Source organism: Hibiscus syriacus, unplaced genomic scaffold (genome assembly GCF_006381635.1).
Source record: "Hibiscus syriacus cultivar Baekdansim isolate YM2019G1 unplaced genomic scaffold, ASM638163v2 tig00110505_pilon, whole genome shotgun sequence".
Classification (NCBI taxonomy): Eukaryota; Viridiplantae; Streptophyta; class Magnoliopsida; order Malvales; family Malvaceae; genus Hibiscus; species Hibiscus syriacus.
The window spans coordinates 3,526,763-3,649,359 of record NW_024062765.1 but is presented as its reverse complement, the minus strand read 5'-3'; the positions used below and the strand labels follow the sequence as shown (position 1 = coordinate 3,649,359).

At 35.3% G+C, this 122,597-nt stretch overlaps 4 protein-coding genes and 2 pseudogenes across 4 annotated transcripts; 5 read left to right on the top strand and 1 right to left on the bottom strand.

The window, feature by feature from the left end:
* The first annotated feature begins 21,488 nt into the window (after positions 1–21,488).
* Positions 21,489–24,693, top strand: LOC120130049 (ferric reduction oxidase 8, mitochondrial-like). Its single transcript, XM_039147397.1, is given in 9 exon segments — positions 21,489–21,863; positions 21,970–22,063; positions 22,140–22,325; positions 22,427–22,664; positions 22,752–23,088; positions 23,166–23,424; positions 23,520–24,037; positions 24,040–24,237; positions 24,366–24,693. Coding segments are annotated over 9 exon segments (2,298 nt in total). The 5' UTR covers positions 21,489–21,577; the 3' UTR covers positions 24,548–24,693.
* A 344-nt stretch (positions 24,694–25,037) lies between these two features.
* LOC120130022 (serine/arginine-rich splicing factor 2-like) lies at positions 25,038–25,442 on the top strand. The gene has a single exon (XM_039147377.1). It carries the CDS (start codon positions 25,038–25,040, stop codon positions 25,440–25,442), a length of 405 nt encoding a protein of 134 aa, XP_039003308.1.
* Positions 25,443–37,924: 12,482 nt separating this feature from the next.
* LOC120129909 lies at positions 37,925–41,951 on the top strand (annotated as a pseudogene).
* Positions 41,952–43,407: 1,456 nt separating this feature from the next.
* LOC120129910 lies at positions 43,408–69,016 on the bottom strand (annotated as a pseudogene).
* Positions 69,017–74,730: 5,714 nt separating this feature from the next.
* On the top strand, positions 74,731–106,720 carry LOC120129890 (protein phosphatase methylesterase 1-like). The gene is made up of 6 exons (XM_039147285.1): positions 74,731–74,948; positions 76,379–76,462; positions 76,544–76,614; positions 99,648–99,762; positions 99,895–99,974; positions 106,654–106,720. The coding sequence occupies exons 3-6, from the start codon at positions 76,559–76,561 to the stop codon at positions 106,703–106,705; spliced, it is 303 nt and encodes a 100-aa protein (XP_039003216.1). The 5' UTR covers positions 74,731–74,948; positions 76,379–76,462; positions 76,544–76,558; the 3' UTR covers positions 106,706–106,720.
* A 419-nt stretch (positions 106,721–107,139) lies between these two features.
* LOC120129889 (probable protein phosphatase methylesterase 1) lies at positions 107,140–120,883 on the top strand. The gene is made up of 7 exons (XM_039147284.1): positions 107,140–107,226; positions 117,538–117,632; positions 117,710–117,760; positions 119,771–119,851; positions 120,361–120,433; positions 120,518–120,595; positions 120,768–120,883. The coding sequence occupies exons 1-7, from the start codon at positions 107,155–107,157 to the stop codon at positions 120,822–120,824; spliced, it is 507 nt and encodes a 168-aa protein (XP_039003215.1). The 5' UTR covers positions 107,140–107,154; the 3' UTR covers positions 120,825–120,883.
* The last annotated feature ends 1,714 nt before the right edge of the window (positions 120,884–122,597 follow it).

The following is a 122,597-nucleotide window of genomic DNA, read 5'->3' as shown; positions in this document are numbered from 1 at the left end:
TCGGATCATAATGATACTGCTGCCTTAATTTTTTATTATAATTATACTTATTTCGCTCTTCCCTTAAAGATCAACAATTCTAAACACAATTTGTTATCAATATTAAATAATTGAACTCTCGTGACTATAAGAAACTAGAAGATTTCAAAATAATAATAATAATAAACATTTAATAAATATTATTATAATATTTAAATTTAATAAGTTACTTAAGATACAATCCAGATAAATACTTGTTCAGCAGTGCACTGCTTGAGATCAGATGCACTTTCTATTCAAATTAGAGTTGCAGACAGAGCTTCACTTTCTATTAAAATTTGTTGTAAGTGATTAATTTAGTTGATCTTTAGCTGTTGCGTTACGTTTTATAAACAAAAAGCTGCTGAATTGATTAATAGTTCTAAGCAAATCAGATTATTTCACAACATCACAAAAACACTTTGCATTTTTTACTAATAACTCAGTTTTGAATGTTTCTCTGAAATATCTGCAATGACAGCAAGCAACTGTTGTTTAATCTTGCTTCGTCATTTGTTTTCATTGGCAAGTCTTGATGAATGCTTATGCATTCCACTGTTATTAGAGTCGCTGTTCTTCATCAGTATGCTCTTCTCTAAATGGTCAATTACTTCGTTTATGTGAACTGACAGATTATACCGTTCATAAAAGGAATGTTGATGTAAACAAAAAACATGGTTAATTTCGACTATATATTAAAAGTTCAGTCTACTCTGTAACTTTTTCTTAGCTAGGTTTGATATTAAATTCCCAGTAGATTCATCTTTTTCATTAGAGATAATAAAAGACCACCCTACCCCGAAACCTACCACCAAGTGCCCCAGACTAAGCATGTTAAGCAACGCCTATCCTACATTTCATTTGTAAATTATATAAACCAGTGTTCGGCTAAGCATTCCATATGTCCTTTCGTCTTTTTGTTCCATGACTTTCCTCATGTCCTATCAAGCCAATTCACATGATAAGCACACAGCACAACAAATTTTGGAATACGTAAGCTCACCGGTGAAACAATCCTAACGGGAGGTCGGAGGTCCCATAAAATGATATTTTCAATCCAATACCAACGCATATATATATATATATATTTTTTGAATTATGGAGGACTCGCGTTTTAACAGTTGTGTCTATAAGGTATGTATTGTCAATAGACTAAGAAAACTCCGAATATGTATTACTTTATACTCATCTCAAACAATTCAAAAAAAGAAAACAAAAAACATAAAAAGAAAAATGAGATGTAATTTTATGGGTTAGTTTTTTTCCTCATGTCTATTGTAAACAGATGAAGTGACTGGGATTTGATGTTCACTGGTTTGTCCAATATATCTGCAACAGTCTCCATTATAAGCTGTGGAGATAACAACACGCTGGTGGCATATTTATAATGGCAATGGGAATACCAAAGATTAATGTTCCCTCTAGACAGTGTTAATTTATATTGAAAGCTAGTCTAGGCCTAGACTTTTGCAAAAAATATTCCTTTTCTTGGTGCGTAATTATCAAAGCATGCATACTCGCTAATTTTCATCATCTAACTTTCACGAGTCTGCAAACATTGGTTCCTCTTTATTTCCGCGAGTTAAGAAAAAGCAAGTTAATTATTATCATTTTACTGTTCACATCTCTCTGTTTATGCTTCATTAACGATCAAATACCACGTTGGACTTTTTTTTTTTTTTTTTTGTGATCAAGAAAGCAATAATGGGGTACGAGAAGCTTATTATACAACTACAGATCCAACATTTGGCCTCTTTTTATGTGAACAAAACCTGACAGACAGTGCTTGTCCACAATTTGATGAGGCATATCTGATATGTTTCTTGTTAGATTGACAAAACAGTGCAAAGTGCTACTTGTAGTCAACTCTTCTTGTCTAATGCTTTTCCTTGTAGGCCTCTCCTTCATCAAGTAATAGTATTAGCAACGCCAACAGTAGACACCTATTTTTATCCGAGTCTTTTTTTTTATATTAATTATTATTAATAGTATTAATATTATGTTTATTAATTATTATTATTAATACAATGATACATTATTTTTGCAGACCTTAACCCATCAGGCCTGGCAAAACAACTCTCACCCAGAGCCCCAATCACTCAAGCCCAACTGGAGACCCAGCTCAGCAAACCCGACAATCCCCAAACCCGAACTAGCCCAGTAACCCCAGATCCAACCCGAGACCCAAACTAGCCCAAACTAACAACCTAGATAATTAGAGTTTCAAAACCCTAAAGCAGTAGCCGCCTTCCATGTTCTAGCTAGCTTCCCCAGCCGGCGCGTGGACATCACCGCTCTATTCCCGAGTCGTGTGAGCCGGTCGTCGAGCCACCACTGAATGTTTCCCGCCCAACATTATCACCTACAGTGATTGAAAGTACACCCATAAGTCATTCCACAATGAAAAATAGAGAAAATGCATAAAAATCCAAGAAATCCCAATGTAATATGTTATTGTCAAGTAAAAATATAGAGCAATCAAACCCTATATTATCGGGACCACAAAACCTCATAGAAACCACACATGCATCAAAGATAAAAAAAAAAGACAGAGGCATTCATTCGGATTTCCAGGAAAAAAGAGAGAAAATACAGAGTATTCGAAAATCAGAGAAAAAATCGAAAACCAACATCAAAAAGAAAGAAAATATTAAAAGAGAGAAGCCCTTTTACCTGAGTTTGGCCGTGGAAGCCCGATGGTTGCTGTGTTTTTTCCTTTTTTCGAAAGGTATACTTTAGATCTAGAGATATATGGAGGTTTTTAGGTCAAGAGGGGTCAGGTTTCGAGTTATGGGTTGAGAGAGGAGTCTTTTGGGAGGATTTTCTATCTCCGACCACCGTAGGCTCTGTCGTGGCTACCGCCGACGGAGGGCGACATTTTCTTCCCCGACGAGGGGAATTTCAGAGAGTTTTTAGAGACTCTCTCTCTGTTTTGAAGCAATGGGAAAAATGGGGAAATAAGAGTCTAAGCTTGGGTTTGAGGCTTAAATATCCCAAGCAAAACGATGTAGCTTCGTCGTCCATATGCATGTGTTTTCCATTAAGGGTAAATAGCACCCTAGGTCCATCTCCTTTGTAATATGCCTATTTCGGTCATGAAATGAATTTTTTTATGTTCGATCATATATATTTTGCATATGTTATATTTTAGTCACTTTTATACATAATATTAGTTATCTTGGTTTATTTTCATGTTCGGTCCTCATTAAAGATTAATGCTTCTGATTTAGCCATATGATTTTATGCATGTCTCATGTTGGTCACTGTTATGTATTTTAGATTTAATCTTAATTTTTTGCCTTATTTTGTTCGGGCCACTGATGTTTTAATATTTTGTTTTAGTCCTGATATATTATTATTGTTAATGTTTGACTATGGTAATGACATTTGTAAATATTTTATTTTAGTCACTATTGATATTTGGTTTAATTATTGTTAGGCCCTTTATGTTACTATTTATTTTATTTTGGTCATTTAAGTTTATATATTTGCTATTTAGACCCTTAAGTTTATGTTTTTACTAGTTTAGTCCTTTAAACTTCTATTTTGGCTGTTTTAGCCCTCTGAGTTTCTGTTTTGGCTATTTTAGTTTTTTAAATTCCTGTTTGTACTATTTTGGTCCTTTAAGTTACTGTTATTTTCATTTTGGTCATTTTAATTTTAAAAATTTACTTTCTGACCATTATATTTTGGGTTGCAATATTCGTTTGTATTTATTTCAATCTGTATGTATATATTTGTATGTTATGTATTAATTTGTATCATATGTAATTAAATATGTTTATCTTTATTTATTGTAAATATTTTTATTTTGTATGTTTCCAATCATCATTGTTTTAATATTATAAAAATGAGAAATTTAATTGTGAGGGAAATCTACGAAGGCTTCTCCCAACTAAAGGGAAGATGTATTTCCGATGATTTTTCACAAAATGTTGTTTTATATTCGATATTTTTATTCGTTTCATGTTTGTTTATTCCGATGATTTTTCACTTTTATTTTGTTTTATTTTTTGGTATTTTATCTTTGCAAAAATTACGAAATAACTTTTTTGTGAGGGGAATGTATGAGAAAGTCTCCTAACTACAAAGGAAGTGCATTCCCAAAGATTGTTCACAATTTTTAAATAAATTTGGATAAATAGAAGGATTGTAATTTAAATATATTTTTGAGTTTGCAACTTCCAATATTTAAACACCGTATAATTGTTTAGGTACAAAAATATGGGCGTTGTGGGGGTGCTAACCCTTCCCCACACGTAACCAACTTCCAAACTTTTAAAAAAATGAATCTTTGGTAAAATGCAGATCATTTTTTCGTTTAATGTTTTTAACCTACCTAACTTAATTATTGGTGGCGACTTTAAAATCAAATTATTCTCCAAATTAATTTTAGATCACCAATTTTTCAAAATAAATGGTCATAACTGTTTTTAAAAATAATATTTAATTGTTTTGTAAAAAAATGGTTATGACAGCTTGGCGACTCTGTTGGGGATCTTGAGAGTCAGCCCATTAACGATTATACTTTATTTTTATTTTTGAGAATTACAAATTTAAATTGTATTTAATTTATGATCCTTTTATTTATTTTGAGTTTCAACATATTATTTTTTAAAACTAATTGATTTTTTATTTTGGTGATTTTCATATTTGAACATATTTTGAAAATTGTGAGAGTGTTATTTTTTCGTGTTTTCAAGGTTTGTGAGTTTCTCCTCACACACAGCACGTGCATGTACATACCATAAGCTCACATACGAGCTTTGTCCCTTTTAAGTTGAGGTGAAAGCTTAGCCTACGTGAGATAAATTGTTTCTCCGTACGGGTTTTAGCAAGTAACCTTTGGGGTTCATATACCTTATGTCTAAGTGAGATAAATTATTTATGCACAAACATAAGGGAATGTATCCTCTCGAATTAAACTCAATCTGTACGAGCCTGTAATGGGCCAGATTGAGGGTTTGCATTCTAAGAAGGCACCAACAAGGACAATTCAAGTACCCTTTTTCTCATAGTGCTAAAACTATGCATATAGTGAGCCCTAGTAACCCATCCCACTAAAATTCATACTGAACATCTGTCTGTCAATAGGTACATAAATTAAGTGTACACGAAGGAGGAGCGTTTATGAACCTTTCCTTTTGCTTTAAATTTTGTTAAACAAAAGCATGCGAACTAGATATCATGCGATTAGGATCATTTCATTGAAACTAATTATTTTGGATAGAAAACATGTTTAGGTAAGATCATTATCTAATAAAAGCATGTTATGGTAGATATCATGATTGGGTAGGTGTTATATTTATCTATAGATAGCATCTTTTAACTTTATTGATTATCTTGTTGGTATTAATTTATTTTTCTCTTTTGTTTGTGTTACTAACTTATTTTTTTCTTTTTATTGTGTCATTTTTCATCCTTCTTTGCATTGCATTTCAGAGAATCATCACTTTTGCATTTGTATTTGCATCTTCGCATTCTGCATGATCATCATAAAATAAAGGTGTTGATTAATCGAGTAATCATCATAGTAGAAGAGCGATCATTGAGATGGAAAAGGGTTTTCATAACAAGGAATAACCTAATCCAACGGTCCGAGCCTGGTCTGAAGAAAAAAGGGCAAGAGGAAACGGTGTGCCTAGGGATTACATATCACTGATGTCCACTTATCATGTCATTTTCAAGAAGAATTATACAAGAGATGATAAAGATTTGGGAGAGCTTGAGAGTAGCAACCAAAGAGAAGTTTCACAAGAAAGCAAATGTTGTTTGTGGCGTTATCTCAAGAAGGGAATACTCGAGCACATAGATGAAAATAAGAGATTAGACACATCTGCTCTGGCTATATGAACTGGTAATATTCCCGAAGAATTTCTTCCACGTGGAGGCTGCTAATGCAGATTTCTTTGACAGATTGGAGAGATGTAAAAATCCTGTACTGGCTCTCTTGGCAGAGACCTTCTAATCCTTAAATAATTATCATAGATTGGATGGAAGTCAATTCAGAGGTTGCGCTCAACTACTCTCTATCGGGACTCAGAGTCATTTCTGGAATGAAGAGAAAGTTATTGGGATCATGACTGAAATCATGGAGCTAAATAAAAGGCCAAATCGCATTCGTAGATTGATCTCTCTTGTAAAGATGAAAGCTCTTTTGAACAAATAAAACTCTTTCTAATAATGGTTACTTTTGGAAATCGATGCCTTTTGCATTTACATTCTGCAAAACATTCATTTAAGCATTTTCACATGAATCATTCATAAAAACATGGAATAAATTCATGGAGGATTCTATGGAAGTGATCCTGATCACGTGACACCACATGGAGAATAGAAGCAAGATTCGAACAATTAAAAGAATATACTAAAATCAGTACGGTGAGAGCTTGTTCGACTGGTTGTATGGTTGAGCCTTCCAGGATGATTTGAATAAAGAGTCCCTATACATTGAGGTTTATGATGTTGAAGCCGTGTGCAGTTGCCACATAGGAAGTTCTATAATTCCACCGAGAACTGTAAGGCACTGAAACGCAAGATCCATAACTTGATGGATTCAGGGGCATGGACAATCGAAGAAGGATGGGGGAATTACATCTGCCATTTGCATCCATAGATATTGTTTTGTTTGAACTCATTTTTGCTCTATCTTTAATATTTTCTTAAATATTTTAATCTTAATGATTCAACTTATGTTGCCTTTTAAGGTGAATAATTGAACGAGTTCTAATCTTTAGTTCTTCGAATATCAAATGAATTACATATTCTTTTAATCCTTCAAGAATTATGGATTTTTTACATATGGCAAGATTAGACCTTTCTTATCCTGTCTAAAACCCCAAAATAAAATCTCTCCATTTTTTTACCCAGAATAATTCTCGATCACTACCAAAGAACCAAATTCTGACATTTCATCTCTTTGAGACCTCGAAACATTCTTTTCAACCTTGAAACATTTCATTTATCCTTTCGATGCACAAAAGTCATACCTTTCTTTGAGCCAATAAAGTCACACCATCGTCTTCTTAGATGCAAGACAAACATTTTTCTACCAATAAAACCTGAAAACATTGAGTACAAGATGTTCACTTGAACATGAACCTTCTTCTTAGAAGATAATGTGGGGCATCTCGCATCAATGTTTCGAAGATGAGCCTGAATAATTGATACATGTTGGGATCACCCTAACCAAGGATCACCCTTTTGAGCCTCAATTTGTTTTCTTCTTATTCAACCCTAACCAATGATCACCCTTCACACTAGGGGCAAGGTGGAGGAAACCTGCTCGCATGAGTGAAGACATTGATTCAGATGAGATACCGAAAGGTGAACCAAATACAGAGTGCAAAGATCAAATCAAAGCAGAAAGAAAAGAGAATAAAAAGAAACAAAGAGAAAAGCAAAGAAAAAGAAACAAAGAAAAAGAAAAAAACAAAGAGCAAAAACAAAACGCAAAAACAAAGATCATAGAGGCAGAGTCCCTCGATTCAAATGACACATCGAGCTTCAAACCATGAGATTAATCAAGCGCAATCATTCCAGAATCACTTCACTCGAAGATAATAGAACATAAAGAGAAAGACACATGCGAGTAAATTCAAGTAGAGCAAGACAAGATTGAACACATCAAAATAAATTAATCCTTGGTTCAATTACCCTTAAAACATTTGATTGGGCATTTTATCCATTTCTTTCATAACCCTGAGTCATTGCCTACATTACATGCCTAAAAAGTCTCTTCTAATCATATATGGATTACTAAATAGAAGAGACAATCTTCATATTTCATCCCTCCTGTCAGGATTAATCTTTTATTTACAAAAAAAGTTTTCTAAAATCTTTAATGCATGATAGAGAAAAATAATGAAGGGGGTTCAAGAAGTAAATTCTGAATAACGTCTTGAAACCAAAGGAGGATTCGAGTTGAAAACCTAAAAAGGCGGCTCGAATATGAAGACAGTGCAACTATTACATAGGAGGCGATCACACAAATCCCTTGATGAGGTATCATACAACCTGAATAAGATCATAAGAGCTGAGAGTCGGAGAACACTTCCAATAAATAAGTACAAAAGCTACTTCATCAGATCAGTGAACATCAAATAAATGAGAATACCAAACCATTGACCAAAAATAACTTGAGACATTTTATCCCATCCTTACTTCACCATTTCTCAAAGATAGCATTAATCTTGACACTTGCCAAATAGCTATAATTTATTGAAGGATTAACAGTGTAATTAATTCTTTGATATCCAATGAACTCTTGTTTTATGATTTGTCAATTCTAAAACCTCAAAAGGGATAATATTTTCAAATCTTTGATTAAACATTTTTCAAAATCCTTTCAATTGATATTTTCATATTTTTCAAAATACAAGAAGAAGAAAAACATTGTTCAAATAAGACAATATCTCTGGAGTGGATCTTAGTAGTTAACATGTGGCTCTTAGACACGAATCTCATGCTTAGAATTAGTGTTGAAGCAATCAACATCGAATATTGGGAATCTTTAAAGCAATTAACATCGAATGATAGGGGCATCTTTAAGGATTCAACATCCTGATATGAACGATCAGATCTTCTGAAGGCATTTCCTCCACTAGCATGAACAAGCAAACTATCAGTATCCTTTATATTTTTTCTCTCGAAAAAAAATATCATCTCGCTATAGACAATTTTCTTAAAAATAGATTTTGTCTCTCGAGACAGTTTCTTTTGAAAAATCTTTGAGTCTGTTTCACTTGAAACAAAACAAAAAAATCTTTGAGTCTGTTTCACTTGAAACAAAATGAAAAATCTTTGAGTATGTTTCCCTTGAAACAAAGTTTTGTCTCTCTTGAGACAATTTTCTTGAGAAATCTTTGAGTCTGTTTCACTTGAAACGAAACAAAAAAATCTTTGAGTCTTTTTCACTTGAAACAAAATGAAAAAAAAAAACTGAGTCTATTTCTTTGGTAACAAAATTTTGTCTCTTTTGAGACAATTTCTTTTGAAAAATCTATGAGTCTGTTTCTTTGGAAACAAAATTTTGTCTCTCTTGAGACAATATCTTCGAGTTTGTTTCTCTTGAAACAAAAGTATTTGAGCCTGTTTCTATTAAAACAAAACAATCTTTGAGTCGTTTCCCTTGAAACGAATTTTGTCTCTTGAGACAGTTTCTCTTAAAACAAAATTGTCTTTGAATCGTTTCGCTTGAAATGAATTTTATCTCTTTTGAGACAGTTTCTATTGAAACAATCATCATTGAGTCTGTTTCCCTTGAAGCAATTCCCTAAAGATGACATGTCATCCTCATCACGTAGGAACCGTATCATTCACCGACTAGACCTCCTCATCACGTAGGAGCCGTGTCACCCCTCATAATCTGCCATCCTCATCACGTAGGAACCGAGTTATTATCCCTAAAGATGGCCTTCCATCCTCATCACATAGGAATCATGTCATCTCCCGACCAGACCTCTTCATCACGTAAGATCTGTGTCACCCCTAGATAACCAATCGTCCTCATCGTGTAGGAACCGAGTTATCACCCTTTATAAAGATGGCCAGAACTCTTCATCACGTATGAGCCGTGTAATCCCTCGACCAGATCTCCTCATCACATAGGAGCCGTGTCACCCTTAGACGACCAGACCTCTTCATCGCGTATGAGCCATGTCGTCCCCAACAACAAACATTATCAAATTTTTAAACCAAAAAGAGAACTAGACAAAAATTGGTTGTCTTTTTCGTCTTTACCCTATTCTTGTTAACATAAGAATATGCAAAGAGAGGCAGCTGTAGACACCCGTTTTTGTCTGGGTCTATTTTTATTTTATATTAATTATTATTAATATTAATTATTATTATTATTATTACTGGGATACATTATTTTTACAGACCTTAACCCATCAGGCCTGGCAAAACAACCCTCACCCAGAGCCCCAATCACTCAAGCCCAAGTGGAAACCCAGCTCAACAAGCCCAGTAATCTCCAAACTCGAACTAGCCCAGCAACCCCGGATCCAACCCGAGACCCGAACTGGCCCAAAATAGCAACCCAGATAATTAAGGTTTTAAAACCCTAAAGCAACCACCGCCTTCCATGTTCTAGCTTCCCCAGCTGGCACGTGCACATCACTGCTTCATTCCCGAGTCGCATGAGCCGATCGTAGAGTCACCGAGCCACCGTCGAACGTTTCCCGCCCAATGTTATCACCTACAGTGACCGAAAGTAAACCCATTTGTCATTCCATAGTGAAAAACAAAGAAAATTGCATAAAAAAATCCAAGAAATACCAATGTAATATGTTATTGTTAAGTAAAAATATAAGGAAACCAAACCCTATATTCCCAAGACCATAAAACCTCACAGAAATTACACATGCATCAAATATAAAAAGAAGAAAGAGAAGACAGAGGTATTCATTCGGGTTTCCAGGAAAAAAGAGAGAAAAACGGAGCATTCGAAATTCAGAGAAAAAATCGAAAACCAACATCAAAAAGAAAGAAAATATTAAAAGAGAGAAGCCTGTTTACCTGAGTTCGGTCGTGGAAGCCCGATGGTTAATGTGTCTTTTACTTTTTTTCGAAATGTATACTTTAGATCTAGGGATATATGGATGTTTTTAGGTCGAGAGGGGTTGGGTTTCGAGTTGTGGGTTGAGAAAGAAATCTTTTGGGAGGATTTTCTCTCTCTGGCCACTGTAGACTCCGCCATGAGCCGCCATGGCTACCGTCAGTGGAGGGCAGCATTTCCTTCCCCGACGAGGGGAATTTCAGAGAGTTTTTAGAGACTCTCTCTCTGTTTTGAAGCAACGGGAAAAATGGGGGAAATGAGAGTTTAAGCTTGGGTTTGGGGCTTAAATATCCCGAGCAAACGACGTAGCTTCGTCGTCCATATCCTGTGTTCTCCATTAAGGGTAAGTAGCACCCTAGGTCCCCCTCCTTTGTAATATGCCTATTTCGATCATGAAATGAAATATTTTTTATGTTCGATCCTATATATTTTTCATATGTTTTATTTTAGTCACTTTTATACATAATATTAGTTGTTTTGGTTTATTTACATATTCGATCCTCATTAAAGACTAATGCTTCTGATTTGGCCATATTATTTTATGCATGTCTCATTTTGGTCACAATTCTGTATTTTAGATTTAATCTTAATTTTTTGCCTTATTTATTTCGGGGCACTGATGTTTCAATATTTTTGTTTTAGTCCTGATATATTATTATTGTTAATGTTTGAGTATGGTGATGACATTTGTAAATATTTTATTTTAGTCAATGTTGATATTTGGTTTAATTATTGTTAGGCCCTTTATGTTACTGTTTATATATTTTGGTCCTTTAAGTTTCTGTATTTTCTATTTAGACCCTTAAGTTTATATTTTTATTATTTTGGCCTTTTAAGTTTCTTTTTTTACTAGTTTAGTCCTTTAAACTTCTGTTTGGCTGTTTTAGCCCTTTGAGTTTCTGTTTTGGCTATTTTAGTTCTTTAAATTCTTGTTTGTACTATTTTGGTCCTTTAAGTTACTATTATTTTCATTTTGGTCCTTGTAATTTTAATTATTTACTTTCTGATCATTATATTTTGGGTTGCAATATTCGTTTGTATTTATTTCAATTTGTATGTATATATTTGTATGTTATGTATTCATTTGTATCATATGTAATTAAATATTTTTATCTTTATTTATTGTAAATATTTGTATTTCGCATGTTTCCAGTCATCATTGTTTTAATATTAGAAAAATGAGAAATTTAATTGTGAGGGAAATCTACGAAGGCTTCTCCCAATTAAAGGGAAGATGTCTTTCCGAGGATTTTTTCACACAAATGTTGTTTTATATTCGATATTTTTATTCGTTTCACGTTTATTTATTCCGATGATTTTTCACTTTTATTTTGTTTTATTTTATGGTATTTTATCTTTGCAAAAATTACGAAATAACATTTTTGTGAGGAGAATTTATGGGAAAGTCTCCTAACTACAAAGGAAGTGCATTCCCGAAGATTGTTCATAATTTTTAAATAAATTTGGATAAATAAAAGGATCATAATTTAAATATATTTTTGAGTTTTCAACTTCAATATTTAAACACCATATAATTGTTTAGGTACCAAAATTTGGGCGTTGTGGGGTGCTAACCCTTCCCCGCACGTAACCGACTCCTGAACTTTTATTATTAATATTATTAAAAATATTATTATTATTATGCTTAGAATTAGTGCTGAAACAATCAACATTGAATATTGGGCATCTTTGAAGCAATCAACATCGAATGATTAGGGCATCTTTGGGGATTCGACATCCTGAAAGGCATTTCCTCCACTAGAAGGAACAAACAAACTATCAGTATCTTTTGATGTTGTTTCTCTTGAAACAAAGTATCGTGTCGCTAGAGACAATTTTCTTAAAAACGAATTTTTCTCTCAAGACAGTTTCTTTTGAAAAATCTTTGAGTCTGTTTCAGTTGAAACAAAACAAAAAAAATTTTGAGTCTGTTTCACTTGAAACAAAATGAAAAATCTTTGAGTATGTTTCTCTTGAAACAAAGTTTTGTCTCTCTTGAGATAATTTTCTTGAGAAATCTTTGAGTCTGTTTCACTTGAAACGAAACAAAAAAATCTTTGAGTCGGTTTCACTTGAAACAAAATGAAAAAAATCTTTGAGTTTATTTCTTTGGTAACAAAATTTTGTCTCTTTTGAAATAGTTTCTTTTGAAAAATCTTTGAGTTTGTTTCTTTGGAAAAAAAATTTTGTCTCTCATGAGACAGTATCTTTGAGTTTGTTTCTCTTGAAACAAAAGCCTTTGAGTCTGTTTCTATTAAAAGAAACCAATCTTTGAGTTGTTTCCCTTGAAACTAATTTTGTATCTTGAGATAGTTTCTCTTAAAACAAAATCATCTTTGAGTCGTTTCGCTTGAAACGAATTTTGTCTCTCTTGAGACAGTTTCTATTGAAACAATCATCTTTGAGTCTGTTTCCCTTGAAGTAATTCCCTGAAGATGGTTTGCCGTCCTCATCACGTAAGAACCATGTCATCCACCGACCAGACCTCCTCATCATGTAGGAGTCATGTCACCCCTGATAACCAGCAATCCTCATCACGTAGGAACCAAGTTATCATCCCTAAAGATGGCCTACCATCTTCATCACGTAGGAACCGTGTCATCCCCCAACCAGACCTCCTCATCACGTAGGATTCGTGTCACCCCTATATAACCAGTCGTCCTCATCACGTAGGAATCGAGTTATCACCCTTCCTAAAGATGGTCAGAACTCTTCATCCCGTATAAGCCGTGTCATCCCTCGACCATATCTCCTCATCACGTAGGAGTCATGTCACCTTTAGAGGACCAGACCTCTTCATCGCGTATAAGCCATGTTGTCCCCAACAATAAACACTATCAAATTTTTAAACCAAAAAGAGAACCGACAAAAACTTGTTGTCTTTTTCGTCTTTTCCCTATTCTTGTTAACACAAGAATGTGCAAAGAGGGGCAGCTATAGACATCTATTTTTTTGGATCCTTTTTTATTTTATTTATTTTATATTAATTATTATTATTATTATTAATATTATTATTATTATTATTATTATTACAATGATACATTATTTTTGCAGACCTTAACCCATCAGGCCTGGCAAATAGCCCTCACCCAAAGCCCCAATCACTCAAGTCCAAGTGGAGACCCAGCTCAGCAAACCCAGTAATCCCCAAACCCAAACTAGGCCAACAACCCCAAATCTAACCCGAGACCTGAACTGGCCCAAAATAGCTACCCATATAATTAGGGTTTTTAAACCCTAAAACAATTGCCACCTTCCATATTCTAGCTTCCCCAGCCGACGGGTGCACATCATTGTTCCATTCTCGAGTCGCGTGAGCCAACCGCTGATCCAACGAGCCATTGCGGAATGTTTCATGCCCAACGTTATCATCTACAGTGACCGAAAGTACACCCATCGGTCCTTCCACAGTGAAAAACAGACAAAATGACATATAAAAATCCAAGAAATTCCAATGTAATATGTTACTCTCAAGGAAAAATATAGTGCAATCAAACCCTATATTCTCGAGAACACAAAACCTCACATGCATCAAAGATAAAAAGAAAACGAGAAGACAGAGACATTCATTCGGGTTTCCAGGAAAAAAAGAAAATACGGAGTATTCGAAAATCAGAGAAAAAATCGAAAACCAACATCAAAAAGAAAGAAAATATTAAATGGGAGAAGCCCTTTTACCTGAGTTCGGTCGTGGAAGCCCGATGGTTGTTGTGTTTTTTCCTTTTTTCGAAAGGTATACTTTAGATCTAGGGATATATAGAGGTTTTTAGGCCAAGAGGTGTCGAGTTTCGAGTTGTGGGTTGAGAGATGAGTCTTTTAGGAGGGTTTTCTCTCTCCGACCACTGTAGGCTCCGTCGTGAGTCGCCATGGCTACCACTGGTGGAGGGCGGCATTTCCTTCCCCGACGAGGGGATTTTCAGAGAGTTTTTAGAGACTCTCTATGTTTTGAAGCAACGGGATAAAATGGGGGGAATGAGAGTTTAAGCTTGGGTTTGGGGCTTAAATATCTCGAGCAAATGATGTAACTTCGTCATCCATATGCCTATGTTTTCCATTAAGGGTAAATAGCACCTTAGGCCCCTCTCTTTTGTAATATGCCTATTTCGGTCATGAAATGAAATATTTTTTATGTTCGATCCTATATTTTTCATATGTTTTATTTTAGTCACTTTTATACATAATATTAGTTGTCTTGGTTTATTTACATGTTCGGTCCTCATTAAAGATTAATGCTCCTGATTTGGCCATATGATTTTATGCATGTCTTATTTTGGTCACTATTCTGTATTTTAGATTTAATCTTAATTTTTTGCCTTATTTTGTTCAGGGCACTGATGTTTCAATATTTTGTTTTAGTCCTGATATATTATTATTGTTAATGTTTGACTATGGTAATGACATTTGTAAATATTTTATTTTAGTCACTGTTAGTATTTGGTTTAATTATTGTTAGGCCCTTTATGTTACTGTTTATATATTTTTGTCCTTTAAGTTTCTGTATTTTCTATTTAGACCCTTAAGTTTATGTTTTTATTATTTTGGCCTTTTAAGTTTCTTTTTTTACTAGTTTAGTCCTTTAAACTTATGTTTTGGCTGTTTTAGCCCTTTGAGTTTCTGTTTTGGCTATTTTAGTTCTTTAAATTCTTGTTTGTACTATTTTGGTCCTTTAAGTTACTATTATTTTCATTTTGGTCTTTGTAATTTTAAATATTTACTTTCTGACCATTATATTTTGGGTTGCAATATTCGTTTGTATTTATTTCAATACGTATGTATATATTTGTATGTTATGTATGCATTTGTATCATATGTAATTAAATATGTTTATCTTTATTTATTGTAAATAATTTTATTTCGCATGTTTCCAGTCATCATTGTTTTAATATTAGAAAAATGAGAAATTTAATTGTGAGGAAATCTACGAAGGTTTCTCCCAACTAAAGGGAAGATGTCTTTCCGAGGATTTTTCACACAAATGTTGTTTTATATTCGATATTTTTATTCGTTTCACGTTTATTTATTCCGGTGATTTTTCACTTTTATTTTGTTTTGTTTTATGGTATTTTATCTTAGCAAAATTGCAAAATAACGTTTTTGTGTAGGAAATCTATGGGAAAGTGTCTTAACTACAAAGGAAGTGCGTTCACGAAGATTGTTCACAATTTTTAAATAAATTCGGATAAATAGAAGGATCATAATTTAAATATATTTTTGAGTTTGAAACTTCCAATATTTAAACACCGTATAATTGTTTAGGTACCAAAATTTGGGCGTTATGAGGGTGCTAACCCTTCCCCACACGTAACTGACTCACACGTAATCGACTCTCAAACTTTTAAAAAATGAATCTTTGGTAAAACGTAAATCATTTTTTCGTTTAAGGTTTCCAACCTACCTAACTTAATGGTTGGTGGCGACTTGAAAATCAAATCGTTTTCCAAATTAATTTTAAATCACCAATTTTTCAAAATAAATGGTCATAATTGTTTTTTAAAATAATATTTAATTGTTTTGTAAAAAAAAGGTTATGACACCAGTAATTAGGTATTAGAGTTGGTAATTATGATTTGAAGAATGGCAGGGGTCCAGTTGGATAAGGAAATCTTAAATTGAATTACACATGTTAAGCTATGGAGATTATGACAAGATCGAGGAAGCAAATGGATTTAGTAGTGAAATAATGATTTGTGTAGATGTCACATTAAGCACGTATATGCAATCTAAATGGTTATCATCCCAAATGACTGTTACTGTGTGTGTGCAATGAGTTGCAGTAAGTGGAGGAGGATGGACCATATCGTAACGGTTATTCAATCTATAGTTCTTATATTTGCATATAAACATTTAAACTATATATAATATTACCGACTACATCTAAATTTTATTTGATCAAGTGCATATCAAAATCGTCAGTAATTAAAGATGAGATCATCATCGGTCCTTTTAAGTTAAGTATGATCAAATATCCATAATTTAATCTAAGCTTAATATGTACTCAAAGTCAGATTCGAACGAAAGTTTGTTAGGGATAATAGATAATGTTGGGGTAATGTATCTTGGGTACTGACAGTGTGGTATGTTTCGTACATTGGGGTGTATGATTAGGGGAGTGGTTTTGGCAATAGTGAGTTAAGTTCTCTCTGGTGTCAAAGGTCCAACCCTTCTAAAATTCATTTGTCCTCCGTCTAAGATTTAGGGCTAAATAGGTTGACGGAATGCTGGCAAGATTGACGATGAATGGATATTTGCGATAAAAGAGAATGAGAAGATGATAAGAGGTAAACAAACGTGAGTATATATGATTTCTCGTTGCTTTTTCCATAATTATCCTTTAGATTGATATATCTTGTTTCTAAACCATAAAAATTTAAAGGTTGAATCACATTAATTTTTTTTTTTTTTCTTATTTCTTATGTTTTATTTTCTATATTGTTCCTTTTTGTTGTTGTTAGTTTTTGTTAGTTTATTGGTTGCTGGGTTGGGATATTGATTGAAAGCAGTTTGGTTTAGTGGGAAATTCTAATGTTTTAGGTTAAAGGGGTATAGCGGTGGTGAAGGAATTGATTTACTTTTTTTAATTTAGGGTTATTATAAGGTAATATATGTTTTAATGATTTGAATATTTTTAGTTGAGGGTTTTATTGGTTTAGAATTTAATATTTATAGTGAGTGTTGGTGGCAGATTCAGATGGTAGGAATTTGATAGTGGAAAGTATATAGTGGTAGTAATATTTGAGTTGTGAGAATGATAGGAGTGTGCATTTTAGAATATTAGATATTATCTTATTTGGAAATTTAGATCACTAAAATTGTGATACGTATCCGATCTAAAAACCATATATCTAAAAATGTTGAATCAGATATCCAGATTTGAATATAAACTTTAATTCAATAAAAAAAGTAATTTTAAATTTTATGTTTTATAGCTTTATACAACACATTCTATACCTTTACTATATCACAACATACTTGAATAATTCTAAAAAAAATACATAATATCTTATTTAAAGGTTTGAAAAATTAATAATTTAAAAGTTCAAATAATTTAAGAGTGCAAAGAAAAAAAATTGACTGGGGCAGAGGGTTAGGGCTGGGGGTTGTGGTTGAGGGGTTGGAACTGTTGGACATGGGTAAAATCTTTTAAAAGCCACTTGTTTTTAGATTTTCAGATAATTTGAAATTGAAATTTCACCGATTTATATCCAATCCGATTATCCATTTTTTGTATATCTAATCTAAATTATCATAAAATTAAAAGATGAGTCAGATATTTGAATGTTCGGATTGTATTTTTTTCATACTACTAGAGGGTGAAGATGATTGTAGACAAATGAGGGAACTTATCAAATAACATCAATATATGCAGTGATGGTTAGTCGGAGAAAGAACTAAGGTGACGTTTGGTTCGTTGGAATGTTTCTGAGGGAATTAGAATCTGTGAAGAAATTGAAATCTGTCAGGAATTGGAATCCAATTCCATATTCTGTTTGGTTGGCATGAAATTGAATTGGAATCTAATTCCATATTTTGTTTGGTTCGCAGACATGTCAGATGAATTTGATTTCAGTAATGTAAAATGACAGGATTACCCTACTTGTTTTTTTTTGCTTAATTTTAGTTTGTTTTATAAATTACATGTAGCAATATATTAAAAAAATTTAAAAATATTAAATTTTAATTTTATTGATTGATTATTCATTTCAATAAATTATAAAAATCATGTTAATAAACATCATAAGTTAAAATTATCTTAATTAGGGATGGCCATGGGTCGGGTTGGGTCGGGTTTTTGGTCCACCCGACCCGACCCGAGAACAAGGAAACCTCCATCCGAGACCCGACCCTACCAAAATAAAGTTTCACCGACCCGACCCGAATATATGAATTAGAAACCCGACCCGACCCAAAATAATAAAAAAATTATTTTTATTCAATAAAAATGACTTAATTGAAAGAAAAAAATTATATATAGAGGGGTATTATTGTAATTATTCCTAAATATATAAGGTAAATTATATATTTTTTGGGTCGGGTTGGGTATTTTTCACCCTAAACCCGAACCCGACCCGAATATCACACTAAAAAAAACGACCCGACCAAAATAAAATTTCACCTGATCCGACCCGAATATATGAATTAGAAACCCGACCCGACCTAACCCGAAATAATAAAAAAATTATTTTTGTTAAATAAAAACAGTGACTTAATTGAAAAAAATTATATATAGAGGGGTATTATTGTAATTATTCCTAAATATATAAGGTAAAATTATATATATTTTCGGGTCGGATCGGGTCGGGTATTTTTCACCCTAAACTCGAACTCGACCCAACCCGAATATCACACTTAAAAAAACTGACCCGACCCGACCCAACCCGAATATATGAATTAGAAACTCGACCCGAAATAAAAAAAATATTTTTATTCAATATATGAATAAGTTACCAAAGATTGATGAGGAGAGTATGGTCAAATTTCAATTCCCTCCAACAAGAGAATTGAATTCCATCATAGAATGGATGAAATTCACTTTACCTCATTTGATGGAAAGTTGAAGTCATGAGGGATTCCAATTCCCTTTGAAAACTTGAACCAAACATGGGAAAGTGGTGGAATTAGATTACAATTCCCTTAATTCTAAGGAATTCCTACGAACCAAACGTCACCTAAGGATTTTTTTTTAAATAGAAAATGAAATAATAAAAAAAGAAATAAACTTTAACGTGACACATCAATTTTTATAACGGTACTGATCACAATAAAAAGAGATTTAAAGTTTAATGATTATATTATAAGTTTTAAAAGTCTAGTAATTAAAATGCAAGTTCCCTACAAGTTTGAGGGTTATTTATATAAGTTACCTAAAATTTTATTATGCTATTTTATTAATTATATATCATATATTTTTAAAATTTTAACGAAAAAGATTAATTTTTTTAAATTAAACAATTATGTTATAATTTTTGTAATTAGATATTTAATAAAATATACCTATAATCGGAGGATTATTTACGAATTTTACCTTAATTTTTATTTCTTAGTTTGTTTCTTCCACATTGAATACTGCCAAGTTTTCTGACATATCAATGCATATCCGTTATCATCTAACACTTTAATTCCCTGCTCATTTAAAAGCTGGCCATTCCTTTTTAAATAGTAATAGATAACTATAAGGTAATAAATATATATTAAAAAATTATAATATTTATATTTATTAATTTAATTAATCATCTAAAACAACTTTTTACTACCATTTAATCATAAAAGATGTAAGAAATCTACAAACCGAGCATTGATTTTGAAAATCATCCAAATTTCACAAAAATAGTGAAAATGGTTTTAACAAATCCTTTTGTTTTAGTTAAAAGTGTTCATTCGGTAAAAACGGTGGCCGACCGAACTGAATTATCATTAATTGAATTAACCGAACTTTCTTTCTTTAACTGTTAACCGAATCGTTTTTTAAATATTAACCGAACCGAATAAATTTTAGTTAATTCGGTTAATTTTCGAATTAACATAATTTTTTTAAATTTTCTAATTTATATAAAAATTGAATATTTTTTAATTAAAAAACAGTTTACAATTAATTTAAATAATATATAATTATAAAATAAAAATTTTATATGGATTTTTTAATTAATTAATATTGATTTAGGTTTAAAAGTTATTGGATCTTAAATTATTAATTGAGTTTTAAATTATTTGAGATGAACCCATATGTTATATATAATATATTTAATATTTAAAATTTAATTTCGGTTAATTAACCGATTTTGAATCGAATTAACCGTTAACCGAATTCTAAAAAATTTATTAATCATTTTTCGACCGAACTAATTTAATGACCGATCGAATTAACCAAACTAATTCGATTCGATCATTTAAAACCAAAAAAATGAACACCTTAGTTTTAGTATCACCAGACAACTTAAAAAAAAGTTGGCCAACTTTAAGCCCAAAGGGAAGGGAGTCAAGCCATCTCCATTGACTCTCTCTTCCACTTTTTACAATATAAAGTAAAATTATTTATATTAAATTTTAGTCTGAATTGTATATTTAGCAATCCAACTATTTTCACGATTTCGTTTTGGTCACGTAAATATTTAGCGATAATGTATTTACCCTAATTTTACCACATATTTGATGTATATTAAAAGATAGTTTATAGATTATGAAAAATATTTAATTATCGTAACAAAATAATAAAGAGTGTGTACATCAATATTTTAAATATAATTCGATGATTTTTATATTTTATTTGAAAACTCTTTTAAGTGTGGTAAAGTTAATATTATAATAATATGAAATCCAGTTAATTTGTGACGTCGATTTAATTAATAATATTATATATAGTAAATATAAAAATTCAATTTTAAAAACACAAAAGCTTATCAGAATTTAAAAAATATTAAAAAAATCAATAATTTATAGAAATATCACATAAAAATACCATGACGTGACATGTAGTTAACTTCAAACTAATAAAAATATTGTTAAAATAATAAATTGAGAAAATTTAAGAAGTGACAACCTATCTTGATGTAATCGAAAATGTGATAAAAATCATAATATTTTAAGTTGAACAGAACTTAAAATATTACATTTTCATTAATATTTTCAGTTGAATCTGAAATGTTACGAAGAATATAACATTTTCGGTTGAACCGAAAATGTTAAGAAAAAGATAATAATTTAAGTTATGCTCAACCTAAAATGTTATTATTTTTATCACATTTTTAATTACATCATAAATCATTATTTTTTAATCTTAAATTAAATTACCGACCAACAAAATCACCAGTCCGTCAAACGTAGAATAATGAAGAATTAGAATATCTAGTTGTTTGGATACGAGGGAAAGAATCCTTTTTTCACTTCCATCCATGAGGAAAGGAGTGACTCTGCAACTGCAAGTGGTGGGCACTCCTTGCTTATAGTTACAGCTAATGGGCCTAACTCCATTCTTTCTTTATCATCTACATATTGCTAGTGGTAATGGTAGTGCTAGTGCTAGTGCTAGTGCCAATCACAGTGGAGCCAAATCTTTTCTCTAAACACAGCTCTTTATATAAAGTCCATTCTCATACTAACTGCATCCTGCAACCATTTCAGAACAAATTAGAGATGGGAAAACCAGGGGTTGTTCTTGCTCTCAAAGTACTCATGATCTTAATATTCACTGCCTGGATCTCTCTCTGGTTGCTCAAACCTACCAATTTATGGACAAGAAATTGGAAAGCAGCAGAACGCAGTGCTCGAAGTACTGTGTTTGGCTACTATGGTAAATACTTGAGAATATTCAAACCTCCCCATATTTTTCCATATTCCTCACTTTCCACCCTGCAAATTATTTCATCAATATTGATCCAATAATGGGTATTTTACAGGTCTTGACTTTGCCGTGTATACGTTTCCTATAATTGCTCTGGCTATGGTTGGACTTGTATACTTGAATTTGCAGTCTTGGGGGCAAACAAGGAGGTATTATAATTATACCATTCAATTGCATCCTTTGGGTATATATATGCATATATGCTTACATTATTTGTGACTGTAGACAAACAAGGAGTCCAACTGCTGCTTTGTCAAATCCGCTTGTTACGAGTAATCTTATCGGCATTTTATCCAGTGTAGAGATTCTCTCAGTATTTCTCTTTATCTTCTTCCTAGCATGGACTTTTTATTCACGAATATCTCAGGACTTTACCAAGTTGGGACCTGTTGAATCTTTGAAGTTGGACTTGTGAGTTCCTGGGAATCTCTTACTATGATTCGTAACATGACAGATTCTAGAATCAATAATATCAAAAGTTACTTATCCATGAGTGTCTGTTTCGAATTTAGATGGCAATTCAAGTATCTAAAAGTGGCAACCCGATTCGGTTTGCTAGCAGAGGCCTGCCTGGCTTTGCTTCTTCTTCCCATTTTGAGGGAGCTGGCTGTGTTTCGAATACTCGGCATCCAGTTTGAAGCTTCTGTGAGATACCACATATGGCTAGGGACTGCAATGATCTGTTTCGCTACTTTTCATGGTTCCAGCACCTTATTCATTTGGGGCGTCAGCCACAATATTCAGGATAAGGTCATAGTAAATATGATTGAAACCCGTTACACTACTTGTTAAGTTTTCCTACATAATCTGACAGTGTCACATTTGTTTGAAAAACAGATAGTTAAATGGCAGAGGACCGGTCGAATATATGTTGCCGGAGAGATTGCATTGGTTGTGGGGTTGGTTATGTGGATCACGTCACTTCCTCAAATCAGAAGGAAAAGATTTGAAATCTTCTATTACATGCACCACATGTACATAATCTTCCTAGTATTTTTCTTGCTTCATGCCGGAGATCGACACTTTTATATGATCTTCCCCGGGGTGTTTCTCTTTGGTGTTGACAAGGTGCTTCGCATCCTACAATCAAGGCCTCAAACTTATATTCTTTCAGCAAGATTATACCCTTGTAAAGTTGTAGAACTTATCCTTCCAAAGAAACAGGTAAGTTCTGGTGTTTTTTTTACTGAATACCATGTCAAAAGAACGTTTGAGAAAGTTTAAACGATGTAGTTTCTATTCTCATTTCAGGATTGAAATATACACCCACAAGTATAATATTTATGAAGATACCAAGTATATCCAGATTTCAGTGGCATTCCTTCAGTATAACTTCGAGTTCGACTGTCGATAGCCATACGATGTCTGTTTTAATTAAATGTGATGGACGTTGGACAAATTCTGTATATGACAATATACAGGCTCAGCTAGACTCTGATGCTGAAAAGTTGAAATCCATACCTGTTGCAATAGAAGGCCCCTATGGTCCTTCCTCTCTTAACTTTCTGAGGTGTGAAATAGAATCATATAACTTGAGATTTCATGGTATCTAAAATTGAATTCTCTTCTAATTTTCTTTTTGTTGGAATCTAAAATTCTTTGCAGACATGATAATCTACTTTTGGTTGCTGGTGGAATTGGAATAACACCATTCTTGAGCATGCTGCATGAAATGGCTGCAACTCGAGGGAAAAGCAGCAGTAGATATAGAATCCCATCCAGAATTCAGCTGATATACGTCGTTAAACGATCCCAAGACATTGGCCCTTTAAAATCGGTTTCTCACCTACTGCAAAACCAACCCTCACAGAAATGGCATCTAAAACTAAAAGTTTATGTCACACAGGAAAAGAAGTGTGGTGCAACAGTAGGAGAATTGCTTAATGAGGCATCTCAAGTGCAGACAGTTCACTTTCGCATAAAGGGTCTGAGTTACTCGATACATGGACCGGAAACCTTGTATCGGAATGCTGCATTGGCAGGAATTGCTTCCGTTATATTCCTTGCTTTTCTCATCAGTTTCAACCGCATATTTGTTCCCTCTGAAAAGACTAGTGATGTTCACTCTTCAAAATTGATCGGTTCCTCGAAAATGAAGGCCCCTAAAGAAAAGGCCCCTCTTTGGTTGCTGATATACTTATCATAGCTTCTTTCTTCATGTCTTTAGCATGCACCGGTTTGGTAGCAATTATTTTGAGATGGAGACGACTGAATAAAGAAATACCGAATGAAGAAATGGTACGGCAACGAAGTTCGATAGAGATGAAAGGTGTAGTTGAGGAGGAACATGAAATCCAATTTGGAGGGAGGCCTGATTTGGAAGGTATTTTCATAAATATATATGCACTTCATTGAAATAGAACCCATACTAATCTGCTCTGTTCATCTTGTTATCATATAATGTTCTAATTAATATTTCTAACTCGTCTAAATGATGGAATCTCTCATCAGATGTGTTCACCACATTCCTGAATGAAACCGGTGGATCCGATACTGGAGTCTTGGTGTCCGGACCAGAATCGATGAAGGAGGCGGTTGCATCATTGTGCCGGAAGAAATCTGGGCGCTTTAAGCTTGGAGACAAGAAAAAGAAACCATGCTTGAGTTTCCATGCCCTCACCTTTACACTTTAGTTTCTTCACAGTAAAATAATAGTCATGAAGTCACAATAGTTCCACGGTTAACAGTTATTGTACTTCACCCAGATAAATACATATATAGATTGGTCTGTAATGTCTAAACTTGTAGCTAATGGGTGCTCTTGATTAGCTTTATATGAATCTTGAGCCTTTTGATAAATAAACCAAATATATATATATATATATATATTTATTAAGCTAAATATAATTACAAAGTAGTATTTGTTCTAACTACTCTTAACTATTTGACAATAAATGCTCAGTCACCTTTGTAATTACTGGTTCTCGAACCCGTAACCTCTAGGAATAACAATATTTCCTTTACTACTGAGTTAAGTTGGTTCGTACCCAAATATTTTTAATTTCTAATTAAAATCAAAGTTCGATTGATTTTATTTTCTCAATATTTTTCCCTGTAGTTTCGAAAAGAAAGGAAGGTACTAAATGAGGTAAAATTAGTTAGGATTATCTTACAAATCAAAACATGAGAGAGAGACGAGTGAGAGAAAGAGTAAATTTGGTCAGTCAAACGTCCTCCGGTGAGGAATGGACGGCGTTTGTAGATAACTTGAGCAAGAGAGTATCAAGGAGAGTTGTTAGAGAACTTTTTCAACACCAGGGTCAAGTAATGCGGGTTTACATTCCGAATGTTTCAAAAAATCCGAAGTATAGGAATCAAACGTTCGCTTTCATTCAGTTTGAGAATGAGGAAGGCTTAAAGAAGGCGATTGAAAACGTCAATGGAGCGTGGATTGATGGAAAGAAAGTGACTGTAGGGGCTGCGAAATATCAAAGTTATAGGTCTAAAATTGCAACTGCCATTAGATCCCAGAAAGAAAAAGATATGTCAATCAAGGGAGAGGAGAGGACGATAAGAGAGGGAGCATAATCTTTAAGCAGCTTGAGAGATGGAAGATCTTACAAGGATGCTTTGGTCTCAAATAGGAAGAAGAGTGATGAACCAGTGTTAAAGGAACATAGATAAGGGTGTTCCCGAAGGGCTCCTGGATTGAGAAATATGTGGGAGATGCACATCCCTGCAAATGAATCGGAGTAGTTTAAAAGATCTTTAACATGGATCATCAAACCTTTATTCGATTTGGAGTTGGTTCAAAAGGGATTGGTCAGTGAAGGGATAAACCAGCTAGGGTTATGCTTGGAACTCCTGTCTGGTCACTTTTGATTCGATTGAAGTGTTAAATGAGGTGTGGTTGAAGACGAATGATGAATTACTTTTTTGGTTTGATTGGCTTGAATCTCTTTTAAGCGAAGATGGAGTCCCATTGGCTTTCTGTTCGGTGGAATTTGATGGTGTTCCCTTATTGTGTTGGAATGCTCATTTTCTGGAGAAGCTTGTTGGGTGGTGGGGAAAGATGATATGCATTCAAGACTCTACGGTGAAAAGAGATGATAGGGTGTTGTTAAGGGAGGCGAGCCCTTTTGATATTCTTGAAGTGATCACATTAGGATCTTATGGGAGATCATATAAGGTAAAAATAAAGACAGTGTCTGTTTTTAGAAAATCATATGTAGTTTCAGAATTTTATTCAGCGTTGGCCTCAGAGAATAGGTCCGGTGAGGGTGCAGTGTCGGAGAAAGAGGAAGAATGTCGGGAAGCAGTGGTGGTTGGTCGGGCAGAAGAGGAGTTTGAAAAAAGTGATCAGTCAGATAAGGAAACTCGGTATAGGGTTGACACATTGATGGATAAGATTGAAGTTGATGATTTTGTTGGCGGCTGTGAAATGTCAAAGTCAACGCAGCAAGTATGTGATGGGGGAACATAATGAAGAAAGATTATCAGGATTTTTGGATTATGGGAGAAAGTTGACAGAAAACTTTGAGGGGTTAGGTATTAGGAAAAAATTTAAACAGCTGAAAAATGAACAAGCCCACTCTGAAAGTAATAGTGAGTCCATGTCTCCCTTATTTAGATTTTCTCCATCTGGGCCAACTATTAACTTAAAGATTATGGGAGTTGGAAAAAAAGAAAGAGGGACAGGCAGAGTCTCAAGGGAATTTGGAACTGGTTCTTCAAGAAGGAGGTGTACGAGGGACTGATTTAAAAGTCAATGGGTATAAATATAGTTCGCCTGAGAAGGTGATTACCAGAAAAGGTTTTCCTTCTCCTGTATCTAATCGAAGAAGATCCAACAGTGCTACTACTGTATTTTGTGAGAGACTGTACAGTAGATCAAGTAAGAAGTTTAATTCAGTGGAGTCGGAGAGGGGTTGTTCTGCGACTGATTTCCCTATAGAGGATAAGGAGTTTGTCTCTACTTGGCAGTTGAACAGAATGTTGAGTGTCAATTTTAAAGGAGGAAAGAGTGCTTTTTCAAATAAATACTCCGAAATGAATCATAATAATGGGGAAGATGGTGGGAATTAATCCCACAGCTTGGGGTAGGTGTAGTTTTCAGTTGAAATGGTTGGATTTTCGTGTGTTACTTGGAATATCAGGGGATTAGGAAGGAAAGAAAAGGTAAGGGCAGTTAGGAAGGTGGTTATCAATCGGAAGCTTTCATTTCTTTTTTACAAGAAACAAAATTAGAGAGGGTGAGACCTTCTTTGATAAAAAAGTTAGGAGGCAAGTATCTTGGTGGGTATGCAGAGTCACCGTCAGAAAAAAAAAACGTCAGGTGGTATCTTAAGCACATGGGATGAAAATTGGTTCAATCATCAGTTGCATCATTTCTCGTTTAGATTAATCGTAATTAAAGGAATAATTAAGGAATTAAATGAAGAATGTTGTTTTTTTTTAAATATATATGGTCCATCAGTTGAGTCGGAAATGAGGCTTTCTTTGAAGAATTATTCAATTATGTTGGTTCGATGGACTGTTCTGTGTGCATAGGAGGTGATTTCAATGCTTATTTATCGAATGATGAGAAAAAGGGGAAATCACAGAATGTTAACTCTATAAGGCTATTTAGGGATTTTGTGTTTCAAGCTAAGCTTTTGGATCTTCCATTGGCTGGAGGGAGTTTCACATAGTGTAACAATAAGGAAGAACCTTCTTTTGGGAGATTGGACTGGTTTCTAGTGAATGATAAATTTTTACTGATGTTCCCAGATATTGTTTAGGTTTTACTACCAAAATCTCTTTCGGATCATAATGTAATGACATTGGATTCGAGTAAGATTAACTGGGGTCCGAAACCTTTCAAACTCTTTAATTATATTATGGATGAGGTTGGATTTCAGATAATGTTAGAAGGAAAGATCAATGAGATGAAGGTGGGGAAAAAGAGGAGTATCAAAAACTTATTAAAGGAATCAAAGGAGGTGATAAAAAGCTGGTAAAAAAACAACTGTTTGCAATTACTGAAATTCATTGAGAATTTGGAGAAATCAATTTCTATTCGGGAAACATAAGTTCAACATGGGAATCCAATGGTTTCGATGGAGGACATTGTAAAATATAAGAGATAACTATGGTCCTGTACAAAAAAGATTAACTTATTTGGTTTCAAAAATCGAAGGCAATTTGGATAGGGGATGATGATCGAAACACAAAATATTTCCATCAGTGTGCATCGAACAGAGGTAGAGCTAATGCTTTAAAGTCGCTGGAAGTGGATGGTTCTCAAACTTCGGATCCAAATTTAATAAAATCCCATATCTTTCTTTATTTCAAGAAAGTATAAAATTGCAAGCCTACTTTAGAGGTGGAATATTTGGATCTTAATTTCAAAAGACTTTCCGAGGAGTAGAGAGACGGTTTGGAAAGGAATTTTTTAGAAGATGAAATTTGGGAGGCAATCACCTCTTCGGATAATAATAAGGCTCCGGGGCCGGATGGGTTGAATATGGGTTTCTTTAAGAGATTTTGGCTGGTTTTGAAATATGAAATTATGAAGTTTTTTAAGGGGTTCTATAAGGGGAAGAAGATAAGCAAGGACGTGAATCGCTCTTTTATTATGCTAATTCCGAAGAAACCAAACCCGGTTGGAATAGAGGATTATAGGCATATTAGTTAGGTAGGGAGTTTGTATAAGATTATGTCTAAAGTTCTTTCAAAAAGATTAAGGTTGTGCATAAACATGTTGATTGGCCATTAACAGTTTGCATTCATTCTTGGTAGACAAATTTGTGATTGTTCCTTCATTCCTTATGAAGGCATTGACTATTGGAGGAGGAAATGGAGGAAAGGTTTAGTGTTCAAAGTGGATTTTAGTATAGCATGTGATACTTTTGATTGGGAGATCTTACTCAAAATTATGGAGTACATGAGGTTCGGCCAGAGATGACGATCTTGGGTTTTAAAGTGTTTATTTTTAACTTCCATTTCAGTTTTAGTGAATAGATCTCCCATAGAAAGTTTAAAGTTTCACAGGGTTTACACCAAAGGTGTTCATTATCACCTCTTTTGTTCAATTTAGGGGGAGAATTTCTTAATATGTTGCTTTGTAAAGTAGTTGAGTTAGGGTTGTTTGATGGTTTTCAGATTGGATGTGACATAATTCTTTCTTACTATCTAATTTGCAATTCGCTGATGATTTGATAATTTTTTACAAAGCTTCAGAAGCTCAATTGAAGAACTTAAAGAGGATTTTGGTTATCTTTGAATTATGCACTGGTTTGATGTTGAATCTTTCAAAGAGTGAGATTTATAGCATAAATGTGGATGATCATATAGTCAAAGAGCGGGCAAGCTCTATTGGGTGTAGTTTTGGCGTCTTTCCGACGGAGTATCTGGGGCTTTCATTGGGTGCAAGAAGAAATTCGGTTACCCTTTGTGAACCAATTGTCAATAATTTTTTTCACAAGTTGACTGGGTGGAAAACATGAACTTTATCCCTTGTGGGAAAGGTTGTTCTAGTTAAATCAGTCTTGAATTCGTTACCAAACTATTATATGTCCTTATTCAAAATGTCAGTTGGAGTCCGGAGAAAGTTGGAAGCTCTAATGGCCAATTTTTTGTGGGGATGTACTGCTCAAAAAAAATCGGATACAGTAGGTGAAATGATTAATAGTTTGTAAAAAGAAAGATTTTGGGGTTTGGGTATCACCGATTTAAATGAGGAATAAAGCTCTTTTGGGAAAATGGGTGTGTAAGTTTAGTATTGAGAATGATTCTTGGTGGAAGAGGTTGGTTTGTTGTAAGTATAATTTAGATAGAATATCTATTGCGATGGACAATTGTGCATCCTCCATTGCGTCTTGGCTTTGAAAAAGAGTCATTAACAACTATCGATCGAATGATGCTTTTTGTTTATGTTTTCATAATCATCTTATTTTACAAGTGGGGAAGGGAGAATCCATTTTGTTTTGGCATGATAGTTGGTTATGTAATACACCGTTGAAGTCTAAATATCCAAGGTTGTTTTCTTTGTCAGTAAAAAATGATGGGTAATTGCGAACTACAAAAGTTTTAGCAATGGGAGCTGGGTTTGGGACATTCAATTGAGAAGTAATTTTATGGAGAGTGAGTTTGCTTTATGGTATGAATTGTTTCTTCTGCTGGAAAATGTTCGTCTTGACTCAGAGGTGAATGATTGCTAAACTTTGAAGGGTAATAGGGAAGGTATTTATTCGTTTAAATCTTGTACTAATTTAATCTCTACCTTGTCCACTCCGGAGTTGTGTTGGTCTAAGATAGTTTGGACTGGTTTAATGCCTCAAAAAATAGAGGTGTTTATTTGGAAGGTTTTCCACCAGAAGTTGGCAGTTAAAACCGTCTTATTGAGGTGGAGTGTTAGAGGTATTGAGGATTCTTCCTGTTCGGTTTGTGGTAAGTATACTGAGTCGGTGAGCCATTTGTTCTTTGAATGTAATATTGTTTGGGGGATTTGGGTGAGTTTCTTCAAATGTGGAATTTATATTCTATTTTACCTAATACTCCCGAAAGTTTTCTGTTTTTCTGGTTGGATTTAGTTCCTCAATCGGAGAGTTGGAAATTTGTGTCGGGTATAATTTTATGGACTGTGTGGAAATGAAGAAATGAAATTATGTTCGAGAAAGGTAGTTTGTGTAACACCCCCAACCCGTATCCGATCCGGATACGAGTCCGAAGTGTCACATTGACTTTTCAAACATTTATTCGTATAAAATAGTGGGTAATTTAAAAACTTTGATAACATTTAAATTATTTCAAAACGTTTACAACAGATATCAGAATTCATACCATTTATATCTTTAGACTACATGCCAACTACACTCTGTAAACAGTACATACATTTTGATCTGACATTTGGTAAGGAGAACTGACCTGTCTTGCTCCGCATTACTCTTTATTCTTCTCGAAACCTACGTGTGAAACAATCACACGCTAAGTCGTTGACTTAGTGAGGCAATAATTAAACATATAACAATAAATTCATGAACGTGCATTCATACCATTGAATCATGACATTTCAATATGCAGTATCTATTGCATGATAACAAATATATAATCATGTCATACACACACAACATATCTTCTTGTATTACTTTCACTTTTCGTTTGTCTTCCAATTGCATTGCCCATGTATATTATTATCTTTATCAACATCATTATAATTCAAGCAACACATGACATATCACCATAAGTATATACATCACATATATCTTATACATTACATTCCATGTTATCTCTTATTAGCCCATGTGCACCTGTGAGAACTGTAGATATGTGAGTCTATTGAGGTTGTGCACCACTATGCTGTCACCACAGCTCATATAAATGTCCCGAAGGACCTACCCAGAGGTCACACAGACCCCGGTAACTATCCAGAGGTCATAAAGATCCTCGGTAACTGTCCAGAGGTCATAAAGATCCTCAGTAAACTGTCCATATGTTCCTTAGAACATAGGTATACTGTCCATATGTCTCGAAAGACATAGGTAAAACTGTCCATATGTTCCGTAGAACATAGGTAAACCCTCGACTCTTGGCATGCCAACTATACCCCTAGCTCTCATATCACATAACATGGGCATTATCATTTATAACATTTCATATCACTTGTTCTTTCTCTCTGTCACATACCACATGTAGGTGTAACCATATACTTCATATCATATCACATGTATAACATATTGCATATTCATGTAATCATATAGATCATGTCACATGGCTTATATCATTTCTCATATTCATATATATATAATTCACTTTTACATATCACATTTCTTTTCTCCTATTTTTCATATCATGTCTCTTATAACCACATATGTCTGTCTTATCTCATATCCTATAATTCTTTAGCTATATCTTATCACATGTTTATATCATATAACTTATGTAATCACATATACTATTTATACTAGTTCACATAGCTTATTTCACTAACATGTATTCACATGTACATTCACTTTTCGTATGATTTCATAATCATCTGTCACGTAGCTTATAACACTTCTCTTGTGTTCATCTGGCATGTAACTCATTGTCATCTCTATTCTCGTATGATTCTCATACACCAAGTATATCACATAGCTTGTTACCTATATAAATATTTTCTCATAACTTATCATCACATAGTTCCCATAACATTTTCCTATAGATTCATAAATCTTTACCATATGACTCATGTATTATATGTTCATTTCCGCTCATATATCCTCTCTATATAACTTGTTTACATATTCATATAATCATTCTGTCAATGTCTCCTCATTTATATATCATTCTTATATTGCCCTATAAATCAATGTTATTTAACTTATCTCACTTTTCATTTAATCTCATAAGTTGGTTATACAATTCCTATATATATATATATATATATATATATATATATATATATATATCTAACTCATGTAATTTATATCCTTTCTCTTGTTATCATATAAATCATTGCCATATAACACATATCATATAAATTCATACCACCTAACATGTAATACAACTAAACATATTCATGTAATATACAATCATAATCATATTGGAAACATATTCGCAAATCAAATTTCCATACACAATACGTATATTCTAATAGTACGCACTCACCTGGCCTCACTAGTCAATATCGATCTGTTATCTTTCCTTGATCGATCTTACTTGCCAAACGTTCCGGAGTTGCTTTATGCGTAGAATCTTTGCCTTGCTCTCCCACGTATTAAGAAGAAGAAAGGAGAAGAGCATTCTCGATGGTTCTCACATATCCCACGTTTATATTACCTTAAAAAAAATATAAAAATCCTTCTGGTCAAATGACCATAATACCCTTAATTTCCTTTAATAATTACCAACTAACCTTCAATATATATTCAAATAATCATTGAATTCCTTCATTCTTCTACTTTAGTCACCAAATTCTGAAACTTTACAATTTGGTCACTAACCCGGTATTGCGGATGTTACAAATCCCCTCCTTTTAAGAAAATTCGTCCTCGAATTTTCACTGCACATCTTAATAAGAACATATCTTCTAATGTTCTTATGTTGCTTCCCTGACTTATTCTTTCTTGTCATCATCAGAAACTTACTTTTCAATCATTTAGTTTTCCGACTATCTTTTTCGTTTATACATTCATCCTCTGTTGCTTATCATATCAACAATAACCAGTAATACCAATCCATTGTTGTTTTTTCTCTCATTCGATTATGCATCTTTCCTTTGACCTTTCTAAAATTCAATATAATGTCACTCATCATGTTGACAGTAACATCCATCTCTATATCATAAATCCATTTATTTCTTCATAACTTCCTAATTACCTTATAACCATACCAAACTTGTATTTCGTCATCATTTAACCAAAACACAACTTTAAATCTTCTACAATGTGATTAAACATATACTTAAGGAGTCAAACAATATTTTCACATCACCTTGCACACTTGTCTTATTTCTATATCAAAATTGTCCTCTGTACTTCCATATTTATCGTATCTGATCCTTTAAATCAATACCTTTCATTTCTTTATTCCTTATTCCTTATACATAAATCATATATTTCCTTTCATGTTCACATACTCTTGTCTTATCACTTATACTCATCTTTATGTACCAATCTTCATCGCATCCTCATTACTCTAATAACCCATTTCTTATACATAACTTCATTCTTTATCACTCTTATACTTGTATTTTTCTTCCTAAAGGTTCCATGAAAATACTTATCTCAGTTTCTACATCATAGTTATCTGCTCAGAATATACAACCATATTCAAATTCACATCATAATCAATTAACTCAACTTTATTTTCCTTCAATCTTATAACTCTATCACCTTTACTCTGACAGCTAGTCAATAACATATGTTTAATCTAGGGTACAAACCCTAATCAACCAAACACATACATCCTTTCAAATAGAAATTATCTCAACATTCGCTTACTCAACTTATCAATTTCACCTCTATTCTCATACATCCTGAAATTCTTTTGCTTCAACTCAACATTCTGACTTCCTGTGTCCTATAATCTGATCATCGATACACATTCTCAAACTCTTCTTATCAATCCTCAGCTTTACTTAAATATACAAATTCTTACTTCCTTTCCTTTACTATACCACATTATTATGATCCAAATATGCAACTGTATCCAGATCCATTGCAGATCTGGTTATCATATCCTGACAATATCTTATAATCTTATAATTCCAGTACATTTTTATCACATACTCTAGTTAGCCCATACTAACTCTTTTCATCTTAACTGTAAACCCTTATCATAAACATACTCTTGTTTATGCGCAATACTATCACTTCGTTTCAAACTCATAAGCTCTGACTTTATACATCTTATACACTTGTCACTGATGCACTTATCCTTGAGTTCTTCTATACGTACTCATCACGTCCTTAGATCTTTTTAACATTCTTATGGTGACACCGGTTCACCATATTTTATCTTATCCACATAATAACTCTATATCGTTTTTCCGATTCCAAACGATGAAAACTTTCTATCATTATTCAGATATGATTTCAGCTTTCTGAAATCAACTTTTGATCTTACTAGGCATTTCCTGAGGTGTCCGCTCTTCATCCTGCCTGGCCAGGGCAAGTGAATAGCTATCACAATCAGGAATATCACCTTTCACTTACTTCGAAATTATCACGATCGGATTTCTACTGTATTTAACTATTCTTATTCTATTAGCAAGACAACATACTCCTTACACAATAAGATCAGAATTTTTTTTTTCAATCTATGTTGGCATGTACACCTTTTATGACACTTTGGACTTCGGTTTATGCCGAGAATCGGCTAAACCTTAGCTCTGATACCATTAAATGTAACACCCCCAACCCGTATCCGATCCGGATACGAGTCCGAAGTGTCACATTGACTTTTCAAACATTTATTCGTATAAAATAGTGGGTAATTTAAAAACTTTGATAACATTTAAATTATTTCAAAACGTTTACAACAGATATCAGAATTCATACCATTTATATCTTTAGACTACATGCCAACTACACTCTGTAAACAGTGCATACATTTTCTGATCTGACATTTGGTAAGGAGAACTGACCTGTCTTGCTCCGCATTACTCTTTATTCTTCTCGAAACCTACGTGTGAAACAATCACACGCTAAGTCGTTGACTTAGTGAGGTAATAATTAAACATATAACAATAAATTCATGAACGTGCATTCATACCATTGAATCATGACATTTCAATATGCATGTATCTATTGCATGATAACAATATATATAATCATGTCATACACACGCAACATATCTTCTTGTATTACTTTCACTTTTCGTTTGTCTTCCAATTGCATTGCCCATGTATATTATTTCTTTATCAACATCATTATAATTCAAGCAAACATGACATATCACCATAAGTATATACATCACATATATCTTATACATTACATTCCATGTTATCTCTTATTAGCCCATGTGCACCTGTGAGAACTGTAGATATGTGAGTCTATTGAGGTTGTGCACCACTATGCTGTCACCACAGCTCATATAAATGTCCCGAAGGACCTATCCAGGTCACACGACCCGGTAACTATCCAGAGGTCATAAAGATCCTCGGTAACTGTCCAGAGGTCATAAAGATCCTCGGTAAACTGTCCATATGTTCCTTAGAACATAGGTATACTGTCCATATGTCTCGAAAGACATAGGTAAAACTGTCCATATGTTCCGTATAACATAGGTAAACCCTCGACTCTTGGCATGCCAACTATACCCCTAGCTCTCATATCACATAACATGGGCATTATCATTTATAACATTTCATATCACTTGTTCTTTCTCTTCTGTCACATACCAATGTAGGTGTAACCATATACTTCATATCATATCACATTATACATATTGCATATTCATGTAATCATATAGATCATGTCACATGGCTTATATCATTTCTCATATTCATATATAAATAATTCACTTTTACATATCACATTTTCCTTTTCTCCTATTTTTCATATCATGTCTCTTATAACCACATATGTCTGTCTTATCTCATATCCTATAATTCTTTAGCTTATATCTTATATCACATGTTTATATCATATAACTTATGTAATCACATATACTATTTATACTAGTTCACATAGCTTATTTCACTAACATGTATTCACATGTACATTTCACTTTTCGTATGATTTCATAATCATCTGTCACGTACTTATAACACTTCTCTTGTGTTCATCTGGCATGTAACTCATTGTCATCTCTTATTCTCGTATGATTCTCATACACCAAGTATATCACATAGCTTGTTACCTATATAAATATTTTCTCATAACTTATCATCACATAGTTCCCATAACATTTTCCTATAGATTCATAAATCTTTACCATATGACTCATGTATTATATGTTCATTTCCGCTCATATATCCTCTCTATATAACTTGTTTACATATTCATATAATCACTTCTGTCAATGTCTCTCATTTATATATCATTCTTATATTGCCCTATAAATCATGTTATTTAACTTATCTCACTTTTCATTTAATCTCATAAGTTGGTTATACAATTCCTATATATATATATATATATATATATATATATCTAACTCATGTAATTTATATCCTTTCTCTTGTTATCATATAAATCATTGCCATATAACACATCATATAAATTCATACCACCTAACATGTAATACAACTAAATATTCATGTAATATACATAATCATACAATCATATATTCAACATATTGGAAAGACTTGTCGCAAGTCAATTTCATACACAATACGTATATTCTAATAGTACGCACTCACCTGGCCTCACTAGTCAATATCGATCTGTTCTTTCCTTGATCGATCTTACTTGCCAAACGTTCCGGAGTTGCTTTATGCGTAGAATCTTTGCCTTGCTCTCCCACGTATGAAGAAGAAGAAAGGAGAAGAGCACTCTCGATGGTTCTCACATATCCCACGTTTATATTACCTTAAAAAAAATATAAAATCCTTCTGGTCAAATGACCATAATACCCTTAATTTCCTTTAATATTACCAACTAACCTCAATATATATTCAATAATCATTGAATTCCTTCATTCTTCTACTTTAGTCACCAAATTCTAAAACTTTACAATTTGGTCACTAACCCGGTATTGCGGATGTTACAGTTTGGATAAAGTTAAGCTCTTTTTTCTGGTCAGGTAGAGGGTGGCTTCATATTTTTGGCTAAGTATTCTAATATTTATATCCCTCTGGATTGCCTAAAAGGAGACTTAACTTTGGCCAATCAACATCGTATTCCTTCGAGGTCTGTTTTGTCCGAGTCTAAGTAGTATCCCCTGGATTTCTTAAACTTAATGTTGATGGGGCAATTAATTTTGATTGGGATGCAATGGTATTGGTGGTGTGCTTAAAGATGTTGATAGTAAAAGGTTGGAGTTTTTCTCAAGTTCGACTGGACCAGGCCCCCCGATCTTTGCTGAGTTAAAAGCAATTCATGTTGGGTTAGATTTGTTTTTGTAATCGTTGGAGGATAAAATAAGTTAATTCTAGAGAGTGATTCCTACAATGCGCTAAAGTGATTTCCAATCCGGAAACATGTTCATCTTTATGTTCATGTGTTCAGAGTTATAGCCAAGTTAGTTAGTGAGTTCACTGTAATTACTAGGCTTGTTAACAGATGTATAAATGGGGAAGTTGATCGTTTAGCTAAATCAAACATAGGATAACACAAGGTTTTTTGTTTTGTTTATATTTGGTGGTTGTCTTTGGGGTTAGTTTAAAGGGGTTTTCAGTTGTATTTTATGTTCTGAACTAGTTATATTTTGGGCACTCTTTACCTCTTTCCTATGATCATTGAGTTTTTAGGAGCTTAATGGTTATGAAAGAGTTTTTTAATGAGGCCCTATTTCTATATATAAAAAATACAGGCGGGAGAATTGTATTTAGAAATAGGGTATTATGGAGATTAATTTGGGATATATGACTATCCCTAATCTTCAATCTAGACATAATCCATTCATCTGATCAAAACAAGGAATGCTCTTTTGTTCAGTGAGTTTTCGATTCGACGCCATGAAACTCTCATTCTATTTCCCTTCCAAATCAAAACCCACCCAAAAAGCGGCCATCTCCAACCTCTCCGCCGCCCAAGAAGCCCAAAATCATAAACAATTCATCACTGAATTTGACCATTCCAAAACCCTAGTCAATTCTAAACATTCCTTTGTAATCCCTCCCAAACAAAACGAATGGCGTCCCTACAAGAAGATGAAGAATCTTGACATCCCTCTCTAATTCGATATCTCTCGTAATCTCCAATTCGAGCTCGATTCTTCATCTATTAATCCCAACTCTGAGTATGGAATCTCATCAATATCCGCAACAACTCTACCTAGGGAGAGACAAATAATATAGAGGTAGCCCCTGCCAGCATCCTTAGCTTCGGTTGAGACGGTCCTTCTCCAGAATTTTAAATATTATATAGAGAGGCTACGTGAGGATCGAGGGTTTGAAGAGTTTGAGGATATGTCTGTGGAGGGTTTTGGTAAGGCTTTTCTTGTTGGTTATGGGTGGGTTGAAAGTAGATGAATTGGGAAAAACAAAAGAATATATTAAAGTAAAACAATACGAGAGCAGGATTGATAAAGATGAGTTAGGGTTTACTTCTAAGGAACCTAAATCAAAAGATAGATCTAAAGATAGGGCACACGGTTCGAAGAATGTCAAAGAGAATCTTGTCAAAGAAGAAAGAGTAAAGAATGATGTAAATGGGTTTTTTGTGGGGAAAGATGTTAGATTTATTGAAAGGAGATAGATGGGTTCCAAAGGTACTATAATGGAGAAGTTGGGTGGTAATTGGGTTGTTTTAAAGTTGAACAATAGAAATGAGGAAGTTAAATTTCCTATATTTGAGATAACTGATTTGGGTTCCAAGGAAGAAGAGAAGTGTTCGAGTAAATTGAAGGACTTGAAGGTTAGGGAATAAAAAACATCGAAACATAACATGGGTGAAAGAAAGTCTAGTAAACGGAGAATAGAGAGGGAAAGAAATGAAACCTAAGATAATGTTGAGAGAACTAGGAGTAATGGCGATTGAGGGATTTCTTAGCTTAAAGTCACATTAGGATTCGAATCATTAGTATAAGTTTGTTAAGAGGAAGGTTGTATTTGAAGAAGGGACATGTGGTGGATGTTGTTGGACCATACATGTGACACGGGGCTAGACTGTCGGCTAGTTGGTTTGTGCGACCTTTAGATGCCTCGCTCGGTTGCTCAGTGTCTAAGTCAGCCTAAACTCTTCGGTTGATGTTGCTATAATGATAAGCACGATAGAAAAGCATAAAAAATATAAGTACGCGTGTATGGTTTAATTTTGAGTCCAATATCATCGGTGACCTTTTTTTATATGAATAAATCGATTGCCCCGATATTCACGAGGGCAGCTCTGAATTGTCCAGTAAGATTGATGTTCACGTACATTAACCCTTGCTTTCGATTTTGATGTTGTGTAACTTGGAGTGAGTAATTTTGTCCCTTTGTGGTTCCTTCCCTCGGTGATCCTTTCCTCGCTTGGAACTTACCCATGGCTTAACTCTTGTAATTGAGCTATGTTTACATACTTCTTCCTGTGAATTGTCGTCTTCTACAACAAAAACTACGAGTTTTTCAGTGTGGGGTCAATCTCTTGCAAAGTGTCATTGCTCATGGCAATTAAAGCAGTTGATCGATTGGATATCCCTATTCTCTTTTGACTTATTGCGTCAATGGGTTCTGCCTTCTGTAGGCTCATCATCATCACTTGATAGGCTTTGTTGCCTTCATCTTGGTTTCTCTTACTAGGACCATCGGCTTTTGATTTTGAAGGCTTGGGTTTCTTAACACCAAGTTCGATGAGGGATTCGGTGATTGTCAAAGCTTTAGACAATTCTTTGACACCCCTTCTTTCCAACTCGTTTTTGGCTCATGGCTTTAATCCGTCCATGAAGGTGAACAACCCATCCTCTTCGATTAGACTCGGGAAGACTTGTAGACTTAACTTGGCAAATTGTTGAACATGCTCCCTTATAGAGCTTTCTTGCCTAAGACGCCTTAGTTTTTATCATACCTTGTTCTCGGCATGATAAGGGTAAAATTGCTCTTTGAAATCAACTTGAAATTCTTCCCAGGTTCTAATGGTGGTGTCATCTCGTTTCATCTCGGTGCATTTACGTCGCCACCATAAAAGTGTTAAATCAGTTAAGTAAATAGAAGTAATGTTTACTTTCTCAATATCATTCTCGATACCCATAGCTCGAAAGTATTAATCCATGTTCCACATAAAATTTTCAATGTCTTTAGCCGACCTAATCCCTTTGAACTTTTCTGGTTTAGGGGCTTTAGCCCAGCCTTTGGGGACGCTTGTTAGCATACTGCCAGCCACAGTAGCCTTGCACAAGGCCACCTCGCTCTTGAGTTGTTCGATCTCTTTCTTTAGGTTTTTAACCTCGATTCTGGAACCCTAGTTTTTAAGTTCTTCAACCTCTTGTGTTAAGGCCGGAATTTGGGCTTCCAAAGCATCATCTTATTGGGAACTCTTCGCATCTAATCCGTTGAGTGTCATTTGCACATCCTCCTGGATGTTCTGCAAGGCTTCAAGCTTCTAGAGATCTAGTGATCCCAGCATCTCAAGATCGATGGATTATAACAGATCCAAAACCTCATTGGTCTCTCTCGCATAGTCCTCAAATATGGTGAGTTTATCTTGGAGCGATGAGAGCATGTCCTTTGATGTTTCTCGCTTATTCTTTGCATTGTAAGTCTCGACGCCCTCAGATGTTGTTTCCCCTCGCCACGTTGTGAAGCCATCTCATCTAGTCATGAACTTGGCTATGATACCACTTGACACGGGTTAGATTGTCGGCTAGCTGGTCTGTGCGGCTCTTGGATGCCTCGCTCGGTTGCTCGAGTCTAAGTCAGCCTAAACTCTTCGGTTAATGTTGTTAGCGATAAACAAGATGAAAAAACATAAAAAATGTAAGTAATCGTGTGTGGAAAATTTTTGGCACGAATGCTTGAGTTTATTCACACAAAACTCTCTATGTCCAATGGAGGTGGGGAGGCATCCTTTTATAATGAAGTCCCGTTACATCTCATGACAACTCCTAGTCTAACTACAAGTAAAACTCTTTACTTTTGTTGAAACTCTAATTTTTGAGTCCTATTCAAACAAGGACTATGCTACTTGGATTTATTTTCCAAGGAATGGTCGGCTTTATTAGGTAGACGGGCTCTAAGTCGGTGCTGGCCTCGGCCCTTGGTGTACCTTCGGTGTGCAAGCTTCATCCATGTGTGCCCTCGATGTGTGTTGCCCTCGCCCTCAAGTAGCCTCATTTATGCGTTCATCTCGATTCTAGGCGTACACCCAGTGTGCGTTTCCCCCGACCCCAAGTGCGTCCCATTGCTTGTTGGTTAGAGCCCTCGGCTGACCTTGTCGTGCGTTGGCCTCGGCTCTAGGTGCATCTTGGTGTGCGGTGGTCACGATCCTAGGGGACCCTTGTTGTTTGATGGTCGTGCTTGTAGGTAGTTTGGGACGGGTGTGTCTTGACCCTACTCGACTCTGTGTGCACCTTGGTATTGGCATGACCCTTATGGGCCGCTTAGGCTGCGTCTGTCACACCCCTGTAGGTGTTGGTCTCGGCACCACAGCGGGAGCAGCTTGCCTTGTACTGGTTGCGGCCCCACTGGTAGTCTGTTGTGGGCCGACCTCATCCACAAGTTCGCGGTTCGTGACACATGTGTGACATATCAATGGATGAAAGTAAGGAGTTGATTCAAGGGGTTGACCAGCAACTGCTTGAGACTGCATTGTCGAGGCATGGCGGACCAGTTCTTTTTTTTATGGTAGGCATAAAAGTGTGTATGGAAATTTAGTAGAGAGGGATTTAGATAGAGAAATGGGTGTTGTAAGAGATGCTGATAGTTAGGAGTTGCTAAATGTAAAACTTGAACAAATGGGTGTTGTAAGAGATGCTGATGGTCAGGACTTGCTAAATGTAAAACTTGAACAGATTTAGTATATGGGGGATCCAAGTTATCTTGGGCACTGATTATGGCATTTGCCTTCTTTCCACAATAATCCATTACATACAAAATGATACAACCAATAGGTATTTTCCGCTAAAGAGTGCCCTTTTCTGTTAAATTTATGTTTATCATCTATTGTTTCCACTTTTGGGTCCAAATATAACTATTCCTGTTGTATTGTGATTCATGCATAATGTGTAAGCTTCTCCATTAGTGTTCAATTGGCAGTTTAAAAGATTTCAGTTTACAGATTAGAAATCCTAGCAAACTGAAAACGAGGATAAATTTCTTCCTATCAGTTAATAGCTTCTACCTGCCCCCTATCGACTTACCCTGACTACCACCATGAAACCAACGGTTTTTAAAGTGGGTGGAAAATGATATCAGAAAATCCTAGAAGAGTTAATATATGCTGTTTGGAATGATAATAACAATGAAGAATTGTTTTCAGTTGTGCGGTTGGCATTTTGTAAAACTGGATATGAATTGATAAAGAATTACATTTGAGGGATAGATCCTTTATTTGCTTTGCTTAAGCTTCCATTCAAAAGGGATTGATCCTGGATTAAATAATATAACTGGAATGAGCAAAAGGTCGAAAATACCCTTCCCTTTCATGTTTATGAAAATAGTAGCTGGTTTCTCACGGTTTGTTCTGTCTGTCATCTTATTGTCACATCCGCTTCCTAGCTATCACGCTCTTTGGGGTAAAGTTGACTAATGTAGCTAGGCTGTAAGGGTACTTAAAGAGATAAAGAAGAGTGAGAATAGGTAGGATATCTTTTAGTGACAATGAGACCTCCACTGCATGTTCTATCCTGTGGTTAGAAATGATAAAAATCATGAAGGAAAAAGCATCTGTTGGTTTGATTGATGTCCTCATGAACTGTGTAAGTGTTTGTATGTTTGGTTCTAAGTACTTGAAGATGAGTTATTACTTTGCCTCATTATAAATTGGAATCATCTTGTTTTCCCGTATCTGCGGTGGAGAGAAACTGGTATCAGTTAATCATGTATTTCTTTTCCAACTTTCCATAATTTCCATCCTGTGACGGTTCCGAAACCATGTTTGTGGTTGCGTTTTGAGTTGGCATCCACTTAACAGAGAGAGAGATAGAGACTAGATTACTCGATTAAAGAACTTGTATAAGCCACTTATTTCATCTAGCAGATGCTACTAAAAGGCATACATGGAATTGGATAATATAGTGTATAATTCTCCAAAACTATTACCACCAAATTCAGGCAAGGAATGGGCCTATCACAGTTGCAGAGAAACATGCCTTTTCAATTCTCTCCCTAGAAAACTAACAGTACGAGGGATACAAGGGGAGCATCATATCATTACTTTCAACGTTTTTCACCCACACAAATAACTGCCCTCTATGTTCATGACAAGTATTCAAAATAGATCAAATTAGCCTCATCAACTAACTACGAAATTTATTCATAGAAAAATAAAAGATTCAATGACCCTAAGAGCCCCGAAGAACATGGCAGGATTTTGTAATAATTAAAATTTGCAATCAACAAGATTTTCTGTTTATGTACTGCGTAAACTTTCTGCACTAACAGACCAACTTGAACAAAATATACAACTTTGGTACATATGTTAATGTTTCCCAGTTTATGTACAGAGGGGAGCAGATGAAACCTTTGGGTCTACTGAGCATGCCAACGTCCCTGATATTGTGGTCCCAAACATACTTCTTTCCTTCAATTCTTGAGAATCCATGTAGAAATATGACAATGCCAACAGTCTTAAATACAAAGATTAAGGACCCAAACGCAGCAACATGAATTGCAACAGCAAAAGTCACTAATGGTACGGTGGTGTAGTGCATAACTTAGTGATCATCTCAGTTGTCGGTTCTAGTGTACAGCAAGAAAAGAAATCTGAAGTCACTTAAGGCTTCTTTATAAATTTCTTAGCTTTCCTCGAGAAATTTTTCACCATCATTCTGTCGGAGAACGTAAGTGGACATTCTTCATCAGTTGACCCTCTTTGATCAGACCACCCACAGAAACACTTTTATCTTTAGAGCTCCCTCCATTAGACTCCACAATCGAGTCGGGATCTTCAGGTATATCTCGATATAAATGTTTCAAAATGAACAGCGCAGTATCATTATCTCTCCAATAGTTTCTGTTAAACCAAAGTTTACAAATTAAAATGAGAGTATACTGTATACTTCTATTCTTGTAAAACTGCGGCAACATCAAACACGTGACAATAAAAAATTAAGTACATTTCTTTTGAAGCTTGTCTGGAGGGAGCAAGACCCCAAAATTTTGTTCTTTTACCTTATTTTTCATCTACTAGAGCTGTCAGAATCATCTGTGTAAAAGTCTTATTTGTTTAGCAGTCTTTTAATCTCTATCTCTAGATAGAATTCTATCTTTAGCAGACAAGTCCTATTAGAAGTCAACTACTCGGTTGATTTAAACAATTGTAATCTCCTAGTTCAATAATTAGATTTCTCTCACATTACCTCTTTTATTCTTTTCCTCACCTTCGATTTATTTTCTTAGATCATGACAAGAGCCTTTTTCTTTTCATTTCTTATCAGGAAAAAAAACCACTTTGATGTTAATGTCAGTAACAAAGATTAATGGTTCCAAACTCAAAGCTAAAGTGGTGATGCAATAGATCACAACATCAAAATAAAACAAAATAGCTGCATCAAAGATGAATAGTTCCATCGAGTGTTCTCATCTCACAATGGTCAGTTTTCCTGATTGTTGGTCTTACATTCAAGTTTAGCTTTTGACCAATTATTTTACGGATTTCTAGCTGGATGATTTTGCAACATGTGAGTCTAAGATGCTACAAGACCCTCCACAGTTAACAATGAAGCTTATGGGTTAGCTTGGTAACATAAAGAAAATTGGAATGATGAAAAATTAGAGGAGATTAGTAAAGGTTTGAAAGTGCATATATTTTTCCATTGAGGTGCTTGGTAGGAAAGATAAACTAGAGAGAAAAAGTAATTTTCTTTCCATGCCTTGAAAATTGGAAAGATGAAAAATTAGAGGAGATTAGTAAAAGATTGAGAGTTCATATATTTTTTCCATTGAGGAGCTAGGTAGGAAAGATGAAAAAACTAGAGAGAAAAAGTAATTTTCTTTCCATACCTTGCTTGGTAGAGGTTAAAAATGAAAGGAAAAGCAAATGAAAATTTTAAAAAATGCACAACCTTGTAAATATGCATGCTTAACTTGTATCTTTCACATTTTCTCTCCTTTATCATTCCAATTTGGAATGATTTTTGTCGAGAATATCTAAATTAAATATTAGATTGGATCAGTTTTAATTAGATAGAATCAGTTTTTTATTCTATTAGTTATTAGATAGGATCATTTTTAATTAGATAGAATCAGTTTTTTATTCTATTAGTTATTAGATATGATCATTTTTAATTAGATAGAATCATTTTTATTCTGTTGCTAATTTTATGCATCTTTTTATGTAAAGTTGTTACATTGTAAACTCTATTTAAGTCAGTCATATTCAACAGAAATAAACACGATTTATTCGGAACAAGTTTTTTAGTCTTTATGGTATCAGAGCTAAAATGGCCAAACCCTACGATGATATCTCAGGTATCGACTCTATGAGTTCTACTCGCTCACCTTCAATCACCCTAAACACTGAATCCTTCCAAAACATATCCATCACTTCTCACAAGTTGAATGAAAATAATTTCTTATAGTGGTCACAATTTGTGAAACTGTTTATTCGTGGCCGTGGAAAATTTGGCTATCTCTCAGGTACCACTACGAAACCTGTCGAAGAAGATGAAGAATCTGAAAGATGGGAGGCAGAAAACTCGATGATTATGTCTTGGCTCATAAATTCCATGGATCCGAGTGTAGGGAGAACTTATCTCTTCCTACCTATTGCTCATGACATTTGGAATGCTGTGAACGAGACCTATTCTGATCTCGGGAACGCAGGACAATGGTTTGAACTAAAAACTCGGTTATGGAGGCTAAAACAAGGAGAAAAAAACTGTCACTCAATACTACACTGAACTCAAGACCTTGTGGCAAGAGGTTGACATGTTCAGCGACTACGAATGGAGTTGTGCTAAGGACAGGGCTCTATTCCAGAAGATGGTCGAAAAAGAACGCGTCTTCGAATTCCTTGTCGGCATTAACAAGGAATTGGATGAAGTCAGAGGGCGCATTCTTGGTCGTGAACCACTACCAAGCACAAGAGAAGTCTTCTCCGAAGTCAGACGAGAGGAGAGCCGGCGGACAGTCATGCTTGGAGGCCACTCACCAAATCCCACCGAGTCTTCTGCCTTGTTCTCGGGTCAGCCACCACGTCACAACGATCGTCGGAACGACAGAGATCGGCCAATCTGCGAGCACTGCAACAAGCCGGGACACACTAAAGCCAAGTGTTGGAAGCTACACGGGAAGCCAGCCGAGAATTTTTCAGCCAATCGAAATTCTCGTAATGCAAAGGGATTCCATGCCTCATCTGAAGATGCTTCTGAAGAGCCGAAACCTGCCTCAGAACTGTCTGCCTTCAGCAAAGAACAACTAGAGCAATTGTATCAACTAATGAGTTCTCATTCCATATCCAACACTCCTAACCCATCATCTTATATTGCCTCTTCATCATTAGCCCAGAAAGGTACATATCCTACAGCTTTCATAGCCGGTTCTAAATCAAACCCTTGGATCATAGATTCAGGGGCAACAGATCACATGACCGGGTAATTCCTCCATATTCTCATCTTATTTTCCTTTATCTAGTAATCTAAAGGTAAAAATTGTTGATGGCTCCCTAACCTCTATAGCTGGAAAAGGCTCTATCATTATTTCTCCATCTCTCACATTACTAAATGTCCTACATGTCCCAAAGCTCTCTTGCAATCTCATCTCTGTTAATCGTATTATTCATGATTGCAAATGCATTGCTACAATAACATTTGCTGGATTTGAATTTCAGGACCCTTGTTCGGGGAAGATGATTGGCAATGCTAAGGAGGTTGATGGACTCTATCACTTGGTCACGGACAATCCTTCAGATAAACGAGTTTAGAAACCGAGATGCTTTACTACCTTGTCTTGTGAGAATGAAATAATGTTGTGGCATTATAGGTTAGGCCATCCTAGTTTTTTTTTTTTGATAAGAATGACAGGCCTCCTTAAAAACCTCCTTCTTGATCAAAGAAGGAGGAAAAGAGTGCCTTAGAAACTTTATTACTCCTCCGAAATTACATAAGATTTAACGTAGACACCATACTGAAAAAAACACAACAGACTAAGCTACTCAACATAACCGAAAACCTAAACTCAAACGATAAAACGCACTGGAAACGACTAAACATCAACCAATTCCCATCTTTGCTAAACTATCAGCCTCCCCATTACACACCCTTGGAATCAGTCTAATAGAGTGCACCCTGTCCGTGATAAAAGATGAAATCTCTTTAACTAATGGGAGGATAAAAACTGGGGCCATAGCTGGTGTATGGACCCATTCCACAGCCGACTTACAGTCACTTTCCACAATCAACCTTCCAACCTTAACCCAACAAGAAGACATATAGATTTCAATGCCTCTCTTAATAGCCTTTAACTCAGCAACCGGCGGGGACCCTGACCTACATTTTCTGAAAAAGTCAGAAGGGAGTTGCTATTCCAATCTCTCAAAATACCTCCTATACCTCCATTTGAGCCATCAAGTCTAACAGCTCCATCGACATTCATCTTCAAAAATCCATAGGGGGTGGAATCCAGCGAGAAACCTGAAAATTGTAAATGTTGAGAGCTTTAATACCATCTGCAAGAGATGGATCACCAATCAGCACATCCTCCTGAATAGGACACTTAGGATACTTGGCTAGAAACCATTTAGATAACCTGAATCTAGCAATAAAAAACAGAGACATCCTATCCAAGGGGAACCATCGAACACCATTGCATTCCTAGCTTTCCATATCGACCAAAATACTACTCCCGGGATAAATTTCCAAATCAACGATTTCCCCCTCAGCTCACCCCAAGAACATAGCAAAGAAGGTGGATCCTTTGGAAGGACTAAGGCTATTTCCCAATAGCTTGCTATCTTGTTCCAAAGTTCCCAAACAACATCACATGAAATAAATAAATGCTGAACTGATTCCACCTGTTTTTTACAAAACGGACATAAAATTTCATCCCTAGCTGCAAACCTCTTTTCACCAACTCCTCTCTCACTGCCACTTTCTGATGAGCTAGCTGCCACAGGAAGACTTCAACACGAGGAGGAGATAAACCCTGCCACACCCCTTTTACCCATAATCGGACTCCCCAGACACCTTGCCGAGTTCCTTTCTACAAGATTTCACTGAAAACAGTCCATCCCCACTTGCAGACCAAGAAGAAAGTCTTCAACTGAATCAGTCAGTTTAAAGTCCTTCAGTTTTGTCATTAAATCCAGCCACTGATCCAACTCCCAGTCACACAAATTCCTTCTGGTATCGATGTTCCACACCCCAACCGTTCGAATCTGAACTTCCAAACTCAGCGACCATACCCCATTTATTTGTTGACAACGCATACATTCTAGGGAAAAGATATTTTAAAGGAGACTCATCAGCCCATGAATCCGTCCAAAATGCAATAGACTTTCCATTTCCCAGTTTCAACTTGGAGTTAGATCTGATACGTTCACCCTCCGAGTCGTTCTTCAGAAATTGTTGGCAATCCCTCTCCAAATCCAAGAAGATTTGGGCGAAAAAACCTTACAAATAGACATGGAATTACTACTTACCTTGTGCCTGCAACATAACACACTTTTCCACAAGTATTTTTTTTCATTGGCGAACTTCCACACCCATTTTCCCAAAAGAGCCCGATTAGATATGTTCACATCAAGAACACCAAGGCCACCACAATTTAGAGGCGTGCAGACTGATTTCCAATTACCCAGTGTATCTTCCTTTTGTCCTCATTATCCCCCCATAGGAAACTGGCCATTAAAGAATTAAGCTTCTTACCAATTTTACAAGGCATTCTAAAAAGAGATAGAGAATATTGGTAGGGATGTTAACACCGACTTTAATAAAACTGTCCTGCCCGCCAATGAGAGACAATTAGCTTTCCAGCCGGCTAGTTTGGAACTAAAATTCTTGAAAACTGGATCCATAAGGCTTCTGAGTTTTTCTTAGCACCTAGAGGAAGTCCCAAGTAATCTGTTGGAAGAGAATCAATAGAGCAGCCCACCGAAGATGCCCATTCTGATAAAACTTCCTCTTCCACATTAATACCAAATAGCTTACTCTTAGCTAGATTAAGATGCAACCCTGTCATAACACTAAAAATCCTCAATACTCTCTTGACATTTTTAATCTGGGAGAGAGATGCTTGACAGAAGATGATCAAGTCATCTGCAAATTGTAGATGTGTCAATCGAACAGAATTTTCAGATTCCCCAATAACAAAGCCTTGAAACAGACCCCTGTCCACTGCTTTAGATATCATCAAATTAAGCAGCTCACCTACAATGTTAAACAGTAGCGGTGATAAACTGCACCCTTGCCTAAGTCCTTTGGCCATGTGGAACTCTTCCGATGGAGACCCGTTTACGAGAACTGAGATTGAAGCTGTTGAAATACACTGAGATATCCACGACAACCATCTCTTACCAAAACCCATCTCTGACATTATTCTAATTAAAATTGGCCATCCTAGTTTTAATTACTTGAAATATTTGTTTCCAAATCTTTTCAAAAAAAAGGACGATTTTTCTTTTCAGTGTGAAGCTTGTGAATTGGCAAAACATCATAGATCTGTTTATCCATCTTTAAAGTATATGCCATCAAAACCTTTTTCTCTTGTGCATAGTGATATTTGGGGTCCTTCACGAGTAAAAACAACCTCAGGATCTAGATGGTTCATCACATTCATTGATGATCACACTAGAGTCACGTGGATTTATTTACTAAAAGAAAAATCCGAGGCAGCAAGTATTTTCAAAAATTTTCACTCACTGATCAATACTCAGTTTCAAGTAAATATTCAAGTTCTTAGAACCGATAATGGTCGAGAATATTTTAATGCAATCTTAGGTGATTTTTTGAAACAAAAAGGAATTATTCATCACAGTTCTTGCGTTGATACTCCCCAACAAAATGGAGTTGCTGAAAGAAAAAATAGGCATTTATTAGAGGTGACTAGGGCTTTACTGTTTGCTATGAATGTTCCTAATCGTTTTTGGAATGAAGCACTCTTAACAGCGTCTTATTTGATAAATCGAATGCCTACAAGAGTTCTTAATTATATTACTCCTTTGCAAGCTCTAAAGAATATGTTTCCTGAAAATAGATCTTTCACTGATTTAACACCTAAATTTTTGGTTGCATTGCTTTTGTTCATATACACGGCCAAAATAGAGGAAAACTCGATCCCCGAGCACATAAATGCATATTTCTAGGTTTTTCACCAACACAAAAAGGGTATAAATGCTTTGATCCTAAATCTGGGAAGTATTATGTGAGTATGGATGTCACGTTTTTTGAAAACAACCTTTTTTTGACAAAAACTCTTCCGGGGAGAACGACTCTGACATGAGTTTTTGGGAACAAACATCCTTGCCAAAATCGGTTGTAAATAGCTCAGTGGAACCAATTCATATTTCCGTAACTAATCCTAGGATTTCACAACCTATAAATTCACAACCTCGTGAGACTCAGGTAGAAACCAACTTGGAACCACCTACTGAACTTCGTGTTTATTCTAGACGGATGACTCGACCAAGTAATGTTCCACCGGTCCCCAGGTATGCCAACCATCGGACTCGACTATGGTCCAAGGTACGACTTCTCTTTCTCCTATTTCTTCTCCAAATTTAGAGCCTTCTACAGAATTCTTTGAACCCATAGCCTTGCGCAAAGGTGTTAGATCATGTACCACAAACATCCAATATCCAATTTCTTATCTTATAATAAACTCTCTCCAGATTTCAAAGCTTTTTCCACCAGGATTATGGATGATGCACTACCTAAGTCGATACATGAAGCTCTAGAAGTTCCGAGATGGAGAGGCAGTTTTTGAGGAGTTAAAGGCCCTAAAGAAGAATGACACATGGGATCTAACTCCTTTACCTGAGGGGAAACGATCTGTAGGCAGCAAGTGGGTGTTCACCATCAAATACCATGCAGATGGCTCGGTCGAGAGATACAAGGCAAGACTCGTAGCACGAGGCTTCACTCAGACATACGGCCTTGACTACAAGGAGACCTTCGCACCTGTGGCCAAACTAAACACCGTACGTGTCCTACTCTCACTAGCCGCCAATCTGGATTGGACTCTCAGACAGTTTGATGTGAAGAATGCGTTCCTAAACGGTGAGCTAGAGGAAGAGGTGTTTATGGAAGTTCCTCCAGGCTTTGATGAATTGAAGAAGGATGGCAGGGTTTGCAAGCTAAAGAAATCCATTTATGGATTGAAACAATCTCCGAGAGCCTGGTTCGAGAGATTCACGAGAGCTGTGAAACAACATGGTTACACTCAAGCCCAGTCTGATCATACTATGTTCTACAAACACAATAATGGTAAAATTGCTATTTTAATTGTGTATGTAGATGACATTGTTATGACAGGAGATGACACAGTAGAGTTGGAGTCGTTGAAGAACTTCTTATCCAACCAGTTTGAAGTCAAGGATCTAGGACAACTCAAATATTTCCTTGGAATGGAGGTGGCTAGATCCTCAAAAGGTATAATTATCTCGCAAAGGAAATATGTCCTCGATATCTTGAAAGAGACCGGATTAATCGGATGTAAACCAGTGGCGACTCCTATTGATCCGAATCAAAAACTCGAAAAAGAAGATGGTGTTGAGCCTGAGGACAAGAATCGATATCAGAAGCTGGTGGGGAAACTGATTTATTTGGCTCATACGAGACCAGATATTGCATTTGCTGTGAGCTTGGTTAGTCAGTTTATGCATTGTCCATCAGAAAAACACTCCAAGGCTGTTTACCGGATTCTTCATTACTTGAAAGGGAGTCCTGGTAAAGGAATCATGTTTTCGAAGAATGGAAGTCGAAGAGTGGAGATCTTCACTGATGCTGATTGGGGTGGAAGTTCTACAGACAGAAGATCTACTACCGGTTATTGCTCCTTTGTCTGGGGCAACTTAGTTACTTGGAGGAGCAAGAAGCAACCAGTTGTCTCTAGAAGCAGTGCGGAGGCCGAGTTCAGAGCCATGACGCAAGGAGTATGTGAGTTGTTATGGCTTAGGAGGATCTTGGAGGAGCTGAAGGTTGAAAGAGATAAACCGATGAAGTTGTATTGCGACAACAAATCGGCAATCAGTATTGCTCAGAATCCTGTACAGCATGACAGGACCAAACATGTCGAAATAGATCGACATTTCATCAAGGAGAGGCTGGAAAATGGCGATATCTGCATACCGTTTGTTCCATCATCAGAGCAGCTCGCCGATGTTCTCACCAAGGGACTGTTTACTACGATGTTCGAAGGATTTCTGTCCAAGCTGGGAATGATCGATATCTATTCTCCAGCTTGAGGGGGGTGTCGAGAATATCTAAATTAAATATTAGATAGGATCAGTTTAATTAGATAGAATCAGTTTTTATTCTATTAGTTATTATAGGATCATTTTTAATTAGAGAATCAGTTTTTTATTCTATTAGTTATTAGATAGGATCATTTTTAATTAGATAGAATCATTTTTATTCTGTTGCTAATTTTATGCATCTTTTTATGTAAAGTTGTTACATTGTAAACTCTATTTAAGTCAGCCATATTCAGCAGAAATAAACACGATTTATTCGGAACAAGTTTTTTAGTCTTTAATTTTTTATGCTCTAGGATTGAAAATGATCATCTTTCCTCTCACTTTTGTTTTCTACCCTGCACATGAAATTTTGTTTTCTTTCCACTTTTCCACTCAACTAAGAACACTTCATATATTGTTTGAAGGGCCTCATTCATTTTTCCAAAAGACGCTAGCCCGTAAAAATATATGCAATAGTCTAGGATTTTCTATGATACAACCGCAGAGGACAATGACTGAACTTGTCACAGGCACACACTGTCTAGGACCAGAAATATGACAATGTGCCAAAGGAAATATAATGCATACCAAAAGTTTGTTCAGTGGTCAACCGAAAGTAATATTCCAAAACTGCACTCAATCGCATATATATTATATGTATATAATACTAATAGTTCAAGAATCTTACGTATGTGCTCCAATGGCTTGTAGATATGGATGTTCAAATGTTTTATCCTGTAAAATGAAAAGATTTGAGTTAGGAGTAATCAGCAATATGAACCAGCAGTCATGATAAAGGGCACAAACTAAGCACTCTTAGGCTGAATAAGAGGAAAAAAGCAACCAATCAAATTCACTCCAGCTTCTCTTTAGTCACACAAAGAGGAAAGTGTTGCAAGAAAAGTTGACGTGCAGTCTCAGTTTCACATGCACACACACAAATGCTCAGGCAAGGAAAGAATGAAAAGGAATCAAATAGCATCAGTCTGTATAGTTACATACTTGAAGCACATGATCTATCCGCCCTTCTTCACTTTCAGTTAACCTCTCGATCATTACAGAGCCATATGACCTTTCTTCTCTTTCTTCCACATGCTTTGGTCCTGTTTTGATTAAAAATAAATAAATAAAGAAAGAAAGAAGTTTGAAGAGTTTTAAAAATAAGGTATGATATAGATCAAGTTAAAATAAATTTTGTTGGAAGTACGAAGGTAATAAAAACTATTCATGCTACTTTCACATTAAAAAAATTAAAACAAAAAGTGTTGCAAAAAAAAAAAACTTTGAACTCCTGATTACCTTCTATGTTGTCAGTGTTTCTTGACTGGCAAATTGTGAGCACTTTAGCCTGTTCAAAAAGCATATAGCATAGAAGTTTGTAAGACCAAAACAAAAGAAACACAAATTAGTAATGAATTATGATGTGGGTTGTATTCAAGCTAATTTGGAGCTCAAATGAACCGATATGATCATCATGTATCTGCATACAGTTCGCAACTTAAATAAGATCATATTCCAAGCACTGAACGTGTAAATTAGACGATCTTGCCTTCAGACTTCAGAGGACTAAGACTGATGATCCGGTATTCAGTTTATTTGAATATGCATAGATATTGATAAATAAAATGATAATGCCTTCAAGGTTCAACTGTTTATTAACTGATGAAAAGTTTTGAACCAGTTTTTACAGCATAAGCGCAATGATTTGGAGCATGAAACTGTCAACACCCATTTCTTGAAACTATCATACCATCCCCATAAGCAATAAACAAGAAAAGAATTATAACTCCAGCACATTAACTTGCACTCAGAGAACATAAAATGGATTTTGACCATCATTCCTTTGCAAGCATACCAAGTATAATTTACAAGAATAACCACGGAATTGGCTCTTAGAATCTGGATATGAGAAAAGTTTTAAAAGTTCATTTTACATAGAAATCAAAGCAACGGAACCAAAAAAAAGTTTGAACATTATCAAAGAATGAGATATTAGGAAGTGTAATAACCCACCCGGAAAGAGCTGAGGTGATCCATTACTTCTTGAGAACGAGCAGCTAATCTTCAGTAAATTCCTAAACATATCACACAAGCATAACAAAAATTGAAAACAGATTTAAGGTAAAGTGGTAAGGGGGCACAGTGAAAGAGAAGAAAAGGCTAAAGATTAACCAGGGTTACCATGAGAAAGTAAGAAAACATTAACTTATGCCATGCATGTATCAAAGGCCTTACTTGAAACCCGATATGCAACCTTCTTCCACCTTTGTGATAAGGAATAATGACGGGACGTTTTGTGATGTATTCTTTACAAACAAGTGGTTCTATTCTGCATAAAAGTACAAAGCAGTCTCTGTCAAGTTTAGGGAAGAATACAGTGACAAATTAAAGATAAGGAAAATGGGTCATGTCCTGAATCAAAGAGGGTTGGCAAGGAGAAGAGAAAATACAGTACTTCAGAAAAAAAAAAGGAAGCGGAGGAGAGGATGGCATTTCGGAAAGGATGCAACCAAGTTGAGGGCACACAAAGATGCATAAAAACATACAGACACTATTTTATGTGCTTTTATATATTGTTTGTGCGTGTACATATAAAAACAAATCAAACTCAAAAAAGCTAGAATGATTCATTCCTCACCCAGACACCCACCCTCCTCTCCTTAAAGGGGAAAAAGATAATATACTTGTCTAGATCCAAGTATAACAATTCTGCCAGTTCAGGTAAGTTAATGAAAAGAAGATCATGCTAAGTCTTGAATGAACTATATCACTTAAGAAATTAGACACACTCAGCTCCAATGAAGAATAAAAAATGCACAAGAAGCTAAAACCAACCTGTATGCTACAGGGTCGTATGGGTGGAAGATGTTGAACATTTGAAGACAAGCTGGCATCTCTTCAGAAATGTTCTCATCATCCCAATAATCTTGACCTTTGCCTGCAATAGAGAGGGGAACAATTATAAGTTGAAGCATACAATAAAGTACCAAAAAAACCATAAAAACAACTACTACTGTTGAGAAATGAGACAATACCTGAAAAAAAAAGTGAGAAACATAATGTTATAACAAGACAATTTTACTTAAACAGAAGATAAGAGAGAGAGAGATACTAGCTAATAGCAGGTCAGGTCTACCTACAGAACTAAATAGCGGAACACTAGGAAACCATAGTATTTTAAAATTAAAAGGCATAATGAAAAATTTAGCTCTACATTATCATTTTGGCTTTAATCTTTTTTGAGCAAAATTTGACCATCAATCTTTCAAAAAGGGTCAAATTGTGATTTTTTTAACAGAAACACTAGCCAGAACGATATTTTTTTCCATGCAGTTGACTTGACAGTCCGTGTATACTTCATGCAATTTTTTGTATTTTTGAAATTCTGATATTTTGATTTTTTTGATTATTTTTATAATTTTAACTTGTTTGTTGATGTGGCATATAAGACAAATAGTGTCATGTTAGCATGAAGGAAATGTAGACTACCAATTGGGTTAACACTTCAAAACCATTAAAAATTTAATGTTTTGGTCACCGTTTACGCTAAAAAAGCAATTTGACTTTTTTGTGAAAGGTTGAGGGTTTTAACTAAAAAAAGAATAAAGGTCAATTTGACAGAAAATGTAAACGTTGAGGGCTAAATTAATCATTATGCCAATTTAAAATAGGGCATATTCATTTGGAGAATAAAGTAAAGTATGCGAAAACAAAATAAAAGGTGAGATTACTTATTAAAAGAACAAGATATAGCTTAAAGTTAAATGACAACAACCAAATAAACTTAAACCATTGTCATAACTTTCTATGACCTCATTACATACATGGATATATTTTTCACCAGCTAATGGAATCCATCATTTATTAAAATAATTAAACAAAACTAAAACTGTTCAATGTAGGGAAAAGATAGATGTATGCTTAAAGAACTTCCATGTGGCGTGCCAATATAAAAGAACAAACAAGTCTAAGATTTGAGCATTACCAAGACCAATACGGACATTGCGAAGGGCAAGGAACACTCCCAGAGGTGATCCCACTGCAAAGAATGTGTCAACCTGATATCATAACAGTTGAACTGAATCAGTTAAAATGTCAAACGTAGTTCATATAACACTATAGCATATCCACATTTTCTTTCTCTATCGAGGACTGTGTGTGTTTGTAGATTTGAAGTTACTTAGATATTGATAAAATACCATAATGAATGTAGTCTATCTTAAAAAGAAGCTACTTTATCACAAGAAGACAAGGGGATTTGTTAATGATAGAAAATTAGTTACTATTCATATGTAGTCTATCTTAAAAAGAAGCTACTTTATCACAAGACAAGGGGATTTGTTAATGATAGAAAAATAGTTACTATTCATCATACCTTGAATTCAAGTTTTGTGTATCTGATAAAAGGGGTATAACTCTGTGGTTCATCATCCAACTTAACTGGCAGCTTTTGATTGAACTTCAGCGATGTAGGTCGCTTTTGCATAAGCATTTCCTTATTTTCTGTTATATAAGAGATTGGTACTCACATAAGATTGCTTCCATAAGAATCAACCAACTGATAGCATCAGTATAAAGATTTCCTTCCACTGAAAGAAAAAAGAATAGAGGTATCCTTCAAGAAAAATACTAGCAGTGTCCTCACTTTTATGTGGTTGCAGTTCTGCAATTTTTGCCTCTAGGGAATTAATCTGCAGCGGGAAACTTTCATTTAACACATTTGAATCCAGAAAGAAAGAAAAACTTATATGCTTGTGTTAATATGGTACAGACACTATTGCCTGTATGCATAAGTATGTGAAATGTTGTGCTTATATAATATGCATATTGAAAGTCCACCTCTTCCCTGAGCAGTTTGATTGCTTTATCCTTATCTCTGGCTTCTTCATTCTCTTCCTCTGTCACCTTCTCCGAGAGATCAGCTACAACTGTATCTATACTATATCCACCCTCCTCCAGCGAAGGGGTTCCACTAAAGTTGTTAAGTAATCGATGCACATCCTCCTTACAGGTTTTCTTTGTAGAGCCCACTGCAGCCACATCAATGTCAGCATTTACTAAGGATTCATCTTCCACATCCCCTTCAATCACAGTTGGTTGTGAAACCAACATGTCTTCACCACCGCAATCTACAGTGTCCTTCATCCTCAACTCAAGTTGTTTTCCTCTAGATTATCCAAAGAGATGGGATCAGAAGATTGGTTATTCGTATCAGGGGGACATCCTACATCTTTTGAGTGTTTCTCATACACCCACTCCATTGGAAATGGGGAGGTGAGATTCTCTTGATGGCACAGGATGTCATACGAGAGGACGCTTCCCAAAGAATGTCCATATATGGAAACCTAAATAGAATTGACGTCAAAACTACAAAGAACTAAATGCAAATATATCACAATAGTAACACAACTAAATGGAAGACGGACAATTACTACTCATTTAACCAGTTACATACCTTTCCATCATAACCAGGATTCCGCTTAAGAAACTTCAAATACAGCATATTTAACTGGTTTGAAACCTGCAGGACAAAGACTTGCATAAACTTGGTTTCAAATTTTAAAATATTCTCAGGCAGTAATAATTTATTTTATGGAAGGATTCAAACAGAAAATAAACCTGTAGAAATCATAAGAAATGTGATGTAGCCAATAACTTGCTCTAAAATAAGATCTTATAATTAACATTTATTGATTGTCTGAACTTATACCAACTACGCATATTTCTCCTCCATAATTCTGAACCAAATAATTTCCTGAAAATTTAATATAGATTTCTTACAGTTGGATGAATAAAAGCTCCCCATCTCTCCTCAAGTCATTGATAACATGCTAAAAGAGGAAATTTTACAATATACTTCCTTTAAAATCAAGATGATGATCAACCAACAATCCATGGTGGTTCACATGACTGAATCACCTAACTAGCATTTGTATTTCATCTGTCTCCAGTACCTTTTACTGGAAATTTGCCAGCAGCATATACTCGCCAATTGCTTTATTAGCTCCCACATCAAAACAACCTCCAACATCAAAGCCTTCAATGGTGCCAAACATTCATCAGCTTGTTGAAAACACTTTGATATTTTGACATACCAAACAAAATTGTTAAATAGTTTTTACAAATTTTAAGATTATATTCGATTCAATCATTCGACATATATAATTATTCTTTAAAGTTAAAACATCAATTTTGACTTCTCACTCTACTAAAAATTTGAGTCCTATACTGGAAAAGTTTTTGAAATAATTTTTACTAAGGGTTTCGAACTTTATTCGAGTCAAAAATGATTTTTAAATATAGTAGTATCGATACTTGTTAATAAGTATCGATACTGAAACCCAAAACAACGAAGTAGTACCGATACTGCTGAGGCAATACCGATATTGTCAAAACAGAATGCTAAAATGGTATCGATACTATATATGGTATCGATACTACTTTGAGTAGTAGTACTGATACTCTGAGTTATGGTACCGTACTACTCCTTTAGTTTTGAGTCAGTGAAATTCCAGTATATTGAAATGGTACCGATACTATGTACAGTATCGATACTACTGAATATAGTAGTACCGATACCCTTGTGACAGTATCGATACCGATGTTTCCCAACGGTCGAATTTTTGTATTTAATGCAGGGAGTATCGATACTGATAGACGTAGTACCGATACTACAAGTCTCTGAATAGCATTTAATGCGGAAACTGAATCAACTGCTATAAACATCATATTTGAGCCAAATCAAGTCAACATTCTTCAATATTCTTTTGCTTTCAAAGAACACTTCTTGTACTTATTTGTATTAATTTCTCAAGTGTTCTTATTTGTTCTTGGATTGTGCAAACACATTCATTGTGAGGTTTTTATAAGTTTGCAATTTGTAATTTTCTCTTGAGAGAGTGTCTCAAAGAATTGGGATATAATTCTTGAGGGAGTGTAAGGTTACACCTTGTCCTCAAAAGTAGAAACAAATTAGTGAATTTGTGGAAATCCTTAGTATGATAGTTAAGGTAGTAGATGTAGACTTTGGTTGATAAAGTCGAACCACTCTAAATTCTTGTGTTCATTTGTTTAAATTTTCTTTTTAAGCTTCCACCAATTTTTAAATTGCAATTCACCCCCTCTTGGCTATTCACCCTTTCGATTGACTCAACAGTTTCACTGCAACAACTTTATTAGATGGTTACCTTAAACCAATATGTTGACCCCCACAACAAATCATACAATGCCAGCTCATAAGTATCGTTAACAAAATTTGGCCACCATTGCTACCATTTCACTGCTACATAGCTCCAAACAAATCTAACGCATGTCATCTAAAACACATATTACCACAAGGTACACATAGGTGATGACATTGAATAAAGATGTTTCTCCATCACTCCTCTCCCACCCCCTCCTTTTCAAGGGATCTCTTTTTTGCTTAGATGGACTTGTAATATAGATTGAAATCCATATTAAAGGTAAGATGTAATACCGTGTTTCCTTAAGTAGGCTAGAATTTCTGACTCACCCACTATACATGGGTGAAAATAGAAAGGAAAAAGGAACAATTGGAAGGCTGTTTTTGTTTTCTTAAAGCAAGTAGTTTTTTAAAGACATTTTTCTTATGAAGGAAATTGGTATTTTCTGTTAAGGGTATGAAAGGTATTCCGACATGTCATTTGTCTGGGTTGGTATCCGTTACACCAACCTCGGTAGCTCACATTATATAGACAAGAATTTTACACACTCAATATGTGAGCAAAAAGAATATTTTGAAAAGAAAAAACAGAAGTATTTTTTTATAAAAAAAAGTAGTTTTCTTTAAGTGGAGACGGTTTTAGAAGTAAATAGGCAATATTTTGGGGGAAATTATTATATAAAAATTGAAAGACATGATTACCCAATCTGTTTTTTTTTTGGGTAATTTTACCGATTAAGTTGTTGCCACTTAACATGAGACACCATACTCAATCAGAGACTATATTAGAAGTACAGATTAGTATTGATACAAAAACTTTCTACAAAGAGAAAAGCAAATAAATTGTTCCATTTTATCAATAAATAAATAATTGTTCCATTGTTTAAATGAAATTACAAATTAATTGTAGTAAACCAAGATCATATTAGTTCTTAACAAAATTCAGCTCGTATTATTTGGATATTAAAGGCTAAAGTGTCAAGAGAGAACTGTTTGGGTGAAAAAAATAATTTCTTTTCGGTAAAAGTTCTACAACAGCTCAAACTTTTCCTATAATTCTTTGAATCAAAGTACATACGCCAGTTCCAAGGACCATTTTATGCAAAACATAAATTTAGACTACTCCTTAGCAGTTCCAATGCAAGATATTTAAGATGTAGTACAGATATACAAGAGGAAAGCCCTTCAACAGGTGCAAGAACCCAATTCCAGTGAGATCGGTTGCTAATTATACCAAGAACTAAAACGCTCCATTTTATCAATTGACCTAAGCCAAGTAATAATCTAGAAATGAGTGAATCTCAAATTTCAGAAATTGTTTGGTAAATTCTTTTGGTGTCACATTTACGGCTGCAGTAATGATTCTAGGAACACATTCACAAACTAAAAGAAGCATTTTTGAATAATCATGCAGACTGCAAATATTGAAAATGAAAAGTATAATAGCAAACAAGATACCGAGTTGATAATGCTCTGGCAGTATATGGGACTCATGTAGTATAACACAATTTTCTCAACTGCAGCTTCACCACTGAGCTTCAAGCCTTTTCTCCACTGAAAATGATCGTCAAGTGAGGTACAATGTTAAGATGACATCAGAAAATAAAGAAGAATGAATATACATTGAAGTAAAAATGAAGAAACGAGTAAGAAGAGGATAAAAGAAACAAACTCATAACGAACACCAAAAAGAGTTTACAATATGTATCCATCTTACAACCGAAATAACAAGAGAGTCCTGCAACATTCCCTAATTACAGAAGAAAATGCCATCTATCCATCTAAATGTCACAGGAAATAAATTATACAGAACTTCCATTACTTTTCCTAAAAAGTATCTTCCGCATGAACGTCCTAACATTCATTGCTTTGGCCAAACGTATGATTGAAATTTTCAGGCTCTAAGTCAGTTCCAGTTCCAGCAGACAATCTCTTATGGCAGAAAATTATTGGCACTCTTTTCCTCCACCCAATGTCCACTGATCTACCTTTGTAGATCGGCGGTTATGATGGGGGGGTTTTAACGAGGCCATCTTTCAATCAAAAAAAATCTTAGGGCAGAAAAAGAATGTGAGTGAGCTAAACAAAGGCATCAACCAGGGGGCTAAAGCTTGTAAAGATACATAGCCAATATGGTCCAGCAAGTTCCTAGTGGTGCGTCCAGGGTAATATTTGTACAGACTACATAGTACACCCTAATGAATTAATCTATAGAAAGGCCCCTCAATTTTTTAGTTCAGTTGTCATTTTCAAATCCATTGTGCAAATAGAATTAATTATTTCTTCAAAATTTTAAAGAACGAAAAACTCGACCACTATTGCCTACATACTATTTTGATACTATTTTGTAAATGTCCTTGGACTCAGCCAAGCAAGGTTTAAAACACAGTCCACCGAAGTCTTTCATATTCGTAATAAAACAATGAACTAGAATAGCAATTCGGTTGCCTACAGCGAACACCGTCATGAATTCAATTTTTAGATACATCTAATATTTCTTTATTTTGGCTTCATTTATATCACTTGAAGTCGTTTAAGGCTGGCTTAGGAATGGCAATTTTATCCGAAACCGATGAAATCCTTCCCGATAGGGACAGATTTAAAAAAAAAACTGGGTTCGGGTCGGATTTTATATAGATGTGAGGTTGGGTCGGTGGAGGGCAAAAAATCTCTGACACAACCTGACCAGGGAGTAATAGTGTAATTTTTTTTATATAAATTTATGGATATTTACTATAATACCCTTCTCTCTATAGTTTTTTTTTTTAATTAGGTCCTTATTTTATATCGGGTTGGATCGGTTGGGCCGGATTTAACTCTAAAAACTCAGGCCAGATCGGGTTCGGTGGAGGAAATATGCTCTTCAGGTTGGGGCAGGTCGGGGTGTATATATATTTCGGGTCGAGTCGGGTTGACCAAAAACCTAACCCATTGCCATCCCTAGGCTGGCTTAGTTTATCAGCGATAAAACATTTTTAATCAGTTAGCTTCTCAGAAACAGATTTAACTAAAAGTATAAAACCATCACCTTTACATCCCGGTAGCAACTTTTTTTGTTGATAGAAGGTCTCATTAAAAAACCCCTTCATAGTTAACCCTTCCAAAAGGAAAGGGACAACTAGCGGAAGGAGGAAAAGAGTACCTCATTTATTGATATTTCATAATAACATCAGAAAACCTTTACATAACATCAGAAAAGGCTGTCCTCAAAAATGCAGGAACAGCCTATATAACATCCCAGTAGCAACTTTAGCTACAACTTCCTTGTAACAAAGAAAGTTACTTCTCAATAAAAGGTTAAAATATACAACTCATAAGCAAACAATTACTGAAGAAAGCAAGCAGGTTAATAACCCAATACATATACCATATAATATTGAGCAATTCCTCCTTCCAATGGCCGTCGAGTTACCTTAGGGTTTTTTGACGGTTATGAAGGGGGGGTTTAACGAGGCCTCCCTTTCTTATAAAAAAATCAATATTGCGCAACAATATTGTGGAAATTCTTAAATATGAACCCTGAAGATGCCAACTCAAGACTTCACCAAACAAGGGCCAAATGATTTGCATAAAATAACACTGTAATGCTAGTTCAAGGAAGGCCTGTCACATTGTAACAGAGAGACTAATTCGGATATATCCACTGGAAATAACATTCATTATTAAATATCTGAGTAAGCTAAGAGCTTCATCAAAATGATACTAAGAAAATCACAATAACGATGATATAGAGTCATTCATGTTCAGAACATTTTTTACTGCATAGACTATAAAAGTTTATTCTTATAAAGAGAAACAATCCAACAAGGAAGCATAAGAGCATTATAGAGGAACAACTTATTACCTGACAGGGAATGAAAAGACTCTTGTGTGCGTCGTTGATGTGAAGTCAGTGTTGCTCAGCAAGGCTTGCTGTGATGTGACGGAAGTTGCCAACATCATCAACCAAATTAGATTTCTCCAACCTTTGACCATACCATGAACCATAAAGACCAAGTGTCGAACAGGAACCTAAATGAAATATATGGTCTTAGTAACCATCATTACGCAGACAGACAAACACTGGAATTTGCAGATATCACTATTCGTACAAAAGACAATTAGAGGAAGAAAAAAGAATGAATTTAACAAGCTGCAAAATTAGAAGTTTAGGATTCATTAAAAGAAATTCTGAATCACACACATACAAAGTATAAATTCGTTTCCATGTAAAATATCATTCTCGTTAAAGGCTTGCCAGCACAAAATGAAATATTTAATCAAAAGAAAAAACTCCTTTTCTTCCAGGCAATTACTGATATCAAGTCACCATAACGCATCATAGTAGTAGAAAGATTGCATTATATTAATAATTGGGAAATCATGTAGCTATCATACACATACTACACAAATTCTATTTACGCCAATAATAAAATGCTGTATGAAAAACTTGTTTAACCATGGTAGTTCGCAGCCCAAGTTAATCCCAAAACACCACATACTTTAGAGCAGTCAATAATAAGTTCATCTGATCAAAAGGAGGAAACGGGAAAGGGAGCAGTAGGTCTCATAACTAACCAACTTGAGGACCCTGCTTCTCTTCAACTGGTACCTGAGGGTGAATTTTTTTTTTTCTTTAGGTACAAAATCATTAAAAGGTGTATAGGTCATGGGCCAATTTACATATTAACCCTTTCCACTATAATAACTATAAAAAAATTAGTAGATTTTGGAAATTCCATGTAATTTATTTAATCTATAATGTTTAAAACATGTAGACAAATGCAACAAGCAAATGCTCTAAAGCATACCTCAGAACAATAATCATCCATTTCTTCCTCTTTTCTTTGACGTAACTCATCCTACATGAGCAACCAAATGTGTTAAAATGTCAACAATTTGATAGAAAAAGCACACATATAAAATGCATATTAGCATGTCTACCATTAAAAACAAAGATTGATCCTTGCTGTTAAAGCATAAGAGATAGGAAAGGACAGAAACCTGGTGGGTTTGGGGGTGTGAGATGCAGAACCACGTCTTAACTTGATCCCATTTCCACTGAAACTAATAACACTGGAAAAACCAGAAGCATCAACATTAAGCCAAGCCTCCCAAGTATCGTCTTCTCCGGTAAAAAGTACGTGAAGTCCCCTGCATTCAGTGATGACATGTCCTTGGGCGTTACATATTACGATTTAAGCAAATAGATTGTACAACCAGAAAACTATAACATACTGTTGTAGACCCTTGCAAATCAACTCTAGCTGCAAAAAGCCCGGATGGTTGAAATGTTCTCCGGTGCCAAACCTGTGAAATTTTCCAACTTCAGCAGGAATTGATAATTATATATATATATATATATATATATATTATAAGAATTGGAGGTCTCGTTCAAAACCCCCTTCATAATTGGCAGAAAGCTGAGAAGGCATACTAACAAAAAAGCAGAAGGGGGAAAAGAGTACCTCAGGCTATATTGCATAAATAGGGGAGAAACACCCCAGATTACATCCAGGTTGAAACCACAACAAAACAAGACCCAAAAACAGAACAAAAGCTTAACACCTAAATACCCTAACAATTAACAGATCCCTTCTTTTGCTAGTTCATCTGCTTTATAATTAGCACTCCTAGGAATGAAACGAATAGGAAAACGAATAGGACCTCATGACTCTTAACAACAGACTCAATTTCCTTGACAATAGACTCATAACATGAAGGACATGAGCTACAGTCCTTAATAGTTATATTTATTAAAAATATAAAAATGAAAAAGATGCACTCCTATGTTTAAGTTTCAATTAGATAGACAACGAATAGGAATGCAATCACATTTCCCTTAAATTCTAGGGTCCAACAAGCAATAATGTCTCCAGCATTCTTGCAAAAATTTTAGGAGCTACATTGGATAGACAACGCGAACTCGGAAAATCAAATTTAATAGGAGAAACAGAATCTTATGACATCAATATGAGAAAACCTTGCTACTGTATCAATCTCTAATTGTTCAGCTACATCTTCACGAAGTGGAAACCAATCTAGCCCCCTTTACGAGCGAACCAGTGACCTCTTAGAACACGTCGATTTTCTCCCATTCCAGTAACAGGAAAACTGTGTCTCTTAACTAAATCTACCTGCATTATTTAAATCATCCCAATTATAAAAATCAATACTTTATTTGAGAAAATAAAACATAGTGCTTGAAAGTTACCAGAAAATACTCTTGAACCAGTGACCTCTTAGAACACGTCGATTTCTCCATTCCAGTAACAGGAAAACTGTGTCTCTTAACTAAATCTACCTGCATTATTTAAATCATCCCAATTATAAAAATCAATACTTTATTTGAGAAAATAAAACATAGTGCTTGAAAGTTACCAGAAAATACTCTTAAAAGCATACAGCGCAGAATCAAAGGTAACTTAAAAGCATATCATACAGAACCATAGGTAGCTTAAAAAATATACCACACAGATCCAAAGATAACTTAGAAGGCATACCATAGAGATTCAAACAACATTCCAATACTCCTAATACGGTGCATCATCCATGTGAGAACATACAGAAACAGATCAAGACAATCAGCTAATACATATCAAAACCATGGATTGTTTGCACTGGCAAATAATGGCCTAAAGATAAACACCTGAATTCATGAATGTGGGCTATTCCCACCTATATCCTGTTATGTAACAGGTAAGAGATCCTCCATCGTGCTAGATAAAGATTTTTCATTTAAGGAAAATATATCTTTTGCTTCAACTTGAAGTATCACTTGCAAAGTGATTGACCTACACAGTTGGGAAAAGCAGAAACTGAATAGAATGGGATACCTCATAGAGCCCTCCCTTTACAGGGACCCCAACTCTCTCTTCTTCAAAACCATATAGTTGGTCTGATTGAGAACATTTGGCAGAAGATGAATCATCCCCCCTGTCCAACTTCTTGCCAGAACTACCTCGTCCTCTTGGACCTTCACAGCATTCTGCATATCTTTCCACCAACTAGATAGCAGCTTCTTCTCTCTGTAAAAATATTCAATAAATGACTGCATCATGGCCAAACCAAACAAACTACTGGACAAACCAAAAAAAACAGACTGCACAATAACATAGGCATAAAGGTCCCTTTCACCAAAAATGATAAGATGCCAACAATTTTTCAGGGACACACTAGATTGATCAGTCTAAAAAAGGTAGGATATCTTAGGAGAAACAAACAAAGAGTTTTTTTGGCATGGTCTAAGATCAAAAAGCAAGATTGGATACAACCAATGCTGTCTTCTATCATACAACTTGGATTAGTTGTTGAAATAGTATATTGGAGAAAAGAAATGCAAAGAGAATGGATTTTCTCTAATTCAAGGGTTGCCTACTCCAGTTCTTCTCCTTATCATCCCTTGTGATTGCCTAAGCTAGTTGATGGAACACTACTAGAATATAGAAAATGCTGCAATCATCTTTTCTAAATGGTTCAGATCAGACACAGTTCAGAAAGTTCTTTGATACTTGCATGAAGCCCAATAAAATTCCAAAAGGATTCAAGAGCCAAGGAGAGGTCTAGCTACAAAGAATAATATGGAACAGTAGCTTAATCATGCAACATAATATACATTTGATTGAAAAAAGGACCTGCAAGAAAGATGCTCTATTGCAAGAGAATCTCTCATCCCAAAACGAAAATAGTCGCTCTTTCCCACTATCTCGGTTCGAGGAATTGAGGCAGCTAGCTCTGTAGACAACAAAAGAGAAAAAGAAAGCATCAAAATATTTTAAATCAAGCTTCCCATTTGCACAAAATGGCCTCTGTTTGCAGAGATATAGCTATGTCAACTTCAAAATCATACACAAGGATACAATTTAAAGGAACCAAAAATACATAGCTTATAATGGTGAAAAACTACTTGTAAGTAAAAATAATAAATGGTTCTGTGTGTTACATAAATGATGCACATGTACGGCATAATTCCAGATAATGAATCTCATCTTTATTAAATTTTGGAAAATGATGCAAAGCATGGCAGCTGAGGCCCAGAAATATAAATGCTATAAACCGAGAAAGGAATCCATGTTTTAGAGGGTAACCAAGAGAAAATATCCTTCCATGGAAAAGCCGGATATAATATTGGACCTGGAACTGTGACTACTATTGACCAGCAGCCCACAACAACCTCTTGACTCCTTTTCCCATATTAAGACATAGACCTATCACATGTATTCCACCTATATGTTTTCTCCTGTATGACTGACTACAAAAAAATGTAGAGCAAGTGGTCCATGCATATTTCAGAATTTCACAGGCTCTTTTGCTCCATGCATATCTTCAGCATTATTCACCACCACTCAACATGATTGAAACAGCTATACCATTCATGTCAGGGAGTAATTGCATCATAAACAAAAGCCAGAAGCACTCCTCCATCTAACCATGACCTTAATGTATCTGTGACAACTGCAAATTCTTTATCCCACCAGAAATTACAGGGAAAATTCAGCTGTCTTCCAAGAGATTAAACTATACCAAGAGATGTTAGACTTGATATTATATTTGTCCAACAGTGTTCAGAAGTGTAGCCATTGCCACCGACTTTCGCAACACCCTGCCCTAGTTCCCTGCAGTTTGTATGCTTGAATCTTACTTGGAAAATCTAAGTCATTAGTATTTTATGTTTATTTAAAAAACGACGAGATGGAAAATAAATTAAACTTCAGTGCCTGAAAAAACTATTCCTTCCAACTAAGCCCATGGATCATCCTTGTCCAGAAGTTGATCGATATAATATATCACAAATAAAAGGAAAGAGAATAGGACCAAGAGAGTGCATACCAAATTGTGCAAAAAGCTATACATAAGTAATTGTTCCAGTCTTCAGCCTGCCTAGCTTTCATAGCAAGAACAGTACAAAAACCTGGGTCATGACTAGTGGGTCTCCCACATCTCAACTTCTAACTTTGTACTCCACAGACTAGCATAGTCAACCACAATTTTTAAATGATATATAGTTTCAAGACCATTAACTGTTGACTAAGAACAAAAACCTCTTCAATGTTTCCAGTGCATCAGAATGTGTAGCTAACACACATCTCCGAACACAACCAATTGAGTATGGAAAAGAATCACAAACTAAAACTATCCTTCTAGATTCAGCAGAAACTAACCATTTTCAGCCAAAGGAACCTTGCAAAAGTACCAGCGGACATCACCCCCATCTGAAGGACTCCTTGTCTGCGCAAGATACTTCTGACGACCCTTACAATGCTCAATCATCCTCCAATCTTGCAATGTTAGATGGCGTGTTTTTCAACAAATCAGGTGATGTTTCCTCAACCCAGTTGCTCCCGAATCCGTGGGGTTCGCTAACGAATCCGCCATCTAAATCAAAGCTTCAATCAGATTACTTGCACTGTCTCAAATCACGTACATGTTTTATTTAATTGTCTTTCCTCAACATAAAACATTGGCAAACAGACATCGGAATATGTTATTAAAAATAAGAAGCATTCTACAAATTGAATAGACATGCAAAGAAGCCAAAACCCATGAAATAACGTCAAATTTGACTAAAAAATAAACCATATTTTGAATTCCAAAAATAAATAAATAAATAAAAGCAGGGTGTTCTCTTGTTCTGAAATACCCAACTCTAAGGGATGCAGAATCATAAAATTAACATTCTTAAATTCAAACTCAGTTCCCAAACCAAAGTTGCACACAGAAAAACGTAACAATACCTTCTTCAATACTGGTATTTGCTAAAGAATTTGTTAATATTTTCCTGATATCAGACCACCCATCTTGCACTCTTGAGAAACAGCGAAGATTTTAGAAGAAATGGCGTTATCCAATTTTCTTTTCACTTGCGTTGCAGCATAAAATTTCAGAAGCCTCTGTTTCTTTCGGTTTGCAAATGGTATTCATACATAATAGCAAAAGAAAAGAACAAAAGTAACCTCTACAAATTGTTTTTGTCGATAAGAATATAATTTGTATTCGAATATTCTAAAATGCTGGAAGCTGGAAGATTGAATTGAAGGGCAGTTAGGCTAATTGAATGGAAGGCAGTATTTGTAAACCATGAAACTTGACCATAAAGAAAACTAAAAGAATGGCGGTTGCTGCTGGGCTCTTAAGGTCAGAGTCCACAACCCTTCGCGAATAGTTTGATATTGCTTTTACTTTTTATTTTGGCTTAATCGGTCGGATAAATTTTATAAATAATTATTAAATTGTGTTACTTAAATTTTAATTTTTTTAGAAGAAATATTGTATTTTTATTTTATCATAAATAGATTATTATTATAATGTAACATAATAAATTAATGAGTAGTATCACATTTAGCTTTTATATTTTAAATATTTTTAAAAATATCTTTATTTAAAAAATTAAAAAAAATTTATTCATAAAATTATAATTATATGTATAATATATTATTAACATAATATTAGATATATATAAATATTGTAGTAATTAGTAAATATAAATTGACCCAATGGTGATGACATTCGAAATCATCTCTAATTCTTGAGTTCATGTCTCAATTTAATCAATTTTATTTTGTATTTTCTGCAATTCATCACAATAGATATAAAATATCTAAAGCATAACATAATATAGGATTTGCTTTAGCGGCAGAGGTGTACCTAAGCCATACTTTAGGTTGTTGGTTTGATTCTCACCTCACCGGCTGCTAATCATTTTCAAGTTATTTATTAACTTTGCAATGTCACCTTATGATTGGAGTAATTTTTTTAAAATTAAACAAATGAAAATTAAAACAAATATTTCTAATAAGGTGGCAACATGTTTTATTATCTAATTTAAGAATAAAATTTATTAAATTAAATTGAAATCATAAACAAATTGATTAAATGTATAAATAATGAGAACTAAATATGTGAATATATTAATTTTATAATTGTCGCATCAACTACTTTGTCAAATGTTAACGGTATGTGACTTAAATGGTAACGTCAATTGATTAAGTGATCAAATTGACAAAATTAAAAGATCAATAATTAAGTGAAAATGAGCAATTCTTAAGTGATTATTAACATAATTTATCAATTTTTGAGATTTTAGAAAATTTTGAATTAAAAATAAAGTAATTTAAGTCTTTTAAATAAAATTTAAAATTATAAGCACAACACTTGTTATATTTAAGTGGTTGATAAATTTGTTAACAATCATGATAAATAACACACCTAAGCAAATAATGAAAAATACGTTAAATATATAATGTCCGAACCGTATTTTGGGTGGGCCAGAATTGGACTTCGACTTGATAAAATTGTTAGAGTCGCAACCGATCATTTATTTTAAGAACAAATGGGTGGATCGGATATTATTCTTACTGATCTGCATCTTACCAAAGATATGTTGGATTCGGGAGTCGCTTACAGTCAATGAAGGGTTAATACCCTTGAACTGCCATGTCGGTACTAATTAATTTCAGTTGTCTTTAATTAGAAATTAAAAGTTTAAATTAAAAGGTAAAAATATGATCCAAATTACTAACATCTAATTGATTTGATCGAAGACCCTTAAAAAGACAGAAATGTTAGATTTGTAGTGAAGTACATAATCAAATTAAGATAGAAGTGTGTAATATAAAATAATAACAAAACAAAAAAAATAATAAAATAAGTAAAAAATAAATAAATAAAATAAAATGGTAACATAATAAAAATAAAACAAAACAAATAAAAAAATAAAGAAAGAAAAAAAAGTAAAGGAAGTAAAATAAAAAAAACAAAAACAAAAAAATAAAAAAGTAAAAGAAATTAAAGAAAAAAGAATAAATAAAAATAATGTGTATATATATATAGGTTTAATAAAACAAATAAAAATAATAATAAATATACATATGAAATACTAGGTAAAAACAAATAAAATAAAAATAAAGTAATATATATATATATATAAACGTATAAATAAATATTAGAAAAAATAATAAAAATAAAGTAAAAATAAAATAAACAATAAATAAGAAATAAGAAAAAAAATAAAAATAAAAAAATGACTAAATTGAAAGAAAATAAAACGGGGGTGAGTTTAAAAGGAAATTCGGGGTAGAATCAAATAAATGGGGCAAAATGAAGATTTAAAAATGGGAGACCAAAAACACAATTCCCCCCTTTGTTTTAAAAACATGGGTCAGAGGGATTATAGACCGAATCACAGGTCGAAAAATGGTTACTATATAAGTTAAAAATCACAAACAAATTTCATTTCTCTCCCATTTCATTTCGATCAAAACTCAAAAAACCCAAATCCTCTCCACAGTTCATTGTGTTCTTCATCAATGAAGAACACGGCGGCCTTAACCCAGATTCCAGTGGCCACCGCCTCGCGGCCACCGTTCATCGGCGGTGGCCCAATTTTTTTTTTTGCATCTTTTGAAAGATCATTTCATCATCTTCTTAACCCCTATTAGTTTACACAAAACAACCCTGCTAGATCTAAGGAAAGAGATCTCGAAAAAGCCCTCCCCATGTTCATCGGTCGTTCGATTTTTGGGGCTTCGAATCAGAGGAAAAAAATAAAAACAAAATGAAGGTTGCATGCAAGTAAAAAGCCGAAGGTAAAAAATACTTTTTTTATTGCGTTCGAACAATACAAGTTTGTTTCGATCTCTTGTGATTTTCTTCGTATGATCTCTTCCCTATTTCGTGTGTCGATTACATTTATTTATAGGTACAAAATACCCTATTTTTAGTTCCGATTTAGAGTCCCACTCGGACTCAAGTGCTTCGATTTAGTTTTATATTCAAACTTGCTGACTTGGTTATTTTTTGTTGCCGAGAAATTCGGGGATGGTTGCTGAATGTGGTTGGAGTGGGGTGCGGTACTGAGGGATCTGGCTAGGGTTTGAAAAGAAACCTTAGTGCTTTGGGCCTGGTTCGGGCCTGAACCGATTCGGGTGCTCTAACGGCTTGATGTTATTGGGTCACCAGTTGTTTTTGAGCTTAGAACTTGTTGTAATATGGGACCTGATACAAAACATGTAAAAATAAAATATGATATAAATAGGGGTGTCATTTTCGGTTTAACCGAATTAACCGACTGAATCGAATTAATTCGTTAATTCAGTCGGCCACCGAATAGTTCGATCGGTTAACGGTTAATAAATTTTTTAGAATTCGGTTAACGGTTAATCGGTTCGAAATCGGTTAATTAACCAAAATTAAATTTTAAATATATATATAAATATGGGCTAAGCCCAAACCATTTTAAAACCCAATTAATAATTTAAGATCCATAATTTTTAAACCAAAATCAATATTAATAATTAAAAAATATATATATATTTTATTTTATAATTATATATTATTTAAATTAATTGTAAATTGTTTATTTGAATTAAAAAATATTCAATTTTATATAATTTAGAAAATTTAAAAAAAAATCGGTTAATTCGAAAGTAGCCGAAATTTATTCGGTTAATATTTTCAAAAAAAAAGTTCGGTTCGATTAACGGTTAAATAAAAAAAGTTCGGTTAATGGTAATTCGGTTCGGTAGGCCACCGTTTTAACCGAATGAACACCCCTAATATACATAAATAATATATAATATAATTCATATATTATAAATATGTAATAAATCGTATAACACAAAATGGAACGAAATGGCATGTCTACATATACATAATCGAAATAAACTTTAAATCCTTAAAATAACTAAAATATAATTTAATAACTATTTTTTAATTAAACCTGATTCAAAATCAGACAAGTAAATATCGAAGTTTTGGGGAAGTTTTACAGTACACACCCTTAATATAAGGTTAAAATAAGGCACTATCGGTTTTGTTATTTTAAATAATAAAATCGGTAAAAATTACCTAAAACATTATTATTTTATACCTAAAACATCAATGTTTTTTTATATTTCTAGTAAAATACCAAATAATAACAAAACCGTAAGAAAATAATAAAATCGGTAGCTCTTTATCAAACCGGTAAAGACTACATTAAGGCTGCCTTTGAGGAATAGCCTAACAACCACTTTTTGGGCTTTGTGTGCTTTTTTCTTCTTATATTTTAGGGTAAATTAAAAATATATTCACCGAATTTTAATTTTTATCTTATTTCATTTGTTATACTTATAAGTTTTCAAATTAATAGTTAAACTTTATACAATTTTTTTCTTTTATCACTCCACTATTAATTTTATAATAGTGTTATGATGTGGCTTAACATATTAATTTTTATTATCCAACATAGTTAAAACCTTTAAAGCTAATCACTCGCAAAAACACAAAATCTCACCTTCCCTCCCCCTCTTCCATCAGGTGTCACCATCTCCGACGAATTAGCTTTAAGCTTCCTAGCAAACATCGTTGAAGCTTCTTTTTTATGTTATCTCTAATCTCCACCTCTTCATCCTCGAGCTCCTCCTCAACTCCAACTGTTGTTCTCCTCCATCTCTCATTTCAACAAAGGTTGCTTCTCATCGGCTGGAAAAAGTTCCCAGTCTAAATTAGCAATCTTAAGGTTACCATTATAGTTTATCGAATGATTTGCGCCCTTGACGTCACGATGCAAAATACCTCGACTATGGCAATGGTCGAGTCTATAGAGTAATGCATGTGACACTTGATTTGCATTAGAATCTCAAAATTTTCATTACTCGAATACCCAAAAACCACAACAACACCTGGCAACGATCTACACACCTCATTCACCATCGATCGTTCATGATCCTTGAAAACCACAACTGTTATCCTTGTCCACCCCTTGTCATTACATTCAATGATATCTCCCTTTGAAGCATGATGTAGTGTTTTTAAACTTTTCAATGACAGCCAACATCAACTTGTTTTCCTCATAATCGAAACCAGACTTTTTGACTCGACTGCTGGTTTGATATCAACCATGCAACGCCGTTCATCTTCACCGTGATATTGTCACTCTCAGGAGAAACACATAACTCCTTGACTTTTAAATTTGGTTACTATCCTCAACATGTAAATTTTGTTGAAAATCAATATATAAAGTTTAGTTATTAAATTAAAACTTTTAATGTATAATGAGTGAAATAGGAGAGATAATAAAATTTAGTGATTAAATTTGTAATTTACCCTATAGTTTAACGAGCTTTAAGCAATGGATGGGCAATTGGGCATTTGGAAATTGGAATTAGGCATTCTTACTTTTCTGTGTCTCAAAGCAAAATAAAAGTTTGAACATTGTTGTGAAAGTTAGAAAGTGAATAAACAAGAGACAAATGGATTCATCGAACCTGGTTCAATCCCTGAGGACGAGCAGCACCGACAAGGTAGCAGCAACCAGGTTGTTTCTGCCTCGCGTCCTGATCGTCCTCCAACTAAGTGAGATCCTGATCTCCCCTTTCCGGTTTTCTGTCTTATATCGCTTCTTTATATTCTCTCTCGTATCTGTATTTCATTCTTTTTGAGCAACTTTGTTTTTCTTGTTTTTTGATCGTTTCTTGCTTGATTTTCATAAATTTTTTGAATTCTAATTTTTCAAGGAAACCGGATTACGAAAAGGAAAATTAACACTGAGCTTAGTCTCGCTTTTATTTTTGGTTGCTTTGACGATTTAGATTTCGAATCTTGGGATTTTGATTTTAGAAAACTTCGCAAAGTATGTAATAAAATATATGCTAGTTGCAACTGTATTAAGGTTATCGATTATTCTTCAAATTTATGAGTTTGTTGGATGCTTATTTACTGATGAATTCGAATTACTGTAGATATTCTGTAAGCTTAATGTTCATGTTTTGTACCTTTCAAATATATTAGTATTATTTTGAATCTCAACTTATAAAATATAGGAAATCGAGTTATTATTTTCCATTTTCTAAAAAATATTATTTGGAATAATCAACTGCAAATATATATTCAAAAAGAATGAAGCACTTTTGAAGAGGAGTCCGAAGCTCAATTTACTAATGATGTGATTAAATCACTCAGCATCAACATGCTATGACAACGCTTTTATGAAATGCTGAAGTCTCCAAATTATTATTATTTTTGTGTTGTTGATAAAGCATGTAATTACTTTTGAGAGGCCAAAAATGAGAAGATATAGGGAGAAATAGTTGATGACTCTTTATTCGACAATGGTATGGAGGCACTTGCATTTGTTGCATGCCATTTCTTCTTCAGTCATGTCTGTTAATTTATTCCTACCCAGTTTTTCATAAGTCAAATGAAAGCATTTTCATTCGTTTTTTCGTAATAGACATGTTTGTGATTAAGTTACTTGTTCATGGATTATTTTGCATCTACCTTTCTTCAACACCGAATGGTGGTTTTGATTACTGCTATCTTACTTGGTATTTATGCGAATGAGTTCAGTTTCTCAGGTCCAAAATGTTACTGAACGCAATACTTCCTTATTTTATGTAATTTTGGATGGAATGAAGAGTGTTCCCCCAATTGGGTATGCCAACTTCTTGAAAATGCGAATCAAAGAAAGAAATCTTCCCGTCTCTGTCCCCGTACCTCCTATACCTCTTCTGAGGCTTCTCTGAATTTTATAAGCTCAAATGTCTTGAGAGAAGATAACACATTTATATAAGTAACAACCAGAGCATTGGCATTCAATATTCCTTTAACCATTTGTCTTTGTTTGTGGCCTTTTAGATGGCACTCGCATTCTACTTAGTGTGAGATGGGAGAGATGAACTATTTTTACTAGATTTTCTTTTTTCTTATGAATTTTTGGTTTTCATTTATATATTTTTTATATTACTTATGTATGTGTTTTATTTTTTAAAATAAACATTTTTCAGGAGTTCTTTAGAGAAATACTCGCCTTTGGATTGGTCGGGCTATTTTGATCGAGGGAAGATGTTTGCATACCAGACTCAAATAATGTTAGTTAGTTGTTTTGGCAGTTCCATGGAAAAATTCCCATTTTCAATACCTATTTACTTCTAATATGCTTTATCATTTAGGTCTTTCATTTATTTATGGCAGGAACAGAAGGACCGGTTGTTTTTTTGTCTACATGGGGTGGCTACTCTGGGTATGTTTGATATTGGTGATATATTCATTTATTTATTTTACTTGTTTGTAATATATGAAGTTTGATCCTGGAAGTGTTGCTTCTTACTTCCAAAATGTTGCTTTAAAAATCAAGTGTTGAAAATGAATATTAATCTATGAAGCAACAACACTAGGGTAACCCCAATGTTCTAGTTTTGTATGCTTGATTTGGATTTGCTGCCGATGAGGTGGGATATGTGCAGGACATGCCAAGAAAATATAATCAACTGGACATGATGAAAACGGGCTTGTGTAGAGATCTTGCGTAGTATTAGTACTATCACTTGTATCCCCCGGCCCCACCCACCCAAATAAATAAATAAAAAATCCTCCTTCCATTCAAGAATTTCTAATGTCAAGCAAGACAAATTTTCTAAAGAAAAATAAGAGAACTTACAAAACCTAAATCTTGTTCATGGACCCTAATACTTACATTTGAATAATTATAATTCACTCAACAAAGTAAACCTAATCTTGAAATTAAGATGAATATTTTTATCATATTGTGCTATAATATCATCAAGATATTACTATTGTATTGCTATGGTACTTTGAATGATAAGTTTTGGTTTCCATTTTCAGTTTTGGCATTCAATTCCTTTGTGTTTGAAACTTGAAAGGATATTGCTCTTGAAAAGACTACCTCGATCAATCAGATTCCTGAGCAACCCTCTTCATTCTTGCTCTTAATCAAATTGAACCATTCCAAAGGAACCTTAGTTTATCATGGTAGACTTGAAACTTATGTGCTGTTATTTGTTCTTCCATTGGGAAATTGAGGAACAGATGATAAAATAAATGGTATAGACGGTGTGAAATTTTATTCTTATTATTTTGGCCTGGAAACTACATAGAATGGCATCCCCCTTTCTTTAAATGTTTGGTGAAAATTTAATTCCATAGAGATTTTCATTTTAACTATTGAAGATCCACCATTTTGCCTGGAAAACTTTTCTAACTAATTACCTTTTAATCACTGCTTTTCCATCTTACGTTAAATATGTAGATACTCGATTTGTCCGGGTTATGTCGGAGCAGACTCGAAGCCATGGCAACCTAACCCGACCCCAAGCCAGTTGAAGGCCCAATTTAAACCCAACAATCTAGCAGGGTATTTACCAGTTCACGTGAGGATTTCCTACACAATTGGAATTTATTTAGCCATGTATGATAACTGGTAAGTTATCAGAAGTACCAATAAGATCGGGTCCATGATTTTGAATAGATAGAAAGAACTGTAAATGAGGTTGGGTCGGTTATTATTAGCAATTAACCTCCAGAAACCAGAAGGACACTAGCATCACAAGGGAGGGAACGAAAAATAGCAGAGAACAACCAGAGAAAGCAACACGAACAGGGAGAAATCAAACCATAAATTCCATCGGCAATCAAAAACAGAAGGAAAAAAGACCAACATAGGTGGTTCTCGGGACTGGAAACCACACGGTGTAAACAAATTTGAAAGAACAATATTGTAATCCCACCATCAAAAATCAGAGAAGCAAAAGAGGTATTTTTTCGAGAAATTATTCCTCAATTGTTTTTGTTTTCTTTCGTTTTTGTGTGTGCTAATACTATTTTGAATTAAATAAAGAGAGTTTGAGATTAAAACATTTGGGTTGTACGAATTTAAATGGAGTCTTGTTGACTCCATTCGTTCTACGTTCGAGCTATGTCAAAAAAAAGAGAGTTGAAATAGATTAGTAAATATAATTGAAACAAGACAAAGTGCAAGGGAAAAGAGAGGGAAATTTACCATTCTTCTTCGTTTTCTTTCGTCATTGGGTTGTCAGTCATTGAGGTGATATACGGCAGTCGAAGGGAGGTTGGCCATCAAGGTGTGGTGGTCGAATGGTGGCCAAACGCTGGCCATGGGTTTAGCGAGAGAGAAGATCGAGAAGAGAGGGAGAGGGAGGGGTTTAGTGTTTGCGGTTGAGGGTTAATCAAATATGAGTTAGGATTTTTATTTAAAATATTATATATGTTAAAGCAAAAAAAAACAGTGTTGCAAATTGACAAGAAATTCCATGTTTTGAGAAAGAAGGGAATTTTGAGTGAGTTCCTTTAGGTTCTTGAATTGTTGATTTTGGTCCTAAAATGGATATTTCGAGCTTTTTTATTTTTGCATTCATAGTTTATGCGTTTTCATTTTAGTCATTTGTTAGGTTATTTAAACTTGCTGTTTTTTTTTACATTTAACGTGTACCTTTTTTTTTTAAAAAAAACTTTCATATTTTCTTTGGTTATTACGTTTGCAAGGCCTGAAGTTCGATTTTTTTTGTGTGATATCCTATTATTTACTCTATTTATACGTGGTCCTTGAATTTTTTATTTATGTTTTAGTCAACGTTTACGTTTTTTTTTATATACGTATGTCTGTAAGGATAGTTTAGGTTTGCTATGAAGGCTTTATATATGCGTGTGATGTATATAATAGATATATATATGTACACGTATAACATGTAAGTAGTTATTTTGCATCTTGTGAATACACGTGTAATGTATAATTATATATGTATGTCATATGAGTATTTTTCATAATAAGTAATAGTCATTTGTACATTATATGTTAATATGCATGGTTATGTTTTTTTAAACATATATATAATTTTGTATGTTACATTGTTGATATTTTTTTTGTTTAATTATTTTTGGCATGACATACTTTTTTGCACAATTTGTATGATATCCTCACGTGCATAACTCGACCTATTACATAATTGGACTAAGGGTAATACCCTTTTAATTTAAAATTGTTTTAAGTGGGCAGTCATAACTGATTTGAGGTCCGCTTTTAATGATTTTAAAATAAAGTGTATCCCATTAGTGACGCCTAAAAAATTGACCATCACTCTAAAATTTGGGAACGAAAGAAAAGGAAATGTTCGTTATTTTAAATTTATCGAAAAGGTTGTTATAAATTTTAAGATCTGGTCTCGATATTTGTAATAATCGAACATTCTTTATCTTTCTAAATGACTAGGTAATTTTAATTTATTAATTTGGGTGTTTTTGAATATTGTAAAATTCACTTTTTTTGTTTACATGATCAAAAATTAAATAAATTCGAATTTGTAAAGTTCTTGCAAGACGTTAATTAATCGATTAGGTACCGATTTAGGGTGTTGTGGGGGTGCTAATCCTTCCCCACACGTAACCGACTCCCGAACTCATTTTTTGGTAACACAGACCTCAATTTGTTGTTTTAATTAAAATTAATTGTTTATTTAAAATGACAAGACACTTTTTGGGTGCCCAATCACACCTTAATCAAAGATTGGTGGCGACTCTTCGAACCATATTTTTCGATCGTAAAGGAAATCCAAAATTTTCGAAACGAGAGGTCTTTTAAATCGCATTTGTTTTTAAATTAAGAAGAGGATAATTAAGAATTAATGTGGTTTTTTAAATCTCACCTTTTAAGAAAAATCGTTTCGACAGCTTAGCGACTCTGCTGGGGATTTTTTTTAGAGAGTCAGGCTGATAGTCGATTAATTAATTGTCTTTGCAATTGGAAATTATAAATTCGTTTTAATTTGGTTTTTGATCCCTTGCTTTGTTTTTAATAAGTTTTGTTTGTATTTTGATTTCTTTAATTTAATTCGATTGACAATTAAATAGTTGTATTGATCTGTTTGCTAATGATTTCAGAATAATTGTGTGTTTTGAGAATTGATTTTGAGTGTTTTTATTGATTGTTTTTCCGTTTTTCCTCACATACTGCACAGTTGCATTATCATAACATGAGCTAAAACCTCGCTCCGTCCTATTTAAGTAGGAGTGAGAGAATATGCCCTCGTGTGGTTTTCACCTCCGCATGGGTAAGTGGATCGCTCCTGGAGCTCACGCCTTATGGTCCTCATGATGGTAATCACCTCCGCATGGACATAAGGAGGTGTGTTCCCTCGAAATTGAACTCGATCCCCTAAAGCCTGTGATGGGCCAGGATTGAGGGTTCGGTATCCCAAGGGGGCACCGGCAAGGACAATTCGAGAACTTATTACTTTAGAACCGAACCCGGCATATAGTAAACATAGAGCCCGAACTTAGGTCGAGTCTAACCCGAACCTTAAGAGTCCCGTGAGGAGGGTACACAAGGAAAAGCTTTTTGAGTTATTTATTTTTGTTTTTCAAATAAATGCATGCGAAATTAGATATCATGCGGTTAGGATTTTTGTGAATAACAAAGTATGGGGTAGATATCATGTTGTGTAGAATCTACAAAAGCATGATTGGGTAGCCAACATGTAAGGGTAGGTTTTATTTAATGATTATGATATTTATTATTTTGTTGCTGATATATGTGTACTAGCCCATTTTTGTTCTATGTCTATTTATTTGATTTTATTGCATTCGCATTTTCATGTCATCACAAGGTGTTAATTCGCAAGTGATTGACTAATAAGAAGGCTGGACATATTGAGACAAGAAATTCTCAACCATGTAGTCAAAACTGGGAGGTCCAAAGATGTTAAAATGATCCATGAAGAATGACATCCGATGAATGAATAATTCTCAAGCTGATTGTAGATTTCCTTTAATGGGGCAAAGGCCAAGATGTTGACTCAAGAGATAGATACAATCATACTATGGATAAGAAGACCCTTCACAAAGACATGAAGACCACTTTGTATTGAAAGTAAACATAGAGACCACACGATTCAATTTAAGGACATCTGACGTCATCAAAGGTGATAAAATATGCCGACAACTTTGGGTACAATATTAAATTCTATGAAGAGTACGACTCAAGGAAATGAAGAATCACATTTATATTTTAACTACATGGTGTTCTGAATTCTTGTTGTCTAAATGAAGGTTGTTCTATGGTGGTCACTTTTGGAATCAACACCTTGTACAGCATTAATTTATTATTTTGCTATTGTTGCTTTTTGTCATTTCGTTATCTCTTGTACTAACGTTTTCTATGTTTTTTTTCTCTTTGTCCGCATTGCATGATCATATATTCAAAGGTGTTGATTTGTGAGTGGTCATAGTAAAAGGTTTTCATGACGGACAAGGGATTTCGTGATCAAACAGACTATAACACAGTCAAGAAATGGCATCCTGAAAGCTTCGAGAATAATAGAGAGTTTACGCGCATAAATATCATATGTCTGACAAAGAGCACAAGGAGATAAGAGAGATAAAACAAATGTCCAAGATGATGGATAAAATAGATTTTGTCCAAAGGAAGAGAGACTTCTACAAAAGAAAGAAATACTCAATGAAAACAATCTTGAGGTGTCAGATACGCAAGGAACTACTTTAGAACCTGTTGATTCTAGTCAGTATGAGAAATCACGCACAATATTGTTCATATCAAGTTGTTTGGAATGCCAAAGAAATAGTGGCAACAATAGAAGTTCAGAAGGATGAAAAGAAGCCATGCGGCCAGACTCGTTGGTGTTTGATAGTCTACTCCCAACATCAGGGGAATAAAACTGAAACTCCAATTCAACCCAAGTTGAGAGGTGGCTCTCGTTGTGATTCCATCCCAATATCATATAAAGAATTGTATGATGAATTGTTAGAAGCCCGAGAAGTGGCCCCGCATTATGTGAAACCTTTGCAGCCTCCATATCCAAGTTGGTATGACGTCAACGTTCGTTGTGAATATCATGCTGGGATTCAAGGACATTCTATTGAGAATTGTTCTACCTTTAACGTCGAGTCCAACTTCTACTAGATCATGAAGTATTGGAGTTGAATTGAAAGGACAACCTAGTTTGGTAACAGATTCTCCTGTTGGATTCGAACCAAAAGTGACCAAAGGTAAGGGTATTAGTGAAGACATCCAAGAAGAAGATTGTTTGCCAAAGTACGGAGCTCAGATTCGTCATTTAAGAAGTGAAAATAATAAATTGAGCAGAGAGATGGAAACCATACGAGATGATTTTCAAAGGATCAGTCAAGCTTTTAAATTTGCTGATATAGGAAATGTCCCAGATGAATGGATAACAGGGGTCGCTAAAATGAAGAATGACGTTGAACAGTGGAGAAAGAATTGCAAGGTGCACGAAGGTCGAGCCGAGAAGTTTTCTCATGATTTACAAATTGCAGAAAAAAGATGCAATATAGTTGTTGATAATTTGGGAAGATATCAGGCCGAAAATCAGATGTTGAATAGGTCCATTGCCAATATGGAATTCTCATATCAGCACCATAAGCGGGAGACTGACGCTGAGCTAGAAGCCGTTAGAGCGAAGAACGAGAAGTTGATGAAGATTGTGGATGATTGCAGTGATCTTATACAGGAGCTTCATAACCACAATGACTTTCTTACAAGGAAGATTCAACAGCAGTGTCTACAGCTCCGAGAATCGGCACTCAAGATAGAGAAAAGAGACAACGTCATGAAAGAAACTATGACCCAAGCAAGCAATGTGGCTCAAAAATGGGTTGATTTAGCTGGCTTTGCAAGAGAATTGAAGCATACTGACAACTCGACCCCCGAGTATGAGTGGAAATTAAATTGGCTTTTGAAGGAAATAGAAAAATTTGGATTGAAAGCTATCCGTTATATGTAAAGTTTGTTTGATGTATCGAGACCTTTGTGTTCAATGAAAGTTGTTTTAAGATGGTCACTCTGGAATGACACCTTTTGTATTTGCATTTGGCATTTGCATTTGCATTACATGTATTTATTTAAGCATTTTACATGCATTAATTATAAAAACACAGAAATAATTTATGGAAGGTTATGTGACAATAATAACAAGATCATCCATTCATACTACTTCCTCATCGTCATGAATAAGCAAATGGAAACAATTGAGCAATCTCATAAGGGATCACAAGATCAGTTGCAAGAACAGTTAGTCGGGTCACAACAAGATACGGGGGAATCAAGCATCGGGTTCTTTGCAAGGCGTATCGAATCAAATGATCCAGGTACTGGTACCACAGGCTGCTAGTAAAGAGAAAATAGAGGATGAAGGAAATCAATCTCATCATACTGGTACATCAAGAGTGATAATTTGCCCTGGAGCGTCTAACTCAGACCTAGGGATGAGCCTCGTCAATTTTGAGCAATTTGAAGACAAATTCAGGTGGTTGAATGAAGCCATTGAAGATATGAAGATTGTTAATGCCCCTCACAAGGAGTTAGAAGCTAGAGAACTTAGTTTGGTCCCTGATTTGGTCATCCCACATGAATTTAGGGTGCCTAATTTTGAGAAATATGATGGCACTAGTTGTCCCATAATTCATCTAAAAATGTTTTGTAGAAAGATGTAAGGGTACCTAAATAATGACAATATGTTGATTCATTACTTCCATGATAGTCTTGCTGGGCCAACTATAGTATGGTATAACCGTTTGAACAAAGAACAGATCAAGACATGGGTCAACCTAGCTGATGCTTTTCTGGGACAATATCAATATATTAAAGGCTTAGCCCCAAAACGTCATGACCTTCAAAAGAATAAGAATGAAAGCTACTGAGAGCTTTAAAGAATATGCCCTAAGATGGAGAGGAGTGGCAACACAAGTTCAACCTCCTTTGTTAGAAGAAGAAATATCATATATGTTTCACGATTCTCTTCCAGCTCCTTTCTTTGAGTTAATGTTGGGAAAGTCGACGAATAACTTCAAGGATCTTATGACGGCTGGAGAGTTAATTGAGGATGCAATCAACAAAGGAAACTTGAAAGACACTTCTAAAAACCTAACCGATCAAAAGGAACAAACTGATGAGGTGAATGAGTGTCACGTCCAGAGCTCTCAAAGTCGTAAAAGAAAAGGGGTAGCGGGTTACTCGAGACGTCCAAAGAAAGTCCCAATATCGAAAAATGCTTTGAAAGTGTTCCAAACTCCTATCTCAGATCTGTATCCCCATTTGATTAAAGGTCAATACCTCACACCGAGGCCGGTGAAAGTGCAACCAGACCCTTATGCTCATAGCTATGATCAAGATAGTGTATGTGATTTCTACTTGGGGGCATTGGGACATTCTATGGGAAACTGTAGGCCGCTGTTAAAGGAGATAGAGATGCTTGTGGCAAATGGGACGTTAACAGAGGAATTGGTGGAACAGTGGATGACGAGCTCGAGTGGGGCATCAAAGAGCAATATGTAACATCTGTTTGAGTTAAATGCCACGACATTAGATGGGTAATGGGGCATCCTAGGTAGGAAGAGAATATTTCATTCTATCATGAAACTTTATTCCATTTGCAACATCATGTTTGAACTTGTTTTTCATCATTTCTCAATTTTTTTGTAATGATGTTTAAATAAATTCATGTTACTTTAAGGATGGTGAGCATTGAATCAAATTTGCAACTTGATATTCTTTGAATATCAAATGAATTAAAAAACTCTGTAGATGGTCAGAGTTATTGTTCTTTGACAAAGTGACATGATTGAAACTTGATAAAACAAGGACCTTGACCTTATCCCCAGAAGATACAATCGAACACTATATCATTTTCTTGCAGGGACCGGTATAACCTTATTCTATCATAAGGATACGAACAAGAGGCTTGGTATTCAGGTATGTATAGGAGCGGCCAACATGGGGCATCTTTTGTGTATGATGTTACAAAACCAACTAGATTTCACTTCTGTTAATGACGTTCAATGATGATTATGATCCTTACAGATGTAATAGTCGAGTAGGTGAATCTAGTTTAGGTCAGTTGCTTGGAAATTGAACTCTAACGATGAGATTTTCTGACTTTCAACAACACCTAGACTATGACAGGTTCTTCTTGACAAGCTTAAGAAATTGGACCCGAATACCCAAATTATAATATTATATGTATACAATAAAGCTTGAGCTGTCCCTCTAGAGCAATTGGTTAAACGCCCCGGCTTTATGGACAGAATTCAGCTAGCTTAATAAAGGTGATTATATTATATGTATACAATAAAGCTGAGATATTCCGCTAAAGCAATTGGTTATAGAGGAAACTCGAAAGCCCTGGCTTTATGAATAGATTATATTCAAACCATAACCTTGATCGGGTACTTGGCAATTCGGTGTATGCTCCACTGTGATTGTCAAGTCAAAGATTTTGTGATGAGATGAACCCTTCAGCTAGCCCGGTAAAGGCAAATTACAATAAAGCTGATTTCAGCTAGCCAGACAATGGCAAATTAAATCAATTTTATAAATAAGGAGTTTCGGTAAAGATGGACTAAGGGAGTCAAGTAACACCTGTTATAGTCAATTTCACACGAGCACTCAGAAATTTCATTTTTAGACCGATATTTCTGCACTGCCTTTGTTAGAGGAGTCTACGAAGCTTGAAAAAATGGAAGATTTCAGAGAACTGAAATAGAAGTATTCTAGAAAGTCTAGTAATTGATTATGCTAGCTGTGCCATTTTGTCCGTATCCGATTAAAATACTAAGCCAGAAGGAGGGGCATGCTAAAATGTTCACGAAGACTGAGAAAGAAATGAAATTTTGGTGGCCGAAACCTTAAAAAAAAGAGAGAAAAGCCAACCTGAAGCCAACTCATCAATTTCGGCACTTGTCAAAGAGTTATAACTCTGAAAACATTAAAAAAAGTTATTGATTCTTTTTGATATTCTTTGAACTCATGTTTATGATTTGATTTGATTGTGAGCTTGAATTAAGGGACAATTTTTTATAAAATTCTTTCATTCTTTGATCCCTAAAATAAGAAAACAGAAAAACATTTTCAAACAGGACAGTCTCAAATGTCAAAGGTCCTTGATGCTGGAAAGATTCATTCTGCCTCTGTTGTAGAAAAAATAAATGATGCCAGAATAGTGAAACATTTCACAGTATTGAAAGCAAGTGGTCTGAGAGGTTAGAAAGACTAAGGAATAAAACTTGTTACATTTCCTTGTGACGTTGTCAATTACCCATCCAGAAGATGATGATCTCATTATTCAGAAGGGGCACATATTACAGCTTGTATAAAATGCAAGACATTTTGTTAGAAGAATTGGTCAATTCTTAAGTGTTTATGACAATGTGAAGAGACTCCTTCAAACTACTTGACAGCACTACTATGTAGTGACAGCAGAATGAGAATATTCAAGTTAGGATATGTTGGGCACGAAGAAATCCTTGAGTACCCACATTGGGCCATGACCAGAAACCCATATCATGTTGGGATGACAAGATTCAGACCAAGAAGATATTGAGAATGAGTCTCACAACTTGAAGTGTCAAGGGCAGAACGTGAATTTGAGCAGAGCTTACCTTGTAAAACAAACCAACCGAGCATCAATCAATGGCAGAGTCTTGAAAGAACAACTCAGAAAGCGTAATTGAGCCAAAGACAGAAATGAGGCAACTTAGTCATATTTCTGACCATAGCAAGAACTTGAGAGAGAAAACAATTTCTCCGAAATGAAGATAGAAAACGAAGACAACAAGAAGATAGAAGAAGATCAGAAGGCTCTTCAAAAATGCAAGTTGGAAATTATGAGTTGTTATACGGATATTTAAAGCAAACCCCGGAGAGGAATGATCAAGTAGAAGAAGACTAAGTTCGCCACTTTGAAGCCAAATGAAGATTGAATCGATATTTATGCATTCATGAGAACATCATTTTGCATAAAAGAAAATGCATTACATTGATACATTTAATTGCATTCGTGTTTCATGCATAAACACATAGTTTTGACAGATCTTCCAATGAAAAGAGAAGATGCAAGATGTTAAAATCCTGACAATTGAAAGGTAGAAGTTAAACATCAAATACATGGAATCATGTTTAGTGAGGCAGAACCTGAAGAACGCAGGGGTCAATCCATAAGAGGAAGCATTGCTTTGAAGCGGGGCACGTAGACCGATCATTAAGTCATTTTTATGAAGTGAAATGAGAAGGATTTCTCATTAAAATATGAAATTTGAGATTTTGAAAAACAAGTAAGGTTTCTTACCCAGTAAATAATTTAAGTCCTTCGGGCCATCAGTAAGTCTTTCGAGCATGATGATGAAATCCTTCGGGTCATCTGTAAGCCTTTAGAGAAAGATGATAAGTCATTCGGGCCATTCATAAAACCTTCGGGTAGGATGTTTTCACATGAATTTAAAAAATAAGAAAGTGATGTTTTAAGAAAATGAAACCTTTGAAAACTAAAAAGGAGATTTCCAAAATTTCTCATTTAGTAAGTCATTCGGGCCATCAATAAGTCTTTCGAGCATGATGCTTAAATCCTTCAGGCCATCAGTAAGTCTTTCGAGCATGATGATTAAATCCTTCGGGTAATTTGTAAGCCTTCACCGAAGAGTAGTGAAGCAAACCCATCAGTAAGTCTTTCGAGCATGATGATTAAATCATTCGGGTAATTTGTAAGCCTTCACGGAAGAGTAGTGAAGCAAATCCATCAGTAAGTGCCATCAGTAAGTCTTTCGAGCATGATGATGAAATCCTTCAGGCCATCAGTAAGTCGTTCGGGCAAGATGATAAATCCTTCGTGTCATCCATAAGTCCTTCGGGTAAGATGTTTTCACACCAAGATGATAAGTCATCAGGGCCATTTTAAGCCTTCTCATAAGAGCGTTGGAGCAAAACGTCAGATCATTAGATGTGAGAGGAAAGCGAAGGTTCTCGAGTACAAAGAAACGGATCAATTGATTAAAAAGAAATGCACACGAGGAGTCATTAACCATTTCAAGGTCCCAGGAAGAGAGAGGTTTAGATGGCAGCCGAGTCCAAGAAGATTCTTATATCTAGTTGTTGCGAGACAAGCTCCCTCAAGAGAAATGGATTCTCAAAGATTCTCTTAAATTCTAATTTTTTCGAGTATAATGTTTTTCAAATCTTCAAGCATACATTAATGAGTGGTAATATTTGATTTTAGGTTTAACCTTCAAAGTTGAGCCTTCATGGAAGAAAAGTGAAGAAGAATTACACCAGAAAATTGTTCGAGTTCTACTCCCTGAAGCAAGAGGGAGCGAACCCGTAGGCAGACGATTGTTCGAGTTCTACTCCTTGAAGTAAGAGGGAGCGAACCCGTAAGTAGAATATTGTTCGAGTTCTACTCCCTGAAACAAGAGGGAGCGAACCCGTAAGCAGAAGATTATTCGAATTCTACTCCCTGAAGCAATAGGGAGCAAACTCATTTTTAGAAGATTGTTTGAGCTCCTTAATCCATGAACAAGAGGGAGCGGACCCGTCATTCGAAGATTTTTCAAGTTTCATTTATCCCGAAGTAACAGTGGAGTGCTTTAATCTTTTGAAGTTCTGAGGACCGGACAAACTCGATCATCTTTTGATCTTTGCTCTATTCTCGTTACACAACAATGAGCAAAGAGGCAGCTGTAGATACTCGATTTGTCCGGGGTTATGTCGGAGCAGACTCGAAGCCATGGCAACCTAACCCGACCCCAAGCCAGTTGAAGGCCCAATTTAAACCCAACAATCTAGCAGGGTATTTACCAGTTCACGTGAGGATTCCCTACAACAATTGGAATTTATTTTAGCCATGTATGATAACTGGTAAGTTATCAGAAGTTACCAATAAGATCGGGTCCATGATTTTGAATAGATAGAAAGAAACTGTAAATGAGGTTGGGTCGGTTATTATTAGCAATTAACCTCCAGAAACCAGAAGGACACTAGCATCACAAGGGGAGGGAACGAAAAAATAGCAGAGAACAACCAGAGAAAGCAACACGAACAGGGAGAAATCAAACCACAAATTCCATCGGCAATCAAAAAATAAAAGGAAAAAAGACCAACAATAGGTGGTTCTCGGGACTGGAAAACCACACAGTGTAAACAAATTTGAAAGAACAATTGTAATCACCATCAAAAATCAGAGAAAGCAATAGAGGTATTTTTTCGAGAAATTCCTCAATTGTTTTTGTTTTCTTTCGTGTGTGTGTGTGCTAATACTATTTTGAATTAAATAAAAAGAGAGTTTGAGATTAAAACATTTGGGTTGTACGAATTTAAATGGAGTCTTGTTGACTCCATTCGTTCTACGTTCGAGCTATGTCAAAAAAAGAATAAGTTGAAATTAGATTAGTAAATATAAGTTGAAACAAGACAAAGTGCAAGGGAAAAGAGAGGGAAATTTACCTTTCTTCTTCGTTTTCTTTCGTCATTGGGTTGTCAGTCAGTTGAGGTGATATACGGTTGCAGTCGAAGGGAGGTTGGCCATCAAGGTGTGGTGGCCGAATGGTGGCCAAACGCTGGCCATGGGTTTAGCGAGAGAGAAGATCGAGAAGAGAGGGAGAGGGAGGGGTTTAGTGTTTGCGGTTGAGGGTTAATCAAATATGAGTTAGGATTTTTATTTAAAATATTATATATGTTAAAGCAAAAAAAAAAAAAAACGACAGTGTTGCAAATTGACAAGAAATTCCATGTTTTGAGAAAGAAGGGAAATTTTGAGTGAGCTTGAATTGTTGTATTTTGGTCCTAAAATGGATATTTCGAGCTTTTTTATTTTTGCATTCATAGTTTATGCGTTTTCATTTTAGTCATTTGTTAGGTTATTTAAACTTACTGTTTTTTTTTACATTTAACGTGTACCTTTTTAAAAAAAAAAAAACTTTCATATTTTCTTTGGTTATATTACGTTTGCAAGTCCTGAAGTTAGATTTTTTTTGTGTGATATCCTATTATTTACTCTATTTATAACGTGATCCTTGAATTCTTTTTTATTTATGTTTTAGTCAACGTTTACGTTTTTTTTATATACGTATGTCTGTAAGGATAGTTTAGGTTTGCTATGAAGGCTTGGTAACCATATGGTCGAATCATTATGACACGTGTGTGTAAATCCATATTTCATGAATGTGTGTTGTATGCATGTGGTGACTTTCTATATTCCACTTATATATGCGTGTGATGTATAATAATATAGATATATATATGTGTACACGTATTAACATGTAAGTAGTTATTTTGCATCTTGTGAATACACGTGTAATGTATAATTATATATGTATGTCATATGAGTATTTTTCATAATAAGTAATAGTCATTTGTACATTATATGTTAATATGCATGGTTTATGATTTTTTTTAAACATATGTATATAATTTTTTGTATGTTACATTGTATGATATTTTAATTTTGTTTAATTAATTTTTGGCATGACATACTTTTTTGCACAATTTGTATGATATCCTCACGTGCATAACTCGACCTATTACATAATTGGACTAAGGGTAATACCCTTTTAATTTAAAATTGTTTTAAGTGGGCAGTCATAACTGATTTGAGGTCCGCTTTTAATGATTTTAAAATAAAAGTGTATCCCATTAGTGACGCCTAAAAATTGATCCATCACTCTAAAATTTGGGAACGAAAGAAAAGGAAATGTTCGTTTATTTAAATTTATCGAGAAAAGGTTGTTATAAATTTTAAGATCTGGTCTCGATATTTGTAAATAATCGAACATTCTTTATCTTTCTAAAATGACTAGGTAATTTTAATTTAATTAATTTGGGTGTTTTTGAATATTGTAAAATTCACTTTTTTGTTTAAAAATTGATCCATCACTCAAAATTTGGGAACGAAAGAAAAGGAAATGTTCGTTTATTTAAATTTATCGAGAAAAGGTTGTTATAAATTTTAAGATCTGGTCTCGATATTTGTAAATAATCGAACATTCTTTATCTTTTCTAAATGACTAGGTAATTTAATTTAATTAATTTGGGTGTTTTTGAATATTGTAAAATTCACTTTTTTGTTTACATGATCAAAAATTAAATTAAATTCGAATTTTGTAAAGTTCATTGCAAAGACGTTATTAATCGATTAGGTACCGATTTAGGGTGTGTGTGGGTGCTAATCCTTCCCACACGTAACCGACTCCCAAACTTTTTTTGGTAACACAGACCTCAATTTGTTGTTTTAATTAAAATTAATTGTTTATTTAAAATGACAAGACACTTTTTGGGTGCCCAATCACACCTTAATCAAAGATTGGTGGCGACTCTTCGAACCATATTTTTCGATCGTAAAGGAAATCCAAAAATTTTCGAAACGAGAGGTCTTTTAAATCGCATTTGTTTTTAAATTAAGAAGAGGATAATTAAGAATTAATGTGGTTTTTTAAATCTCACCTTTTAAGAAAAATCGTTTCGACAGCTTAGCGACTCTGCTGGGGATTTTTTTTAGAGAGTCAGGCTGATAGTCGATTAATTAATTGTCTTTGCAATTGGAAATTATAATTCGTTTTAATTTTTTTTGATCCCTTGCTTTGTTTTTAATAAGTTTTGTTTGTATTTTGATTTCTTTAATTTAATTCGATTGACAATTAAATAGTGTACTGATCTGTTGCTAATGATTTCAGAATAATTGTGTGTTTTGGGAATTGAATTTGAGTGTTTTTATTGATTGTTTTTTCCGCTTTTCCTCACACACTGCACAGTTGCATTATCATAACATGAGCTAAAACCTCGCTCCGTCCTATTTAAGTAGGAGTGAGAGACTATGCCCTCGTGTGGTTTTCACCTCCGCATGGGATAGTGGATCGCTCCTGGAGCTCACGCCTTATGGTCCTCATGATGGTAATCACCTCCGCATGGACATAAGGAGGTGTGTTCCCTCGAAATTGAACTCGATCCCCTAAAGCCTGTGATAGGCCAGGATTGAGGGTTCGGCATCCCAAGGGGGCACCGGCAAGGACAATTCGAGAACCTATTATTTTAGAACCGAACCCGGCATATAGTAAACATAGAGCCCGAACTTAGGTCGAGTCTAACCCGAACCTTAAGAGTCCCGTGAGGAGGGTACACAAGGAAAAGCTTTTTGAGTCATTTATTTTCGTTTTTCAAATAAATGCATGCGAACTAGATATCATGCGGTTAGGTTTATTTTTCGAACAAGCATGCGAATTAGATATCATGCGGTTAGGATTTTTGTGAATAACAAAGTATGGGGTAGATATCATGTTGTGTAGAATCTACAAAAGCATGATTGGGTAGCCAACATGTAAGGGTAGGTTTTATTTAATGATTATGATATTTATTATTTGTTGTTGATATTATGTGTACTAGCCCATTTTTGTTCTATGTCTATTTTATTTGATTTTATTGCATTCGCATTTTCATGTCATCACAAGGTGTTAATTCGCAAGTGATTGACTAATAAGAAGGCTGGACATATTGAGACAAGAAATTCTCAACCATGTAGTCAAAACTGGGAGGTCCAAAGATGTTCAAATGATCCATGAAGAATGACATCCGATGAATGAATAATTCTCAAGCTGATTGGAGATTTCCTTTAATGGGGCAAAGGCCAAGATGTTGACTCAAGAGATAGATACATCATACTATGGATAAGAAGACCCTTCACAAAGACATGAAGACCACTTTGTATTGAAAGTAAACATAGAGACCACACGATTCAATTTAAGGACATCTGACGTCATCAAAGGTGATAAAATACGCCAACAACTTTGGGTACAATATTAAATTCTATGAAGAGTACGGCTCAAGGAAATGAAGAAATGAAGAATCACATTTATATTTTGACTACATGGTGTACTGAATTCTTGTTGTCTAAATGAAGGTTGTTCTATGGTGGTCACTTTTGGAATCACACCTTGTACATTTGCATTGCATTCTTATTAGCATTAATTATTTATTTGCTATTGTTGCTTTTTGTCATTTCGTTATCTCATTTGTAACTTGTTTCTATGTTGTTTTTTTTCTCTTTGTCCGCATTGCATGATCAAATATTCAAAAGGTGTGATTTGGAGTGGTCGTCATAGTAAAATGTTTTCATGACGGACAAGGGATTTCGTGATCAAACAGACTATAACACAGTCAAGAAATGGGCCTGAGAAAGCTTCGAGAATAATAGAGAGTTACGCGCATAAATCATATGTCTGACAAAGAGCACAAGGAGATAAGAGAGATAAAAGAGCAAATGTCCAAGATGATGGATAAATAGATGTTTTGTCAAAGGAAGAGAGACTTCTACAAAAGAAAAGAAGAACTCAATGAAAACAATCTTGAGGTGTCAACAAGGAACTACTTTAGAACCTGTTGATTCTAGTCAGTATGAGAATCACGCACAATCATTGTTCGTATCAACAAGTTATTTGGAAATGCCAAAGAAATAGTGGCAACTATAGAAGTTCAGAAGGATGAAAAGAAGCCATGCGGCCAGAACTCGTTGGTGTTTGATAGTCTACTCCCAACATCAGGGGAAATAAAATTGGAAACTCCAATTCAACCCAAGTTGAGAGGTGGCTCTCGTAGTGATTCCATCCCAATATCATATAAAGAATTGTATGATGAATTGTTAGAAGCCCGAGAAGTGGCCCCGCATTATGTGAAACCTTTGCAGCCTCCATATCCAAGTTGGTATGACGTCAACGTTCGTTGTGAATATCATGCTGGGATTCAAGGACATTCTATTGAGAATTGTTCTACCTTTAAACGTCGAGTCCAACTTCTACTAGATCATGAAGTATTGGAGTTTGAATTGAAAGGACAACCTAGTTTGGTAACAGATTCTCCTGTTGGATTCGAACCAAAAGTGACCAAAGGTAAGGGTATTAGTGAAGACATCCAAGAAGAAGATTGTTTGCCAAAGTACGGAGCTCAGATTCGTCATTTAAGAAGTGAAAATAATAAATTGAGCAGAGAGATGGAAACCATACGAGATGATTTTCAAAGGATCAGTCAAGCTTTTAAATTTGATGATATAGGAAATGTCCCAGATGAATGGATAACAGGGGGTCGCTAAAATGAAGAATGACGTTGAACAGTTGAGAAAGAATTGCAAGGTGCACGAAGGTCGAGCCGAGAAGTTTTCTCATGATTTACAAATTGCAGAAAAAAGACGCAATATAGTTGTTGATAATTTGGGAAGATATCAGGCCGAAAATCAGATATTGAATAGGTCCATTGCCAATATGGAAATCTCATATCAGCACCACAAGCGGGAGACTGACGCTGAGCTAGAAGCCGTTAGAGCGAAGAACGAGAAGTTGATGAAGATTGTGGATGATTGCAGTGATCTTATACAGGAGCTTCATAACCACAATGACTTTCTTACAAGGAAGATTCAACAGCAGTGTCTACAGCTCCGAGAATCGGCACTCAAGATAGAGAAAAGAGACAACGTCATGAAAGAAACTATGACCCAAGCAAGCAATGTGGCTCAAAAATGGGTTGATTTAGCTGGCTTTGCAAGAGAATTGAAGCATACTGACAACTCGACCCCCGAGTATGAGTGGAAATTAAATTGGCTTTTGAAGGAAATAGAAAAATTTGGATTGAAAGCTATCCGTTATATGTAAAGTTTGTTTGATGTATCGAGACCTTTGTGTTCAATGAAAGTTGTTTTAAGATGGTCACTCTGGAATGACACCTTTTGTATTTGCATTTGGCATTTGCATTTGCATTACATGTATTTATTTAAGCATTTTACATGCATTAATTATAAAAACACAGAAATAATTTATGGAAGGTTATGTGACAATAATAACAAGATCATCCATTCATACTACTTCCTCATCGTCATGAATAAGCAAATGGAAACAATTGAGCAATCTCATAAGGGATCACAAGATCAGTTGCAAGAGCAGTTAGTCGGGTCACAACAAGATACGGGGAATCAAGCATCGGGTTCTTTGCAAGGCGTATCGAATCAAATGATCCAGGTACTGGTACCACAGGCTGCTAGTAAAGAGAAAATAGAGGATGAAGGAAATCAATCTCATCATACTGGTACATCAAGAGTGATAATTTGCCCTGGAGCATCTAACTCAGACCTAGGGGATGAGCCTCGTCAATTTTGAGCAATTTGAAGACAAATTCAGGTGGTTGAATGAAGCCATTGAAGATATGAAGATTGTTAATGCCCCTCACAAGGACTTAGAAGCTAGAGAACTTAGTTTGGTCCCGATTTGGTTATCCCATTTAGGGTGCCTAATTTTGAGAAATATGATGGCACTAATTGTCCCATAATTCATCTAAAGATGTTTTGTAGAAAGATGGAAGGGTACCTAAATAATGACAATATGTTGATTCATTACTTCCATGATAGTCTTGATGGGCCAGCTATAGTATGGTATAACCGTTTGAACAAAGAACAGATCAAGACATGGGTCAACCTAGCTGATGCTTTTCTGGGACAATATCAATATATTAAAGGCTTAGCCCCAAAACGTCATGACCTTCAAAGAATAAGAATGAAAGCTACTGAGAGCTTTAAAGAATATGCCCTAAGATAGAGAGGAGTGGCAACACAAGTTCAACCTCCTTTGTTAGAAGAAGAAATATCTTATATGTTTCACGATTCTCTTCCAGCTCCTTTCTTTGAGTTAATGTTGGGAAAGTCGACGAATAACTTCAAGGATCTTATGACGGCTGGAGAGTTAATTGAGGATACAATCAGCAAAGGAAACTTGAAAGACACTTCTAAAAACCCAACCGATCAAAAGGAACAAACTGATGAGGTGAATGAGTGTCACGTCCAGAGCTCTCAAAGTCGTAAAAGAAAAGGGGTAGCGGGTTACTCGAGACGTCCAAAGAAAGTCCCAATATCGAAAAATGCTTTGAAAGTGTTCCAAACTCCTATCTCAGATCTGTATCCCCATTTGATTGAAGGTCAATACCTCACACATTTAGCTGGCTTTGCAAGAGAATTGAAGCATACTGACAACTCGACCCCCGAGTATGAGTGGAAATTAAATTGGCTTTTGAAGGAAATAGAAAAATTTACATGTATTTATTAAGCATTTTTACATGCATTAATTAAAAAACACAGAATATTTATGGAAGGTTATGTGACAATAATAACAAGATCATCCATTCATACTACTTCCTCATCGTCATGAATAAGCAAATGGAAACAATTGAGCAATCTCATAAGGGATCACAAGATCAATTGCAAGAGCAGTTAGTCGGGTCACAACAAGATACGGGGAATCAAGCATCGGGTTCTTTGCAAGGCGTATCGAATCAAATGATCCAGGTACTGGTACCACAGGCTGCTAGTAAAGAGAAAATAGAGGATGAAGGAAATCAATCTCATCATACTGGTACATCAAGAGTGATAATTTGCCCTGGAGCGTCTAACTCAGACCTAGGGATGAGCCTCGTCAATTTTGAGCAATTTGAAGACAAATTCAGGTGGTTGAATGAAGCCATTGAAGATATGAAGATTGTTAATGCCCCTCACAAGGAGTTAGAAGCTAGAGAACTTAGTTTGGTCCCTGATTTGGTCATCCCACATGAATTTAGAGTGCCTAATTTTGAGAAATATGATGGCACTAATTGTACCATAATTCATCTAAAGATGTTTGTAGAAAGATGGAAGGGTACCTAAATAATGACAATATGTGATTAATTACTTCCATGATAGTCTTGCTGGGCCAGCTATAGTATGGTATAACCGTTGAACAAAGAACAGATCAAGACTGGGTCAACCTAGTGATGCTTTTCTGGGACAATATCAATATTAAAGGCTTAGCCCCCAAAACGTCATGACCTTCAAAGAATAAGAATGAAAGCTACTGAGAGCTTTAAAGAATATGCCCTAAGATGGAGAGGAGTGGCAACACAAGTTCAACCTCCTTTGTTAGAAGAAGAAATATCATATATGTTTCACGATTCTCTTCCAGCTCCTTTCTTTGAGTTAATGTTGGGAAAGTCGACGAATAACTTCAAGGATCTTATACGGCTGGAGAGTAATTGAGGATGCAATCAGCAAAGGAAACTTGAAAGACACTTCTAAACCCAACCGATCAAAAGGAAAAACTGATGAGGTGAATGAGTGTCACGTCCAGAGCTCTCAAAGTCGTAAAAGAAAAGGGGTAGCGGGTTACTCGAGACGTCCAAAGAATGCAATCAGCAAAGGAAACTTGAAAGACACTTCTAAAAACCCAACCGATCAAAAGGAACAAACTGATGAGGTGAATGAGTGTCACGTCCAGAGCTCTCAAAGTCGTAAAAGAAAAGGGGTAGCGGGTTACTCGAGACGTCCAAAGAAAGTCCCAATATCGAAAAATGCTTTGAAAGTGTTCCAAACTCCTATCTCAGATCTGTATCCCCATTTGATTGAAGGTCAATACCTCACACCGAGATATTTCGAGCTTTTTTATTTTTGCATTCATAGTTTATGCGTTTTCATTTTAGTCATTTGTTAGGTTATTTAAACTTACTGTTTTTTTTACATTTAACGTGTACCTTTTTTTAAAAAAAACTTTCATATTTTCTTTGGTTATATTACGTTTGCAAGGCCTGAAGTTCGATTTTTTTGTGTGATATCCTATTATTTACTCTATTTATAACGTGGTCCTTGATTTTTTTATTTATTTTAGTCAACGTTTACGTTTTTTTATATACGTCTGTAAGGATAGTTTAGGTTTGCTATGAAGGCTTGGTAACCATGGTCGAATCATTATGACACGTGTGTGTAAATCCATATTTCATGAATGTGTGTTGTATGCATGTGGTAACTTTCTATATTCCACTTATATATGCGTGTGATGTATAATAATATATATATATATATATGTACACGTATTAACATGTAAGTAGTTATTTTGCATCTTGTGAATACACGTAATGTATAATTATATGTATGTCATATAGTATTTTTCATAATAAGTAATAGTCATTTGTACATTATATTTAATATGCATGGTTTATGATTTTTTTAAACATATGTATATAATTTTTTGTATGTTATTGTATGATTTTAATTTTGTTTAATTAATTTTTGGCGACATCTTTTTTGCACAATTTGTATGATATCCTCACGTGCATAACTCGACCTATTACATAATTGGACTAAGGGTAATACCCTTTTAATTTAAAATTGTTTTAAGTGGGCAGTCATAACTGATTTGAGGTCCGCTTTTAATTATTTTAAAATAAAAGTGTATCCCATTAGTGATGCCTAAAATTGATCTATCACTCTAAATTTGGGAACGAAAGAAAAGGAATGTTCGTTATTTAAATTTATCGAGAAAAGGTTGTTATAAATTTTAAGATCTGGTCTCGATATTTGTAAATAATCGAACATTCTTTATCTTTCTAAAATGACTAGGTAATTTTAATTTAATTAATTTGGGTGTTTTTGAATATTGTAAAATTCACTTTTTTGTTTACGGGATCAAAAATTAAATTAAATTCAAATTTGTAAAGTTCATTGCAAAGACGTTAATTAATCGATTAGGTACCGATTTAGGGTGTTGTGGGGGTGTTAATCCTTCCCCACACGTAACCGACTCCCGAACTCATTTTTTGGTAACACAGACCTCAATTTGTTGTTTTAATTAAAATTAATTGTTTATTTAAAATGACAAGACACTTTTTGGGTGCCCAATCACACCTTAATCAAAGATTGGTGGCGACTCTTCGAACCATATTTTTCGATCGTAAAGGAAATCCAAAAATTTTCGAAACGAGAGGTCTTTTAAATCGCATTTGTTTTTAAATTAAGAAGAGGATAATTAAGAATTAATGTGGTTTTTTAAATCTCACCTTTTAAGAAAAATCGTTTCGACAAAATAGTTGAACAATTCCATGCTAGTTCAGATTGTCTTCGTGTGGAAGTTTAATCTCACCACGTCTGCCTCTTTTTTCTTGAATAAATATAAATGCTATACTGCTTTGAGGAAACGTCCTGGCAGATATTATAGTTAATTCAAGTAGGAGAAGAGCTTCTTGGAAGATTTCTCCTATTGATTATCCTTATTCTTCATCGAATACTGGTGCTTTTCATAAATTGTTAACTAATCTTGGAGTGTATTTTTGCTTTAGTGGCTCTCCTCCCTTGAAATCTGTTAAAGGAAGATTTGAAGGTTGGAGAAGAGAAAGAGAAATTGGAATAATTCAGCTTGTCCAACTCACAAGATAAAATTTTATTTTATACTATCACTTCTGTATGCTGAGGAGGAAAGGAGAATTATACGATGAATATTTACAATTACGTGAATCCCTAATATCTTACTAAATTAAATTTTAATTGTATATCACAACAAAATCCAGTCCAAAATACTTCACATTTATGTAGATTTAGGATATCAATATATGATGATTTATGCTTTTCTCGTGATTGAATTTCTGATGAAAGTGAGTTGTCTAACTTGCTATGCCAGGCTCTCGTTTGCACTGTCAGCTAGTAAAATTAAAGAGAAAGCTAGAGTAGTTGCCATGGACCTCAGAGGACATGGAAAATCAACCTCAGAAAATGATCTTGATCTATCTATTGAGGTAAGATTTTAAGCTCAGTAAATAGAAGTAAATGATATTTTTTCCTACAAACTGTCATTTTAATTGTTTGGCCATGAATTGTGTCATTCTAGTGTTGCATCCATGGAACTAAAAGATATCTTACATGTGCAGACTATGTGCAATGATGATTTTGCTGTTCTGAAGGCACTGTATGGAGATTCTCCTCCTGCAATTGTGCTTGTTGGCCACAGGTTGTACTCTCCTGTTGTTTTAGTTTTGATATTCACTAATGCAATAGACGTAATCAGGCTAATCATTGAGGGCTAGACTTTTTTCCTTCATCTCTTTCTCTTTTCCGTCAATGATTGCACAATGTACATGTATTTTTTTTATAGGAATAGGAGGTCTCATTAAAAACCTCTCTCATAGTTGACTCTTGAAAAGTGGCAACTAATTGAGGGAGGAAAAGAGTACCTCAATTTATTAATAGACCAGAATTACATAAGATACACAATACATTCTAGCCATGAATAACATAAGATATACATAACACTCTAACCCTCGAAAATAAAACAGGACATTAATACAAATAGCATTGGGAAACAAAGACCCCTTAGCCTAACCCATCCTCAGCTAGGTCATCAGACTCAACAGAAAGCCTGCAACACTCAACCGATCCCCTGCTTAGCTAACCTGTCGCCTCCATATTGGAACTCCTAGAACCCAACGAACCCCAGTAACAAGAACTCAATTTCCTCCACCAAATCACTGAAAAACGTAGGAGCAGGTTGTAGCTTTAAAATCCATTCCACTGCACATTTGCTATCACTTTCCAAAATAAGTCTACCCTTGTTAGCCCAATTGGAAGAAAAGAAAAAAACCACTCCATTCTTAATAGCTTTCAGTTCAGTCACTATAGGGAGACCCGACCCTACTGCAGAAGAAAAAATAGCTAAAGAGCAACTAAAGGAGTCTCTCAAACACCACCAATACACCTGCATCCCATCTCCAGTCACTACCCCATCAACATTAAGTTTGAACATATCCGATGGTGGAGGAGTCCAACCAACCTTCTTATAATCGTACTATGGAGGAGTTTATCAGCCCGCGTAGGATCCCCTATTAGAAGGTCGGTCTGAATCCGAACCCCAAGGTATTTAGCTAAGAACCATTTCGCCAATCTAAATTTAGTGATAAAGAATAGAATATTAGAGTCACACTTGCCGTTTTCAAAAACAACCAAATTTCTTGCCTTCCAAATAGACTAGAAGATGACAGCCGGAATAAACCTCCAAATAAGTGAATTATGACATAGGTTCGACCACGAGCACAGAATAGCAGAAGGGTCTTGAGGCAACACCGAAGAGATATTCCATAACCTTAGGAATTTGCTCCACAAATCCGAGGCAGCCGTGCACGATAGGAATAAGTGTGCAATAGACTCATCCTGAGAAAGACATAATGTATACAAAACATCCGACTGTACTCTAGCGAAATTTTGACCTACCATCCCAAACCCACTTCTTCCACTCATAACTCTCTTCCGACCTACCTTGTAACGACTGTCTACAGGATTTAACCGAAAACATGCCATCCTCCTTCCCTGACCATCCCATGAAGTCATCCATAGATCGTTCCAGCGAAATTTTGTCGATCAATGTCATTAAAGCGATCCACTGGTCTAATTCCCAATCACACAAATTTCTTCTAAGTTGAATGTTCCAAACCCAGACATCATCTTCATACTCCCCAAACTCAAAAACCATCCCCCATTTATTCGTCGACAAAGCAAATATTCTGGGGAAATGGTTTTTTAAAGGCATATTAGTAATCCAAACATCACTCCAAAAAGCAATCGACCGACCATTTCCCAAATTCATCTTTGAATTCTGTCTCAAGCAATCACCAATCTGATCATTCTTAGCATAGTTACTGAGGATACCTCTCCATATCCAAGAGTCTAAAGGTGAAGCCGCATTTGAAATTGAAAGAGACATACTGCTAACATTGTTTTTGCAACAAATCATATTCTTCCACACACTATATTTTTCATTAGCAAATTTCCAAACCCATTTCCCAAGTAGGACCCTATTAATCAACCTTAAGTCAAGAATTCCCAGACCACCCTCTTCGATTGGTTTACTAACCGATTTCCAATTCACCCAGTGAATTCGTTTTTTATCAAGATCTTCACCCCAAAGGAAGTTAGCCATCAACGAGTTCAACTTCTGAGTCACTTTTAGAGGGATCTTGAAAATAGATAGAAAAAAGATTGGCAAGGATGATAATACGGATTTAACCAAAACAAGTCTGCCCGCTAGCGACAACGATTTAGCTTTCCACCCAACTAATCTCTTATTAAAATTCTGGACAACCAGTTCCCACATACCCTCTGAATTTTTCCTAGTTCCAATCGGTAAACCAAGATAAGACATTGGAAAAGACCCCACCCACAGCTCGCTTTCATAGCCCAATCTTTAACTCTGTCAGCTTCCATATTAACCCCAAATAATGAACACTTAGACAAGTTTAAGTGTAACCCAGACATAGCACCGAAAACCCTCAATACTCTTCTAATATTTAGAATTTGCATTGGAGTATCTCTGCAAAAAAGGATTAAATCATCTGCAAACTGTAGGTGTGACAACTGAAAGGAATTACCAATCCTACCAATACTGAACCCTTGAAACAGACCTATATTAACAGCCTTAATCAACATAAGATTTAATAATCCCCCACTAAATTGAACAGGAGAGGGGATAGACTGCACCCTTGTCTCAGCCCTTTGCTAATATTAAATTCCTCAGTAGGTGAACCATTAACTAACACCGAAATAGAGGCAGAAGAAACACATTATTTAATTCATGAGATCCATTTTTCCCCAAAACCCATAACCTTCACAATTCTGAATAAGATAGGCCACTCAACCGAATCATAGGCCCTACGGAAATCAGCTTTAATGACAACTCCTTTTCTCCCTAGTTTTCTCCAATATTCAATGCCTTCATTTGCCAAAAGAGCACAATCTAGCAATTGTCTACCCGGAATAAATGCGAACTGTGAAGGGCTTACTAAACCATTAATAACAGAGACAAGTCTTTTGGAGAGTACTTTAGAAATAATCTTGTAAAGACTGGCAACAAGACTAATAGGTCTGAAATCCTCAATTCCTTGAGGATTCACCTTCTTGGGAATTAAAGTAATAAAGGAATGATTCACTCCTTTTCCCCATTTTTTCCCTCTGTGAAAATCTTGAACAAACTGCATGATCTGGTCCTTTAATATAGTCCAGAATTTTTTAAAAAAACCCATTGTAAACCCATCTGGACCAAGTGCCTTAGCACTGTCCGACTTAAAGACAGCATCCCACATTTCCTGTTCAGAAAAATCAGCCCTAACCCAGTCTTTTGTTCCTCTGTCAATTTTACGAAATTCAGATTACATTCATCCACCTCCAGAGAAGTTTTCTCATTGTAATTGACTTTAAAAAAATCAAAGATAGCTGATCTAATCAGAGTAGGATCAGAGATATCTATCCCAGCCACTTTCAAAGACGAAATAACATTCATTCTATTCCTATTAAGAGCACATATGTGATAGAATATGGTATTTCTATCCCATTCCTTAATCCATTTAAGACGTGATTTTTGGAACTAAATACTCTCCTCCTTCCTATGCAAACTCCACAAATCATTCCTCCAAGATAATAGTTGACCCCATTCTTGTGCAGAAATTCCCCTACCCTGAGACTTTAATTCCAAGTCATTTTCCTGTTTCCAGCTCTGATATCTGTTCTGAAATTCCCATATTGTTACTATTTGGCCACATTTTAATCGCTTTCTTTGTTCCCTGAAGAATACTCAGCATACCCCTTCGGGCATTCTCCCTTTTTAGATCATGCACAACATTTTGAACCACCCATTAAACCCATCCTCTAGTAAGTAGTTAAAAAACCGGAAAGGTTTGGGGCCCCAATTTTTGAGATCTTCTTCAAGTAGTATAGGATTATGATCAGATAAAGATTTTGGCAACACTTTCTGGATAACTTTTGGAAATACTTGAAAAAATGCATCACTTAATAGAAAACGATCTAATCTAATCCACGTGGGAGCTTCTCTATTATTGCACCAAGTAAATCTCCCTCCAACTAAAGGTAGATCCATAAGGTTTAAATTTAGGACAAAGTTGGAGAATAACTCCACTGAATGCCAATTCTAAGCAACTCCAATCTTCTCCTCGGGATCAAGATAAGCGTTGAAATCCCCTCCTAGGCATACATGCAAATCAAGCTGTTGTATAAAACACATAAGCTCTCTTAAAAATTCCTCTTTATCAGCCTCAACCGACGGTCCATACACATTAATAACAACATAATTAAAGTTGAGACTCTTAACCTTTCCTGATATCGCAATGAATCTATTGTGTTTAAAATCACTGCTTACTTCAAACATATTTTCATTCCACAAACATATTAAGCCCCCTGCAGAACCAGTAGCCGGTTGAAAACTAAAACCTTTGAAGAAGTTACCCCCTAACTTCCTCAACAATCCCTTTTGGCATTTATTCAACTTAGTTTCCTGAAGAAACATAATCATCACTTTGATTTTTGAAACTAATCTTGCCACTGCTCTTGATTTTTCCTTTCTACCAAGCCCCCTAACGTTCCATGAAATCAATTTGATTTGTGACATAATTAACAATAGTACCAAACCTTTACCATCTTATAAAAATCAGTCAAGAGCTTCTAAGAGGCCCTTTTAGCTCCATCTTCAAGATCTCCTCCTCCAAAACATGATTACCCCCTTTGAAAGAGATTCCCAACATATCACACACATCCCTAGTAGCAGCAGCTTCCAATCTTGCTTCGACAGATTTGTGCGGGGACACAGAATTATCACTGTTTTGATCCATATTTTCCCTATCCAGACCTCTATCTAGTCTTTCATAAATTCGATCATGGAAACAAAATGAAACTTCACCCTCCGAACAAGAACTACCATACCAAGTTGGAGCAATCCTTAACATATTGTTCTTAAGAAAACCACTTTTTAAACCATAAGAAATAGACTCCTTGTTGATACTGCGCCCCTGATTACCAGCCAATAGCATTGGAATTTCAACCCTTTCCACCTCTGTTCCTTATGCACTACCAACTTCCTTCTCCCGAATTAATCTTTCCTCTACCATATCCTCATTTGTAAACTTAGCCTGTATACTGACGTTAATTCCACCAACAAGCAAATTTGAGTTGGATTCAGACGAAGCTATATCCTGATCCTGCCTATTTGATTCGTCCATCACCTTTTTCTGTGAGTCTCCTAGTTCCTCCACCCGAGATTCTATAAGTCTACCACAGTCCAGTCGATTTAAAATGACAACTGGCCCAGCAGTTGATAGTCTAATGGGCTCACTCAAGTCCTCTGATTGGGCTTTATCACTTTCATTGGAAAAATTACACCTAATCCCAATACCTTGATAATTCCCTCTCAAATTCAAATCCTCTGCTGGACAGTCTGACATCTTTAGTCCACTATGTTGACCTTCTCCCTCCTGCCACATTAAATTCTGACCCCCTTTGCCGCCTGATACAGCTGTACTCACATCCCCTACTAACCATCTGTCAACACTGTCCCTAGTATCCACAGCTGGTAAGTTTGGTCTACCAACCCCATCAGAGCACCTTCTTCTTCCTCCTCTGAAACTTCATCATCTCTGAACATATCCTCGCCGGCCACCGTTGAGTTTCCTACTAAGAAACTTTCCTGTTTTATATAAACCGACCCCACATTAATTTTGACCTTGAAAGATCTCCCATACGAGCCCACAATAATAGACTCCTGTATATCAAAGGGACTGGCCACCCTCAGCAAGGCCCTTGCCACCACCATTTCGTCTCTTTGCACCGTCGAATCGTTGATACAGACTAGCTTCCCCCACCTTGAGACAAGTTTCTCTATAAAAGAGACATTCCAGCATAATAAGGGGATTTCAACTAACTCAACCGAACAAAACGCCATCGATACCCCATCATCATTCACAAGAGAATCAATCCAATCAAACCAGAAGGATAATTCCTCTAATCTGCTCGACCACGCCTCTTTAAAATCTTCCACCGAATCAAAGGTTAATATGCAAGAGTTTCACGCATAACCCCACTTAGCTCCCTTAACCTTGATCCCATCGCTTGCCAATCCCTTCAACACTAACTCCAAATCAAAGTATGGTTTGATAATCCTAGTCAATGATCTCTTCACCCAATCCCATTCATCTGAGGGAATATGCATCTCCCAAAGATTTCTCATTACAACATCTTTACAAGGGTGACCCACCCTAATCTTTTCCTCCACCGGACCTTTCCTCATCCCATCAGACGAGACTAAAGCATCCTTATATGACCTTTCATCCCTCAAACGACTGAAAGACTGAGATCCAACTCTACTCCTCCAGTTCGCTCCCTCACTCAACTTATCTTCATCTTTTCTGGACTTTCTTCCAACTACTTGCATGTGCTTCTGCCTCCGATATTTAGCTACACATACCGAAACTTTCTTCCTATCAATCCAAATACCATTAACATTCTCAATCGCCTTCTTCATTTCATCCTCCTTCGCAAACTGAACGAACACAAACGTATGATCTCTATAATTTGGCTTGTTAGACCTATTCGGGATGTAAACTCTCATAACACTACCCTGTTGACTAAAAATATCCTTTAATGTTCTCAAGTGACTCTCTTGCTAAGATTATCTACAAACACCGTCCAATCCTCGCCGGAAGACGGACTTCCTAAGACGCTCTCTCTCACCATGGCTTTTCTTTAGTCTTTTTTCCTAATTTGATACCATCCACAATGTACATGTATGATTAGCTCTAATAAAAAATTGTTTGTTCTTTTGACAATCCTATAATTTGGAATCATGGGATTTGAAGAATGAAGAGGTTTCTAGATTGTTTCTTGGAAATGTTAGCTTTTGTCAATTAATTCAGAAATCTGAATTATCCAAGCTGGCAATTTAACTCTGCACTTTGAGATGAATTATTTTTAATAACTATTCAATTGGTAATGCACTCTACTTTTCAAAGGCACGTTTCAATAAGATGACTACTGGTCCTTCGGTGATTTAGTTCAAATTATCAAGTTAGAAAAAATGGACCAGTTAAACTTTGTATGTTTCTTGTAAAGAATGAAATGGGAAAAATGCTAAGTGATTAAATTTCTCATTATCACCTTATGCCATTGATATGTAGCATGGGGGGATCAGTCTCTGTTCACATTGCTGCAAAGAAAACACTGCATAGTTTAGCCGGTTTGGTGGTTGTGGATGTTGTAGAGGTTGGTGCCCCGAAAAGCTGCTTGAAATTATCTTTTAATTGTTTGATTCTAGAACAGCAATGTAGCAAAAGCAAACATCCATGCCTCAGGGGACAGCAATGGCATCACTAGTTCACATGCATAAAATCCTCTCAGGCAGAATGCAACATTTTCCCAGTATTGAGAAAGCGGTAAACACATTTCTTATCTTATGAATGACATTTTCTTTTATTCATGTGTATGTCATCTCTCTTTGATGTGATTAAATGTACTGTGTTTCAAGCTTATGTGTAATTTGGGTGAATATATAAGCACGTTAAATTTAACTATAATCTACTAAACAATATTTTTTGTAATTCCTGAAGTTATAAATTTGTTGATAAAAGTAAGGCATTTAACCAAGTAGTGGTCCATCATGAATTCATGACAGTGTCACTAGACAAGGGTTTGACAAACCATTGGAAGTGTAAAACAGTAGGAATTCTGAATTCACTGTTGAAAAGTATGATGGGGGCTATGACCTGGCTGAGTATCATCTGGGTTTGTTGCTCTTTCCTACCCAGCTTGTCGAAGTGTACCAGGCCAAATACAATTAATCATTTTCTCCTCAAGTAGTATCATGATTGCAGATTAACGTAAGGGTTCTAGAATGGTTCAACTATCTCCAATCACATACTGTATTGAGATTTTTGTGCGACATCCACACAAGCTATATAAAGACTCATAAAAGATAACAGGAATTTGACTAGGAATATTTTATATTTATTTATTGATTAAAAATTCCAGTGTTGCTGTGGTGACTGTCCACCTAACTGATTTTCAGTAATAATGTCCTGGCACCAGACTTCTTCAAAACTTCTAATACATGGGATATAGGATTGTGGATTATTTAGTATGATTATAAGAAAGTTAAACAATTAGTGAACAGCGCTAGAGAAGTTATTGGAATTCTATCTTGAGGGGATGAATCGAATAGTGGCCTGCTTGTGCTTATACAGGTGACTCAGCAGATAACAACTGCTAACTTGCAGTACTATTGAAGAACTATATTAGAAGAAAATGTGAAAATGAATAGAATTGATCAATGGTAGAGAAATATAGGTTCTCATGCTCTCAAAAAGGTTCCAAGTTAAAATCATTGTTGGTTTTTAGTGCTAGGAGAAACTTCTAGTTATTGTGGTACATTAAGCATTAACAACCGAGTGCAGTTACTTAACTTTAACAGAAAAAGGGAAACCCTTTGGACCAAACTGAATTTACTTTAGAAGGCTGGTTGTTGAGAATACAGAGAAAATACTGTTCATACAATTACCCCCTCGAGAGCAAAGAATAAGCAAGTTTGCACGTATGAAATTCTAGTTTTATGTCCCAAAGAGTTTTGGTAAGTTGATTTTAGGTACAAATAATTCCCAAGTTCTTCTTCACTTCAACTAGGATCCAAAAATATCCATATAAACCTTCCAGGTTACGTCAAGGGAAGTTTCTATAACAATTTTTTAAGCGAAATGGGAGAGTGTGTGAGAGAGCGAGAGAGAGAGAGAGAGTTCTCGAATTGCAATACAGCAGTTTCTTGGTCTGCTTTTGTTGATAACCTTAGTAGGAGAGTGCGTCGCAGTGATTTATGGGTTCGTTTTAGTCATTATGGTGAAGTCAGCAGGGTGCTCATTCCATTTTTTAATAACAGACTGAAATACAAGGATAGTACGTTTGCGTTTGTCCGTTTCGCAAGCAAGGAGGATCTGTGTATTGCGGTGGAGAAGATGAACAACGCTTCGATCGATGGAAGGAGGATCTCTGTATCAGTAGCGAAGCATGTCAAACTCGCCGGGAAGAGGATGCAGAAAGAAGACAGAGTTGAGGTTTCAAAAAGCGTGAACAAAGGAGGGGTTAAGCCTAGTAAGTTGCCTTCTTTAGCTGTTGGGATAAGGAAGACCGAGATGTTGAAGAGGTTCCATGATGGTAGGTCCTATAAAGATACAGTGGTTGGAGTGAGCATTGATCCTAAGGGTGGTTATAGTAAAAAGGAGCTGGATAATTCTTTGGATATCTTTATCCCGGTGGAAGATAAGGGCTGGTTGAAATCATCCCTTACTGGGATTTGTAAATCTTCCTTTGAAGTGGAGTTTTTGCAGAAAGCTTTGAGGAACGATGGCATTAATGTTAAGGTGGTTAAGTGGGGCTTTGCTAAGAATGCTTGTTTGGTAGTTTTCCATTCGGTGGAGGAGAGAAGGAAGGCGTTGGAGGAAAGATGGGAAGCGTTATTTTTGTTTGAAAGATTGGAACCTGTCTTGGATGAGGGAGGTATTCCCCTTCCTTTTTGTGCGATTTCAATGATAGGTGTTCCATTAAATTGCTGGTCGGTTCCTTTCTTTTCTAGTTTGGCTTTCAGATGGGGTAAGTTAGTGAAGATTCAAGATGAAGCTGTCCACAGAGTGGACTGCAGAGTGGCTCAGATGCTTCTCAGGGTGGCCAGTCCTTTTGATATTCCTGGGATTATTTCTGTCAATATGTATGGGAGGAAGTTCTTCATTAAGATTAAGGTTGAATGTGCTGTAGATTATTTCCCTGAGGTTCTAGGTTCGTTTGATGATAATGTTTCAGAGGTTCCATGGGAGGAGAGTTCCTCAAACTGGAGCAGAGGGGGTGTTCAGGCGAAGCAGGTAGTCCACTCGGGTTCGCAGGAGGTGTCAGTGGAGGGGGATGGGCAGTGTCCTGAGCTGGCAGCTGCCACTAACCAGGAATTGTCAGAGGAATCCAGTCTTAATGTTTTATCGTGGCTAAATAGTGGTCAGAAAAGTGGTAGGGATGGAGGTAATGGGGGACAAGTTGCATTGATAAAGTCAAATGAAGATTTTCTTAATAGTGGGCCGTCAGCTTTTCTTAAAAACAAAATTACGTTATATGTGAACTACATGGGTCTGGGTTTGAGGGAAAGTATAGAACTGGAGGATAATGCTAAATCAAATGTTAATGGGGTGGATTTTTCACCATTTAAGGAATTTATTCCTTCTGGACCTGCTTTTATCCCTAAGTGGAGTGGGGAGAGTTAATTCTGGCAGATTTTTGCCTCAACCCAATATCTTACGTGAAAGGAGGAAGATTGTGAATCAAGATGGCTGTAATGATGTTGTGGCTAATAACTCCTTTTTATTATTATCTACTCCTAGTTTGAATTTCCTCAATCTTTCTAGAGTTAGATCTTTGATTCGGCATAGTAGCTCGTTTTCTTCATTAAGTGTCCTTATAGAGAGGAGAATGGCCAGCTATAGAAGATTTTATAGCAGATCTAGAGAAAGAAATTACTGGTTTGGGAATAATCAGAATGAAATTCCTTCTAGAGAGGTTGTTTTAGCTTCACAGAGGGTTCGAGATCAGCCCACCACTCTAGTTTAACAGTTTTCTTTAGTGCAGATCTTAATTCTCAAGGTGGCAATGGCAGTGAGGAACCAATTTCAACCAGTAGAGCTAGTTCTAGAAGTTTGGATGGGGACCCTGTAGGTTGTCTTCCAGAAAGACTATGTTCTAATGTTAATGATGGCATTTCAAGGAGAAGAATAAAAAGAATTTTGTTTAGGGAAGCTTTAGAAAAAGTAAATATTTTTACAGCTTCTTCTATGGCTTTCTCGGACCTCCTGGAGGAAACAGCTGCTACTTGGCGTGTTTGTCAGGTATTAGGGGTTTCTTTTAAGCAGGGGAAGGAAACCTTTCTGAAGAAAATTATTAATTTAGAGAAAGGCTTAGATGTGGCCAATTGAGGAGCCTTATGGGAGTTTTGGTGTTATAATTCATCAGTTATGAAGGAAAAATTATCTATTGTTTCTTGGAATGTTAGGGGTTTGGGTAGAAAAGAAAAACAGAGAGCGGTTCATAGGTTAGTCTCCAACACTAATCCTTCATTTCTATGGCTACAAGAGACTAAATCCGAGAAGACTCTGAGGTCTTTTTTAAGAAGAAACGGACTGAATATCTTTCAAGGTGTTATTGAATCGTTGACAGTAGGTTCTTCAGGGGGTTATTATGTTGCTGGGATGATAATGTGTTTGAGTTGGAAAACCAATGTATTATTAGAAGATTCATTGCTATTATTGGCAAGTTTCGTTCTATTCAGTTTAGAAGTGTTCTCATTAATGTTTATGGGCCTTCTGTGGAGGATGAGAAAGAAAGTTTTTTTGAAGAACTCAACTTGTTCATTTCTGGTCAGAATATGTCGGTTTGTGTAGGGGGATTTTAATGTCTATTTGTGTGAAGATGAGAAGGTGGGAAAGGCTCAGAACAGATTTTCTATGGGAATTTTTAGTCGGTTTATTCAGTCCTCGGGTTTAATTGATCTGCCGTTAACAAGGGGTTCGTTAACTTGGTGTAATAATCAGGATGTTCCCACTTTTGTTAGGTTGGATAGGTTCTTGGTGGATGGTTAATTTTTGGCTACTTTTCCGGATATTGTTCAGTCTTTAATTCCCAAGTCTATTTCAGATCACAACGCTATACTTCTAGAAAATGGAGGTACAAATTGGTGTAAAAACCTTTTAGAATTTTCAATTATTTGATGGAGGAAGATGGTTTTGAGGATTTGGTTAGTTTTTCAATATCAGATTGCAAAAAGACTAGGAGAAAAGTTGGAATTTTGAGTATTTTGAAGTCTTCTAAATTAGCCATCAAGAAATGGACTGGGACGAAAAAACAGTTTCTGGAGCTTCAATTTCTGATTTAGAAAAGAAAATTCAAAAGCTTGAGGAGGATGTTCAGAAGGTGCAGACAGTTCCTTTCAGGGGATAGTAGAGGAATTAAACTCCTGTCGATCAGAGTTATGGAGACTACACAGAATTGAAGAGCAGATTTGGTATCAAAGTCAAGAACTAAGTGGATTAAGGATGGGGATCGTAACACCAGATTCTTTCACACGTGTGCTACAATTAGGAGGAAACAAAACACGATGAATGCTCTAAAAGTCGAAGGGAATTTTGTTCATGACCCTATTGTCATCAAGGCCATTGTTAAAGATTGAAGATATAGGGCTGAATTTTTCTAGAATTTCTTTGGACCAAAGCTCTTTTCTAGAGAAGGAATTTTCCAAGGAGGAAGTTTGGGAGACTTTAAAGTCTTGCGATAGTAATAAAACTCCGGGTCCTGATGGTTTTAACTTGGGATTTTTCAAAAGATTTTGGTCTATCCTAAAGGAAAACATTATGGATTTCTTCCACAACTTGATTTTGGGAAAAAGTGGGAACATGGTATTAATCATACATTTATCACCCTTATTCCTAAGGGTCCTAACATCGGGTGTCTTGATGATTATAGACCGATAAGCTTAGTGGGAGGAGTTTACAAGATTTTATCCAAGTGTTTATCCAGGAGGTTGAGAAGTTGCATTACAGATATCATTAGTCCGACTCAATTTGCTTTTATTCCGGTCGACAAATTTTGGATTGTTCACTCATTGCTAACGAGGGAATTGATTATTGTAGGTAGAAAGGGTTTAAGGGTTGTTTTCTAAAAGTTGATTTTAAGAAGGCCTATGATACTTTTTTTTATAAGATTTGAAAGCCTCATTAAAAACCACCTTCTTGATTAATGGAGTTTATGTGTAAACTCCTTAATCAGCAGAAAATGGAAAAGAGTGCCTTAGAACTTTATTAAATAAAGTAGGAATTACAACCTAGAGAAAGAAAACCCAATAACCCTTACAAGTAGCCACTCGAAAAATCAAAATACATAAAATTCAGCCTATACCAGCCTTTGCTAAGGCATCAACTTCCATATCCATCTAACAATTCCCCCACAAAACCTAAGTTTTACAACTATATCTTTTACAATAAAAGCATACACAGCTGGACAAGAATCAACTTTAATAATCCAGTCCACTGCAACCCTACTGTCACTCTCTACAATCAATCGAAATTTTTCCCTCCCTTGGATAGATGAGACGAAAACAAGTCCCCTTTGAATAGCCTTGAGTTCTTTCAAAGTTGGAGGACTCGGACCCTCTGACTCCTGAAAAGTTCCTAATATTGCACCAAGATGATCCCTTAAAATGCCTCCCAATCCACTTTTCTTCCAATCACTACTAGTGGCAGCATCCACATTCAGTTTAATGAAGCCTATAGGAGGAGTACACCAGGGAATAATAGAAGACTTCAGGAAGTTGTAGGACGAATGAAAATCCCCTAATGAAGGTTTTGAAATTAACGAGTTTTTAGGAATAGAGATATCCTTATACTTAGCTAGGAACCAAGATGCAAGCTCGACTCTTGCTAAAAAGAATAATTCAATCTGATCCAACTTTCCCCCTTCAAAAACAATAAAATTTCTGGTTTTCCAAATGGTCCAAATAACAACCCCAGGAATGAATGACCATATAGCAGAATTTGGCTTCAACTCTTCCCAACCTAATAGAAAAGTTTTAGCATCTTCATGAAGAACATAACTAAAACTCCACAATTTTAAAAATTTATTCCATAATGCCCACACAACCGAACAAGAAAAGAATAAATGTGAGGAAGACTCTTCAAACTGTTTACAAAGAGGACATAAAACATCATCAATTCCTTGAACTCCTCTTCTTACCAATTCTGTTTTAACAACAAGCTTTTGCTGCACAATTTGCCACAATAATGTTTCAACTCTTGGTGGTAGTAATCCTCTCCAAAAAACCTTCATCCAGAATTGAACCTCTTCAGAACCAGTAACACACTTCTTAACACAAGAACTGACTGAAAACATACCATCCCCACTGTCTTTCCAAATCAAGGCATCACTGGATTCTTTAGACAAAGAAACAAAAGAAATAGTACTCATCAAGTTACACCATTGTTCTATCTCCCAATCCTTTAAATTTCTTCTAACTTGAACATCCCAAATCCAGACCGATGGATGAAAATCTCCAAACTCACATAGTTTTCTTGATTTATTAGTAGCAATCAAGAACAATCTTGGAAAAAGGACCTGTAACGGATAATCTGTTGCCCAAACGTCCTGCCAAAATTGAATGTGCCTTCCATTGCCAACTTGAAAGATACATAAGGAACGAAAATTAGAACCAAATGGATCTTGCTTGATATAATTATTAACCACTGATCTCGACTGCCAAGAAGTACAAGCTAGGAGTTTACTGTCAAACAATAACCTAGAGGAATCAAAACTGTATTTAGAACAAATAAATCTCCTCCAAACAGAATTCCTCTCGTTTGCAAATCTCCAGGACCATTTCCCTAGTAAAGCTCTGTTCATGAAATTCAAATTACGTACTCCCAACCCTCCCTCATTCTTAGGTTTACACACTTCAGCCCATTTAACCCATTGAATTTTCTTCTTACCATTGCCACCTCCCCATAGAAAATTAGACATAATAGAATTGAGGGCCTTAAGGATTGAAGCTGGAATCTTAAACATTGACATAAAATATGTGGGCGGTGAGCATAAGACAGATTTAATCAAAACCATTCTTCAAGATAGTGATAAAGTCGCTGCCTTCCAACCTGCTAATTTTGAATGAAAATTTTGCACCACCGGTTCCCAAATAACTGAGGAATTCTTTGTTGCACCTAGAGGCAAGCCTAGATAATTAGAGGGAAAACTACCCACCGCACAGCCAATGGAATCTGCCCAAGTTTGAACCTCCTCTAGAGATATATTTACTCCAAACAGTCTGCTCTTCTTGAGATTTAGCTGTAACCCTGACATAACCTCAAACACTCTAAGCACTCTTTTCACATTCATAATCTGCATCTTCGAAGCCCCACAAAAAATGATTAAATCATCCGCAAATTGTAAGTGTGTAAGATTAAAAGACCCTTCCTCCTTACCAACTTTCAAACCAGAAAATAATCCCTCTGCAACGCCCTTAGGATTAGTAAATTCAACAATTCCCCTACTAGATTAAATAATAAGGGAGAGAGAGAACAACCCTGTCTTAGCCCCTTTGCCATTGGAAACTCCTCCGTTGGAACCCCATTAACCAACATCGAAATCGAAGCTAGTAACACACCTCCTAATCCAACTAATCCAAGTAGAGCTGAATCCTATTTTTTCCATTACCTTGAACAAAATAGGCTAATCAACAGTATCGTAAGCCTTTTTGAAATCAACTTTAAATACACAACCCTTTAGCCCTTTCTTTCTCCAATAATCTATACCCTCATTTGCAATTAGAGAACAATCCAAAATCTGTCGAAACTAATCCAAGTAGAGCTGAATCCTATTTTTTCAAAATAGGCTAATCAACAGTATCGTAAGCCTTTTTGAAATCAACTTTAAATACACAACCCTTTAGCCCTTTCTTTCTCCAATAATCTATACCCTCATTTGCAATTAGAGAACAATCCAAAATCTGTCAACCGGGTATGAAAAATGAGTCGAGCTTATGATATCTCCTATACAACTTCTAAGCCTCCTTGAAAGACACTTGGTTAAAATTTTGTAAACTCCTCCCACTAAGCTTATGGGTCTAAAATCATCAAGGCACCCATTAGTCCCTTTAGAATAGGGTGTAAAGGTATGGTTAATACCATGATCCCATTCTTTCCCCAAAGAGAATTTGTGAAAAAAATCCATAATGTTATCCTTTAGCACAAGCCAAAACCTTTTGAAGAAACCAAAATTCAATCCGTCCGGTCCCGAAGCTTTGTTACTATTCTGTTCAATGTGATGGAAAATATGGGTTTCGGCTCTACTTGGATCAGTTGGATCAGGAGGTGTGTTACTACAGCTTCAGTTTCGGTGCTAGTCAATGGGGTTCCATCGGAGGAGTTCCCACTAGCAAAGGGTCTTCGACAGGGTTGTTCTCTATCACCATTATTATTTAATTTAGTAGGGGAACTGCTGAACTTATTAATTCTCAGGGCAGTTTCGGAGGGATTATTTTCTGGGATGGTAATTGGCAAGGAGGAAGGGTCCTTTAACTTAACTCACTTACAGTTTGTCGATGATCTAATTATTTTTTGTGGAGCTTCGAAGACACAGATTTTGAATGTTAAGAGAGTTCTTAGAGTATTTGAGGTTATGTCAGGCCTTCAATTAAATCTCAAGAAAACCAAATTGTTCGTAATTAACACATCTTAAGAAGAGGTTCAAAGTTGGGCAGATTCGATAGGCTGTGCAGTAGGAAGTTTTCCTTCTAATTATTTAGGCCTTCCACTAGGTGCTTCTAGAAATTCTTCTCTTATTTGGAATCTGGTGGTCCAGAATTTTCAATCAAAACTTGCAGGGTGGAAGGCTTATAATCTATCATTAGCAGGGAGATATGTTTTGGTAAAATCTGTCCTAAGCTCACTGCCCACTTTTTTTCTGTCAATGTTTAAAATTCTAGCATCAATTCTCAAGTCTCTCAATTCAGTTATGCCTAATTTTTATGGGGAGGTAGTAATGGTATTAAAAAGATTCACTGGGTTAAATGGGCAGAAATGTGTAAATCAAAGAATGAGGGAGGTTTGGGAATTCGAAATCTTACGAGCATGAATAGAGCACTACTAGGGAAATGGTCTTGGAGGTTTGCAAATGAGAGAGGTTCTGTGTGGAGGAATTTCATTTGTAGCAAGTACAACATTGATTCATCAGTCTTATTGTTTGATAGAAAGATTTCACCTCAAGCTTATTGGCTTTGGAAAACAGTGGTTAACAACCATTTCAAAGATGACTTCGGTTCCAACTTTCGAAATTTGTGCAGTTTTCATGTTTGTGATGGTAAGTTAATTCATTTTTGGCAAGATAGTTGGGTTGCGGATTGTTCGCTCCAGGTTCTCTTCCCCAGATTGTTTTTGATTTCTACTAATAAAACAGGTAAGTTATGTGAGTTTGGTGATTTTCATACTTTGGGCTGGATTTGGGATGTCAAAGTGAGAAGGAACTTAAATGATTGGGAGCTTGAACAATGGTGTAATTTGATGAGCATTATGTCAAAGTGATGGATTGATTTGGAAAGGTAGTGGGGATGGTATTTTTACAGTCAGCTCTTGCTTTAAAAGGTGTAAAACAGGTTCAGAAGAAGCTCAGTTCTGGAAGAATATTGTTTGGAGGGGTTTGGTACCCCCCTAGAGCAGAAACTTTAGTGTGGCAAATTGTTCTTCAGAGGTTGGCTGTTAAGAAAGAACTGATAAAAAGAGGGGTTCAAGGCATTGAGGATGGTTTATGTCCTGTGTGTAAGGTGGTTGAGGAGTCTTCTTCGCATTTATTTTTTACTTGTTCGGTAGTGTGGTCCTTATGGAATAAGTTTATGAAATTTTGGAAGCTTAGTTCTGTTTTTCATGCTAATGCAAAATCTTTTCTTATAGCTTGGAACTTTTCCCCCTTCGCTGATCAAGGAACTTTTCTAAAAAGATCCATTGATCATGAAGGGGTTTTTTAATGAGGCCTTCAACTCTTATAAAAAAAAAGAATACAGAGAAAATGCACTGCTTGCTATACGAACAGACTGGGCCAAGCTCACATAAAGTGAGCACTTAGTTGAATTGTATTTTCTTCATGCAAGCTTGTTCAAATTATTGTTCTAATGCCAAATTAGCATGCAGATTGAATGGAGTATTAGAGGAGGTTCTCTAAGAAATATTGACTCTGCTCGTGTATCCATTCCAACCACTTTAAAGTATGATGATTCAAAGAAATGGTAAGTATTTCTGTCATGTTAACTATATAATGTTACATTTCCAATACCAATAGAAACAATTTTACTTTTTCCCATAGTTATGTCCACAGAGCACGGTTGGAAGAGACTGAACAATATTGGAGAGGCTGTTGAGTGAAGTTTTGCTGTTAACATTTTTATGTTGTTTACTACTGATGAGGTCTAACGACATTGTGTATATTTGAACTGAAAGGTCCGAAACCTTAGCCATCATTGTAAGGCTTTGCTTGTTAGGAAGGATGGGAAGTGGTAAGGGTACAGAACTTCTTAATCTGATGGTTAAAATGCCTAACCACTTTCCTACCGTCACTTAACCACTAAATTAACAAATTTTCCATCCTCCGTACAAAGCAAAGTGTAAATGACTTGGCTACTAATCAGTGCTTCACATACCTGCTTGTGTACAATTTTGTGGTTGATAAATTTTAGTACTGCTTCCAGGAATGTAATTTTGCCAGGTTTGTTTGTTCAATATTTATATTTTCCCATTATTTAAGAGTTATCAGTTTTTGTATGCATATATTTTGTTGAAGCTACTTCAAGTGATTTGAAATTATGCTTATGGTTAAAGCATGCAAATAGCTTGCAGAGTTTTCCTCTTTTCTTCTTTGTCTAGGGTTGTTGTAGAGCATGAAGCGTCCTGTCTTATTTTTCCAGGCTTCTTATGAGTTGCCACCATTACCACTTATTGTGTGCCTGAGAACTGATCCTTTACATGTTCATATGAACACGCTTAGTTTCCTGTTTGTTTTCCTGTGATGAAGAGTTGAAGATTGGTACTTTTCTTTCTTTTACTCGTATGATTTAGTCTAAGGGTATTTTAGAAGCTTACACAATGTATCAAACTATCAATCAAATTTTTTTGTCCTTCCAAATCCTAACCTTTTCTATGATAATTTGTTCACAACTTAGTTCTGAACCATTTCTTGTTCTGTATTGTAATAACTATTTTTAAATTTTGGCAGTCTACCATCAGCGGTTAAAATTTTGCTTGTCAAGAAAAGTTCACTTTTTGGCGGTTTTGTCTAGGTTCTTCCTGTTTAGATCATTTCATATTTTGTACCTTTGCATCATTTGAGGTTATGTATTTTTTTATCTTCTCTGGTATGTTTCAGTAATTGCTTTAGTCTATGGTCGGATGAGTTGGCTGGGCATTCGGGGTTAGAATCAAATTTTGCCACTTTTATTCTGCAATAGGATAGTACTGTCCAGGTTTGGATTCAAATTATCTCAGATCCTGAATTTTTCTGCTAATTCGGGTTCTGGGTAGGTTGGAGTTGATTTAGTTGAGATCATTTACCAACTCTAATGATGAGCGTAAATATGCTGGTTGGGGTTCCGAAGAACAACATTGTGAACTGTGGCTTGGAGACTCCTGTTGAAATTATTTACAGAATTATCTTAATTATGGTGAAACCAAATGCAAAAATTTCTTGGAACTTGTAAATAAGATATTTGTAGGTTTTTCTGTTTTGCTTCCATGCTACAAGAAAATGAACTCATAAGAATATAGAAAAATAATGGTGGAAAGTAATATAATAAGTGCCTTGCCTGTGCATTAATGTGAAATAATGATCATAGAAAAAACCTTTTGAAATTGTTGCGGAAAGAGGGTTTACAACTTTACATCATACACAACTTTCATAGATGAGTCTTCGTTCAGGTGTGCTACACAACTATTCCCTGAACAACTATTTTGATGTAACCTAAGAGGATTTTATTATTTTTTTTTCTTGTGCATTTTGTTTTCCTGGTATATGAGTTTATGTATGTATTTATACACATATAGCTAACCTAGCAGCATATCAAAGTAGGAATATATCATCTGTAAATAATTCCCATGGGGAGTACTGTTACGTCTATCTTTCTAAAGAGTGAGGATAGAGGAAAAGGAAAGGGAGAAAAAATCCGACTTTTGCTTGTTGGATCAGTTGGTTCAAACTTAAACGTTACCAAGGTTCATAAAAGAAAGACAGTTCCTTATTACAGAATAATGTCAGCCAACCTTAATAACTCATTCTTTCATGTTTTTAAACATCCGATGCTAAGTTCTTTCATGTGATGATCACGACTCTTATAGTGCTGTTTTTTTGCTGTCTTTTTTAACTACTGTCTTGCAGGTATGAAGGCCTTTCAGAAAAATTTCTATCTTCTCCAGTTCCAAAGCTCTTACTATTAGCCGGCACTGATAGACTGGACAGGTAGCCTCATTGGATTTTTAATACTACACCGATTTAATTTTACAAACCTTTGATGTTTTCCTCTAGATACATATTTTATTGTCAAATAACATAAATAGATCAGCACTTCTAGTGGTTTCTACTGTTATATCATTTTCGATATTTGAGGTAAAATGGTTCATGTTGGTCCAAATCTTCATTTTGCATAGTACACTTCTGTTCGAGTCATATCCACTGGACATGAATATTTAGGCTTGGTCCTCCAACTATCATAAGTTTGAAAATAAAATTTTGAACATACCTGTATCCGACACCCTTAGAGCCGGAGGGATTTGATATTATTATTGAATAAAAATTTTCTTGTCCTTTGGCATTTCAGTGGAAGATGCCATTGTAACTGAAGTGATGGATTCTTAAGGATGTAGAATATGGAATTGGCAAGGATCAAGAAATTTACAATTATTTTTCTTTACAATTGTTCAACAATTTGTTAACTTTTGGTTTCCCTTTTTTTGTACTTTGTGTAATAGAGCACTCACAATAGGTCAAATGCAAGGCAAGTTTCAAATGGTGGTTGTCAGACATACTGGGCATGCTATACAGGTTCGCATCGATTTATTTCCGCAGATGTTCTTTTCAGCATATTTGTTTATATTTAATTGAAACTTTTGAATAATAAATTGGTAGGAGGATGTACCTGATGAATTTGCTACATTGATACTCAATTTTATATCTCGCAACCGCATTGGTCCTCATGGAGTCGAGGTTTGTATTTTATTTCCAAATATATATCGTTTGGGGCGAAGGTTCTCTAATTGTACTTTAAGCCGTCTTTAACCATTTATAGTTCTTGATCGATTTGGATGGTTCACAAAATCTCTTTCTATATATTATTTTTAATTATTTATAGCTGAATTAGAATGTATATGTTCTGCAGATCCCTGGACTTGCTCGGCCTCGGCCGGCACAAGCACAGGCCGAGCCAAAACCATAAAACAGCAGCCATGACAGTTCATTCTGTGGCCTTGGCTGCCTTCAAACTTCAAGCTAGGAGCAGTAAACATGTATACTTACATTAATGTCCTTTATGATTTGTCTTTTTAAAAAAAATTCTTATTAACAAAACTTTTAAAATTGTTAATTAAACCTCTAAAATTTAGGATAACTGACATACGCCCCCCACAAAATCTTGATTGTACCCGTATATATCATATGAAGCCTCCATTTATATATGCATGTATGTGAATGATAATAAAATGGTGACTTGTACATGATCACTAGTACATATATAAGAGTATACATGATGTCACATCACTGACTCACTACTGTTGTAACTTTCTGTCAAAAGGACAAGATTTGAATCGGTAGCAATAAAGCACAGATCGTTATCTGTGTCTTCGCGAGTTCTGTCCGAGCTGGTGTCATGTAAGGGGAAGGCGCGGATGGCGCGGGGTTTTGACACGCATGAAAGGCGCAGATCATGATTTGCGCCTTTCATTATGCACGTTGAATTATTGGTACTCTATTATTACCTGAGCCTGAAAACTCGGATTTTAATTGCTCCCCTTTTATAAATAATCACTCTGAATGCAAATATAACCACACCAAAATTACTTGCTTAATCTCACTTTTATCAATTCCTTTCTATCAAGCTAAGTACATTTTGTTATTGTTTTTATAAGGTAAAATTATTTTTGATTATATTATATTATATTTATTTTATATTTAATTATTTAAACAAAATTTATTGTATTAATTATTTTATATTATTTTTGTGGTTGTCAAATTGAAAAGCATAATCATACCTCGAGACATTTTACCGATACGGTATCAATATGAAATTGTGTTATTTAAATTATTGTGAAATTTTTTAATTTTTTTTGGATTAGTTTATATTTTAATTCATATATTATTTATTTAATTGGACTATTTTAAATATAAGACTCGATCGTTCAAAGTCTCAAAATGACACATATTTCAGCTATTGTTTACTACGATGGAGAAATTTGGGAAGATGAAACCGACGTTTCATCGCATCAAATCATTCTGGGACAGAATATTCTTTAAGAGAAACATCATTCTTGAGGAGCTGATCACTAAAATTTCAAGGAATGTTCATGTTGGAAGTACTAGATGATTGTCCTCACTTTAATACAAATTTTCAACCGCAATATTTTCGTTAACTTATACAACGTTCGAATTCTCTAACGATGACGATGTTGCTATGATGGTTGATTCTCATAATCAATATTCAGACACCGATACACAGATGTATGCGATATTTGTTGAAGTGTCTGTGGTTCGTGGTATGTCATTTTGCTCTTACTATGGGTTGGCTTAGTAAGCTGATCAAGTTGACAACCTAACTCAAGTAATATGTAATGACTTTAATTCATTAATAAAAAATCCGCATCATGGTGTCATCCCATCAAGTTCAATAAGGAGTCATTCATCAACAACTTCTTACGATCTGTACCAAGGTGGCTCCACAAACAATCTATATGGCAACATCGCTTCCAGTTTAAGGGGAAGACATTCATCTACCAATTTCTTTGACCTGAATATGGAGATGCCCTCAACGCAACAATCTGTGCAGTACCTATTTGACACGATGCCTTCAAGTTCCAGGGGAGGTATTCAACTGCGAGCTTCTTCGACCTCAATGTCGAGATGCCTTCAAGTTCAAGAGGAAGACATTTAACTACCAGCTTGTTCGACTTAAATGTCAACATCGTGGATGAACCCTCATCTCCACCAGAAGAACCTC

Coding starts and splice junctions, on each gene's coding strand:
- LOC120130022 (XM_039147377.1), top strand. CDS start 25,038: ATGAGAGAGAGACGAGTGAGAGAAAGAGTAAATTTGGTCAGTCAAACG.
- LOC120129890 (XM_039147285.1), top strand. CDS start 76,559: ATGGCAGGAACAGAAGGACCGGTTGTTTTTTTGTCTACATGGGGTGGC. Junction 76,615..99,647: donor ACATGGGGTGGCTACTCTGG/GTATGTTTGATA, acceptor TTGCTATGCCAG/GCTCTCGTTTGCACTGTCAG. Junction 99,763..99,894: donor ATCTTGATCTATCTATTGAG/GTAAGATTTTAA, acceptor TTACATGTGCAG/ACTATGTGCAATGATGATTT.
- LOC120129889 (XM_039147284.1), top strand. CDS start 107,155: ATGGCATCACTAGTTCACATGCATAAAATCCTCTCAGGCAGAATGCAA. Junction 120,434..120,517: donor ATACTGGGCATGCTATACAG/GTTCGCATCGAT, acceptor ATAAATTGGTAG/GAGGATGTACCTGATGAATT. Junction 120,596..120,767: donor TTGGTCCTCATGGAGTCGAG/GTTTGTATTTTA, acceptor TATGTTCTGCAG/ATCCCTGGACTTGCTCGGCC.